Source organism: Petaurus breviceps, unplaced genomic scaffold (assembly GCF_028583685.1).
Source record: "Petaurus breviceps papuanus isolate PSGF00001 unplaced genomic scaffold, PetGlider_PUasm1.0 188, whole genome shotgun sequence".
NCBI lineage: Eukaryota > Metazoa > Chordata > Mammalia > Diprotodontia > Petauridae > Petaurus > Petaurus breviceps.
In genome coordinates, this window is record NW_027185804.1 from 9556422 (window position 1) to 9700600 (window position 144179).

The 144179-nt window shown below is 39.0% G+C and overlaps 2 protein-coding genes and 1 long non-coding RNA gene across 5 annotated transcripts; 1 reads left to right on the forward strand and 2 right to left on the reverse strand.

Moving 5' to 3' along the window:
* The first annotated feature begins 26455 nt into the window (after nucleotides 1-26455).
* ZDHHC13 (zinc finger DHHC-type palmitoyltransferase 13) lies at nucleotides 26456-87474 on the forward strand. 2 transcript variants are annotated; one of them, XM_069091275.1, is made up of 17 exons: nucleotides 26456-26635; nucleotides 41926-42074; nucleotides 44345-44467; nucleotides 47274-47351; nucleotides 51330-51474; nucleotides 56444-56508; nucleotides 59848-60010; nucleotides 60253-60378; nucleotides 63862-63995; nucleotides 65809-65918; nucleotides 71417-71532; nucleotides 72441-72503; nucleotides 73510-73603; nucleotides 76238-76321; nucleotides 82094-82251; nucleotides 84149-84246; nucleotides 86842-87474. In XM_069091275.1, the coding sequence occupies exons 1-17, from the start codon at nucleotides 26609-26611 to the stop codon at nucleotides 86978-86980; spliced, it is 1872 nt and encodes a 623-aa protein (XP_068947376.1). In that variant the 5' UTR covers nucleotides 26456-26608; the 3' UTR covers nucleotides 86981-87474. The 2 variants fall into 2 exon arrangements, with proteins under 2 accessions (XP_068947376.1, XP_068947377.1); XM_069091276.1 differs by having other exon boundaries at nucleotides 26488-26635; nucleotides 41931-42074.
* Nucleotides 87475-97811: 10337 nt separating this feature from the next.
* CSRP3 (cysteine and glycine rich protein 3) lies at nucleotides 97812-122293 on the reverse strand. The gene is made up of 6 exons (XM_069091277.1): nucleotides 122136-122293; nucleotides 112709-112852; nucleotides 106135-106303; nucleotides 103224-103353; nucleotides 100995-101088; nucleotides 97812-98631 (listed from the first exon to the last, which is right to left on the reverse strand). Exons 2-6 carry the CDS (start codon nucleotides 112818-112820, stop codon nucleotides 98555-98557), a joined length of 582 nt encoding a protein of 193 aa, XP_068947378.1. The 5' UTR covers nucleotides 112821-112852; nucleotides 122136-122293; the 3' UTR covers nucleotides 97812-98554.
* An 11130-nt stretch (nucleotides 122294-133423) lies between these two features.
* On the reverse strand, nucleotides 133424-140286 carry LOC138163397 (uncharacterized). 2 transcript variants are annotated; one of them, XR_011168875.1, is made up of 4 exons: nucleotides 140017-140286; nucleotides 138538-138802; nucleotides 136202-136505; nucleotides 133424-135724 (listed from the first exon to the last, which is right to left on the reverse strand). It is a non-coding gene; the product is annotated as an uncharacterized lncRNA (long non-coding RNA). The 2 variants fall into 2 exon arrangements; XR_011168876.1 differs by lacking the exon at nucleotides 140017-140286 and adding an exon at nucleotides 139184-139433.
* Between the last annotated feature and the right edge of the window lie 3893 nt (nucleotides 140287-144179).

Consider the following 144179-nt stretch of genomic DNA (forward strand, 5'->3'; position numbering starts at 1 on the left):
TACATATATACATTAGGGGGTGAAAATTCAAACTGTTCCTCATATATATGTTGAGCAGAGTCTGAATTTTCACCACCCTAATTATAATTGATAAATTTTTTTTGAAGTTTTGAGTCTAGGTGACAACTAACGGTAGAACCATTACAGAAATGGGGATGCTTTTACAGATGCATGTTTCTTCTCTATGATTAGGTGACATTAATAAATCCCACATATTATATACCTCTAACCCAGCAAATTATAAAAGCATCCAATCACAGCTTTAAATAAGAAATCTTTTTTTTTTTCTTTTTTTGCTTTTCGTAGGGGCAAATTGGGCCCAAGGCCATATTTGAACTCAGGTCCTCCTGACTCCAGGGCCAGTGCTCTATTCACTGAGCCACCTAGCTGCCCTAAATAAGAAATCTTAAATAAGACATTTTTTTTTTGCAAGTGAACACTGTCACCCCTTGATTCTCCAGCTCCACCAATCGTATGTTCAAGGTGGTAACCAACTAGGGGCAAAAATGGCCCCCAGAACAGAAAGAATAGGCTACCCTACTGAGTTATAGATAATCACTTTCATTGATTTCATCAAAACTGCAAAAATAAAACTTTTAAAACTGCTTAGAGAACAATGAAAAAATATATTTGTTCTGTCTATGTTTTCCCTCAGATGTTGCACTCTGGGAGCAGTCATGTGGATATTAAAAATGGGGCAAAGGAGGAAGTGATTTAATATTTAACATATATTTCTTTATGACAGTTATCTTCTGAATCCCCAGATATTAAAATTCAAAACCTATCAGGATTTATCTTTAAGGAGTCTCACCGACAGAGATGCAGTCATAAATAAGAACTCATTATGAAGAATTTAATTTCTTATAATGGATTTTTTTCCAGCAAAGATCTCACAGAAAATTAACTGAGAACACATGACTTACTGTTTGTTGGTCCCCGAATGATTAAACATGTGTACTAATTTTATGGCTCATCGTATTCCTCCTCGTCCATTAGAATTTGTCAAGCAAAAAAAAAAAACTATTTAAAAAATATCTGTAGGCAAATGGAAGCATCTTTGATTTCTCAGGAGAATAAGCACCAAATTACTGCAAAGAACTATTATCCCGATTGTTTAAAAAAAACACTGAAGCAAAATCCAGACAATTTGCAACGTTGGAAGAAAATAGAATGTATCACTTTATCCCGAATTGGTTTCATTTTTTAATATCCATGAAGCCATTATTTTACATACTGTTTTAAATAATTTGTTATATCTGGCTCAAAATATATCTTCTTACAGTAAATGATATCACGGTGTGATAGGAACTCTTAAAATATTTACATTCACACATATACACCCTGGGCTCCCTATCATCTCCAGAATCAAATATAACGTCCTCTGGTATTAAAAGAATACTTATAATATTCATAAACTGCCTACCCTTCTCCATCATTCTAGTCTTCTCAACCTTACATCCCTTCACACCCCATACACACACATAGTCTTCAATCTAGCAACACTGACTTTTTTTTTCTTTTCTTCAAACAAGACCCTCCTGGAAGATTTCCATTTTCATCTCTATCTCCTGGCTTCCTTGGTTTCCTTCACCTCCCAGCCAAAATCTCACCCACTACAGGAAGCCTTATCCCAACCTCATTAATTCGAGCCCCTTCTCTCTATTATTATTTCAAATTTATCATGTAAAGAGCTTGTTTTTTTTCAAATGATTTATTAACTTCTGATTTACATCATTCATTTCTGCCAGATTTTGAGTAACAAATTTTCTCCCCTTTTTCCCCTACCCACCGCCCCAAAATAGCAGTCCCACAGTACATCCCCTCCTCCAATCTGCTCTCTAACATATCTTCTCCCATACCCCTTTTGACTTTTCCAGGGGATCTCTATGCTCCAGTGCCTGTATATCTTATTTCCCAATTACATGTAAAATAGTATTAATAATAGTATATACATATATATTTAAACATTTGATTTTAAAACTTTGAATTCTAGATTCATTCCCTTCCTCCCTTGTCACCTCCCCCCCCTTACTGGGAAGATAAGCAATTCAGTACAGGTTGTACATGTGTGGCTAATGCAAAACAATAACACAGTAGATATATTGTAAAAGACTGACTATATTTCCCTCCCTCCTATCCCACCTCCCACTTGTTCTATTCTCTACTTTGATCCTGTCCCTTTTCAAAAGTGGGTGCTTCCAACTTCCCTCCCTCCCAGCCTGCCCTCCTTTCCATCATCCCCCCTCTCATCCCCTTCCCCCTACTCTCCTATAGGGTGAGATACCCCATTTAGTGTGTATTTCATTCCCTCCTCAAGCCAAGTTTAATGGGAATAAGGTTGACCCATTCCCTGTTGCCTTCCTATTATTTCCCTCCATTGTAACCATTTTCCCTTGCCTCTTCTATATGAGATAGTTTACCCCATTCTGTCTTTCCCCATCTCCTCTCATTATATTCTTCTCTCACCTCTTAATTTCACCTTTTAAGTATCATCCCTTCCTGTTAAATTGGTAGGGTGCCCTCTATCTATGTATACCTGTAAACATATATACACACATTCACATATGTATTCATATGCCCATATACCCTCATATATATACATATATATATTCCCTTCAACTACTGAGAAAGTTTTCATAAGTTACAATTATTGTTTTTCCATGTATGAATGTTAATAGTTCAACTTTGATAAATTCCTTATGATTTCTTTTCCCTGTTTATCTTCTCATGCTTCTCTTGCTTCTTGTATCTGCATGTCAAATTTTCTACCCAACTCTGGTTTTTTCAACAAGAATTCTTGAAAGTCCTCTATTCCACTAAATGACCATATTTCCCCCTGGAACATGATACTCAGTTTTGCCGGGTAGGTGATTCTTGGTTTTAATCCCAGATCCTTTGACCTCTGGAATATCATATTCCAAGCCCTTTGATCCCTCAGTGTAGAAGCTGCCAGATCCTGGGTTATCCTGATTGTGTTTCCACAATATTCAAATTGTTTCTTCCAGGCTGCTTGTAATATTCTCTCCTTAATCTAGGAATTCCGGAACCTGGCTATAATATTCCTAGGAGTTTTCTTTTTGGCATCTTTTTCAGGAGGTGATTGGTGGATTCTTTCAACCTCTATTTTGCCCTCTGGTACTAAAACATCAGGGCAGTTTTCTTTGAGAATTTCCTGGAGGATGATTTCTAGGTTCTTACTTTGATCATGGCTTTCAGGTAATCCAATAATTTTTAAATCATCTCTCCTGGATCTATTTTCCAGGTCAGTGGTTTTTCCCATGAGATATTTCACCTCGCCTTCTATTCTTTCATTTGTTTGGATCTGTTTAACAGCATCTTGATTTCTCATAAAGTCATTAGCTTCCATTTGCTCCAATCTAACTCTGAAGCAATGATTCTCCTCATTGAGCCTTTGAGATTCTTTTTCCATCTGGCAAATTTGGCTTTTTAAGGCATTCTTCTCCTCATTGCCTTTTTGAGTCTCCTTTGCCATTTGAGTCAGTCTGTTTTTTAAGGTATTATTTTCCTCAGTCAAGCTGTTGACTCTCATTTTGTAATTTTCTTGCATTGTTCTCATTTCTCTTCCCAATTTTTCCTCCACTTCTCTTATCTGCTTCTTAAGGTCCTCTATGGCCTGTAAGCAGCTCATATTTTCCTTTGAAGCTTTTGGTGCAGGAGTTCTGACTTCACTGTCTTCCTCCTGTTCCTTGCTTTGTTCCTTTTTGTTCCCAAAATAGGAGTCTAATGTTGGAATCTTCTGTCTGCTTTGTTTCCTTTGCCTGGTCATGTCGCCCCTCAGTCTCTTGACCCCTGGGCTTTTTGCCACAATAGGACTCTGCCACCAGACAGAGGAGCTTTCGTCTCAAATGCTGGGGTTTTCTCAGCTGCCAGAGGTATTAGATGGGTGCCCTCTCTGATGTCTCCACATTCTCTGGCAAGCTGGATACACACCCCAGGACCTCCACCCTAGACTGCAATCCAGATCCAAGAAGGTTAAAGCAAGAGCAATTACCCCTCAGACTGGTGCTTGGTCCCCCTATACTCTGCAGGCCAGGACCTGAAGCTGCCACATGGCGCTGGCTGGCTGTGCCAGCATCTCAGCGGCTTCTCCCCCCGGGGGCAAAAGCCACGCACTCCCACTTACTGAGTCTCAAAGTCCAGACTGCACTGACCTCTCACTTTGTCCTTTGCATCTATGTGTTGATAAATCTGGAAACGGCCACAACTGCTGCTGATCTGGAGTCCCTCCAGCCAGCAGCTGGTCAGGCCCACCCTAGGGCTAAAGCCTCGGCGTGGGGCTGGGCTAGGTTCCCAGAGTGCTGTGCTGGCCACTTGGTGTCAGCCTGCCAGGCTGTTCTTGATGGGCAGTTAGCTTCTCTATGTCGTTTTGTGGGTTCTGCAGCTCCAAAGTTTGTTTAGAGTCCCCTTATTACATGGTTTGGGGAAGGTGGAAGCGGAGTGGCAGGGAGGTCCTGCTTCTACTCTGCCATCTTGACTCTGCCCCCTAGAGCTTGTTTTTATGTAGTTATTTACATGCCATCTTCCCCCTTAGACTGTGAACTTCTCCTTGAGAGTGGAAACTGGGGAATTATTTTTTACCCTTCTTTGTATTCGCAGTGCTTAGCACATTTCCTGGCACTCAGTAGGAACTTAATAAATGTTTGTTCCCACATATATACACATATATGCATATATATATATATATATATATATATACACACACACACACACAAATATATGTGTATATATCTTTCTCTATATGCATATGTATTTCTAAATTTTAATAGCTTTACTAACTTAAAACCACACTGGAACTCATATATGTGTGTATACATATACAAACTAATTAACAATAATAATAATAAACATTTCAATAGCACTTACTATGTGTCAGGCAGCTAGGTGGCGCAGTGCATAGAGTGCTAAGCCTGGAGTCAGGAAGATGCACCTTCCTGAGTTCAAATCTGACCTCAGACACTTGTGTGACTGAGCAAGTCACTGAACCCTGTTGACTTCAGTTCCTCATCTGTAAAATGATTTGGCAAAGGAAATGGCAAATCTCTCTAGCATCTTTGCCAAACAAACAAAACCCAAATGGCGTTATGGAGAGTTGGACACAACAGAAACTACTAAGCATTAACAATATACTATGTTCTAGGCACTGTGCTAAGAACTTTAAAACTGTAAGCTCATTTGATCTTCGTAGCAATCCTGAGAGGTAGGGGCTATTATTATCCTCCTTTTTTTAACAGATGAGGAAACTTAAACAAACACAGTTTAAGTGACAGCTAGTAAGTGTGTGGGTTATATTTGAATTCAGGTTTTTCTCATTCTAGACCTGCTAGATTCTGTCCACTGAACCATCTAACTGCTAAAAAATAATTTACTGCTAGCCTCACTGGGTAAATCTAGGGTAGGGTGAGGGCACATTGTGAATCCATTGGCCCTGAGCCCACTGAGATCTTCAAGCAAGACAAGAGTGGTGACTAGACATCACTGCCATGAATGGCCAAAAGTCCCAGGAATACAGAAAGCATTAGTCATTTTACTGAGCCTCCTAATTTCCATGCTGATATCTCTGATTTGAAACTTCTGCTTTGATCTCCTCCTGGAATTTCAGTTCTTTGTATGTTGGCATTGCCAAGGAATTCCAATTTCTGACCTGACTTGGTTTCTGGTTTACACTCACTTGGACCCTGACTTGTACTGTTAATATTATTTTCCCAAAGGAGGGAATTGTTTAAGAGGCTTAGGGAACACAAGCAATGGGGAGAGGAGGAGTATGTGGATCAGGAAAGGCATCATTTGGGAATTAGTTCCTAAATTGAGACTTGAAGGAAGTTAGAGATTCAAAGAAATGGAGGTGAGGGGAGAGAGCCTTCCATGCATGGAGGACAGCCCATGCAACGACATAAAGGCAGGAGAAGGAGCATTAGGTACAAGGAGTAGCAAGACAATAAGAAATTAATTAAAGTGTTGTCGCTGTAGAGGTTCAGGTCCAGTTATATGACAAGAAGATTCAGTCAGCAGTTTTTTGTCTTCTAGATTCACTCAGAAGCACCAAAATGCATGCAAAGAAGGGGGGAATTATACATAGTTGGGAATTAACAGAGTGAGGACTTATGGGATAAAAGATGAGGAATTCCAGAGGTGAGGAGGAAAAAAAGTTTAAATTTGTTAGTGATCTTTGTGTTAAGGTTCGTGTATCAGCAAGCACCCCAGGGTGGCTGCCAATACAGGTTCTTGGATCTGCTTTGATAAAGGAAAGCAACTCAAAATGGGTTAACAAGCTTACTTTAATCAGTCAAATATGTATGTTTATCTAGTTCAGGGGAAAAAGGTCAGCACCCCGAACTTCAGAGTATACAGACAGAATTATCAAGACAGAGAAACAGATCAAGTAGACAGGTTTCCAAACTGCCCAACCATTACATCCATACCAAATCAACATCTGGGTTTTTCAAAGCCAGGGGTCTCTCAACAACGGCTTCCCAGAGTCTCATCTGATCAAATCACAGAACACTTCTCAAAGTGAGCCCCAAAACAAAGCCTCAAATCAGGGTTTATATAGCCTTCTCCTGGCTCAGAGAATGTAACAACCTTCTGGACCCACTGGCCAATCAAAAAGTATCTACTGAAAAACAAGCCTCCCACCCCAGGCTCCAGGTGCACTTTAGCCTAGGGGCAGGGAAGATCTTAAAAACATACATTCCCGTTACAGTTGGGTAAGAAGGAAAACAAAAGGAGCATAAAAGTGAGGGCCTAAGGGAAAAGGGAGGAATCACCAAGTTCTGTTCAAAAGAACAGACTTAGCCAGAGTAAGGAGCTAGACAAGATTGAAGAAAAGGGCATTTTATTTAGTGCAGACTTTTAAAGTTCAAGATTTCAAAGGCAGAGCAGTTTTGAATGAAAGAAAGTTTTACAGTATGACTACTCTGATAGACAAATGAATTAGAGGGAATAGAAAGCTGGGATGGGATAAGGCATGAATATAAATTACTAGGTAGAAACTGGGGGCACCCCATCCTTCTGTGCATCCAGAATAGATACCTTAGATTCCTGGCACTCTGAAGGTTCACATCCATTCAAACCATAAGCTCATGAGTCCCCCTTGCTGTGTTTTCTTTTTCTCTAGTCAGTCACAGGGGAATAATTAGTTCAAAGCAAAGACATTTAATAGAATTGTCAATGGGGATCTGGAATATCTCTAGACCCCTTGAGATGCACCTCTCCATGTGGAGAACACAAGGGAGTTGCTTTCTTCCACAAGAATCATAATGATGTATAAAGTAAGGCTTTGAAGAGACAGACTGTAGAGCATATTTTCTAACTGATTTTAGTCAGTGAACCACATATGAAGTTCTTTGATTAGCTGAGGATGCAATCAAAAGGTCCTAAAAACTTCAGTTAAGATATCTTTACCTCCGCATAGTCAGGGATGCTTGTTGACTAGGGAAAGGACTGGATCCTATAACTTTGCGAGTTCAAAAGATCCAGAGAACTCCTTGAGCATCCTGCTGCTCCAGGGTTTGGTTTTGCAGTTAATACCATATCTTTGTGCCAAGGTGAGAAGAGAGCAGAGCCTCTTTCAGCATCCTGGAATTCACAGCTAGTGGAGTATTGATGTCATAAGAAGCAAGGGAGTGACTTTTGGGACCCCAATCCAGAGGTAACTGAGAGGCAGATTCAATTGTCAGTCATGTCACATCTGGTCATCAAATTGGTGGGACTAGAGCTTGGTTATTGTCTTTCATTCTTGAAGAGGGTCAAATTGACATCACTATGTTAGAGTCAAGTTACAGTGTCACTGAGTGTGGTTGATCAGACCAAAATGACCTCAGAATGCTCTACCACAGGTCAGGCATAAATAGTCCATGTGAACATTTGGAGTAGATTCTCTAAATTTGCATATTGTGTGTTTCTGTTGAGCTGCTTCAATCCTGCTTTTCTCACAGAGCATAGTGCCTTCTTTGATGTGGGCATGCCATGCTGGGCAGTCTTGCACTAGTGTCTCCCATGTCTCACAGTTGATTCCACAGTTCTTCAGAGAGACTTTGAGAGTGTTCTTGCATTACTTCTTCTGGCCACCATGTGAGTGTTTGCTTTGTGTAAGTTCTCCATAAAATAATATTTTAGGCATTTGAACAATGTGGCCAGCCCATTGGAGTTGTACTCTCTGCAGTAGAGTTTGAATGCGTGTGCTATGTAGGAACTGAACTAAGTTTTGAACCTACTCCTTTAGAGAATGAGATAGCAGTAGGGGAGAGTATGCCCATAAGGTGTTGGGACAAAAATAAATGTTTGTTCTTGCCAAATCCTTTTTTTTTGGAGGGGGAAGGCAAGGCAATTGGAGTTAAGTGACTTGCCCAAGGTCACACAGCAAGTTAAGTGTCAAGTGTCTGAGGCCAGATTTGAACCCAGGTCCTCCTGACTTCAGGGATGGAGCTTTATTCACTGTGCCACCTAGCTGCCCCCTCTTGCTACATCTTTGAAGAAAATATCTTTTTGTAAAAGTTAATCAATGTTAAGTGGTAAAATGGAACTGGGGTGCTAGTCACAGGCTCCTAACAAATGGTGCCATATAGGGTGGAGCTTTAAGTAGTGACAAAAAGAGGCACCCCCAAGCCCTTTGGGGTGCCCTAGAACCCTGAGGGTAGATGTATCATGCCTGGTTCTGATAAAGTGACACACTGAAACAGGATCGATCTGAAGGTAGAAAGGACCTTAGGGGTCATTTAATCTAATCTTCTTGTTTTACAAATGATCAAGCTGGGGACCAAGGAAGGGTTTATGAATTGCTTGAAGTCACACAGCATAGTAACAAAAGTTGTGACAACATTCTACTTTAAGTGTCACTCAAAAAACTAGGACACACTTTTCCACAAAGGCAAAAGAGGACCCCAAAGTTCTTTCTACCACCAGTGGGAAGAATAGGCAAAAGAAGTAATTGTGTATGAAGACCACACACATGTAGGGAACTTGAATGGCCAGGTCACGTGTATGGAGGGGCACTCAATATTTCTTATTCAGTAGGACCACTGATGTCTTCTGAGGACATCATCACCCTTGTCTTATGGAGCCTGCTCCTCACTGATTGTGGAATCTTCACTAGGCACGTGGCTCCCTTGATCCCCCAGGGAGAGCTAGGCACATAGTTTTAAGTGAAAGTGGATTCTTTTGTCTCCAATTGTCTCCACTAGCTCATTTTTCTATGGTTCTTGCTGATCCAATGAGGACTTAGCATAAGATGGAGAAACTGTGTCCCCCACTCCCATCTTCTGACTCCTCGGTGCTACCCACTGGCCTTCTCAACTTCATTCTGCCAAGCAGAATGACTAGAACTTCTTTTTGGTAAGGGCAGGCTGTCAGATCTTTAGTCATAGCTACCACTTCTAGCTAACAAATGGCAGCACCCCTAGGCTAAGATTAAGTACTTTCTTTGAAAATCGGAAGTCTTCCCAGTTATTTAAATTAGGACCCTCTTAAGAGGATCTCTAACCTTATCAAAGGTAAACTAAGGAGGTAAAATCAGTGTTCTCTTTCAGAGTCCTCTTTTCTTCCTTTAGAGTGTGTATTTATCAGTAGCAAACCACCCCATTCACTTAGCTTGGTCGAAGTATTTTCACAGGTATAAAAATCTCCACTGTCTCCATTTTATTATAATTCAAGTGAGAGTGTTAAAATGCCCAAAAGTTCTCAGAGAAGTTAGAGAAGAAGCACTTGCAGCGAGGGAGATATCAAAAGGTTTCATGGAAGAGGTGGCACCTGAGTTGGACCTTTAAAGGAAGAAAGGGATTTCAACTGGCAGTTAGTTATAGGAGGGGAGATGATTCTAAGTATGGGGAGTGGGGAGAAGAAAGGCAGGAAGATAGGAGGAGATAAGTGAGAGTTCAGTGGTTAAATCTAGCTGAAAATTAGAGTTGTAAAGGCAAAATGTGTTAGAAAAGGTTGGAAAGGTAGGTTGTAACCAAATGATATAGTATCTTGAATGCTAGGATAAGCAATTTTGTTGGGGTTTCCACCACTTAAAAGTATTTTATTTTTCCAATTACATGTAAAGATAATTTTCAACATTCATTTTTATAAGATTTTGAGTTCCAAATTTTTCTCCTTCGTCCCTTTCCCCCTTCCTAAAACAGCAAGCAATCTGATATAGGTTATACATGTACAATCATGTTAAACATATTTCCATATTAGTCATGTTGTGGAAGAAGAATCAGAACAAAAGGGGAAAACCACAAGAAAGAAAGAAAAACAACAAAAAAGTGAAAATAGTATGTTTTGATCTACAGACTCCTTAGTTCTTTCTCTAAATATGGATAGCATTTTCCATCATAAGTCTTTTAGAATTGTCTTGGATCATTATATTGCTCAGAAGAGCCAAATCTAATGAAGTTGATCATGACACAATGTTACTGTTACTGTGTACAATGTTCTCCTGGCTCTGCTCACTTCATTCAGCATCATTTCATGGTAAGTCTTTTCAAAGGTTTTCTGAAATTCATCTGCTCATCATTTCTTATAGCACAATTGTATTCCATAACATTCATATAACCACAACTTGTTCAACCATTCCCCAACTGATGGGCATCCCCTCAACATCCAATTCTTTGTCACCACAAAAAGAGATGCTATAAATATTTTTTGTACACTTGGGTCCTTTTCCCTTTTCGTGATCTTTTTGTGTTACAGACCTAGTAGTGGTATTGTTGAATCAAAGGGTATGCACAGTTTTATAACTCTTTGAAGGGAGTTCCAAATTGCTCTTCAGAATGGTTGGATCAATTCACAATTCCACCAACAATGCATTAGTGTTCCAACTTTCCCATGTAGGATAAGCAATTTGTAACTTACTCAATTGTCAATGTGAAGCCACTGATGAAAGAAATGATCAGAGCAGCAGATCATTTAGGGAGCTAGTCCTTTACATCTTAGTCTTCATTTAACCTTCTCCCAGAACCACCTGTTCACTTGTTTTGGTCAGTTGTTTGTCACCCTGATGCTCCACCCTATTTTGAGAATGGTATCCCTTAAGGGAGGAATGTTTGACTTCCTGGTTACTGCAGACCTCTAAGACCTGAGTCCTAGTCAACTTTTCATGTTGATGGTGCTTCAAGTATTATGATGGCCCAGTTAATCAATTTCTTTAATTCCCTAGTTCTTCCTCTCTATCCTACCTCAACTATCCACAAAGATGATTACATCCTTGATTTAGACATCACTTCCAAATTGTGTCAGTTTTGTTATTTTAAAAACTGAAATTAAACTCCCTGATCACAATAGTATAGCGGAAAGAGTCCTAAACATGGAGCCAAGAAGGACTTGGGTTTGATTGACACCAATTAACAGGGAATATTTTTGCTTTAACGAAAAGGCATGACAAATATAGAGCAAGTTAGTGGCATAGTGGGAAAAGTGTCAGACCTGGAGTCAGGAAGACTCATCTTCATGAGTTCAAATCCAGCCTCAGACACTTAGTAGCTATGACCCTGGACGAATCAGTTAATCCTGTTTGCCTCAGTTCCTCATCTGTAAAATGAACTGAAGAAGGAAATGACAAACCACTCCAGTATCTCTGCCAAGAAAACCCCAAATGGAGTTAAGGAGAGTTGATTACAACTGAACAAGTGACAAATATTATAATTCTATGTATCTTGACAGGTTGGTAGATTTTAGATTTGATACAGTATATTTTTCAAAGGCAACCTTGACACTGGAGGCAACATGGCTTAATACATAAAGTGCTGAACTTCAAAACAAGAAAACCTTGGTTAAAATACCAGCTTCCTAGGGTGGCTAGGTGGCTCAGTGAATAGAGCACCTGCCCTGGAGTTAGGAGGACCTGAGTTCAAATCTGGCCTCAGACACTTAACACAAAAACTAGCCATGTGACCTCGGGCAAGTCAACCCCAATTGCCCTCCAAAAAGCAAAAACAAAAACAAAAACAAAAACCAGTTTCCTATATTATCCATATGAACTTGGATGAGGCACTTCAGCTCATAAGTACCTCAGGTAATTCTCTAGGACTTCTCTAAGTCATAAACAGAAATTTGTCTCAGTGGAGAGAGTTGCCACAAATCCATCATCCTTTTTGTGTACCTGACATCACATGAGACCAACAGTCAAGTCACCAACTCTAGTTACTCAGGGATATCACTGCATCAAACCAAATTGTTCTCAAGGGATCTATCAATATGTTCTAATCCCGGGATTTCTACTAACTAGTTATGTGAGCTTTGACAAGTCACTTTAATACTGAGCCTCACTCTTCTCACCTCTAAAATAAGATAGTACTAGATGCTATCTCAGATTATCTTAAAACTGACAGGCTCAAAGATCTTCCATTTCTTTTGTATTCTATGATTTCTGTGGAGGAAGCTGAGTCAGCAAAGGGCAGTAGCTGAGATCGTAGAACAAGCCTAGAGACATAGTTCAGATCTTAGCTGATGATGTTGACACCTACTCCCTTTGGTATTCAGGTCACTAGGTGACTTTGCTTCTCTGTTCTCATGTGCAACCCACCCAGCCCTTAGGACAATGTACAACCCTGGATTAAGTCTTGTACCCCAGGATGGGTGATAAGCCTTCTTGGGCACAGGCTGCTTGAAATTTTATGATCTATTTAACAAATAGCTACCATTCTTGCCTATACAGAATCATGGGATCAATAGACCTTAGGCACCAACTGGCTCAACTCTTCAATTTACAGAACAGGAAATAATTCTAGCAAGGTCACACAGCTAGTAATTAATAGAGCTGGCGTTTCAACCCAGGTCCTCTGATTCTATAACCATTGTTTGTTTTGTTTTGTTTTTACAGTATACTAAACTCAGTGATGGTCTTATGCATAGGCAAGCAATGCAGCCACCTACATTGTAGGATTTCAGGGTTAACCAGAAGCTTTCTCAGTCCCCAAATACAGAAACTTTAAAGTCGGAAGGGATCTCAGAGATATTTTTTTTCCTGTGAAGTAATGAACTCTTCCATGAGTAGAAGTCAGTCAGATAGATGAGCATCTGTCGAGGATACCTGCACTAACACATTGGAGTAGATGATCTAGAAAGTCCTTTCCAACTATAAGTTTCTATGATTTGCTCTATGGCCACACAGACGAGGTTCAATCTTGGGAGCCTGATCTAGAGAGGTCATTATTTCTCTTTTGCTCATCTTCCCACCCATGGGGTTTTCTCCAGGAAAATCTCCAAAATAAAGATTAAGTATGGCTCCTGTCTGATTTTCCCCAAATGGGGGTAACAGGTGCTCAACTCCTTCATAATCAATGTAAAGACTAGCATAAAAAGGCAAGGTCTCCCTCTGCATTCAGGGCCATCTCCAGTCATCCTGATATACATCTTGTCACTGGACCCAGATGGCCCAGAGGAGAAAGTGTGGCTGGTGACTTTGCACAGCCCTCCCTCACTTCAATACAATTCACTGGCATGTCATGGCATCAGTCTTGGCCCTCTTTGAAAAATGAAGGACAGGGGCGGCCAGGTAGCACAGCGAGTAAGAGCACCGGCTCCAGTGTTGAGAAGACCTGGAGATCGAATCCCGGGCTCAGACACTTAGCACCCACCCAGAAACACCTGGCCGTGTAACCTTGAGCAAGTTACTTAACCCCGATTGCTTAGGGGCAGCCAGGTGGCTCAGCGAGTAAGAGCACCGGCTCCAGGGTCGGGATGACCTGGATCAAATCCGGGCTCAGATACTCAGCACCACACCCAGAAATAATAACTGGTCGTGTAACCTTGAGCAAGTTACTTAACCCCAATTGCTTTAAAAAAAAAGAAAGAAAGAAAAATGAAGGACAAAGATCAACCACATGACTATCAGGTATTGGACTGGCTTTTATTTCACTTATAATAGAAAATGTAAATCAATAAAGGACTTTCCTGACCCACCCCCACCTCATTTTACAAATAAAAAAAATAGGTCCAAAGAGTTAGTAGGAAAGACAGTATCAGGAACACAACTCATCTCTCCTGATACCTTAACTATACACTCATTGATTATACAAAATCTCAGGCAGGAGGTGCTGAAGAAGGCGGCACTTTAGGTTAAAGCATTAATAAAAAAAATCACAACGGACTTGGCCAAGATTCAAGTCTCAGCTCTGTTATTTGCTCACCTTTATGGTCCTATCCAACTGACAATATCATAAGTTTGCAGTTTCTTTGTCTTTAAATTGAAAAGACCAACAGATAAATAATGATTAGCACAAAAGATGAATTTTCACTCCCCAAAGTGGTTATATTATTTAAATATACACTGTATAGTTCCATTGGGCTTGGACCAATTTTCATATCTTACATAATTGTAACTTTGAATAGTGTGGAATTGAATACAAGTGGCCATATCTGGAGATACATTGTACTAAGCAGTACCTAACACTACTACCTATTTCATAAGATTGTTTTGGGGGATGCCTTGCTTAATCTTAAACCACCTTGTAAACTGATAACCAGTGAGCTTTCCCTTTTAAAATGCAAACACCTCTAGATAACTATCTTTTTAATTTAAAAACATTCATTCAACAAACATTTTTAGATGCCTACTTTGAGACAAACACTGCTAAGTACATTGGAAATCAGAGACAAAAACCAGGTACCTGCCCTCAAGAAGTGTATATTCTGTTGGTGAAAGCTATGTGCACTCATATAAGGAAAAAAAAAGTTCAAAGTAAATACAGTTTTTCATTAGTTCCTTCCTTCTGTAAATATCCACAATTTGTCTTGTAGATACTTTGTTTATAAGTAGCTGTTAGCATGTTGTCTCCCCTAGTAGACTGTAAACTCCTTGAGGCAAGAACTGACTTTTGCCTTTCTTTGTATACTCAATGCCTTTTCCTCAGTATTATTTATATCTTCAGTGCCTAACACATAGTAGGTGTTTTTAAAAATGCATGTTGACTAAGTGACTGACTGGGGGAGGGAGAAAGGCACTGGCAAACTGGGCAGATCAGGAAAGGCCTGGTGGACCTTAAGTTGACCTTTAGGGGAGAAAGTTGGAGTAGAAGCTACACTTTCCTCAGTTGTTCCTTCTCCTTACTTCAATACTAGCAGAACAAACAAGTATAAATCAACACAGAGATGTACATACCACTCTAAATATAAGAGAACATCAGGAGAACTCTTACCTAGATACCTAAATGGTACAGTGGCTAGGGGGCTGGACCTGGAGACAAGAAGATCACAGTTCAAATGTGACCTCAGATATTTACTCACTGGGTGTCCCTGGACAAATCTTTTAAACTCCTGTCTGCTTTGGTTTCTTTTTCTGTAAATGGAAGCAATAATAGCACTTCTAGGGTTGTTGTAAGGATAAAATGAACTAATATTTGTAAAATGCTTTGCAGACCTTAAAATGCTATAGAAATACCAGCTATTATTATTATCATTATTAGTATAGAGAATACCAGGCCATTTTCTTGTCTAATATACCATAAACATAGATATGCTTTGGGTATCTTGGGCACTAATACCTGCACTAAAAGAAACAAAGTAATATCCATTGCATCACATTTGTGCTCTAAAGAAAACATTTCAGATTCAACCTAGTACTTGGCATTTTTTAGACAACCTTCATCCTGCCATGGTACAGTAGAAAGAAGCCATACTCTGGAGTCAGATGATATAGGAACTGGTCCTGTTTAATAACTGGTAAACTGCTGGATGAGGAAAGCCCCTCTACCAGAGAAAATTGGCACATTCTCTGCAATTTATAGTCTTAGAGGGTTGCCTAGAGCACTGATGAATTAAGTGAATTATTCCTAATCACAGCCAGTAAGTGCTAGAGGCCGCACATGAACACAAGTCCTTCTGGTTTGGAGGGGAGCTCTCTCTATACTACACTGCTCTCTCTAAGCTAGATGACCAGGATTCAAATCCCATGGAGTGTACTTATTACCTATGTGATCTTAGCAAATCAGTCTCCTTGGGCTTCAGTTTCCTTATTTTTGAAGTGTGTGTGTGTGTGTGTGTGTGTGTGTGTGTGTGTGTGTGTGTGTGTGTGTGTGTGTGTGTGTGTGTGTAGGGGCGGCAAGGATTTCAACTAGATTGTCCCTGAGGAGACTTCAACCTTTAAACCTATGCTTTTCTCTTTTGCTACTATTCCAGGGCTTTGGGCTATGACAGATTATGGACAGCATGTAATAATACCTCACATTTATGTGGTGTTTATGATTTACACAGCACTTTCCTCCCAACAACTCTGTGAGGTAGTTAGTACAAGTTATTACTACCCCCATTTTGCAGACAAGGAATAAGAAAACTGAGGCTTATTAAGGTGAACTAACTTTCCCAGGATCACATAGCAAATGGCCCAACCCTGGTCCTCAGATTTTTCCATTATTGCACACCAATTCTGAGCACATCAGGCAAGGCTAGGAATGCTAGGTAGAGAGGAACCAGATAAAGAAATGGACCAGACCCCTGGAGGAACCAGGAAATAGTTCTCAGTGAGTACACTTCAGCACAACTAAACAAGTCTATGAACACTTTAGTCCTTGGTCCACTTCACTGCAGTTGGCTCTCCTCTCCAATCCTCCCATTTATCTCACCATTCCAGGCAGGGCAGGGCCACCATGCAGGTTGAGGCAGAGCAAGGCAGGGTGGGGATAGGAATATTGTAAGGGTTAAATGACTGTTGTGCTACGTTCATTGGAATCCCAGTTGGCCCTAGGCAAGATTTCAAAAGTAGTCAAATTGCTCTTAGTGCCTTCTTCCTTCCTTTAATAGATGGAGCACTGTAAGGGATCTCAGAGGACATCTAGTCCAACCACTTCATTTGACTGATGAGGAAACTAAGATTGGGAGAAGTTGAGTGATGTACAAGGTCACAGAATAAGTATCTGAGTTGGGTTTTGACTCCAAGTCCTCTGACTCCAAACCACCATTTTTCTCTTTTCCTAGAATCTTTCTTTATGTTCTCTTGATTCTTTCCTACCTCCTGATGGTGGTAATTCCCCACCCTCTGGGTCTCCTTTTCCCTCTTACCACCCAAAGCCCAACTCTATCTTTGAAGGCCAAGAATTCTTCTCTAAAAATCTCCCATAATCCAAAGTATATCTCCTACCAATGTAACTTCTGAGTGAGGCATATTCTCAACCTCTCTTCACCCTTCCTGCTTCTCAATCTTTCTTATGGAGGAAGGGCAATAGCTCTATGATGAGGAGGTCAGTGAGAAGACTGGGATGCCCGAAACAAAAAAATTGTCTTGATGGGGAAAAGTAAGAAATAAAGTTGGATAACGTGGACTCAGGGAGAGATAGATTATGGAGGACCTTCATTGTATATAGAGTACTTCTCTATGAGTGGGAGATGAATGTGATCTGTTAGTCAATAAATATTTTTAAGCCTCTACTATGTGCCCAGCACTGTGCAAAGCCCTGGGGGCACAAAGAAAGGTAAAAGACGATCCCTGCTTTCAAGAAGTTCATAGTCTAATGAGGGGACGGGGAGACAACTTAGAAACAACTGTATACAGACTGGATATATATATAGGATAAATTGGAGGTAATGAACAGAAGGAGGGTTCCGCTGGCAAAGGGGATCAGGAAAGATTTCTTGTTGAAGGCGGAATTTTAGCTGGAATTTGAAGGCAATCCAGGAAGACAGAAGGCAGAGATCAGGAGGGAGAGTATTCCAGGCATTGGGTTGTGGTTTGTCCTTCCTTCTCAAAAAAGGACCATGGCATCAGGGAGATGATGACATGACTTGCAATTGACTTTAATTTGAGTGAGGGAGGGCTGTGCAAAGCAGCCTCACTTTCTTTTCCAGAGCCATCTGGGTTCAGTGGCCAGATATGGATCAGGGCAATAGGAGATGGCCCAGGATGCAGTGGGAGTCCTTGACCCTTTTAAGCTAAAGTCTTAGAACAGCCGGTGAAAATGTCCAGAGTCTGGACATGGAATTTCCTTAGGACACTAGTGCCACTAGATTGCAGAGTATATAAGGGGAGAAAGGTATAAGAAGACTGGAGTTTATAATCTAGTAGAAGGTTTGACATGCACCCAAATAACTACAATATTCAAGAATGCATGAAAAGTACATAAAAGAAGTGTGAGGTGCTAAGGGAGGACCAAGGGAAGGAGAGTCACTTGGTTGGTACCATCTCCCTAGAAGCTTCCCTGGAAAAAAGTGACATTTGAGATGGGCTTTAATGAGCCAGGGTAGGCCTTTCTAGTTGCAGTCAACAGTAAAGTCACAAAAGTAGGAAAGTTCAGGGCTTAGGCAGGTCATTAGGAATTGGTCCCATTTCCCTGAAATATGGAGTATGGGAAACATAATAGTATTAAAAAGATGGACCCAAGGAGTTCTCAGAGGCGAGAACCATTAAATGGTTATGTTTAATGTTTTTGTAGCCTTGGCACCCAGAACAGTGGCCTTGTACATACTAGGCATTCAATAGAGGTCTATTCAATCATAGGAAGTGATAAGAGTCCTTGTTGGTTCTTAAAGTGAGGAACATTGTTTCCCCAAAATAATTTCACAGGGATCCTGAAACACACTTAGATCAGGAAGGACCCTCGGAAGCCACCTCATCCCACACTCTCATTTTACAGATGAGGAAACTGAGATCTGGGGAGAGTAAGTGACTTACATATGGTCTTACTAGAGGTAGTAAGCATCAGAGGACAGACCTGGCCATTATTCTATCTCCAATCTCAGTTCTCTCTTTGTTGGCATTCTGAGTCTCCAAGAGAGTCCTGAGAGTAAGTGTAATCTGCTTTGGGTAACAATCGCCATTCTCAGAAATGAGATTCTTTGGGGTTTCCACTTACTCCTCATTGGTGTTTTCCTACAGATTAGTGGCATCAGATTTTGTCATATTGTTTCATTACAGGTCATCAGGGGCTTGCTTTATTTATTTATTTATCCATCCATTTATTTATATATTTATTTATTTAACTTATCCAGTCTCATCTGATTCTTCCTTTTCCTGTACAATTTGCAATAGGGAAGGTTACTATATGTTTCCATATCATGCACTTGACCAGTGCCATAATTAGAAAGATAGCAGCTGAAGGCAGAGACAACCTGGACCAAGCACTCCAGGGAAGACAAAAGTCAGGGAAATGCTGTCTCTTCATTAAAATAATTAGTTTAATGTACATGAAGGAACCTTGGTTAAGAAGGAGAATTACTTGTTAATTTTTTTCATTCAACCCACCATAAGTTGATAGTAAAAGAGTTTATCTGCCATGACATTTTTCCTGAGTCACTTAACAAAGTGGTTATCTTAGTAGGTTAGTATCTTAGTGTTAGTTGCAACACTGTTTTCTCCAAGATCAAAATATTCCTGAGTCTTAGAGTTTATCTGCAGGGGTGGGGAATCTGCAGCCTTAAGGCCAATTGTGACCTTCTAGGTTCTTAAGTGCAGCCTTTTGAATGAATCCAAATTCAACAAATTTGTTCTCTAAAATTTGGAGTAAGTCAAAAGGCTTCACTTAAGGACCTAGAAGGTCACAATTGGCCTTAAGGCTGCAGATTCCCCACCCCTGCCTAGGTCAATCCCCTTATTTTATAGATGAGAAAAGTGAAGAGCAGAGGTGTTTGGGGACTTGCCTAAGGTAACATAAATGATGATGATGATGATGATAGCATTTATATGGAATTGTAATATTTGCAAAGCACCATACCTATGTTATCTCATTTGATCCTGGCAACATCCCTAAAAGGTAGATAGCTATTACTATTCACAATTTATAGACAAAACTGAGTCTTTGAGAAGTTAAGTGACTTACCCAGAGTCCCATTACTAGTAAATGGCAGAGGTTGAATTTGAACCCATGTTTCCTGACTATGAATCCAATGCTTTCCCCTGCACTAAACCCCTGCTCTAGCCCTAGTAGGTATCTAAAAGCACTTGTCCCTTTGCCTCAGTGAGGCAAAGAGCTTTCGTGAAGAGTATGGCATGAGAATCAGCAAAGTGAGCACTCAGCCTCCTTGGCTCTTTTGGCAGCTTTTTAGTAGCTGTGGTACTGTAAATGAGTTATTTCCTTTCTCTGGGACAGTTCCCATTATCTATAAAGATAGAAAGTTTATACAAGGTGATTTTCAAGATCCCTTAAAGCTCTAACATCCTATTATTCTAATTAAACAATTATCCTAATTTCTCCAGTAGGCAGGTATTATGGAATTATGCAACAAAAGTTACAAAACCAGGGGTGGCTAGGTGAATATAGCAGTGGCCCTGGAGTCAGGAGGGCCTAAGTTCAAATCTAGCCTCAGACACTTAACACTTACGTGATGACCCCAAGTATGTCACTTAACCTCTGTCTGCCCCAGTTTCCTCATCTATACAATAGAAATACTAATAGCCCCTACCTCCCAAAGGTGTTATGAGAATAAAATAATAGTCATAAAGCATTTTGTAAATCTCAAAGTACTATATAAATGCTAGATTAAAAATATATATATGCACTGATTACCACTATATAGTTAAGGACAGCAATTGAGCGAACAATGTCACATTCTTAATATCAAAAGAAATATCAAAATATCAAAAGACACCACAAATTCCAGGAGGCTTTAGAGACAACTATTTAAAAGTTAATATGCACATAAGAGTTTACAGACATATGTGTAATTATTTTTGATTTCTTAGCTTTTTTCCTCTTTTTTGTTCATTTTTCTGATTTTTTTCTTATATTCTTGTTTTTGTAGTTGAGTATTTGAACTTGTTAGTGAAAGTTAAAATGAAATTTAGAGGAGGAGGAGAAGGGAGGGGGAGAAAGAAGAGGAAGAGGAGGAGGAGAATAAGAAGAAAAAAGAGGAGAAGAGGAAGAAGGAGAAGGAAGAGAAGGAGAGAAGAAGGAGGAGGAGGGGAAGAAGAAGAAGAAGAAGAAGAAGAAGAAGAAGAAGAAGAAGAAGAAGAAGAAGAAGAAGAAGAAGAAGAAAGAGAAGGAGGAGGAGGAGGAGAAGGAGAAGGAGGAAGAGGAGGAAGGAAAGAAGGAAGGAAGGAAGTATGGAAGGAAGGAAAGAAGGAAGCAAGGAATATGTTGATAGGTGTTGGGCCTCAGAAATTAAAAAAAAATGACCCAGTTCCCATGCTCAAGGAACATAGAGTTTAGCAGATGGGACAGAGGGCAAAATACAGTCTGCTCCTAGGAGTGGTCTAAAATGCGTTTCAGGTAGAGAGGGATCTCTTCTAGTTGGACAATTGGGGAAAACTTTAGAGGGGAGAGCTCACAATAGAGCTCAGCCATAAAGAGAAAGATTTCAGCAGATAGAAGTGACCATAAAAAGAATCCTTGGTAGAAAGGATGCACACCCATGATACAGTGGAAAAGAGTATGAGCTCTGGATTCAGAGCACCTGACTTCAAACCCTGCCTCTGATGTTTATTAGCTGAATGACTATGGACAAGTCACTTAGCCTCAGTTCCTTCTTCTGTAAAATAAAGGGTTTGAACTAGATAACATCTGAAATCTTTTCTAGCTCTAGTTATGGTCCTATCCTGAGGCAGAATGTGATCCAGTTCATGCAGAATAACTTCAAGGGGCTATTGTTTGTTAAAAAAAAAGAGACTGGGAAAATAAGTTGTATTTAGCTTGTGGTGGGCCTAGAATGCCCGAATTAGGAACTTATATTTTATTGCTCAGGGACTGGTGCTCCACTAATTTTTTTTAAGTAACCCAATCAGCCCTGAGTAGTAGGAAGATAACTTTGGCAGCTGTGCCAAGGATAAACTGAAGAGGAGAGAAATACTGATAGCTGTTACAATGGCCCAGGAAAGGAATAGATGATCTGGGCCTGAACGAGAGTGAGAAGGTGGATATTACACAGGGGAGATAGGGTATGAGATTGATAGGAAACTGCATATGGCAGGTGAGAGGGAAAAGTTAAAGATGGCAGGTTTAGAGATTGGATAAATAAAAGATGATGGTGCCATCAAGAAAAATAGAAAAGAGAGGAGAAGAGACAGGTTTTAGTGGGAAAGGCAACAATTGAGTTAGTGGCAAAGACAACTCCACTGAGTCTAGGGCTCTTTCCAGGATACCCCCCTCATCAATTGCTCTTTTACTTCATGTTATCTGCTCCCATACACGTGCATATGTGGAAACAAAAAAAAATAGAACCTCTCATTCAACAAGGTTTAATGTGAAGAACTTTGGATTTGGAGTCAGAGGACCTGAGTTTGAATCCTGACTCTACTCCTTACTACCTGTATAAGTTTGGAAAGTTACTACCTACCTATTGAAATCTTTCCCTTTAATTTGAGTTCTATTGTGACCTCTTCCTGTTCCTATATTTCCCCTGATTGTCCAGTTAGAAGAGATCCTTCCTTGCTCAAATTCTTCTTTAGCTAATATATGATGTCACTTAACCCCTTTGCATCAAAGAATTCTCATGCCTAAAAAGGAGATGTTTGATTGGATAATCCTTAAGGTCCCTTTCAGCTCTAAATTCCCATGATCATAACAGAAGAAAAATCTTTAAAAATAATAAAACAGTGCTTTTACTTAAAGTTTGAAAGTAGGGGAAGGTTGATACCTAAATCTTGTTTATTGGAACACTATAATTAGAACAAGCATTTATTTTAATTTTCTTAACTGTAGAGTTCTAATATCTGAGAAATCCTAGTTGCAAGTGACACAAGATGGAGATACATGCTAAGTACAACTACTATGTAGTCTATGGTATGTATCCAATAAAGGCAAACATCTAAGAAGTAGTGGAAAGAGTCTCACTAAGGAAATTAATGATCAAATAAGGAGATGGGCTGGTGAGAGCAAATGACAGCCCAATGTTCCACTTCCCCACAGAAAGGTAAATACACCTAGGAAAAGGCCTCTGTAACTTTGGATGGATTTTCTGTGGAGGATCTAATGAAGCACATGGACAAGGAACTACACGAGGTAAGAAGAAGTTATAAACCACATCAAAGAAAAGAATATTCTCCATCCACAATAGGCAGCATTTATATAGCATTTTTAAAGTTTGAAGAAGAGATTACACGTATCATTTCACTTCATCCTCAAACCATAGGCAGTAAATGCTATTCCCATTTTACAGATGGGGAAATTGAGGTAGAAAGTGGTTAAGTGATTTGTATAGGGTCAAAAAGCTAGTATATGTGTCTGAGGCAGGATTTTAATTCTGGTCTTCCTAACTCTATGTCTAGCACTCTATCTACTGTGCCATCAGCTACCCCAAGATCCACAAGATGGTATAGCTATTGAAATATTAACCTTTTATAGTGAAGCAGTAGGTTGAACCATGCCTTAACTTGCTCAAAGTATTCTTTCTCCCATTAGAATGTAAGTTTCTTGAAAGCAGGGACTGTCTTACTTTTCTCATTGTGTTCCCCAGAATGAACAAATTTTTTTTTATTAATTCATTAATTCATCCCAGGTTGACTTAAATTCTTCAGTCAAATCAAGCCAGCAAGCCTTTATTACAAAAAGAATAAGAAAAAACTGCATGTAGTAAGCATTTATTAAATGCTTTTTATTCTTCTTTTCTTATTTTTTCCCCAATTTATTTATTTATTTTTAGTTTTCAACATTCATTTCCACAAGATTTTGAGTTAAAAGTTTTCTCCCCATCTTTCCCCTACCCCCACCCAAGATAGTGAGCCTACTGAATACATCTTCCCCAAATCTGTTTTCTCTTATATCCTCCCACATCTCCCCTAACTTTCTAGTAGAGAAAGATAGATTTTTACACCCCAGTGCCTGTATATCTTATTTCCTAGTTACAAGCAGTTCTGATGCAAAGAAAGGCAAAAGACAGTCCTCCATCTAAAGGAGCTCGTAACCTAATGGGGGAGAAGATATGCAAACAACTCCGTATGTTGTTATATTCAGAGTAAGTTGGAGCTATTTTGAGAGGAAGGCACTAAGATTAAGGAAGGATGGGGAAAGGCTTCCTGAAGAAGTTAAGACTTTAGCTGAGACTTGGAGGAGGCTAGGGATGCCATGAGGTTGAGTTAAGGGAGAGTATTCTAGGCATAGGGGACAGACAATGCAAAGTCATAGAGGTGGGAAATGGAGTATTTTGTCTGAGGAACATCAAGGCAGAAGTATCAAACACTCAGCCTACAGGTCCCCTGCCACCAGAGAAACTCCCCAATGCAGGAGAAGCAGATTAAAATATAATGGAGGGGGGCCTAACAAAAGGAATAAATAATACTACATTTTAAAACGAAGTCATTATGCTGCCCGCAAGGATCCTTATTTGTAGATTAGTGACCACATTTCTTTTTGAGTTTGTGACCACTGATTATGGCTATTTTTCTTTGGGCTCAGAAATGTGGCTTATTAGAAAGAACTCTCGAGTCAGGAATCATGCAATCTAAATTCTAGCTCTGAATCTTTTTAGTTTTATCACCCTGAGAAAGATATATAACCTCTCAAAATCTTAGTTTCCTCATCACCAAAATGACTGTAAGGATTCTTGAACCTCACAGGGTTTTAGGAGAAAAGAACTTTTTAAACCTTCTTGGACTATAGAAATATAAGTTTTTGTATTATTATTGTTCTGACGGGTCCTAGTTTTTCTAACATTCTGGTATGTAACACAGGTGATGACTGTTTTAATTTCAACAGGAAGCAAATATTTTGGAATCACTCATCCTGTGAATGTAATTCATCAGATCCTGGATCTTCCAGTATATTCAGTTCAGGAAACACTCAATTTTCAGGAAATGAGGAAGGAAATCAGTTCAAGTCTATTCAGCTCAACTGACATTTCTTATTACTGGAGATAATAGCTCTGACAAGTTTACTAACTGCCTACTCCCACAGCAGGTATTAGTCAAGTATAAATGAAATTTCTTTCAAAGGCAAGCAAGACCCTGGTATCTGAGTCATTGTCAGGGAAGGATGCTATGTGATACAGTTTAAATCCCCATTGTTCATCAGTCTTCTTAGTGTAATCCTCGAAATGTTGTTTTTCTCCATGAAGCAATACAGAAGCTGTGTATCTCACAAATTAGGTTTCTATGTGTGGGATTTTTTTTCTCCTCTGAGCACACATTGCTGTCTTATTTATTTATTCATTGATATATAAAAAGCAACAAACATTTACAAAGACTGGAATTTCCCAGTTCTTCTTATCTGATCCCACAAGCCCTTGATGAACATTAAGTGACTATCGTCAAGAACGTTAAATGAGTATTACTGTTCTTCTTAAGTGGCTTATTGAGGGTCACCCAGTGAAAGACACTAGAGAAAAGCAGCAAAGAATCGGTCACACATCAGTGCGAATTACAGGGCATAAGACTTACTGTGAGTGAATTTGTAAAAAGAAAATAAAACTGAAAAGGCTATCATGCTTGGGATTTATTGGAAATGCAAGTTATTAACTCTTCAGGAAACCTAGGAGGAGAATCTGGAGGGGTGGTTATGGTGAGATTTGTGTCCAGCTAGCCTGTAATCTCACTCCCACCTCCACTCCCCCATCCCCAGCCACACACGAATTCTTTCCCTTTCTGATGATTCTGACTCTGGGTCCTAGTCCTGTCAAATAAGCCCCTTTGGCATGCCAGCCATATGCCACACGAGTTACTTGGTGCTGAGAACAAAGAGAAATAAAAGAACGATTCCTGTCCTCAATTTACCAACAAGGACCTGGATAGAACAGACACAGGAAGTAAACCTGTGATTTCATTGGTATGGGGAACTTCCAGGTGAGGAATTCCCTTATACTAATGCAACTTGATGGTCTTTGAGAGTTGTCCAGATCACAGAGAGGTTAGGAGACTTGCCCTGGGTTACACAGCCAGCATGTGTCAAAGGCAGGATTTGAACTCAGGTTTAAGATTCTAAGGACTACTGCCTCCCCGACATTTATTAGCTGCGTGACGCAGGGTAAATCACTTCACTCTTCCGCCTCAGTTTCCACATATGCAAAATGAAAATAATAATAGCACCTGTTTCCCTGGATTGATATGAGGACAAAATAAGATCATATACCTATAAAGTGCATTTCAAATCTTACAGCGTTGTAGAAATGTTAGTTGTTATTCGGTCTCGTCTGCAGACTTTGCTCTCTTAAAGCTAGAGTGGTGTTGGCAAGGGAGGAAACCTCACCCCTTAGATGAATTTGGGGCTGGGTATTCCCACCCTGGCAGATAGAAGCTCCCAACATTTATTAGGCAGCTACTATGTGCCAGGTACCCGGCTGGATCCTACGATCTCAGTAAAGCAAAGACCGTCTCGGGGGCAGAGATGATGGAGAGGGCAACCCGGCCCAGTGGATTTGGGTTCAGTCCCCACTGAAGTGACCTTAGGCAGGCTTCAGTTTCCCCCTCCTGGAAAATAACCGAGGTGCACTAGACTAGACAATTCTCGGATGCTAGGAGGCTGAAGCGGAGGATGTCAAGGAGGAGCAGGTGACGCCCCGCCCCTCTATCGGGCTACACCAACCGGGGTGGCCCCGGCAGGACGAGGCCCCGCCCCTCGGAGCGGATTGGCCGGACCGCGCCGTGATTGGCGGGCGGCTCGCGGAGCAGGAAGCGGCCGCGGCGCTGACAGGGGCAGGAAGTGGGCGGCAGCGGCGGCTCGCCGAGGAGCAGGAGGCGACAGCGGCGGGTCCGGGGCAGAGCCGGGGTCGGGGCCAGGCTCGAAGTTTCTCAGCCGGGGCCCGCGTGGAGGCAGAGATGGATTGGTCCGGGCCGAGCTCCCAGGTGAGAGCGGCGGCCGCGGCGGGGCGAGCGGGGAGCCAGGCGGGGGCTCGGGTGCGAGGTGGCCCGGGGAGCCCGGGGTCGCAGCCCGATGACCGGCGGGCACTGGGGACAGCTTCCCCGGTCCCCAGCCTCTCCCCCTTCCCCCAAGGCTGAGGGGTGTGGGGTCGGGGGCGGCCCGGGGTCCGAATCCCGCCGTCCTCGCTGACAAGTCGCTTCTCCCAGGGTCTCAGTTTCCCCACCTGTAAAATGAGGAGGGGAGTGGATTCGATGCCCCCCAAGCCCCGGCTCGTTCCATCTCTGGACCTCCAGTCCCGTGATCTTCCATGTGGAAAGTAGGAAAAACCGCGTAACCTTCCTGGGCCTCAGTTTCCCCACCAGTAAAATGAGGAGGTCAGACCAAGTGCCCGCCGAGGTCCATTCCCAGCCCAGCTCTGATCCTATGGTCCTCTCTGTGGCTTCTTGGGAAAGCCACTCCAAGGGGCCTCAGTTTCCTCATCTGTGAAATGAGCTGTCTGGAGGTGCCCCTTCGAGATCTAGATCTGGGGTTCTCTGAGCTTAGTTCATCCCCCCCTTTTTTGCAGAGGAGAGAAAAGTGTGTGTGGGGGACTCGTCCTGGGTCACATGGTAACAGGGTCACATCGTGGGGAGAGGGATCTGGGGGCGGGAGGGAGAGGTGAGGGTGGAGGTCTGGGAAGGGATACTGAGGATGTTTGGGGTCAGTAAGTGAGGAAGGGGCTGGAGAGGAAGGGAACGTGGGCCTGTGGAAGGAAAGGAGGAAGGGAGTGGGGGCGGGGAGAAAGACTTGAACCAGTTTCAGGGCAATAGGGATGAGGATTCCAGGACTGCTGCGTTAATAGAGGCATAATGTTCTGACCCAGGGAGGCGGGTGATTATAGGGTCAGGGACTCGTGGATCTCGGACTGTGGTCACCCAATCCACTTTCCTCATTTTGTAGAGAAGGAAGCAGAGAAGAGAAGTTAATTTACCCAATATCACACAGTAAAAGTGGTGCATCTTGGGAGAAGGGGGTAGGGTAGGGAAATGGGAGTGTGAGGAAAGGAGAAAGAAAGGAAAGGGGCAGGTAGATGGGAAGAATTGAGGAGAAGGGGATAAGGGAAAGAATGGAGAAAAAAAATGAGATGTAGGGTATTAGGGATGGGTTGTATTAATAGAGATATTCATAACCTTGGAGTTGTTGAAATGACTTGGTCCGAATCACAGAGGTAAAAACCCGAAGAGCTGAACTTTGACCCAAGTTCCCTGACTTCAACTGTAGTTTTCTTCCACTGCACCTGTTCTCTGCCTTTGTCAGATCACATCCGAAATATCAGACCAAGGGTCGATTTTCACCTTTTAGGGAGGGACGTTTACCGACTGGAACAGTGCAGAGTAATGCCACCACAGGACGGGCCATGATGCCTTACAATGATCACTTCCAGAAACTTCAGAAGACTTGAGGGGATGGCAAAGCCTTTTTCAAGTTTTGAAAGAACTGTCATATAGCAAAGGCACCAGATTTTTTACTTTGCCCCAGTGAGACCTAGATGAGATTAAAGTTGTAGAAAGGTAGTTTTAGGCTCAATATAAAGAGGTTTTTGTTTTCTTTATCACTTTGATGCTGTTCCAAAATGTAATGGGCTATCTTGGGAAATAGTGAGTTCCTCATTGCTGAATATACCTTGAGGTTGTTGTAAAGAGAATTTCTCTTCAAATAGAAGTCCAGCTAGCTGGTCTTTGAGGTCCCTTTCAACTTGGAGTTTCTATAGATTCTGATTGAGTGAAAGAATGATATTAAATGCTATTAAAGAATGACTAAAAGTTTGATATTACTACATTGAAGGGGCTTGGAAGAGCCTGGAGAGAGGGGACAGTTAGAGAGTTTAGGTAAGTAATTTAGTTGGGGAAGACAGAAAAAAAAATTGGGGAATGGGGGCAGGTGAATGGGGGAAAAAAGTAAAAGTGATGGGAATGAGGGAGGAAGTTGAAGGGGGTAGGGATGGGGGAAAAACTAAAGTGATAGGTAAACAATGGTTGAGAAAAACCTGAGGGCCAAGATATCCCTCCCTCTTCTGCCCCTATGCACCTAGGTGCCACTAATGTTTGTGGGTTTTTTTTTTTCTCTAGACCAGGTAAAAATGGAAGAAATGGTGGCCTTTCCATGGGGGTTGGGCTGAGAAGGAGGCAAAGATTAGAGAGAAGACTTCCTCACAAGAGGTGTTAGGTTACATGCTCTTAGTGGACTGTTCACCTTGACCTTGAATCTTTTGAAACAGCTCTAATTGATTCCACTCCCCTGGGAGAGGATATTTTTTTCCCTGCTTTGCTTTGTTTTTTTTTTTTTTTCCAGTGCTGATTTAGAGTCCTTTTACCTTTGCTTGTTTATTTGTCCTGTGTCTCATGTTTTCTTTTTCCCCTTCTCAGGCAGTTATTTTGTTTTTGTTTCATCTATTTATTTGTTTTTAGCTTTCAGTATTCACTTTTATAAGATTTTAGTTGTAAATTTTCTCCCCCTCCCTTTTTCCTCCCTTCCCCAAAATGGCATGCAAACTAATATAGGCTATATATGTACAATCATATTAAACATATTTCCACATTAGTCATATTGGAAAAAAGAATTAGAGCCAAAGGAAAAACCACGAGAAAGAAAACCAAAACGACAACAACAAAAAAGAAAATATTATGTTTCCATCTGCATTCAGACCCTATAGTTCTTTCTCATGCAGTTATTTTGAAGGTGGGTTCAAGTGAGGAGAGAAAAACGTAGGTAAATGTAAAGGTGTGAATATATATGCTACTTCAGTCAGAGGAAAGCAGTAAACCAACCAAGATTTATAGATGGAGAAAAGGTTCTGCAAAGATGTTCTACCTTCAAATGGAAATTTGATGATAATGGTGGTATCTCTCTTCCTTTAGCTCTCTGAGATGTTGAGGAAATGTCATTCATAACTCTTATTTATTTATAAAAGGTGTAAAAGAATTATTTTCCACTTGCAATTACTTGGGAATTGGGAATGGAGGCATTGGAAACTTGGGCATGTAACTGTAATTGTTTTGGCTAAAAGGGTGTGGAATCTTTTAATGGCCACTTGTTAGGGCCTTTGGGAGTCTAATTCCCTCAATCAAAGCAGGTGGAGTTGATGGTTCTGTGTTGAATCAATGCCCAGCATAACATTACCATATTTATCTTACCCTTAGAAGAATTCTTGTAGTGTCTTGATCAGGTTGTATTTACTTAGTGAGAGATAAGTTGGATATCCTTGACAACTCCAAGGATAGGTCCACTTAATTCCAAGTTGTTTTTGTCCTTGTAGTTTGTTGTCCTTTTTTTCCCCTCTCCTTTGATAGTCTCGTTCACTCATTTCAGTTTATTAAGCACCAGGCACACATCCTATTTGCTGGGATTAGTATGATACGAATTAAACAGTTTTTAACCTCAAGCACGTATATTCTTTTGAGAGAAATATTTATATAGACAAATAGAAACACCTACCAAGTAATTTCTGGGGGAAACACTTGGGAAGAGCAAGAAAAGTTTCCCGAAGGAGAAAGCACTTGAACTGAGCTTTGTATGATGTTAAGGATTCTAACAGGAACAAGTAAGAAGGAAGTATTTTCCAAATATAGCAGACATAGCCTGTCAAAGGCACAAAGATGGGAGAGGGATGGAATGCCAAGTATAGCAAACAAGACAGCTCGGCTGGAATGTAGTGGACATGAGGGAGGGGAATGGGTCATGAGCTTTGGAAAGTGGGCTAGAGTCAGATGGTTAAGGGCTTTAAGGTTGTAACTTATCTTAGAGGCAAGTGGAAATTACCAGAATTGACTGAACTGGGGAGTGACAGAGCTACACTTAAGGAGTATCACTTTGGCAGCTGTGTGGAGGGTAGTTTCTTTCCTGAGCTCCAGTACTGAATCACAGGCTACCTATCGGATATTTCAAGCTAGGTGTCTCATGGACATCTCTGCAAAATAGTTCAAAAGAGTGGACAGTCATTCCCCCAAAACCTAATCCTCTCCCAAACTTCTGTATTTCTGTCAAGGGTACCACCACCCTGTTCCAGTTACCCAGGATTCACAACTTTGGCATTATCTTTGATGTCTCACTCTCTCTCACCTCAAATATCCATTCAGTTAACAAATCTTAGCTTTTCTTTCTCTGCATCTCTTGATCTGACCTCTCCTCTCTAGTCATACGGTGGCCATCATCCTAGTTCAGGTTCAGGTCACCTCTCTTCTGTACTGCTATTGTAGCTCTCCTGCCTCAAATCTCTCTATCCATCCTCCCATCATCCTCTATATGTTTGCTCTAAAACAGATAGGACCATGTCTTTTCCCTGTTCAGTAAATTCCAGGTGCTACCTATCACCTCTAAAATAAAATATAAAATACAAACACTTCTGTTTGTCATTTAAAACCTTTTACAACTTGAATCCAAGCTACCTTTCCAGTTTTATCACTTCCTTTCCTGCGCTGTAGAAACAGCCAACCTGCCTTTCTTTCTGTTTCTCACACAACATACTTTATCAACTGTCACTGTTGCTTTTTACTGGCTCTCCCCCATGCTTGGAATGAATCCTTCCTTACTTCTGCCCCTCAGAAAGTTTCTTTCCTTTGAGAATTAGCTCAAGCACCACCATCAGTGTGAAGACTTTTTTGATTCCTTAGCTTCTGGTGTCTTCTGAAAATTACTTTGTATTTATTTTGTATGTATTCTCTATATGCTTATTTATGTATATGTTGTCTGTCATCTTACCAATAAAAATGTATGATCCATGAGGTCAGGGACTATTTGATTTTTATTTTTAAATCTGCAATACTTAGCACTTTGTTGGTAATTGATTGAAACACTGAAGAGAAGAGAAATTTGAGTCAGAGAATCTAGTTGAGGTTTTTATTCTTATTTTTAAAATTATCTTCATTTCTTTGAATATTTTCCAATTACATGTAAAATTGTTTGAACAATAATTTTTAAAATTTTTGAGTTCCAAATTCTTTCCTTTCCTCCTGCCCCCCCCTTTTGAGAAGACAAGTGATTTGATATTGATTATACATGTGAGATCATGCAAAACGTATTTTCATATTAGCCATATCGAAAAAGAAAACACAAATAAAACAATAAAAATAAAGAAAGTTTAAAAGTATTAGACATTAGTCTGCGTTCAGAATTTATCAGTTCTCTCTCTGGATGTGGGTAGCATTTTTCATCACGGGTCCTTTGTATCCTGGATCATTGTCTTGATCAGAGTAGCCAAGTCTTTCTCAGCTGATAATTGTTACAGTATTGCTATTACTATGTACAATGTTCTCCTGATACTGCTCACTTTACTTTAGGTCAGTTCGTATAAGTCTTCCCAGGTTTTTTTCTGAAACCATCATGCTCATCATTTCTTTCTTTCTTTCTTTTTTTTTTGCCTTTTGGAGGGCAATTGGGGTTAAGCAACTTGCCCAAGGTTATAAGGATAGTTTGTGTGTGTGTGTGTGTGTGTGTGTGTGTGTGTGTGTGTGTGTGTGTTAAGTGTCTGAGGCCAGATCTGAACTCAGGTCCTCCTGACTCCTGGGCCGGCTCTTTACTTACTGCACCACCTAGCCGCCTGGTACTCATCATTTCTTATAGTATAGTGGCAGTATATTGCGCTCATATACTACAAGTTGTTCAGCCATTCCCGAATTGATGGACATGTCCTCAATTTCCAGATTTTTTGCCACCACGAAAAGAGCTACTTCAAAAAAGTTTTATGCAAATAGGTCCTTTTCCTTTTCTTTGATTTGTCTTTGAGATACTGACCTAGCTGTGGTTTTGTTAGGTTAAAGGGTATGTCCATTATAGCTCTTTGAGCATAATTGCTCTTCAGGATGGTTGGACTAATTTACAATTCTACCAGCAGCGTATTAGCATCCCTATTTTTCCACATCCCCTCTAACATTTGTCATTTTCCTTTTTTGTCTGGTTAGCCAATCTGATATGTGTGAGATAGTACCTCAGGGTTGTTTTAATTTGCAGTTCTCAAATCAGTAGTGATTTAGAGTATTTTTTCATGTGACTATTGAGAGCTTTGAATTCTTCTTCTGAAAACTGCCTGTTCATATCCTGTGGCCATTTGTCATTTGGGGAATGTCTTTTATTTTTATAAATTTGACATAGTTCCCCAAATATTTGAGAAATGAGACCTTTATCAAATATACTTGCTGTAAAAAAAAAATTCCCCTAGTTTCCTGTTTTCCTTCTAATTTTGGCTACCTTGGTTTTGTGCAAAAGCTTTTCAAATTCATGTAATGAATATTGTTTATTTTACTTCCTATAATCCCCTTTATCCTGTTTAGACATAAATTCTCCCCTTCTTTGTAGATCTGACAGGTACATTTTTCCATGTTCCCCTAATTTACTTATGATATCACCCTATATATCTAAATCACCTTTCCATTTTGACCTTATCTTGGCATCCTCTGTGAGATATTGTTGGTATATGCCTAGTGTCTACCAAACTGCTTTCCAGTTTTCCCAGTAATTTTTTTCAAATGGTGAGCTCTTATCCCCCAAACTTGGATATCAATACTAGATTACTGTGATCAGGCCAAGGTCTCCTACTGCATCCAGGGCCATCCCCAGTTATCCTGATCTATATCTTACCACTGGACCCAGTTGGCTTTGGAGGAGAAATTGTCATGGTCCTTTTCGAGAATGAAGGACAGACACCACCACCATGACAACAATTGTGTACCTAATCTATTCCACTGATTTACCACTCTATTTCTTACACAATACCGGATTGTTGTGATGTTTACCCCTTTGTAATATAGTTTGGAATCTGGAACTTGTAGGCTATCTACTTTCACATTTTTTTTCATCAATTTGCTTGATTAATTTCATTACTATTTTTTCTAGCTCTATAAAATAATTCTTGGGTAGTTTGATTGGTATGGCTCTGAAAAAGTAAATTTACTTAGGTAGAATTCTCATTTTTATTATATTGACTCAGACTATCCATGAACAATTAAAATTTCTCCATTTGTTTACTTCATCTTTATTTGTGTGAAAAGTGTTTTATAATCATATTAATATAATTCCTGGGTTGGTCTTGGCAAGGTTTATATAGTTTATAACAGTTTATATAGTCTGCATTTATTTTAAATGGAATTCCTCTATCCTTGCTGGATTTTGTTGGTATTATATAGAAATGCTGATGATTTTTTGTGAGGTTATTTTATATCCTGCCACTTTGCTGAAGGTGTTAATTGTTTCAACTAGTTGATTCTCTAGGATTCTCTAATATGCCATCATATCATCAGCATAGTGATAATTTTGTTTTCTTGCTGCCTATTTTTATTCCTTCAATTTCTTTTTCTTTCCTTATTGCTATAGATAGCATTTTAGTATAATACTGAATAATAGTACTGATAATGTACATTCTTGCTTCATTCTTAATCTTTTGAGAAGGCTTTAAGTTTATTGTTTTAAGAAAACATTCATTGATTCCTATACTTTCTAGTGTTTTTAATAGAAATGGCCTTTTGTCAAAGGCTTTTTTTCTGCATCTATTGATATAATCATGATCTTTGTAGTTTTTGTTATTGATATGGTCAATTATGCTGAGGGTTTTCCTAGTATTGAACCAGCTCTATGTTCCTGGTATAAATCACACCTGGTCATAGTGTGTGATCTTTGTGACATATTGCTGTTATCTCCTTGCTAGTATTTTATTTAAAATTTATGTGTCAGTATTCATTAGGGAAGTTGGTTTATAGTTTTCTTTCTCTGGTTTAGATTTCAAAACTGTATTTGTCTCAGAAACATAATATAGTAGTACTCCTTTGCCAATTTTTTCAAATAATTTGTATAGTATTGGGATTAACTGTTCCTTAAATGTTTGGTATAATTCACTTATGAATCCATCTTCCAATCCTGGAGATTTTTGCTTAGGGGTGTTCGTTGATGGCTTGTTCAATTTCTTTTCCTCTTCTGCTAATCTGAGTAGTTATATTTTGATAAATATTCATCCATTTCACTTCTATGGTCAGTTTTGCTGACATATAATTGGACAGAATAACTCCTAATAATTGCTTTAATTTCATCTTCATTGGTGGTGCATTCACCCTTTTCATTTTTGATAATAGGAATTTGGTTTTCTTCTTTCTTTATTAAAAATAAAATTAAATAGTAGTTTATCTTTTAAGGTGGTCCCCCCCCCCAATAAAAACCAGCTCCTGGCTTTATTTATTAGTTCATTGGGTTTTTTTTTACTTTAAATTTTATTAATTTCTCCTTTGATTTTTCAAGTTTTCCATTTTGGTTTTTAGTTTGGGGATTTAAAATTTGTTCTTTTATAGTCTTTTTTAAGTTGTGTACCCAATTCATTGATCTTCTCCTTCCTTCATTTATTGATGTCTGCATTTAGAGATATAAATTTTCTCCTAGGTACTGCTTTGGCTGCATTCCACAAATTTTAGAATGTTGTTTCATTATCTTTAATGAAATTATTGATTGTTTCTATGATTTGTTCCTTCACCCACTCATTCTTTAGGATTACATTATTTAGTTTCCAATTAGCCTTTTAATCTATGCTTTCATAGCCCTTTATTAAATGTCATTTTTAATGCATATAGTCTAAGTAGAGTGCTTCTAATAGTTCTACTTTTGTTTGTGAGATTTTTATGCCCTAAGCATATGATCAGTTTTTGTGAAGGTGCCACATATAGCTAAGAAAAAGGTGTGCTATTATCTATTCCCATTCAGTTTTCTCCAGAGGTCTCTCATATCTAACTTTTCTATGTTTCTATTCATCTCATTGACTTCTTTCTTATTTGTTTTATGTTTAGATTTATGTAGTTATGAGAAGGAAAGTTGAGATTCTCCACTAACATATTTTTGCTATTTTCTCCTGTATTTCATTTAACTTTTACTTTAAGAATTTGGATTCATTGCCATTTGGTACACATATGTTTAGTATTGATATTACATCATTGTCTGTGGTTCAACATCCCCTGCCATGTTTGTCATTTTCCTTTTTTTTGTCATATTAGTCAATTGGATAGGTATAAGATGACAGCCCAGAGTTGTTTTAATTAATTTGCATTTCTCTAATCAGTAGTGATTTGGAGTATTTTTTTTCATATAACCATAGTTAGCTTTGGTTTCTTTTTCTGGAAACTGCCTATTCATATTCTTTGATCATTTATGAACTAGGGAATGGCTCTTATTTTTATAAATTTGACTCAGTTCCCTATATTTGAGAAACGAGGCCTTTATCAGGGAAACTTGCTGCAAAAAAGTTTTTCCCCAGTTTCCTGTTTTCCTTCTAATTTTGGCTACATTGGTTTTGTTTGTGCAAAAGCTTTTTAAATTCATGTAATAAAACTTTTCTATTTTGCTTCCTATAATCCCCTTTATTTCCTGTTTAGACATACTCTTCCCTTATCCATAGATCTGACATATATTTTTCTGTTTCCCTAATTTGCTTGTAATATCACCCTATATGTCTAAATCATTTATCCATTTTGATCTTATCTTGGTATCCTGTGTGAGATAGTGGTCTATGCTTAGTTTCTGACAAACTACTTTCCAGTTTCCTCAGCAATCTTTGTCAGATAGTGATTTCCTGTCCCAAAATCTTGGATCTTTGTGTTTGTTAAGCACTAGATTACTATGGTCATTTACTACTGAGTATTGTTTACCTAATCTATTCCACTGATCCACCACTCTTGTTTCTTAGCCAATACCAGGTTGGTTTGATGATTTCCACTTTGCAATACAGTTTGAGATTTGGTACTGCTAATCCACCTTCCTTCACATTTTTTTTCATTGATTCCCTTGATATTCTTGACATTTTGTTCTTCCAGATTGCTTATCCTTTTTAGTTAGGCCTATTTTAGCTTTTTCTTTGTCTGAGATCATGATTGCTACCCCTGCCTTTTTAATTTCAGCTGAAGCATAATAGATTCTGGTCCAGTCCTTCTGTCCCCTTACCCATTTTTTTAAACCGTGTTTGTCTTTTTTAAGTTTGTTTCTTGTAAACAACACATTGTGGGATTCTCATTTCTAATTTATTCTGCAGTTCATTTCTATTTTATGAATGAGTTCATCACATTTGTATTCATAGTTACGATTACTAACTGCATTTCCCTGCATCCTATTTTCTTCTGTTTATCCTTCTCTCTTTTTATCCTATCCTTCCTCTAAAGTTTGTGTTGCTTCTGACCACTGCCTTTTTTATTCTCTGCCCACCCTTTTATCACCATGTTCACCACCTCCTTTCTCTTTATCCCCTTCCCCTTCTACTTTTCTATTGGGTAAAATAGATATCTCTTACTATTTGAGTATGTATATAAATTTTCCCTTTTTAAAACCAATTTAGATGTGAGATTCAAGCATTGCCTACCCCAGCCCCACCATTTTCTATTCCACTATAAAAGCTCTTTCTTTTGTACTTCTTTTTTGTTAGATAATCTTCCCCATTCTTTTTCTCTCTTCCCCCTTCTCCCAGGGCATTCCTCTTTCTTGTTTCTCCATTTTTTACATGACCCTAACCTAATTGACTCACTCCTGTACCTACTTTCTATGTAAAATCCTTTTATTTGCCCTAATACTGATAAAATTCTTAAAAGATACATATATCATCTTCTCATTTAGAAAGGTAAACAGTTTAACCTTATTGAGTCCCTTTTGATTTCTCTTTCATGCTTACCTTTTAATTTGATTTTTTATTTAACTCTGTTTTTTTCATCAGAGATGCTTGAAAGTCTTCTATTTCATTACATATCCTTTTTTTTCCCTCGAAGGATCCTACTTAGTTTTGCCAGGTGGGTTATTTTTGGATTGTAATTCCAGCTCCTTTGCCTTCTGGAATAACATATTCCAAGTCCTCTGCTCCTTTAATGTGCTAACTGCTAAATCTTGTGTGATCCTGATTGTGACTCCACTGTATTTGAATGGTTTCCTTCTTGCTGCATGAAGTATTTTCTCTTTAACCTGGAAGTTCTAGATTTTGGCCATAATATTTCTGGCAGTTTTCATTTTGGGATCTCTTTCAGGTGGTGGTTGGGGTATTCTTTCTATTTCTATTTTACACTCTGGTTCTAGGATATCAGGGCAGTTTTCCTCAATAATTTCTTGAAATATAATGTCTAAGTTCTTTCTTTGATCATGGTTTTCAGGTAAGTCAATAATTCTTCAATTATTTTTCTTCAATATATGTTCCAGGGGTCCATGAAATTGTTTTCTTTGTTTTTAGTATTTTGATAACTGTATATTAATAGAATTGGTTTCCTTTTTAATGTTCTGTATCTTATTTTATCCATTTTAAAACATTCTTCTGGAAGGGATCCATAGGCTTTACCAAACTGCACAAAGAGGCCATGACACAGAGAAGGTTAAGAACCCCTGCTCCAAATTCAGTCTCTCCAGCTTATTTCATAATATTCTCTACAAATGTTCCAGGCAAATTGCTCAGATTTTTATTCCTTAAATCAATTATGCACTTTTCTTCCTTTCTCTTTTCTCATACAGTACCCCAACATTGCAATGTTCTCTCTGTCTTTACCTGTTAAATTTCTATTCACCTTGTAAAGTTACCTTCTTTGGAGACTTCTTTGATTCTTCTTTGTCAATAAAAACTTCCCTATTCCCATCCCTTGATCTAATGTAGAATTATGTCTTAGAATTCCTGAGTCATAGGATTTGGGAATTGGAAAGGACTTTGAAGTTTATCCCAATCTCTCCCTGTTCAACAGATTGCCTTGTGCAACCTTCTGACCAGTAATTGTTCCCTTTCTGCTTGAAGAGCTTCAGTAATGGGACAGTTGCTGGCCCATTGCATGTTTGACCAAAAGCTCTGACTAATATTCTGATATTACACTGCCCAATGTGTGGAAGTCATTCTGCTCTGCCCATTCCAGACCATAGCATGTCCTCTTAAAGTTTTAAGCATTCTGATAGGAATTTTGCAAATCTCTAGCAGATTTTAGTTAGCCTACAAATATTTAATTGTGTTAAAGTTACTCTTAGGAATAGGAAATGATAGATGGCATTGTGCTTGTCCTTAAGTAGCCTACCAGTCTAGGGTAGGCAAAACGTGAATATATGAAGAAGTTAGAGAATAATTGTAAAGCATTCAATAACAAGAGAGTGATTTGCAGGCAGTATTCTGATAGACTTAGGCTATTTTTTTTTCTATAGTGGGAGTGAAAGATCAGTTTTTTTCACCAAAGGCTTTTATGTGATCATCCTCAGTCAAATATTAACTTCCATACTTGTGATTAAGAATGAGCTTTTTGGGGTGGCTAGGTGGCACAGTGAATAGAGCACTGGCCCTGGAATCAAGAGGACTTGAGTTCAAATCCAGTCTCAGACACTTAACACAAAAACTAGCCATATGACCTTGGGCAAGTCACTTAACCCCAATTACCCTCCAAATAGCAAAAAAAAAAAAAATTAAATGAGCTTTTTGTGGCAAAAGTTCTTCTTGAAAAACCCAGTAGAGAGTTACCTTTACCTAAGAGTTTTAGGTTTCATATTCTCTATGTTTAAATGAGGATATGCCATGTGCAAATATAGTATACATATTAACTAAGACCAATATTTATAATGCAGCATAAATTATGATAAGAGCACAAGAGAAATAGAAAATGTTGTTTGAGGTTCATTTATGACTGAGAAGATCAGATGAAGATTTGAGGTAGACCTTGGAAGATGAGGAAAATAACAGCAGAGGATAGTTCTGCAATATTGTAAAGTTTACAAAGCACTCTTCATACAGTATTTCATTTGATCCTCATGCCAGTCCTGTGAGGTAGGTACTATAGTTGTTATTATCTCATTTTACAGATGAGGTTCAAGTAAGTTCACTGACTTGCCTATTGTCACGTAGCTTTTGATCTTCAGAGGTAAGGTTTATACCCAGGTCTCTCATGACTCCACAAGTCCAGCACTCTTTCTACTGTACCACATTGCCTTTGTAAAATTTCATCTGGTAGAGGTTGAGGAATGCTGGGGGAGTGCCATTCTGGGTATGTTTGATCAAAGCATACCTCCGGATTTGTACAAAGGATGACTAGTAATCCAGTGTAATGTATTTTGAAGGGAGTAGCATGAGATAAAGATGAAAAGAAAGGTAGACACCAAACTGTGGTGAAAGTTGAATATTAAGCTAAAGAATTTTAACAACTCAGTATATAGTAGGGAGCCATTAAAGGATTTTGAGCAGTGAAGTGATAATATCAGATCTGTGCATGGAAAAAGTCATCCTGATGGTGTGAAGGATGAATTGCAGTAGAGATAGACAGGAGGTAGGAAGGTCAGTTATGTGTTGTAATATCCAAGACACAGAGGCCTCTGCTAGAATAGCAACAGTAGTTTAAAAAAAAGATTCAGATTTCAAAGGTAGGAGTGACTAGACTTGATAATTAATTGGGTATGGGAGGTGACAGAGAAGATTCAAAGATAACATTGAAACTTCAAACATGAGTGAATACAGATACCATTCACACAATCTTCTGAAGTTTCTTCTATGCAGATATATCATCTTATCTGTACCTCTTGGCAGTTATCTACCAGTTCACAGGTCATTCTTCCTTCCTCCAAGCTGCTGGTATTTGACTTTCAGTATTTCTCTCCACCTGGACTTGTTCACTTTTACTTATGGATTTTGGTATACATATTGATGTTTCCTCAAACCCTTGGACTTCCAAGTCCTCACTTCCCTCAACTCCTGTTTTCTATATTTTCACTCACCTCAGCAACACCCACAGATGGTTACACCCTTGATCTCACCATCACTTACAATTTTCACTTCCATGATCAAGAATTCTGAAATCCCTTTATCTGACCACAACCTCTTATCCTTCCATCACTGGCTGTTCTTCTTTCTGACTCCATTCTTTGTCCTCATTATGATCAGCACTCCCTCCATACCTCAGTGCTCTTCCAGGTCATCACCCCTGCTCTAACTTTGTTTAGTTAAAATGGCTCAACTACACACTAACATCACTCTTATATTCCTTACCCCATTTTCTTATTGCTTCTCATGCTTTGACAAACGTCCATTGACAAAATATCTTCACCCTCTGCTTCCTCAGTTTTAATTCAAGTAAGTGCTGGTTACTGGGTCCACCATGACTTTGAACCCAGTAATCAGCGCTTACTTGAATTTATTTTATCTAATCCCTATAGGGCTCTCATTATCTTAATGTAATCCTTGTACTCTTCCTTAGTAGATTCGTTAACCACAAAGGCTATTCTAAGCCTCTTTTCAACCCGTTTTACCATTCCTTCTTCGAAGAAAACCCTGACTCATACTTTACTGGGAATATGGAGACCATTTGTCATAGCCTTACATTCCTCCTTTTTCTACATCTTAGAACTCTTTGACATTATCTCCCACTGTCTCTTATTTTACTACAGTCTCTGATGAAGATAGAATTCTTCTGCCCAAGACCAGCCTTTACTTATACTCTTCCTTCCCTATCTTATCTGGTAGCTTGCTCTAACACCCTTCCCACCAATTTACAATCTCTCCTCATTTACTGACTTTTTCTTTGTTGTCTACTAAGATGCCTAGGTCTTCCCTATCCTTAAAAAAAAAAACTTCACTTGACCCTACTGTCCTTTCAAGTTGTTATTCTATATCTCCCCCATCCCCTTTTATAACCAAAATCCTAGAAAAAAGCCATTTTGCTTATTGCTTCTATTTCCTCTTCTTTCACTGCTCGCCCCCTTAAAGTTTTGTTTATAACCTCATCACTGACCTCAAACTTCTTTCATCTAAGTCACTATTAAACTCTTAATTACCAAATTTTGTGACCTTTTCTTATTCCTCATTTTCTTAACATCTGCTCACCATTTGAAATAATTTATCACCCTATGCTCAGTGCTCTTTCCCAGCTTTTCATGACACTGCTGTCTTCTGCTTCTCCATCCACCTGTCTAGCCACTTCTTAAGTCTTCTTTTCTGAGTCATCATCCATGCCTTGTGCCTAACCATAGATGTCACCAAAGGCTCTCTGTCCTGTGCTCCTCCTCTGCCCTCTCCATTAGCATCCTTTTGTAATGATTTATACAATGTATGACTTTATATTAATGAATGAAAAAGTATTGATTAAGCACTTATTGTGTTCCAAGTACTGGGGATTATTGGCAGAACTAAGAACTGTGAAGGATACATTCTGCAAAATGTATGTCTCAGACTTCAAAATGCCAATTATGCCAATTAGTTAATTAACACAGATAATCATGTTTGTTTGCTCAATTGGTTATATATGCTATTGATAATTTTATAACCCTTTGCATTGTAAATCTTCAGTGCAGGAATCACAGTCATGGCTCCCATTGGTCTCCAGGGCTCGGTCATCGAAACATCTCTGCACAGGAAAACAGACAACCAACAAAGGAGAAAGATGCTTTGCCTCTTATAGAGGACTCTAGTAACTGTGACATTGTGAAAGCTACCCAGTAAGTCCTCTATGACCATATATCCTTGGGCTGAATTTTATTAGTGTTCTACTGTATATGCTATGCTATCTAATGCAGTTCATAACATTGTTTTGCTGCTTTCACCTTAATGAAGGATGATAACAGTAACATTCAAGAAAATATAAAAGAAGACTGCATTTAAAACAACAAAGAACATTTAATATTTGGGTATTCATTTATTTGGATATACAGCCAACCTTTGTAAAAGTGACTCTAACCTTAATAAAAGGTGACCCTAATTATACTAACAAAAACCTTTGCATGTAGTATAAGCATTCAATAAACACTTATCGATTGATCTAAAAAATTGAGGGTACATTTAATATTCATTTATGGGACATATCAATATATTGGAAATGATGATACTTCATATGTTAATTTGTAGATTGAATGCACTATCAATTAAAGTGCTAATGCATTTTTTATGACTGAATTAAAATGCTGAAGGAAATTTATAAGGAAAAACAAGTAGGTAAATTGACACAGGTGGTTATCGTAAAATTCTTCTGGTACTGACCAAAAATTAAAAATGACTGAAATGAATATAGATCCTAGCCATAGAACCAAATAGATCTGGGAAAATTGGAGATTGGCTCAAATATAGGGTATTCTGGCACCATTATCCAACTGGTCTCTGTCAGCCTTAGAGGATTATAGATTAATTCAGTGCCAGGGGTCATAGATAACAGGCAGCAGGGCCTGGGAAGAAAGACTTAACAGCTTTGGGCCTTCAGAAGGAAAGAACTGGCAGTAAGAAACACACTTCAAATAAGGTCACCATGGAAGAATCGGCAAAATGATTTCTAAAGACAGGTGATGTTTGATTGAAGAAGAGAAATAAGCAAAAATTTAAGGAGGAGAACTCCCTCAGTGTACTTGGTTACAAAGAAAATGTGTAGAAATGCCCTGAAACAGGTGTTGGGAAAAGGTTTTCTGACAAATTTGGAAAAGATACCAGCATGACAACAGCGTAACTGCTGAGACCCTCCAGAGTAGTTCAGAAGAGCAACCAGAGATCTAAACACAAAGATCACAAAATCACAGAACTTGGGACCTAGGAGGGATCTCAGTGCTCATCTAGCCCAACCCATACATGAAAAGAATATCATCACAGATCCAAAGAATATCATCACATATCCAAAGAATATCATTACATAACTAAAACTGGTTTTTTGGTCTTGAAGGCTTCCAAGGCAGGAGAGCCCATCACCTCTTCAGGAAGCCCATCATACTTTTGGCCAGCCTTAATTATTGTAAAGTTTTTTTCTTGGCAGTGAGTCTAAATGTGCTTCTTAACAGATCTGTGGTTTCTTCACTGTGGATATTCTATCTACAGTTGTAAATTACAAGCCCTGTACACCTTGGTAGGTCATCTTCATGCATTGCTGTGGCCAAAAAATTGATTACTTGATGGCCAGTCTTTTGGTGATTATCTTCCAGGGCTTGCCTTCCACTAGCACAGCCTTTGATCATAGGACTACAGAGCTGGAAGGGACCCCAAGGCCATCTAGTTCAACAAGCACTTGGTCAAGAATGTCTCCCATTATATTCCTGACAAGTGATCATTTAGCCCCTTCCCAAAGATCTCTCACCACCATTCCACTCAGAAAAGCTCTAGTTGTTAGATAATTTCTCCCTCCTTCAAGCTCAGACTTGCAAGCCCCATGTACTGCTCCTAACTGCCCTCTATGATTTAGCAGTGCATATCGCATGCCTATTCTACATGACAACCTCCCAAACACTCCTATAACTATCTATTTCATGTCCCTGATAAGTCCCATCTTCTCCAGACTCACATCCCTAGTGATGAGTCATTAGAGTAGAACTTTAATAGAGGACTTAAAGCTAACTGATTACAGGAAAAAAAACAAAAGTATTTCTTTTTCAATAAAATCTTAAAGATGTTTCAATGACAGATAATTGAGTCCTGTTGTATATCACTATCAATTACCAGTGCCTCAGTCTTATTATTACATAAAATCACAGACCTTTTCTGGTCCTGACCTAGAGGACTTGCTAACCAAGCTTTATTTGTTTTGAATCAGGAAATGTAGGAAATCAGCATAAGCTTCAGTATTAGAACTCATCAACCTGTGCTTTGTTCATCTTACCTTTATTTGTAATTACCACATTATTCACCTGCAAGATAGACTACAAAGAATGTAAATCTTTTGAAAGGAGGCATTTTAGCATTTAAAAGTTTTAAAATAATGTTCTGTGACATAGATTTGAATGTTTCCTGTTTTTAGATATGGAATATTTGAGCGATGTAAGGAGTTGATAGAAGCTGGATATGATGTCAGACAACCGGACAAAGAAAACGTGTCTCTTTTACACTGGGCTGCTATAAACAACAGACTGGATCTTGTAAAGTAAGACTGAGCAGCTGTTTCATATATGTCTCTTTTTCTTTGCTGATGATTATTTTCCTTTTCCATTTCTTATTTTCCTTGTGTGAACTTTCTTTTTTGAAGCATAAGTTTGAATGATGACCCATTTTTAATATTTCTTTATGAATTGACTGGTTCTCAGAAATTCTATTTCTTTGTCATCATTTCCCTTAGAATGTGAATTTCAATAGGATGTTAATCAAATCGATGTGAACCTAAAGACAAAATTTGAGTACCAAAAATGTGAAATCTTTAAAAAGGGGAGAAAATGCCTTTCATGGCAAACCAAAAATTTGAATCTTCTTTACTTGTGACCTTACAATGTTTTACGTTTGGGAAATGGGAGGATTTTGAACTGCCCTTTAAATAAAATTTTTAAAATATTGTTACTTTTTTTTTTGCTTTTTTTAAATTTTGGAGGGCAATTGGGGTTAAGTGACCTGCCCAAAGTCACACAACTAGTTTTTGTGTTAAGTGTATGAGGCCGGATTTGAACTAAGGTCCTCCTGACTCCAGGGCTGGTGCTCTATTCACTGTGCCACCTAGCCGCCCCAATATTGTTACTTATTTATGTATATATGTATATTTATATATAAATATTATTGCTTATTTTTTATCCTTTTTATTTCTTTAATGTATATAGTTTACCATTTTGTCATTTACTAACATTGTTTTAGGGTAAGTTTTCATTGGGGCCATGATCTTTTTTAGAAAGTTAAGTGACTATTTAAAAAATTGTTGTTATTTCCATCACAGGGCACATCCCTTTCTTGAATAAGTATCTGGAAATGACTCTCTGTGCTTTTTTTTTTTTTAAACAATTGGGGTTAAGTAACTTGCTCAAGGTTACACGGCCAGTTATTTCTGGGTCTGGTGCTAAGTATCTGAGCCCAGATTCAATCCCCAGGTCATCCCGACACTGGGGCCGGTGCTCTTACTTGCTGAGCCACCTGGCTGCCCATCTCTGTGCTTTTTTTGATGATCTTTTAACAATTCAGTAGCCTTTTCTCATTCCTCATCCTTCTTGAAACTCTACAGCATATGGTATAGTAAGCCACTTTCTCCTGAGTTCTGATGCCATTGTCTCCTAGTTTTCTTCTTACACATCTAGCTTCAAGAAGAAGTCAGTTTTTGCTGGGTCATCATCCATGTCCCACTTACAGTGCATGGTGTGCCCAAGGACCCACTCCTGGGCCCTGCCTTCCTCTCTACTTTCCTCCCCATATCATCATCTGCCTATTAGCCCTGAATAGATATCACTTAGGGATCCCAAACTCAACACTTCCATGACAGGATTCATTATCTTTGCTGCCCAAACATCTCTTTTTCCTAATATTTCTTTTTCTGTTGAAGTCACAAATGAACCCTTGTTGATGCCTTACCTCTCCTCACCTTTTATATCCAATTAGTTGACAAGTCTTTTCATTTCTACCAACATAATACCTTTCTTAACCGTCTTCTCTACATCTTCACACCACATCTACCCTGCTTCAGTTCTTAATCACCTCTCATAAGATTATTGCAATATTAGGTTACTCTCTACGTTTCCAGTCTTTTTCCTTTCCAACCATTCTCCACATGGTTTGTAATTACAATTCTGACTATCACTCCCATGCTTAAGAAAGTCCCTTTTACCCCAGGAACTCTTTCTTATCTCCAGGGGAAAGACGGTGACATTTCAAGCTCTTCACAATCTGATTCCAGCCAGTTTCCAAGTTTACTGTACAGTATTCTCCTTCACTCACTCTTATCACCACCAAACTCACCTACTTCCTATTTTCTATACCACATTCCATCCATCTCCACCCTTTATGCTTCTACAAAAACCCAAGTCTGGAATGTGCTCTCTTCCTCAATTCTACTTCATGCATCCCCTTGCTTCTTCCTCCAGAGCTCTGAATAAGTACCAATTCTTTTATTAAAAGACGTCCTTGCTGATTTATTTGCTAGTGCCTCACCCCCACCCCAATTACATTCTATCTATTTTATATATAGTTTGTAATTATTTTTCTGTGTAAAATTTGTCTCCAGTCAATATAATGTAAACTCCTGAGGGCAGGAGTTTTTCATTCTTGTGTTTCTATCCCTAACGCCTTCCAAAATGCCTGGTGCATAATAGTTGTTTAATAAATCCTTGTTGCATGTTACCATAAATGTGAGGAAGAGCAACAAAGTAATATGACATATTTTATTGTACCAAATAAAAAAAGGTCTTCTTATTTTAATAAACTATGTAATACATCAACTCTATTTCAGAAAGATTTATTTTATCTAATTTTAAGAGTTATCAGAACTTTGCCTCAAATAAGATGAGAACACTCTATTTAAACTTTACTGAAAGACTTTCCAGCTTTGTCCTACTATGAAAGTAGCATGGATGAGAAATTGAATTCACTATTAAAACTGATATGATCTCTTTTGTGTTCTCTCACCATGTTCAGATTGCATCATATGTAACAGTAATACATATAATGAAATGTTTCAAGTGTGAAGCTTTTGAAGGCTGACATGGCTAGTGAGAATGTGCAGACAACAATAATCAAATGTATAGGAGGAAAGTTATGAGTAAGGTTAATTGTAACTAAGGTCATTAGTTACCAGCCGAGAATATTTGACCAGAAAAAGGCACAAGACTCTAGAAAGAAACTTTTTCAAAGTTCCATAGAGCTGAAAATGTGTTTTCTTTTGGCAAATAGTATCTTTGTTTGTTAGCATTTATGACAAATCTAACTAGTGTGATGAAATACGGAATTTGGATTGTGATAGACTTGTGTGTTTTCCTGCACAGGTTTTATATTTCAAAAGGTGCTGTTGTAGATCAGTTGGGTGGGGACTTAAATTCAACCCCTCTTCACTGGGCCATAAGGTAAGTTTTCTAAAGGTGAGCTTACATTTATATTGTTTTTTAAGGTTTGAAAGCTCTTTGCTCACAACAAATCTGTAAGTTAAGAACTGTAAATATTATTGCTATCTTAATGGAGGATACTTGTGCTCAGATAAGTGAAGCCCTTGCCCCGGATCACCCAGTGAGTTGGTATTATCGAGGTCTGAACCCAGGTTCCACAAAACCATGGCAACAGAGCCGTTCAGGTTACTTAAGCCCATCTAAGTTTTCATAATAAGTATAAGCCTATCTACATTTTCATAATAGTTTTTCATGTTATCCTTAAGGTTTTTTTTTTTTAATAATGTCGTTGTTATAATACAGTTATGTAGTTCACTAGCTGTTATAATGTGGTTGTTCAATTATGATTGTAAGACTCAGATGTATGTCATTAAACATTGTTTCCATAATTAGGATAAATGTTTTGAATAGTTAATCTTGAGGGACAGCATGACATAGTGTACAGAGAGCCAGCAAGACCTGGGTTTAGTTCTTGACTCTGATGTGTCAACCTGAGCAAGTCATTAAACATCTTATTGCCCTAAGCAAATTTCTTAGTCTGTGAGTTGGAGATAAGGCACCGACTTGCATTGGGGAAGGGAGTTTTCTTATTGTAGAGTTCCCTATACCAATGAGATCCTTGATCTAGTTCCTGTTTCTATAATTTATCACATAGATGAACTGCTATTTCTATAAACTGGGGATCTCATTCAGAGTAGTCATAAAATGTTCAAAAACACAGCTTGATCTACAAATCAGAGGCCTATTCTGATAGCATTAGTAGTAGACTGAATTTGTTCTAAATGGTTCAGCTGTGTTGACAGTTGTCAGACAACAGACAGGCCAATATAAAATATCAGGCAGTTAAAGTAGAGTCCACTGGTGCCTACCCAGTGCTATTCTGTAATTTAAAAGTCACTCTTCTGCCTTTATTAGTTCCCTTTTACCACATCATTGACCATGAAAGATAACCTTTAAAGGCAAATTCATTTGAAACCAAAGTAGTGTAAGAAAAATGTATTTTTCTGCCTATCAAAGAACTTGAAAACATAGGGTTAGAAAGATATAGCAATCTGCATATTTGGAAGGAATGGCTAACATTGGCAAATCAAGGCTCCACATCTTTCTGCAGTGCTATTAGGCCAGTGGTTCATCAACTGTGAGGGCCACAGTTCAGCAGTGTGAGTTTTCAACTCTCTTATGTTAATAGATCTCCTGAACTTCTGCTGTTTGCCTCATTGTGGCATGCAAATGATCCCAGGTTCACCAAGGCCACATGGGCAGAGCATAAGTTCTGACAGGTCTCTTTCCATGGTTAAAAGGCTTTGAGTGTGAATGTGAGACAGAGAGACAGTATGTCTGCCACTCATAAATTTGTTGCTGTCGTTCACTCATTTTTCCCACTCGTGGGTTTTCTTGGCAAAGATGCTGGAGTGGTTTGTCTTTTCCTTCTCTAAATCATTTTACAGATGAGAAAATAGAGGAAGACAGGGCTAAGTGACTTGTCCAGGGTCAAATAGCTAGTAAGTATCTGAGGCAAGGTTTGAATTCAGGAAGATGAATCTTTCTCACTTCAAGCCCAGCACTCTATCCTCTGAGCCACCTAGCTTCCCTGCTCGTGAATTAATCAGGGCTAAGTTCAGAGACCTCATCACTGGACTGGTTACAGGGTAATTAATTTTTTGGTAATGGCAATTCTTAAAGAAAATCTACTGAGTCAGAGTTGCAATTTACATCATTTGAGGGTGTATTGACATAGGTCTTTGAAATTACTGGCCATTGAGCCATTGAAGTACATCAATAGTTACATCTGCCTTCTTTTTAAGTATCTTTCCATTTCTTACAAAAGAGCCTACTTTAATCTTATAAAGCTCCAACCTTGAAATGGAAAGAAATTGTCAAAGAGACTGAGCCAGAAAACAGTAGGAAATGTTAATAACTTTTTTGTGAGTTCCCAGTCAAATATTTAGAAAAATAGCCTAGGCTGATATAATATATGTACATATTCTTGAAAAATAATATGCCTTACAGTGTTGCTGTCTGTTAAATTTAAACATCTTTCTAACTTGGAGCTTAAATAACATTTTTCATTTTGTAAATAGGCATAGTGTTGTATAAGAAGTAACTTCAAAGTTATGATTGTTGGCATAAATTGTTTTCCTGTAGAATCAGGCTCCATACTCCTCTAGGAGGTAGAGGCCAGCATGTTAATTGTATTAAATCATAGAATCACACATTCTCATAGTTAGAAGGGAACTCACGTCATTGAGTAAAACCTATATCCAAATGGAATCCCTCCTTCCTCATCCTCCACATGAAAATATTTACTGATGAGGGAACTCACTGTCTTCTAAGGTGTAATCCATTATGCTTTTAGACAACTGCAAAATTTTTCTGAATATCAAACCAAATTCTCTCTGAAGCTTCTACCTGTTGGTTCTGCTTCTGCCCTCAGGGGCCAGAAAAGGCAAGTTTAATTAAACTTTAACATGACAGCCATTTAAATACTTATAGACAACTCCCATTTTTCCTCCTTAGTCCTCTCATCTTCAGCTTAGATATGCTTATTTCTTCCAACTCATCCTCATAGGGCATGATTTCCAGTTCCCTTGCAGTCCTGATTGCTCTCCTGAACATGCCTAACTTATTTTTGCTTTTCTCAAAATGTGGTGCCCAGAACTGAGCACAACAGTATGGAAGGAACAGGACTATAATTACCCATGAGCCCTAAACTTCTAATAATGTTACATAATATCACCTTAGCTTTATAGGCTGCATTGCTACAGTCTTGACTATTGACCTTGCCGACCACTTAAACTCCCAGATATTCTTTACGCCAACCATTCTCTAGCCGTGATTTCTTTATTCTGTACTTATGTATGTTTTTTTTTTAACATTATATTACATTGATTTTTTTTGAAACCACATGTAACTCAGTGTGTTGGATAAAGCATTGGATTTGGAGTCAGGAAGACCTAGGTTCAGATTCTGCCTCAGACACTTATTAGCTGTATAAATCTGGGCAAGTCATATATGCTCTCTTGTCCTCAGTTTCTTCATCCATAAAATGAGATTAATGATAGCAACTATTCGTAGGGTTGTTTTGAGGATCAAATAGGATGTTGTATGTAAAATGCTTTGTAAACCTTCAAGCACTATATAAATGTTAGCTATTATAATTTCATTTATTAGATCTAGTTAAAAAATTTGAACCCCAATTCTGCCATCCAAAGGGTTAGTGTTTCCTTCTAGTTCCATGTAATTCACAGATTTGATCTGCATACTATATTTATCTTAGTTATTAATTAAAATATTGGACAGCAGAGGACCAAAAACAAATCCCTGGAGTACTCTACTAGAGACCTCTTTCATGGTTCATAGGATCATAGATCTGGAAGTGACCCAAGATACCATCCAGTCCAATCTTTCCTCCAATCCAGGAAACTGAGGCCCACATGGATTAAATGACTTCTTCAAGGTCACACAGATGGCAAATAGCAGTACTGGGGTTTGAAGCCAGGTCATCTGACTCCAGATCCAAGGTTCTTTGAACTTTGATCACTTCCCAGATCGAATCACCTTCAAACCCACATATTCTTCATCTGTCTATGCTGTCCACAAGGATAGCATGAGAGATGTTGGCAAATGCGATGACCAAGAACACATATTGGCAGTCTGCATATATTCATATGGAATGGCTGGCATAGGCAAACTCCACCTCCATCCTCTTTTGTAGCACTGTTGGATCCCCAGTTCATCACCTGCCCATGGATGGGACACACACTCCTAATGGCAAGGAGTCCACAGGAACGGACATAGCTTTTCATGTGTATCTTATCTACCAGGTTGTCTGTTCCTAAATTAATGCTCTTATGGCTCAGATAAGGTGATTCAAGTTAACATCTGCTTTTTTCCTCCATATTTTAAACTCAACAGTATTTCTTCTGTCTTCCTTTACAGACAAGGGCATTTACCTATGGTAATATTGTTAATCCAGTATGGTGCAGATCCCACGCTCATTGATGGAGAAGGATTTAGTGGTATCCATCTGGCAGTACTATTTCAGCATATGCCTGTCATAGCTTATCTCATCTCAAAGGGTCAGGTATGTTTTTGAAATGTTCCTTATGTTTCATCTATTATAAATTGGAAAGATTCCAATTACTAATAAATTATTTAAATAGGATTTAAGGCTTTATCACAAAAGGCCTAATCTCATGCCTCACAGATATCGAGGTAACTCAGAGTTCTAAAAACCGTGGTAACAATTCAAAATTCTGGCAGGTTCTATTAAACTAGAAAAGCTTTGAAAATGATCCCAGTGACAGACTATGTGTGTTCCCTAAGGACCAGTTTAGCCAGATGTGGAAAGGCTTATTACTAGAAGATCACTTATTGGGTGATGCACTTTATGGGCACGGTGATGCCTAAAACAAAAATTCCAAATGGTTCTTGTTCTGATTCCATAAAATGAAGGAAAATAGGTACTAACCATCTTTGTTTAAGAGAATGTATTGGTAGAACGCTAGAGAAATAAAATGTATCTGCTTTAATATTCTTGCTATGTATGTAATTGGTAGATAAAAAGTAGTTATTGCAGATGAAAGGACAGTTCAGTTTCTCATCAGAGGAGTAAGTAATAGGGTTGCCAGGATTGTTTTTAATCATATCCCTAGAAGCAATAGAGCTGTCTGGTCATGCTCCCAAGGAGGAGAAGCAGGTGGACCACCATGAAAATACTTATTGCTTATGGGCCCATACCTCTTGCAGAAGATAAAGTAGAAAAATTTTGTGAAGAATTTGATGAAATCCTCCAAATCGAGTCTGATACATACAATGATTTTAGACGGCATCGGAGTGAAGGTGAGCACAGGAGAGGAAAGATAAAAAGCCTGTGGTCAAGATGAAAAAATCAGAAGATTTGTTTATATGCTACTTAAAAGTTTCTTGCCTGTTTAATGTGAATACTTCTTCAAAGTAATTGTTGGAAGGTGCTGACTATAGTGAACACTGAAAACTATCACAACAATTGAAAAAGGTTATATCTTAAAGGATAGGAAATAACTAGTTACCATAATGAGAGAATCGCCTATTTGTGAGCAGTCAGGTCATTGACAGAACAAAAGTCAAAATCAAGACAGAAATAAAAAATAAAGGATGAAAATGAGAAAGTAATCATGCATGTAGTTACAACAGCAGTAATCTGACCTTTTAAACAAATTTCTGACTATGAAAAATGTGAATATGAGATATAAAAACCTATAAGATTTCTTAGATGAGTTGAAGTGAGTACAAAATAGTTGCCACCACAAGAAGACCAAAAGACCCTGGTAATCACATTTAAAAAAAAATGCCAACACTTTGCCAAGGAAAATATGTAGAGGCCAAGATCAACAGTAGGTTAGCGTAAAAGCTGATTTGCCGTGATGGAGGAAGATGCCAAAACGAGGAACAGTATCGATGCACAAAATAGAGAAAAGCAGTTGAGAGAAAAATAATCCACTGAGAGCTTGATGTGAGACTGCAAAGCCAGATTATCCTGAGATTTTTGCTAAATGAAACTGGAAGGAGGACAAGAGATAGACATGACACGAAGAAGACCATCGAAGACAATAGCAGCTCCACATTTTGGACTATATCACTTCAACAGCCAACTGAAAAAAGTGTTAATGACACAAGATAAAGTTGGAAAAACAAATGAACTTGACCTTGACATAGAGAAGAAATCTGTGCTGGATATGGCACAAGTTTAAAGACATTGGGAATTTGATTTTTAAAGTATCTCAAAGCTGATAATATTCCAAAAGAAAGGAGCATTTGACTTTGTAGAACACAGTGCAACCTGAAAGGCTTTCCTTAGACAAGATGTTTAAACATGTATGTGAAAATTATACATGTCTCTATAACAGATACAATCTCAATGATAACTTTGTTTTATATCTGCTGAGTATCATCATCAAGAAAGGCATAAAACAGGGATTTGGTATAGATCAAGATAGTCTAAATAGAACAAAGATTTCCTTTCAATGGTGATATTTTCCAAGTGTTCTTGTTTGCATCAAGTGCTCTAAGGCCATCTTAATGAGCTCCACTATGGCTCTAAAGATACAGTCCTGGTCATTCATACTGCAAAACGAAAGGGTATGAAAAACACATGATGCACAGGTTATCACATGCAGTTTAAGGGCAGCCCATCTAGTTAAGCCATTATCATCATCATCATTCTTAGACAGATTGATATGAAATCTTAGAGTAGTGCTGCTAATGAGCAGTGAGCTGATTACACCGTTAAATAAGAGGTCAGGCTAAATCACATTTAAGCCTTTCCAAAACTGCTTCTTCTTGCAAAAGCCTATCTTTTTATGACACCAGTATTTTCCCATTGATGCCCTATGGCTGTAAATCATAGAGCACCAAACTCAGAAGAAACAGAATTGTGGGTGACCAATAGGGCAACAGACAAGATGCATGATGCATGTAAGAAGTCTTCCTTATATTGCCAGTAATTATTTATATGTGAGAATTAGTGTGCAAAAGGTCCTCAAGAACATATATGACTAGAGAAGGAGGAGGAATAAGGGATAACCAATGGACAGTCTTTGTGCCTCAGTAGTATCCATGAAACATTTCAGTGTGCGCGTGTGCGCACACACACACACACACACACACACACACACGTACTCCAGTATGTTGAGTGGCCACCTCAGAGAGGATTTACCAGGAATCATGAACAAGAATCTCTCAAGCTAATATTCCATTGATGGATTGTGATCTAAGTGATAGAAAAAGTACATGCTTTGATGAGGCAAAGAATCCATTGAAGCATGGAAGTTTTCAATGAACCTTAAAATAACTAATATTATTTAGCACACTTAGCACAGGTATCGAGCACCATACCTCCATCTACTTTATTCAGGCAAAAAGTAAATTCCATTTGGCTCTACAGCACTTAACTAGATGTAAGCCTATGATAGTTTTCCATGTGAACCCAACAATTTACATTGTATCTTTAAAACATATCTTCAAATCCTGGGTTTTTCTTTCACTGACATGTAAAAAATGTTAGTACAGCCCTTAATTAACCCGTCACCTGTGTAGCAGATAAAAGACCAATTTGAATTCACATTTCTCACATGTATTCAAAAATTATTCTGTAAAAAATGACTTGCCCAATGAGGCATCCATTTGGCTCAATATGATAGTTTAAATTATAGGATACTGGAAGTGGAGGGATTTACTGTCAACTATATTTGCCCAAGGTATGCTTTCTGATGGAAAAACAGTTTATATACCAGTAGACTTCCATTGAAAACATATCTGCACGAATGCTATCAGATGATTGCAGTTGGTTTAAACAAGCACTTTCCATCAGTCTGAACTAATTGAAGTAGAATAATTATAACCTCTTGAGTCATAAATTAGGAAGGAGTAGGAGTAAGACATTCTTCCATATCCTTCCCTTTGGTTGTCTTCATATAAGGTGTCTCAGAAGACTTAGTGCAGTTTTAAACTATTGAAGCTCGGGATTTTCGGACACCCTACATATCACAATACTTCAAGGTGCTTATAGCCTTTATCAGTTCAAGGCAGTATTTGCAGTCTCTGTTGTACATGATTGTATACAGCATATTTCTAAGAGGCCATCATACATCTTCGAAGTACTGAAATTTATTTGAAAAATTCCTTTCCTGAACAGGTACTTCCTCTTTAACACTCTCCATAAATGGTCCTTCAACCTCTGTCTGAAGACCTCATATGAGGGACAACCCAGTACATATTATGAACCTTTTAATCGATTTGGGCACATTACTGATGGAACTACCATTGTAAAACTATAATCCAGAGCAGGGGTGGGGAACCTGAGGCCACATGTGGCCCTCTAGGTCCTCAAGTGCAGTCCTTTGACTGAATCCAAACTTCACAGAACAAATGCTTTTATTAAGGGACCACATGTGGCAACGTGTGACCGCGAGGCCACAGGTTCCCCACCCTGATCCAGGGTACAGAAACAAAGTTTTGATGACTGCATTTTCTAGTTCTTATTTATTATAAAAATTATTTGCTGATTGCAAAGAGTGACGTCATTTTCCTCTTTTTCAGATTTCTTCCTTTCTCATTTTCACAAAGTATTGAATCATACATGGTTTCCTTTTAAAATATTAGTTAAAAAAGCCATTTCCAGCCTATGGAATATGAAACATAAGATTAATTGAAATGCTATTTGAACTGTCTTCACAACTATGTTGCTGGATAGTGTGATACAAAGTATTTATGTTGACAAAAGAAAGGGAATTCTAACTACATATTTGCATGTTATATTTGAAAAGTTTCTCCACTAAAATCCTCCTCTGATGCTTCATCATGACATAAAAGGGATCCTGGATTCTTGAAAACTAGTGCAAACAGTTTGAAAACAGAGTGCAAGTTCTGCCAGTTTGTTAAGCTGTAAAGGTTTTGTGTTTAACTCCAGTGCTGGACTGTTTGTAATTTAAGGATTTTCCAGGCCTCCTGGGATGACTCTCTAACCTTACAGAGGGGAATAAAGGAATAAATGAATGAATGAATGAAAAAGTGTTTCTTACGTGCCAACCACTGTGCTAAATACTGAAGATAAAATACAAAAGCAAGGACAATCCCTGTCCTCAAGGAGCGTATAGTCTGATAGAGTAAGGTAACACATGTAAAGGAGTGCCTACCAGGAAGGGATATTTTGGTTTGAAGAATTACAGGGCAAATGATTATAGAGAAATGAAGTGAAGTGTAGCTGTAACCCAAGCCTGGATATAGTAGGTAATCAAGGCAACCACCAGTCAGGACACTGGAGCCTCACAGTGGGAGTTCCAAGCATTAAAGGGTTAAGTCCTCCAGGACTTGATTTCTGGTACGGGTAGCTTGGAGTCTAGTGAAGAGATGGCCTGGGTATGGAGTTGGACACTGGGTGATGCCTGAGCAACTTGCAGGGCTTAAAGGAGCTAGGCTTTGTATTCATGATTGAGTGGGGCTATACAACCTTGAAATTTTTAAGTATATTTGAAAAGTGATGTTGAATAGCTCTTCTCTTCTTTTTGAAATAGAATATAGACACAACAGACTTAAATGGGCAAACACCACTCATGCTGTCAGCTTACAAAGTACTTGGGTAAGTAACCAACTTTATTGAGTTATGTTCAGTCGAATTCTCGATTTTTTTGCATACATGTATTTCATGAGGTCTGTGTAACTTTGAAATTTGAAGATGTCCTCTTAATAAAAGGATCACATTAGAACTCTGACTAGACCTTTTGATGTAGCTGCATTTGGAACACCACTGAAACGTTTTCTGAAAACATTAACTCGTTATGATGAAAAGTCTAATTTAATGATGATTAAAACATTCAAATAGGTTATATATTCAGTGGTACAGGCTCATTAACTTGACTTGTGTTTCCTAGTTTAGGGATGTGGGGATGTTTTGTTTGTGTTTTTAATGGCTACAGCCTGAAATCTAAATGATAAAAAGCAGCTCTGCAAAAAAAAGATATCAACCCCATAAATATTTTCTTTGAAGTCTCTCTTGAATGTATTGTGGATACTGCATTAATATTAACTACCATTGATTTGGGAAAAAATCCCTTTTTATATACAATTCCATGAGAAACTTAAAACTTAAACTCTTTTATATTTGTCATCACAAATATGTAGGATTAATAACCATGTGATTGCTCGTGTTTTCTTTGTGCAAAAGCTCCATTTCTTACTCTTAGTGTTTTCCAACAGTCTGTCATTCCATGGATCTACTCTCAGCTATTACTGATGTTCTAGAAACTAAATTAGAGACAAGACAAGCCTAACTTCTCTTATAATGCCACTCATTTCATTTTTTTTTATTTTATTGCTGCCCTTTAAAAAATATCACCATAATATTGACACTTCACCACCCCTTACTTGAGCCCTCTCTTGTATCAAAGAAAATTAGTTTAGCAAAGCTAGGGACCTTGGTCTGACAACCATATCCCACATCCATAGTGCCTCACCTGGTTCCCACGAAGGGGGAAAGTGTTTCCTCATCTGTTCTCCAAGGCCAAGATTTGCTCACCATGTTAATGCCATCCACTTTACTTTACTTTTTACATTTTATTGTTTTTTTTTTAATACCACTTTTCATTTCCCAAAATATTCTTCCCCACCTCTTAGAAAGACATTTCTTATGAAAAAGGATATAAGTGAAAAATTGCCTGTATGTTACCAAGCACAGCATTGTTTATAGTGCTCTACAATCTCAGGCTCCAAGCTTTATAAATAAGAGAGGGAAGTAATGCCGTTAATTTTAAATACTAAATATTTGTTGTTTTTGTCTTCTCTTTCTTTGTTTACCAGTTTCCATGAAGCATAGTATCAATGCCATTATTTCCCTAAAAACAAAAAAAAAGACTTATTTCAGTATTAGGCTCTCTGGGACATCCATAGGAGAAAGGAACAAATTGATGATAAGTGTAAAAATACTTGGTTTTCTAATCTATAAAATGAGGATGTTGAATTAGAGGATGTATAAGGTTCTCTCCAGTTTTGTGTTTATTCCATTTAATTCTGGTCTATCAGCTTAATATAGATTGAGATTGAGAGCTTTGAAGGAAGAGCTCTTCATTTGTCTGTTCTATTTAAAGTAGGCTAAATGTGAACTATTATTGTCAGATTTAAGGGAAGTCATAGGAATTTCACTTTACCACAAAATTAATTTTTTTTGCTTTTTTTTGGAGGGGGGGGGAGGCAATTGGGGTTAAGTGACTTGCCCAAGGTCACACGGCTAGTGATTGTTAAGTGTCTGAGGTCAGATTTGAACTCAGGTCCTCCTGCCTCTAGGGACAGTATTCTATTCAATGTGCCACCTAGCAGCCCCTAAAATTAATATTTTTTTACATTTAGGGCAGGCTATGGATTCTGGAAAAGCAATGGAGATAATGATATTTACCCTTCAAAGTTAAAATAATGCTTAAGCTCTGCCACATGACCTTCTACAAAGACGAAATTTGAAATCATATCTCATACAACACTACTTTCCCATAATCTTTAGAAAAATTCCTTTCCTATAATACATATTTAATAAATATTTCTTGATTTGAATTTTGCAAATTTCATTAGGCGAATTCATGAATTTACACTAACATATAACTCCTCTGTTTTATTCTTTCTGTATTGTTCACTCTTATTTAGTATATCTTTTCTCCTATTTATCTCCTATCTTTTCTCATTTCCCCAGCTAAACAGTAAGCTCCTTAATGGCAAAGACTGTGTCCTATTCATGCATTAATTAATTCAAAAATTAATTTATTTTATTTTTAAATATAAATAAATAATTTAAATATAAATAATATAAATAAAAATAATTTTTGTTTATAAGTAACTGTAAGTATTAATATATGTAGAAGCAATGTGGCATAAAAGATACAGGAGGCAGCTAGGTGGTGCCACAGTTCAGAAAGTGCTGGGCCTGGAGTGGAATCAGGAAGACTTGAATCCAAATACAGCCTCAGATATTTACTAAGAAAGAGGCCACTATCTGCCTCATTTCTTACCCAGTCTTAATCACTGAATGGGCATTGCCTTAGTCAGATTGAGACCTGTTCAAGACCTAAGCTTAAAAAGGCTGTACATACATACACATACAGAGGAGATGAGATTCCATCTGTAAAGGGAACCTTCTCTACCAACCTAGATCTATTCATAGAGAAAGTCCTAGGGAGTTGCCTGAGGCTTCATCCAGGGCCATTTCCAGTTATCCTGATCTCTATCTTGCCACTGGACCCAGATGGCTGTGGAGGAGAAAGTGAGGCTGGGATTCTGCATGGCCCTGCCTCACTTAAATCCAATTCCCTTACGAGTCATGGCATCACCTTCCTGATGTCATAGTCTTCTTCAGAGGACAAACAACAATAGCAACAACAGGCATTTACTAGCCATGTGACCCCATACAAGTCACTGAACTTCCGTCTGCCTCAGTTTCCTCAGCTGTAAAATGGGGATAGTAATGGTACCTACCTCCCAGGATTGTTGGAAGGATCAAATGAGATGATAATAGTAAAGGGCTAAGCACAGTCTCCAGGCTCATGGTAGGTGCTATCTAATTGCTAGCTCTGATGATGACAATGACTGGGTTTAGAGTTAGGAAGCTCTGGGTTCAGATCTCACCCATGACACTATGACTCTGAGTGAGTCCACTTAGCATCTCTGTGCCTCAGGCAGCTCCCTAGGACTTTCTATATGAATAGATCTAGGTTGGTAGAGAAGGTTCCCTTTACAGATGGAATCTCATCTCCTCTGTATGTATGTATATTTATAAATAGATACCATTGGAGTATAAATTCCACACCACCTAGCACAGGATGTTGTAGGTGCCTGATAAATACTTAACTGTGTATTAGTGGGAAAAATGTAAGTAATTCCCCAGTGTAAGTTATCTTCTGCTAAATACATTGTGGTACTTATCTTTTTTCATACACAGACCAGAACCCACTGGATTTCTTTTAAAGTTTAATCCTTCTATCAATGTAGTAGATAAAGTTCACCAAAACACTCCACTACACTGGGCAATTGCAGCAGGAAATGTTAGTGCCGTTGACAAACTTTTACAAGCTGGCTCAAGTCTGGATATCAGAAATATCAAGGTAAGAGTAAGTGTTTATCTCCCATTAATTGTATCTTTGGCTAGAAAAGTGACAAATCAGTAGGGATGTATAACAAGACAGACTTTTGTCTCTATCACAGAATAAATGAGAGTGATGGACAAACATTACATGGTTCCTCCTTTTGAAAAAAAAGAATTTGTGATTATGATGATTCAGAGAAATGCACGGTATACATGATGTTTAAAAATATAACTAGTTTTCCCATTCTCTTTTTTTTTCAGGGAGAAACACCACTTGATTTGGCTCAGAAAAACAGACATCAGCTGATTATCCACATGCTAACAGCAGAAGCTAGAATGAGAGCAAACAAAAACTTAAGACTTTGTAGGTGGCTACAGAAATGTGAGGTATTTCAGAGCCCATTTGTTGAACGTAACAATTGAAGTTTAAGATTATTAGGGAACAAATCCAAGGAGAAATAATGTCAACTCATGTTTTTCTTGGTAATTGTTGGATGTTTGTAGTTTTCCTTGGGAGAATTACCAAGGACTAGCAATTAACATGAAAAACTCGAAGATTACCTGCCATTCAACTTCTGGAGTTGGTTTTTTTTGTGTTCTTATAAATTTTTAAATGAATTTCTGAGCCTTGAAAAAGCCAAGATCTGACTCATTGATTTAAGAGCTTCAGTTTACCATTATCCTGAATGGTTGACAAAATGTAAATTAGAACAGTCAAATTCAAATTATGCTTTCTGTTGAGAACAGATAAAGCACAGTATCCAAAAGCCTCTTTTAAGCTAATATTTTCAAATGAGAGATTTCATCTTCCACATGTAGTCATCTAGTATACAGATAATACCAGTAATTGGCACTTTCCATTTTGTAAGTGGTTCATAATTAGCAAACATGGCATTCTTCTACATTGGGTCATAAGAATATTATGGTTGTGTTACATTCAGATAAACTGAGGCAAAAGAAGATGTGGCCTTTTCTGTGTGAATGGTAGATTTAAAATTAGAGTTTAGAAACCTAGATTTCACCATCATTCCCGTGTTCAGACTATACTGATTATGAACTTTAAAGTACCTGAAAGAACCTTTCTTTTCAACCAGAGCTCGCTCAGTTTGTATTGTAGCATGTATTACAGTTCAAAGAAAAGAATCAAGGTGAAGTGAGTGGAGCTCAGGAAGGCCATGGTTTATGTCTCTGACATATACCAGCTGTGGGACGCTGGTGCAGTTACTTCACCTGTCAGGGAGTACTCCAGGAGCTCTCTGAAACTCTTAAGGCACAGACCAGGTGTCAATCTTCAGAAGAGGGAGTTTCCTCTTGAGATGTTCTTTATAACAATGAAATCACAAGTTTGGGACAAACAAAAAACTTAAGACTTGGAAAGTACTTTAAAGTGAGAGTCAGTGTGGCTGAGATTCCCCAACCCCAGGGCCTGACTTGACTGTTGGCCAAGGTGGAACAAAGTGGGTTTCTCCTCTTGGGGGTTATAGAGGTGTATCAGCATTACAAGAGGTTCTGTCTGCCTTATAGGTATAAGGTGTATTCTCAAAGGAGACATGATGGCCAGATTTGGCTCAGCCCTGCTGCAGACACTGCCACAGAATCCACAGAAGGGGCATCTCTCTGGTTCTGACTGAATTCAATGGACCTGGTGCCCATGAAACATTGAGCAGGACCCTAGGATTATCAGGCCATGGGTGCAAATCAATTGAATTTTTATTGGAACATTTTCTTGGGCTGAGCTTAATTTCTTGGAGAATCTGAACTACAATGATTTTTCCCACCTAATTTTATGTTTTGGGAAATGTACTTACCTCTCTTTATAATTCTATATCTACGTATAGATATATACATATGTATATGTATGCATATTATATATGCTTGTCTTCCTTGTCAGTGTGGATATGGAAAACTATACCTGGATGAAATGTTAGGTTCACTTTAGATTCACAAGTTCATTACTTGAAGTCATTATCCCTCTTTTTCCTTCAGTCAAACTATATCGCTGCCACTTGAGTGTGTGCTATCACTGCGTGGTCTGCACCACCAGACTTAGGCGTAGACATGGCTAATGGAGAAAGGTTAGCCTGCTTTTCTAAACAACCACCTGAAAAATCAATTTTATATTAAAACATCTGAACATAGATTCATTACTGTATTGCTGAATATTTTATTTTATTTTTTTTAAAGCAATTGGGGCTAAGTAACTTGCTCAAGGTTACACGGCCAGGTGTTTCTGGGTGGGTGCTAAGTGTCTGAGCCCGGATTCGATCCCCAGGTCATCCCGACTCTGGGGCCGGTGCTCTTACTCATTGAGCCACCTGGCTGCCCCAATTACTAAATATTTTAAAAAGATGTTTGTTCTGCAGAGCAAGTTTCAAAGAAAACAGTGCTTAAGTACAGCCAGATATCTTGCTAATCCTTAACTGTTGCAAAAATTATTCCAAATATAATTTTATAAACAAGTCTTGGTAAAAAAAAATGTCCCATCGTAACTCACCCTCTTTAATAATTACAGGTCCTTCCAGGGTAAGATACATGCCATTGCTCTCAGACTTCTTTAATGTCAGAAGTCTGGTTGTTTTTCACAGTCATGACTACAGACACATCTAAACTGACCTGCTTGTTCTTCCCACTCCTATCACAGTGCCTTTGCATGGGCAGACCCTCTGCCTGGAATGCATCCCTCCTCAATTCTGCTTCTTTGAACCCTTCTTCTAGGTTCTGCTCATGTGCCGTCTTTATGAGGAGCTCTTTTTATTTCCTAGTTTAGTGCTTTTGTTTTCTTTCCTTCCGATTACCATGTATGTGCTTTTCTGTTTACAGCTTTACCTGTTTACCACTAGGAGAATGAAGTTCCTCGAGGGCAGGGACTAATTTTCATTTTGTTTCTGTGTCTCCAGGACCAAATATACACTTTTGTATCTCTCTTGTTTTTCTGGCCCTATGATTTCAGAAAAGTTAGGAACTCCCTGCATATAAACCTCTTTCAGTGATGTAGACAGAAGCTCTCCTATAACTTCTATCTTGGAAAGTTCCCCAGGACACTGTGAAATTGAGTGACTGCCCCATAGTCACGTAGCTCACATCTTTCAGAACCAGGGCTGAGCCCACGTTTTCCTAGGTCTCAGTTCATCACACCATAGGGACTCTTTGTTTTGTACAAAGTAAGTGCTTAATAAATGCTTACTAGATTGGATTTGAATTCTCCCTACCACTGCTGTCTTTAATAACTAATGCCTAAGTAATTCCCAGGTTTCACGTCACTTGTCCTTATAATTTTTTTCCCCTTCATATATGCAGAGCAGAGAGATTAGAGTTACATGGTAGATCTCTATGTGAAACCCTTAAATGAAAACCAGCATTGCATACAGCATAACAGACCATGGGACTATTTTTTTTCCTGCAAATAAAGATGTTTTTTGCTTAGTTAATGTATTTGGGAAGAATCGTGAAGCTGCTTTCCTCCATATTTTGACTTTCGTTGTTAGGTCTGGAGTTGATTGTGTTCCAGTTCGCAGCTACCACTCTCGTATTATTCTTTCTGTTATAGACAATTATTTGAAAGAGTTTATAGTCACACAAAACCCACTTATGCTTGAAGTGGTTTTCTAAAACAGGTAATATTTCTTACAGAAAAAATACATTTTAAGCAACATCTAAACACAAAACTCAACAGGATTTTGACATAAAGTCACAGTGGTTTTGCCATAACTCATAAGAATTTTTCAGGTATGTTTCTCCAAGTTTCTGACTTAGCAATCGATCTATAGGAAGTTCCCTGTATCACTGCTATTATTAAAGTAATTGTTGTTGACATGGATCCTATAAGGAATATAATGATTGGAACATATTTTACCTATAATATTTTAATAGCTTTTCCTGCTGTTGGCACTTTCCACGATTACGATGTGGGCAATAGGATACATAATGGACCTCAATTCAGATTCTTGGCTTTTAAAAGGAAGTCTTCTCGTTGCAGTATTTTTGGTTACATCTTTATTTCCGAGGTATGTTCACTTTTTCCTGAGTTGCTATCACAGTGGCTATGCATTCGTTGCTTAGTTTGGATGCAGACCAGCAGAGCTGGGGGGGGGGGGGCAGTAACAGCTTTGTTCCAGAGTTCTGATTGTCAGAGGACCCCAACAACACGTGTACTCCTTTGGCAGATAGAAACAACTCATTATACTGACTTAACAAGTGTGCTTTCTCCCCCAGTGACCACCCTCCACACGAGCTGTTTACCCCCTTATTTTGCTGCTTCCCTCAGTGTTAGCCTCCTCAGTAGTGTCCTGGAGTCTTTTCCTTCCCGGGGGCCTTGTGTCCTGAGGACTTTACTCAAGGCTTCCCTTTCTCCCCTCCTTCAACTGAACTTATCTCAAGGAATAATATTTTTTATTTTAATTCAGTTTTATTTTATTTTTACATCTTCCTTTTCTCCTTCCTAGATCCCTCTCCCTCCTTCCCTCATTGAGAAAGCAAAAACAAATTCCTCCACTGGCCACATCCAAAAGAAAGAAAGAAGTGTCATTCTGCACTCTGAAGTTAAGGGACACTTCGAGGGCACCTTTCATGCTGCTTACCTCGTGTGTGTGTGTGTGTGTGTGTGTGTGTGTGTGTGTGTGTTGCTTGCCCCAGGTCCCAGAATCAGCAGTTATAGCTTTACTGCTTGTCTGGGTTTGTGCCTTTTCCTAGAAATGTGAATGTTAATAATCAACATAATTAAATCCTGAGGGCCAGTGCGATGGGCGAGCTTCCTGCTGGATTTGTCAGTGGGGAAGCAAGGCTGACAAGATTGACTGGCCTGGAGCCTGCTGTTTGTCCAGGCAGTAAGCCACCCTTATCATTATTTAAGGGAAATGATCCTGTTTCATTCACCTTTCTCTGCCTTCCTCCCCTTTGTCAAAGCATAGCTGCTTTGTTGTTTTAGAGAAGTCAAAGGCTATGTACAAAAGGCTTAAATCTTTTTCTTTCAGCATGTGTGTGACTAATTCATTTGACAAAAATGAATGAGAATATTCGTGTCCCTTGCGGAATTTTGAACATATTAGGTTCGTATCTTCCTATTGAGGTGACTACAACATGGAAGCAATTGAGGTCTATTCCATGTGTGATTGGGGAAGGGAGAGAAATACAAATACAGAATATTTGTTATATACTAGAATATATATTTATGTAAGTATGCTATTTTTATGTAGTATATATACTACGGCATTTAAATGCTAGGAAAAATTTGTAAAAACTTTGGCATTGTACATAAAATATGTGAAAGCATTTGGACATTAGATATACAAGCAATCACAGAACTGGAACTGACCCTGAAGACCATCAAGGCTGATCACCTTATTTACAGATTTAAAAGTAAGGGCCAAAGAGGTGAATTGACTTATGTAAGTCAGTGGACTTGGAACAGTGAAAGAGACTGACTCAGTGATTTATTGGCTTGTCACTGGAATAGGAGGACAAGCCCCTGGTCAGGGGCTCTGACAGCAACTTAGAACTATGATTATACCTAAGACATTCCATGTATTTTAGCTTTGTGATTCTTTAAAACAAGTCTAGGTGACTTGGTAAAAATGGGTGAAGATGGGCTAAAAAATGTCTTCTCTAAAAATGAAAAAAAAAAATACTTCTTTGTGGGAATGGGGGGGGGGGAGAAATAGAACTAAATATTGACAGTGCATGGAATTTTCCATAACCATTTTTGTCTTTGTATCCTCACTACCTAGAACAATGTCTGGCATATGGGGGCACTTCATAAATATTTGTTGATTGGTTGATCATGCTCTCAAGAAATATGTTTTCCTTTTTTTTTTAACCCAGGTTCCTGGTGGGGCACAAGAACCTCAAGTATTTGCCAGCCCTTATTTTGCTGAGCTCCATTTTTTGGATATCCCTGACGTGGTTCATCTTATTTTTGCCTGATATCCTTTGTGTGAACTAAGCTACATTTCTTATTTTCTTCCAATGCCAGGTTAATTTCTCTGCTCTCAAAAAGAGAAGTGTCCTTATTCTGAATTGAGTATCAGATGAAATTCAGGGAAAGGAAGTTGAAATTCACATCCCTTTAAAGCAGGGGTCTTTATCTGCATACTCTCAAAAAATTGATAAATCTATTTCAACAGAATTGGTTTTCTTCGTAATCTCAGGGATTTAGTTTTATTTATTTAAAAACATTATTCTGAGAAGAGGTCTAAAGACATCACCAGGTTGCCAAAGAGATCTCCAACACAAAAAAGGTTAAGGATACCTGCTTTAAAGATTCTAATTGAAGAGGTTTCATGCATGAAAAATATTTTTTTTGCCTTATGAAAGAGGAATGCTGTGGGAACAGAAGGTTCCCAGGTTTTTTATTATTATTTAGAACAGTAGCATGAGATGTTACGTAAACTGTTGCACATAAATATGGCTGATTTCTTGAATATGTCTCTTGAGCAGTTTTATCACTTAACTTGGCGAGGGAATTTTACAGAACAGGGATTCTTCAATGAATAAATCCTTTGGGAACAAAACTCCCCTTAATAAAATCGATGTAGGCATGGGAGAGTTTGGGAGAGGTTCTTGTCTCCTCATTGTTTTGTTAGTGACAAAAGCAGCTAAGAAAGAGGAGATAATAAGTCTTTCCTAGATACAGAATTGTTGTGGAGCTGAAAGTCCAGACAGACTTGCCTGACCACCCATGTCAGTTATTGAGGGAGAAGAAGAAAGGGAAAAGCATTTAAGTACATCTGTGCTAAGAGATTTACAATCATTATGTCATTTGATCTTCACAATAGCTCTAGTTATAAGTAGATAATTAGGTTCTGTAATTACCATTTCTGCAATTAAGGAAACTGAGGCAAACCTGTGAAGTGATTTGCCTAGGATCACATAGCTCATAAGTGCCTGAAGCTAGATTTGAATTCAAGTCTTCCTGACTCTAGGCCCAGCACTCTATAACACCTAGCCACCTCTGTTGTTTGAAAGAGAGGGAAGGGCTTCACTCAGGTGACAGCTAGTTGCAACAGCCACCTGACTAGCAACTCTCAGAAGATAAATGAGAGTTTATCTCCATATAGGCCCCCAAGACTTGAGGAATCGGCAGCCTCCATTGTCAAAAAGGAAGGGAGGAAAGGCATCCCTTTCTGAAACTTAGAGGGGAAGAGATTAGGGTATTGAAATACATCCCTATGTTATTTCTAATAATGGTAATGAAATTCTGACAAAGTCCCTGGGGTGTATCTTCTTTGTTAACAGACAGAACAATGTGATTGGAAATATGTTGTTTACTTAGAAAAGATACTTCAACATTTTTAACTCTGAACATAATACAAAATGGAAAGAACCTACTGGTGGACAGGCAAACCTGATAGGGAATTACAGCTGACAAGATGTGATACTCCCTTCCCTTGTCCAGAGTCCACCTTGGTACACAGTTGTTCCTAAACATTAAATGTAAAGCTTGCTGTTCATGAGAGGCTCTGGATATATCACTAGGTGGCACACTTCTTCTTCAGACAAATGTGATTTTTTTTTCCCAAAGCAATGAAGCTGTCCTGCCTATGCCCTTTGGAAGTTTTCTTCTTGGGCTGTGTGCTCCATATTCTCGTTTTCCTGTTAGAAATGTCCAGTATGTGTTCAAATTAAAATTCTTCATGTGAATGTTATTTTTGAATTTTTTAATATATTTTTTCAATTACATATGAAAACAATTTTTAGCAATTGTTTTTTTTTTTAATTTTGAGTTCTAAATTTTCTCTCCCTCCCTTTCTGTCATCCCCTTTCCTTGAGAAGGCAAGCAATTTGATAGAGATTATACATGTGCAGTCTTGCAAAACTTATTTCCATATTAGTCATGTTACAAAAGAAAACATGGACCAAAAAAAACCCCCAAGAAAAATAGATTTTAAAAAAGTGTGCTTTGATCCCCATTCAGACTCCATCAGTTATTTCTTTGGAGGTAAATAGCATTTTTGATCATAAGTTCTTTGGAATTGTTTTAGATCAGTGCATTACTGAGAACAGCTGATATGATATTGCTGTTACTATATGTTGTTCTCCTAGGTCTGCTTATTTCACTTTGCATCAATTCATATAAGTCTTCCCTGGTTTTTCAGAATCCAGTGGATGCTATTTTTAATGTATATGCAGACTCTGTGTAGACATCACTTGTTAGAAGACCACTTTGTGGTACACATCTAGGTAGTATCCTTTTTCACTAATCCAACAAGCATTCATTAAGCTTCTACTACACACATGGTATTGTGCTACCTGGGGTATGTCTCAAAAAAAGTTAAGCATTTTTTGCCTTTGAGTAGTTTGTAATCTGGGCAATAAAATAGAACTGACATATGCAAAATTATTAGAGAACAATTAAGTGAGAGCTAGAGTGGTATTAATGATAAGTGCAGTGGGGATATCAGCATAGAAACCTTCATGAAAGAGATTAGACTTAAACTGGGCCTTGAAGAGTGATGCAGAATCCAGTTTGACAGTAACAGGGTACAAAGAATGCCATCACACGTTTCATCTCCCAAGCTGTGTTACTGTAGTTTACCTGCAGTGATTCTTTTGTTGGCTTTTGTGACTGTGACAGGAAAATTCAGTTGATCTTATTTGCACGGGGTCATCTTAAAGTCACCCAAGCAGTAGAACGGGTACTTCCAGGGAAACTGCTTGTAGATACAGTTTATTTTAAGTTACGCCACATCGACGTAAATCTGGTTTTACAGGAAAAAAAATTAAGAGGTGCCTGCTTTTCACAGACTCACCTTAGAGTTCATTTAAGTAGTGGGTGCTCTTGTCTTAAAGTATGATTTAGTTTGCAAAGAAAATAGAAGTTTATTCATAGTCTTTTTTTTTTCACATTTCAACCAGGTAACTTAGATCTTGTGCAAAGAGGGACCCAAGATGAGTATTTGAAAGTCAGAAGCTATTACTTACGTTTTCTGTCATGAGTCTGCCTGCAGCTAATTTATAAAAATTGAAGTGTCTAAGCCTTCTGGGGAATGTTTTAAAATTTACATTTTTTTTTTGCAAAAGTAAATGCCTTGTAATGAAGGAGAACAAAGAATCCAGAGAGCTCCCCTGGCCCTTCCTTTCAATACACTCATCTCTTTAGTCACAGCATGAAAATTCCGTACCCCACAAGGGGCCTGACAGAGCTCATACATGGGTTCCATGAAGACCTACACAAATTATTGGGAGTGGTTGGTTGGTAATGGACACACGAGGAGCTGCTCCCCCTATACCTCTGGCCACAATGACTTTGCTGCTGCCCTGACTTGCCATCATTTCCACACCCACATACTAGGGGCAGTGGGAGTAGACACACTAGCTTTTGTAAGCCAGTAGGAGTTAGTCTTTAAAACACAACCCCGTCCTTTTCTAAAAGACCTAACATGGAAGTCCTTTATTTTGAGACAATTCAAAGAGGAATGCCAAGGTGCTAGATTAGATGCTTCTTCTGAGTGAGGAAAGGAGATTGCTGATGAGGAACTATCAGAGTTCAAGACAAGATTCCGTGCTTGGGGATATCCTCACTGTGGATAGGGTAAGGCAGCAGCCGCTTCTGATTGGCCACAGGAGGATGCTTATTGTTAGTCTGTACCAGCTAGGCTGTTCCATAGCCTGTGATTGCATCTGTGGCTTTATCAGTGCACCTGTTCCTTTCATTGGTGCCACTCATGACCCATCCACGCCTTTTCACTATGTGTACTTCTTGCTGTTTATCCTCCACAGAGGATCTGCCCAACGGTCAAGGGGCCTTCCCCTAAGTTTTTGTTTAATCGTTTTCTTCAGTCTGTATATGTTTTGTTTCAATTTTTCTGTGTAACACTTGAATCCAGGATTAAACAGGGAGTGAACAGAAGACTAGATTGTTTTTAAGGAACTGAGAAGTTATTTTAATGACTCCAAAATTCTCACTGAAGCAACAGCCCATTATACCAATATACTTGTGTGATGTATGGCTATGAGTCATGGAACAATACATCTTCTGAAGAAATAAAAGGAATGTCACTCAGAGGGCCATGGAGAGGCACTTTATGAGTGTGTGCCATACTACTGATATGGAACAGCAGTACAGAAATGAACTGGGGAGTCTAACCCCTAAAAACAACTTAGACAAGCCACAGTGAAGGGTGCTAGCCATTTGCTGTGTTTCTTGGGTTCAGCCACAATTGTGGCCATGTGACCTCTGGATTTCAGAGTGGTTTTTCATAACCCAGTTTCTACCCCCAGTCCCCTAGGATGACATTTTCAGTATTATGCAAGAGGCCTAACAGTAGATACTCTAGAAAGATTATGACAGTTACTGGATGTCAGGAGACTGACCCTTTTTTGATCATAGTCAAAACTAGTGTTATAATCATGTGTCATCATTTTGTCACAATGACAAAGCAGTTTTTGCCTTTGCTCTTTTGTTTTCATATTTCAAAGAGGAGATATATCTACTTAAGAATATGTTCTGTATTAAGCCATCTGATCTGTGCTGGCTGTTCCTAGTAGTTTTGTTTGGTTGGTTTTTTCCTCCAAATAAGCTTACCATAATATTATTACTTATACTACAGTGGTTTAATGGAACTGACCTAAACAATGTGTGTGCCTGCCCCCGACCACCCCCATCATACCCCATCTGCACTTTACCTGGCCCTTGTGCTGCTTTCCAAGTCCAGTAAATCCTCCCCAGCTGGTCTCTCCAGCTATTTGAGGGCCTTCCTCTTTCTTCCTTGGCATTAGGATACCAATGTAATGTTAAGGCCTTTCTAGCTGTTATCCCTCTCTCACACGTTGCAAGGCAATTCATTCTCCTTAATGTACTAAAAGCCTATTTACACTCAGTCATTCAGCTCTTCATTGTAATACTATTACACACAAGGATTAGTAAATATGAATTGTACTGACATCTAACATAAGTAAATTTTTCAAGCTTATCTTACATAGAAGCTGATAGTATTAGAAATTTTTTTTTGCAAATATGTTCTTCTTTAGCTTAACTACAGAAGCTGCTTTTAAATGGTTTTAGCATAATTATCAATAGAAGTAGATTTCCCTTCCTTCTTTCTTCCTCTTCCCTCTCTCTCTAACTTCTTCCCCTGCAGTGTCCAAATTAAAGATTTTGTTTTTTCTGTTCTTTAGTGACTTTATAGTCTCATGGGGTCCCATAATAAAATGCAAATATTTCTAGGTGAAATAACCCCTTTAGTTTTTATTAGGTACACTTTGTGTGAGTGTGGGGGCAGGGGTGGGGGGAGAATTAACTAACTACTAACTGTTCAGTTACTGAATCTGAACAAATGGGTGATGGAATAGACCCTGTTGGTAGGAATATGGTATCAGAAGGAGAAAGGAGAGGGCGATACATTACATACAAGCTCACCCAATTCACTCCCATTTGGCTGGCTAGAACATTGAATCCTATGTTCCTTGACCTGGCTTTCACATTTAACAGGCACTCCTCTTCAGATTTCTTTCTTCCTCAGTGTGGTTGGCTTCCTTTATTTTTTCTACAAAACCTGGGTCACTGATCCTGGCTACTCCAAGACTTCAGAAGAAGAAAGGAAAACGGTAAATTCTTTAAGTAGCTCCATTGATATCTCCTTTGGTTTGAAATATAGCTGTGGAATTTCTCCAATTTGTTTCATTCTGTGTCCTTTTATTATCAACAGCCAAACTTTTGTTAGTGGATTGTACCTCGGTTTCCCATTAATCTTTATAATATATTTGGTGTTTTAAATCTTTTAAAAATTTTTCATGTTTATAAACACTTCCAGTTCTACTAGTAAACAGTTGTCCCTTAACCAAGGCAGCTCAGTGGCATAGTTAATAGAGTGTGGCACTTCAGGTCAGTGAGATCTGAGTTTGAATCCTGCCTCCTTAACTGTGGGACACTTAATCCCTCCAGGCTGCAGCTTATTCAACCATAAAAAGAGGGGTTTGGATTCAGTAAGTTCCCTTCCAGCTCAAAATCAGTGATCAGTGATTTCTGAATATTTCAAGGCCTTTACTGTGGTAGTCCTTTCCTCTCTACTTAAGCAGACAGAGTAACTATATCTCCTTCCAATTAGGACCTCTCTCATTGTTAGAGAGCAACAGCTATGAAGTTGCCAGTGAAATGTCCTGTTAGCAAGGTGGCAGAAGCACTTCTGCCCTTTGCTGGGAAGTCTCTTGCTTCCATAAAATCAAGAGTACATATGACTTATGGTGCCACCTTTTCTCTTACAGTTCGACCCTGTGCAGTAGCCAGAAGAGGGAGGGAATTGTCACAGAGTCAACAATGAAAATCTGTATGCGCCCAGATTTATGGACTACAGTAGAAAATTTAGACTCAAAAAGTTACAGTATTTCCAAGGTGTAATGGTTTGATAGCAACTCTTTCTAATTGTTTTCTTACTACCTGTGGTCTGTGCAGTGGTACTTAGCCATACATAATTAGATAAGAAACAAAATCATAATGTCTTTTTTATGGCTTTCAGAATATCATCGCCCTTGCAGAAGCTGGCTGCCTGGATTTCAGAACATTTTGCACAACCTGTCTTGTAAGTGAACCTCTTCTGTGTATTCTTTTTCTCATTAAAAGCAAACTACTGAGATAGCATTACTGGGGGTAAGGAGATTCTCCATTCTGTTTTCCATTTGGAACGTTTTGTAATATCCCTATGTTCCTTTATCTTTACCAAGATCTAATTTTTAAGTAATGCCAAGAAGATCATCTGCCATGGGAAGGTTTTATAAATACTACTTAACTTATATACAACTTACCTGGCCTAGGAAGGACCCTGAGTTTGGAATCAGAAGAACTGTGTTTGAGTCTTGATTCTGCTGTCTTAATACCTGGGTGACCTTGGTCATTTAACCTCTCTAGGCCACAGCTTTTTCATCTTCAAAATAAGTGGGTTTCACTTAGTTGGTCCTCGAAATCCCTTTCAACTTTAAATCCTATGAACTCTCAATTATTCACTTCAAAAATTATCGGTGACTTTTATTTCACCTTGGTAAACTTCTTCCTGCCAACCGGCATGTATTCTGCTGTCCACTATGGCTTGCTTAAGAAATAAAAACTAATCTTTATGTATGCTAATCAAAACAGAATCACGATAGTAAAGCTGCCCTAAATTCTAGGTGACATTCCAGAGTAAAATTGAAATGATTTATTGATGGTCTCCTGTTTTATATTACCTATGCCACTATATCCCTTCATTAAATAGTAATTGAGATGAATATTCAGTCTGTAATTTGAAAAACATGCTACTTCCTTTGGAATCATTCAGAGTCATAGGATATTAGAGCTGGAATACAACATGGAGATCATCTTGTAAAGTCCATTTTCAGGTGAGGAAACTGAGCCCCATATAGGAGAAGGAACTTGTCTCATGTCAATCAGAAAGTCAGTGGCAAATAAATATTTACCAAACCTACAGAGCCTTTGTGTAGGGCTATTTCCACTACAAGAAGAAGTTGAAGCGTTAGCTATCCTTCAATTAAAGCACAACTCAGGTGCTTAAGTGTCAGTTTTTCACTGAGATCTCTTGCTGTCCCAATTAGGTAAAGAAACCATTAAGGTCCCTCCACTGTCAACTCTGTAATTCCTGTGTGGCTCGGTATGATCAGCACTGCCTATGGACTGGACGCTGTATAGGTGAGATTGCATGTCTGTGTCTGTTCTGGCACATGGGCACACATGTATACACATTTAATTAAAAATAGCAAGCTAATCCTCTATAATTGGCTTATGGAAGATAAAGGGATCTGTTTTGTCAGTCTTTTCTTGTTAAAGGGGATCATCTCTTGGAAGGCAGGAGTGTTGAGTCCTCAGGGCTCATTAAAGGGCTCAAGGGACTCAGCCAGCTTCTCTACTTGCTCTCCACCTATCCTGGGGGTAGGAAAACCAGAAGCAGCCACAGACCAGAACTAGTTTCTCTTGGGCATGTTCTTGTGTGTTTCTCTCCATCCACAGACATTTGTTTTCCTTGTACCCTGTCTGCCCTTTTGCAATGTAAGAGTAAGTTCTCAGGAGTACTACCCAGCTATTGCAATATGGTAGTTGACTCTTTTCTCTGTGTTTGTTATACATCTACCAACTCCCTTTCCTAAAGTTTATGTTCTCTATTCCATTGTTTAGGGTTACTTTTGTTACTCATTTGAACCATATTTGACATGTATAAAAGGGTTATTAGAGGGAAGGACAGACTAAGATTCACATTGGGTTCCATACTTCCCTAGGAATGGCTGACAGCAAAATGACCCAGCTATTTACTTTTGTCTTAATTATTGTTTAATGGGATGACCTTATTTGTATTTCACTTCATAAAAAGCCTTTGACAGTAAAGTGTTAATTATTTTTAAATGGGAAAAAAAGAATTCTGGGAAGATGGCAGAGTAAATCAGAAAATTCCAAGCTCTCAAGGTTTTCCCCCACAAAAGAGATAAAATAGCAGCTTAGAGTGAACAAAGTGCAGGTAAAAATAAATAAGTATAGGGATCTAACAGGGGGCTCCCTGGCACAATTTGAGAAGATCAGAAGAAAAATTCAAGGAAGAGGTTTGGTTAGAGTCTGTGGTTAACAACAAAACAACAAGCCTCTTACAACAAGTGGCAAGCACTGGGAATAACTGGGCTGGGAGTCTGCCTTAGCCCCTACTATGGGAACTTTTACCTCCAGGGATAGTTAAGGGATTTGAGCATCTGAGCCCAGGAAGATTGAGGGAATCTCTGCTGACAAGGAACACCAGACCCACCTGTGCTGTGGAGGAGATCAGTGAGAAGGAATCAGCACATGCCCAGTGAGTGCAGAAGCAGTGGGGCAGAATGTCCCTGGCTGTGGGCACTTATAGGAGGCTGAAGGTTTGCCTTTGGGTCTAGGCTAGAGGGAAGAACTAAATCTGGGGCAAGAGGTACCATTTCCCATACCCCAGGGCTAGAGGTGATTAGAAAAATTAAGCTGTTACTACAGAAAAAATGCACAGGCAAAGGAGAAAGAATCCAACCATAGAAAGTTATTATGGGAATAGAAAAGACCAGGGTCCATCTTCAGAGGAGGATACTGAAGCAAAGAAACCCCCTTTAACCCAAAGAGTAACATCAAATGGTCACCTGCCACCAAAGAATTCGTAGAACTTAAAAAGGACTTTAAAAATCAAATAAGAGAGATGGAGGAAAAAAAATCCAAGAAAAACAAGGGTATGAAAAGAAAGCCAATCAGTTATAAAAGGAAATCCAAAAATTCAAGGAAGAAAATGACACCTTGAAAATTAGAATTGGCCAAGGTGAAGCCAGCAAAGTTATAAGAGACCAAGAAATAATTAAATAAAATATGAAGAATGAAAAAATAGAAGAGAAAGTAAAACATAAGAAAACAACTGATTTGGAGAACAGATCAAGAAGAGAAAACATAAGAATAATCAGACTACCTGAAAGTTATGATCAAAAAAGAATCTTGATACAATAATGCAAGAAATAATTAAAGAAAATTGTCCTGAAGCAGTAGAACAAGGGAAGGGGAGGGGGAGTAGAAATAGAAAAAAATCCATTGAACACCACTTGAAAGAGATCCTATGAGGAAAACTCATAGGAATATTATAGTCAAATCCCCAGATCAAGGATAAAATATTAAAAGCAACAAGAAAAAACAATTTAAATATGATCTTGCCACAATTAGAAAAACACAAGACCTAGCAGTGGAGACACTAAAGGACTACAGGTCTTAGAACACTATCAAAGCGCAAAAGAACTGGGGCTTCAGCCGAAAATATCACACCCAGAAAAGTTGAGCATAATCCTGAATGAAAAAAAAATGGATATTTGGTCAACTGCAGACTTTAAAGACTTTGTTTTAAAAAAAAACCTGAACATAATACATTTGACATACAAGAGCCAAGAGAAACATAAGGTACATACCAAAGACTGATTAAAAGGGATTCCATAAGAACAGACCTTTTACTTTTTACCTTTTTACTTACTGGAGTCCTCCCAACTCCAGGGCCAGTGCTCTATTCACTGTGTCACCTAACTGCTCCATATAGGCTTTCTTGAAATGGAAATTTATCGCTATATATTTTGAATCCTCTCTTGTGTTCTGCTATGCACATGACATGCTGTTTTGTTCTTTTCTTTGTATTTAAGTTCCAATATTTAAGTTTATGATATTTTTTTTTCTTCTCTCTATTCTGTATTTTTGTTCTGGTGTTTGAGTCTAAAATACAATTTTTTTTTTAAATGGGAAAAAAAGCTAGACGAATTATTCAGTATTTCTTTTTCTTTTTTTTGGATTCAGGTTTTGGAAATCATCACTATTATATATTCTTCTTAATTTTCCTTGCCATAGTCTGTGACTGGATGTTATATGCAACTCTTCTCTGTAAGTATGGATGGCAGGTTGGGTTTTTTTCACACATTGATCCATCCACCCATAGCCATGATGCCATAGTCTCTCCAGTTACTTTTGTACCATTCAGGTGATGGTAAATCACAACTTCCCTTAAAGGCTCTTCTAATGAGTAAATAGGATAAAATTAATAAAAAGTGTTTTGAGCCAAATTTAAGGTGCTATATAAATATGAGCTGTTATTATCATTGTTGTCATTAAAAATGGCCATCTATGGAACTTCAACAATTGTAGAAGTCATATGAAGTAAGGGTATTGTTTATCAATTTTAATTTGTAACCTAATGATTGAGTTATGAATTTTCTCTTTGGATTGGCTAATGGCACCAGGGTAAAAGATGTTTCCCAGCAAACTTAAGAGATGAGAATTTAAAGTGTTCTTGTCAAATTGGAAAAACGATTAGAAATACAAGTTCAGGGAGGGCAGGCCACCTGGAGAAAAAAGACTAACAACCAGAATTCCAAATGAGAAAGAACTTGCTTGGTACAAGTACATTGGCAAAAATCAGCTAAGCCTAAACTGGCTGATAGTTTAAGAAAAACAGGAGTGGTCCACAGATGGAAATATAGATGTAGGAACTTAGAATGGGAAGGGTCAGGAACCCTCACAGGGTCAGCCTGAGAGGAAACAAAAATGAACCATGTAACCTGGAACAAAGAAAGCCGTGAGAGTTTAATAACATTTTGAAAGAGCAGTTTTACAAAGGATGCTAAAGCAGTTCTCCATTTCTCTTGTATACTGATGGAAAGGAAATTGGTTTAAATTAAATCAGGATGGATTTAGTTTAATACGTTTAAAACAATTTCTTGACTATTTCTTATGGATGGAAATTTGTGCCTTTGGAAATTTTTAAATAGTGTATATTGTGATTTGTGGGAGTTGGGTTAGTTGTGATCTCATAAGAGATATGGTAATGGACACAGCTCTCAAACTAGTTCCTTATGGCACTTCTAGGCCTGAAACCAATTCTTGGGAATAATTCTTCTTGTGGCAACCTTTATAACTAAAAGCAATTGCCAACATAGTTGGTTGCCAAACTTCTAGAGTCTTATCCTTTTAAAACCACCTGGGTCATGCCTGGCCATGCAAGAAAGCAAATTCTTTTTCTAGTGCCCTAGCTCATTTGGAAAGTTTTCATTTTTGGGCCTGATTACAAAGCATATTCCTGGAAAGACCTTTCTGTATTTGCCTCAGAGAAGTGACTTGTCACTTGGACTTAGTTTGATGGAGAGGAACCAAGTTTTCCATCACACTCATGTCTCTCCTCCTCATTCCCTTTGCTAAAAATAATCATCATTATCTGATGTCTGTGTCCAGCATAAGGATGTATTAATAGGTATTAATAGGGTTGTAAGCAACTTCCAGTTACTGTCACTTATTGTCTTGCCAAGAGTACTGGATTTGCAATGAGAGGCCCCAGGTTTGGATTCTGACTGCTAATTTAAAGCCCAGGTGACTTTGGGGAAGTCACTTATCCCAAAGGGGAGCTACAAAAGAAGTGGATTGGGATGGGTCCCCTCTGTGAGCCCTTCTGGCTCCAAAGTCGATGAGCTAATGGTTTTTATATACTCACTGTTTTTCCTTTATCCCTCCACTAGTATTTTTTTTTCTTGATTCATGTTTTCTCAACATTTTTGTACTTAGTATTTTACTTTGGGCATATTCTTGAAAAGGATACCACATTATATCTGTTTTCTATTTCTTCTCCTAATGTACCCGCAAAATAAACAAGAGATTGCTTTTTTTTAATTGCTTGATAGTCTGTTTTTTTTTTTTATTTTTATGAGGTAGGTCCCATTTTTCTCCTAAGCTTAGCATTCATCCATTCATTCATTCAGCACTTACTTAGTGCTACTGCAGTATATGCAGTGAGTGGCATGGTGAATAGAGGTTAAGATAAGAGAAGTCAGAGCAAACTGGGAGAATAAGATGGTGTTGAGATACTAGAGACCACAATGAGGGCCTCCAGAAGAGGCATGGGAGAAGTGAAGGTATAGGAGAAGAGGGGAGTGAGAGAAGGGAATTAAAGTTTCAGATCTTAAAGGCATAGCAATATCAGGTCTGACGTGGTCTCCATTGTGCCTGTGTGTGTGTGTGTGTGTGTGTGTGTGTATGCCAGAGGTGGAGAAGCTTTTGGACTTGGAGAAGTGTAAGCCCTAGGAGATCAGAATTTAGAATAGCTATTGATGTGGATGATGAAGTTGCTGAAGGTGATAGAGACAAGGTATTAAGACCAAGCCATATGCAGAATTCATTGGAGAAGGAGGAAGAGTGTCTTGGAAGTTGGCATCAGACTTCAGAGAGGTTACCTGTTCTGTTTTGCTTATGTGAACGTCAGAGGAGAAGAAATTATTGAATGGTGATGGCTGAGGATAGTCTGGAAGAAAAAGGAGTTATGCACATGTTTTGAGCTAAGATTCAGTGTAAGTGGAGGAGCAGAATTTTTTTTTATCTTTTTTTTTTTTTATTAATTTGTTTGTTTCCCTTTATTTTACAGGATTCATTTCCACAATTCCTTGAGTTTCACATTTTGTCCCCCTCCCTCCCCTCACCACATGCCTAACACATCAACCCGCCATGGCAGCTTATAGTCAAGTGTAGGATCTGTAAATACTTTCACGTTATACATTAGTCAGGTTATAAGGACGGATTGTACCAGCTGGAATGAAAAGTGGTAAAGAGGACATAAAACCAAATAAGAGAAGGAAAAAGATCAGGTGTTTTGAGGAGCAGAATTTTTTGCATAGATGAGACAAGGATGGGATATGGAACCCTTGAGGGATGATGAAGTTTCACTTCTTGTCAAGAGGTGAGGGGACCATCGAATTACAGAGGGAGGAGACCTCAGATGCAGCTAATCCAGCCCCCTTGTTTTATGGATGAGGAAACTGAGGTCCAGGAAGAATAAATAATTTGCCTAAGGTCATACATGAAATCGGCATAAGAAGTAAGATTTGAACTCAGGTTCTCTGAGTCCAGAATAAGTGCCTCATTGCTCACTTGTTACTGTACTACACTACCAAAAGGAGCAGCTGATGAAAGGACTGTGGTGCTGGGGGAAGAGCATTGAGTTAGAGTCAGAATCTGGCCCAGGACATTGGACACCTCTGTGATTTCAGGCAGATCGCTAAGCTTCTCTGGGCCTCAATTTACTCCTATATAAAATGGGGGTTTGGATTAGATGATCTCTGGGTTCCCTTCCTGCCCTAGATCCATGGCCCTGGGATCCTGTGATTGAACTGATGATGTCTCCGAGCCACTCCTCTCCTGGCCAGCCCAGGAAAAAGCAGAAAGCCGGAGCCATTAAGTTCAAAGGACCCTGCAAAGACCTTCCACCTCCCTCCACCTCTGATAGTCAAATTCATAAGCTTGTTAAGGCCCAGTATAACCAAAGGAACCCAACTTCTCAGGCTGAATGTCACAGCAACGGCCAACATTAAGACCCAAGGAGGGGGCAGTGACCTTCCCCCCGGTAGTGTAAGGGCATAAGCATCCAACCCACTTCAGGGGAGGACAGTTAAGACAGGCCCAAGCCCCTAAAGGAGTTACCTGCAATCGCCCCAACACTGCACTGTCACTGCTGTGTAGCCCAGACACACACCACCGGTTACCCTGTGCTCTCTCCTCTCCTCATAGTGGTCTGTCTGGTGACTCTAGTCCGCCAGCTGGCTAGCAAGTGGCTTAGTTCACTTCCTGCGGATTAAATAAGAGCTCCGATTACATCACCGCTGCTCCCAGAGCCCACCTGTTGGGGATTGTGTGATTTTTCTCTAAAAGGCCTTGTAAGGGAGCAGCCCGGATTTAGAAACAAGTGGATGCCCATTCTTGCTCACTCTGTGTCAGCTGCTGCCTCCACCTGCTGTTGGAAATTGTAGTAATTACTCTGTGACATCAGGTGCTTACCAGGTATCTTCCTTCCCTGTCCTAATGAGGTGCTTTAGAGAGAGTATAAATTACCTTAACTTGTTACCTTGATTGTCACTCCTCCATGACTGCTCACACAATGTTACTGGCATCAATTCAGCAGAGCCGGGTGGGAGTCTAAGAGCTTTTTTTTTTTTTTTAAAAAGCCTGGATTTAGGAAATTTACTTCAGGACCAAACTGAACAGATGGTTGATAGTAAGGACAGCACATATTTTCTCTGCATCTCAGGAATTTATAAATGTTCCTTTGGGGGGAAAAATGTCTGAAACTATCAAACTGTCAGAAACATTTATGGAACCCCATTATGCAGGTCTGCAGAATTCTGATTTTAAAAACCATTCACCCTTTCTACATGGCCCTGGTGGTTGTAATTGTTCAGCTTCATTTTAAGAGACCTGCCCTTTCTTTTCTTCTCTTTTATCATCAAGGGCCACTTCATTTCTCTCCCCATTCCCAGGGGCTTCTCTGAGGGAAGCCTAGGTTTGGGGCCAAGAGCCTGGAGAAGCTATAGATAGATGAGACCTCCCATTAACTTAATAGAGGGGTTGCAGAGAGAGCCACTTAGTTGGGAGAGCATAGATACAGATCTGCATTGTTTTCCAGACTCTCAGTGTCTTTGAGCCTTTCCCTAGCAGGTGTGGTAAGAGTGAAGAGGCATCACCTTCTTTCATCTTTATGTGTCTCTGTTTGATTATCTGTCATAAGAAGATAAGACACAATTGGCAGATGAGAAATAGTCTAGACATGTTTGTGTTCACCACTTTGATGCTGCACATACTTTATAGGGCAGTATGGTAAGGTAGAAAGAATGACCTAATTGGATTCAGAGGAAGTGGGTTCAAATCCTGGCTCTTCAACTTAAATTCTCTGTGCCTGGGCCAAGTTCCTTTAACTCCCATGCCCTTAAGTTTCCTTCCCTGTAAAATGAGGTGGGGTGGATTAGAGCAGGGCTTCCAAACCTGGGATACACACAGCCCCTGGTGTGTGTGTGTGTGTCCTATAAGAACCTTATCAAGGTTTTGTTTTATGTGAAATAATAATGAATACCTTTTTCTTTCATACACATGCATGATAAACTCTAGAATTTATTTAATATTTTATGTTGATAAGGGCAAGAGACTTGTTGAAAGCCAAAGTGTTGGGAGCTCTTGGGTTCCAACTTGGACTAGATGACCTCTAAAATCTCTTCCAGCTCAAAATGTATGGTCCTGGGTTCATACACAAGGAACCTCTTGACCTAGCTTTTAAGAGAGTATGAATTATTCACAACTTTTAGATTAACTGGAACATTTTGTAGAAAAGGGACAGTTTTCCCCCCAGCAGAGAGAGAGAGAGAAGAAAAAGGAATAGAGAAAGAGAGAGAGTGTGTGTGTTTGTATGTGTGTGTGCGTGCATGTGTGTATGTGTGTGTGCATGCATGTGTGTATGTGTGTGACCAAAAACGACACAGGCTAAATGTTTTTTTAACTTTAATCACTTTCAGCTGGCAAGTCCTCAAGTGCGTAACTTTCTCAGTGCATTTTGTGCTGAATCTGTAGGATCTTTTTGAGTTGATGGTACAGTTTTTTTCCTGTCATTTCCTTTCTCTCTTCATTTGTTGTTAACCCACAGACCATGGTGACCATTTGAAAACATCTTCTCATTTTAATGCCAGGTCTGCTGTTGACACCACAAATGTCTGGAGCTCTCTGACACACACACATATTTGCTGCATCTTGTTCTCCTCCACTGTATCTGTAATGGTTTTATCCTTTTAGAAATGGATCACTCATGTATTCTTTTGTTTCTTTTCTAATCAGTTCCTTTTTATGAATCCACAGATTGGTCTAATCATTGCACTACAACATACAGTCAAGATGGAGCATGGACCTACATCAGTCAGATTGTGTCCTGTTCTCCTTGGGTTCTGTACATCTTCATGCTGGTGTCTTTCCATGTATCATGGTCTACTTTTTTGTTATTAAATCAGTTTTATCAGGTATTTTTTCTTTGCACCTTATAATGTCTTTGGGCACCATTTTTATTCCCTCATTTCTATTACTTACTTTCGTAAAACATTATCAAACACATTTCATAATCTCCAGCAATGAAAACTGTATTGTGTATTGGTGGTGGTTGGGGAAGAGGTGAAAGGGTGAAATAATAGCTAATGGATGTGGTGATAGTACCTGCAAAGATGATGGTGGCCATTGCAGGCCTCAGGTAGCTTGGCACCAGCTAACCAGCCTCTACCAGCTTTCCTCCCAACCATTCCTGCCCTCGTTACCTGTGAGTCTGACATCCTGCTGTCGCTGCTCACTCTTCCTGCTTCTGGGAGCCTTTTGTTGAATGGGCAGACGTGGGCTACCAGAGTCAATTCAAAACCTTGATTATTTGAAGCCTAATTCACTAGAACCTTCTGTTAACTAATTGGGACTTCATTGCTGGGATCTGCTTTTAAAATAAAGGAGCAGATAATAAGAAAATCTGATAGGTGATATTTAGTCCATGGAATAACTTCTGAGGACAGGATGTGGTCATCATGGATCATTGCCAAGAGTGGGCAGTGAGAATGAGGCCCTGCATGACCCCTAGCGGTTCCGAGTTCAGTTCTGTGTTTATCTAGAACTTATACATAAGATACCATGTAAATCATAAAGGATTTAGACTTCTCACTAGTTATGGGGGCAGAAAAATTGGCTCTTAAATTGCAGGAATTACACTCCTGAGCACCTTGTTTCTAGTGCTCTGTTGCTAGGTACCATGAAACAAGATAGTCCCTGTCCTTCAGGAATTTACAGTCTAATAGAGATTTCCAAGTACACAAGATTTGCTTTATAAGGGTTTTCCATTTAATGCTCAGCTAACCAGGAAACCCTATTATCTTCCATTCCTGGATTATTTGGGGGTTTGTGCCCTAGTCCTGACTTGGTTACACTTTTAACTCTATGACCTTGGGCAGTCTACTCCCTCTGTAAACCTTAGTATCTGTCAAATGAAGGTACGAGATTGTCTCAGAGGGACATTCTACTTCTAATAGTTTAGGATTCTGTGCAATTCATTCTGGTAAATTGAGGTTTGACTCCAGTAAATCCAAAGTAATAAGGCTAATTCAAGTTATACCATTTTATTTCTACCTTCCTGATATAATAATTGTCCATCTTTTAAGGTACACACACTTTCCAGAAACTTGGCAGTATAAATACCACCAAAAGAATAACTCCGATTTTATTCATAAAAGCAGACCCTAAAATTCAAAATAATTTAATCTGCAAAGGAAATGCAGGTTTTATTGATGGTTCTTATTCATTTTATTCAGATTTTATTCATACTCAGAATTATTAACTGTAGCTTGGAACAGATGACTATTAAGGTACCTTCCAACTCTAAATTTATGCTCTGCCCTGTAAGATAATAAAGCAGTTTAAAAGAGCCAAGTGTGTGCCTTTTCATATTTTACTTTAAATTGAATTTTACATTTTTGCTCATATCTTTTGTTTTTACCTTCACTTCAGAATATATTCTTCCTATGGCCTTCCCTTGTATCAAAGAATTTTAAAAGAGGAGGAAAAAATGAAGTTCAGCAAAGCTAACCAATATGTCAACCAAGTATGACAGTATATGCCATGTTATATACCCATAGCCCCCCACTTCTCCAAAGAAAGGAGAGATCACACACTTGTTTTATTGCATGATGGTTTCTTAAAGGAATTTAGTATTAGTTTAATAGATAATTGGTCAAACCAAGAGCGGCTGCTATACGTGTGGGTTGTAGGCTTCATTATCTAGTTGGACAGCTAAGCGCCATCTCCTTTGAAAAGGCTCTTGAAAAACTTTGGGTGCCCTTTAGCATGTCAGGAATCAATTGTTTTCTGTTCCCTTTGCTATGCTTTCAGATCGCAGTCTTGGGCTTGACATCTCACGAGAGGATCAGCCTGGTGAAGCAGAGCAAGCACATGAAACAGGCTTTTTCCCTCAGGAAGACGCCATACAAGTAAGTAGGGGTCTCCTTCCCCTGCACTGCCCTTGCCAACTGCCCTGACTCCCACCCACCCACATCGCCTGTCTCCAAAGAGCCTCTCTCTCTGAGCTCGTCGAACTGCTTGCCAGGACGCTGTAGCCAGAGATAGGCCCCAGAGGCAGCCCACCCCACTTGACCTCAGTGAAAACCACTTTGGAGATGATGCTCAGGAAGGAAGGGTCCTCCCACAAGCATCACAGTCACAAGGGTACATGGTGCTTGTGTGAAGACATCAGGAGGTAGATAAGTATTCTGTGAAGAAGCCAGGGCCCGGGCCTCTGTAGAAAGAGGGTAGTTGTGAGGCTTGCCAGGACCCTCAACCTGCCAAGCACCTCTGCAGTCCTTTGTCTAGCTGCTTCATTTCTCCATCTGTGTGTAAAGGAAATTAGCACCTCAATTTTGTGCTTCTTTTTTTGTTTGTTTCTAAATTCAGAGCCAAAAACATATAAAAATTCTGTAGTTTATTTCCAGATAGAGGCAGGCGCATTTGCAGAAAAGCCTTAAGTCTTTGGTATGTGAGGCTTATCTGTGGCCTGACTTCACACGTCAGGTCTAGGAATGCTGCTGAGGTGACCCAGAGCCCCCTCGGGGCGAATGTTCTCAGCATATCTCCATGAGAAGTCTATTTTAAAGCCCATCACAGTACAAGATAAAACTGTTAGGCCTTCTCACAAGAAAGTCAGGAGCTAGGATTTGGCTGCAACGCACACAGAGAGAAGGGAGAAATCAGCTTCGTTGTAGAAAGGGGGTTCTGAGAGGTGGTGGGGAAATAACAAAGGGCCAGACTTGTGATAAAAATTTCAATGACGCCTCAGTTATTTGATCAGGAAAAGAGCAAATAGGTGGTGCCACATTTTGGCATGAGGAGTAGATAGCAGGGAGGGCAGAGAAGAGGCTTCCTGCCACGGATGGCTCGGCCAGGGCTCACCTCATCGGCCTCTGAGGACTGGCAGGGCCGCTCGGGCCACATGCTGCCTGGCTGTACTTTAGTGACTGACTCTGAAGTTCTTATGGTTTTCTCTTATCAGTATTAGTAATAATAACCATAATAAGTGCTAGCGTTTGTATAGATATTTTACTGCGTTTAGTTCTCACAACATCCCTAAGATGTCTTGCCTTCAGTGTGCCAGGGGCTGCGCTGTTATTATCTCCATTACATAGGTAGGAAAACCGAGGTAGACAGATTAAATGACTTGCCCAGGGTTACACAATTAGTAATATAGTTATCCCCATTTTGCAGTTAAGGAAACTGAGGCAGAGAAAGGTTAAGTGTTTTGCCTAGCTAGTAAGTATCTAAGGCAGTATTTGAACTCAGGTCTTCCTTACTCTAGGTCCAGGGCTCTATCCACTGAGCTGCCTAACTATCTCTAGAATGAAAAGACTTCTTAATGATAACAGTTCCAGATGTGCACAGAGAAGTTACTATGCGCAGGGTACTATGCTAGGGACTTGGGAACCAAAGAGAGAGAACCCCTGGTCCCCACTCTCAGCGGGTTTACAGAGCACTGGGAGGGGCAGGCCAGGGCGGTTTTCTAAAAGTACAGGTGCGAAGCATGATGGAAGGGTGATTCCAATAAGTGCTAGAGATGACGAGATCTGCACGCATTTATTAAAAACCTGCTCCATGCCAAGGGTTGTGCTAAGTGCCAGGGATGCAAGGACAGATGTCCCCCGCCCCAGGGAGGACAGCAGAGGGGCCGAAGTCGGCTCACACAAGAGTAGATGGAAGGCAGCTTGGAGGGGACATGCCCCCGCAGGGGCCCGAGAAGGCTTCCTTCCAGAAGCAGTGACATGAGGAGACCGCACCTTGCAGACAAAGGACACAGCCATTGTGAAAGCACAGGGGTGGGAGAGTGTGGAGAAGTAGCCAGTAGAATACAGCAGAAGTAAGCCCCAGTGGCAGGGGCACTTGGGAAGGCTTTGTAGAGATGGCAGGACTTGAACAGAGCCTTGAAGGAAAGGGAGGCTTCAGACAGGCAAAGAAGGAGACCTTTTGTAAGTAGGTGGGATAAAGGGAATAAATGGGAGTGCTGGTGATTTGCTTGGAAAATAATGAGCAGTGCAGCCTTTCTGGTAGGGGGGGTTGGTAGAAAATGAGGTCAGGGTGACTTTATAGATGCCTTAAATGCCAGCATAAGGAGGTTGGGCTTTGCTTTCTGGGCAGTGAGGAGCCACGTTGACTGGAGCAGTGATATATAAAATCCATTGTTTTAATGAGGCTTATCTTATGGTAGCAGAGTATAGGATGGTATAGGGGTGAGGAGAGAGGCAAGGAGGCCAGAAAGGTTACTACGATCATAACAGTCCAAGTATGAGGTGGTTACCTGGACCAGGGAGTGGCATTTTAAATGGAAAAGAAGTGACGTTTTGATGGTAGTGACAATCCCTTAGAAGGTAGAATCTAGAAACAGTGTGAAAAACCAGGGCAGAGTGACTGCAGAGAACCAAGGAGAAGAATCCCTGTGATAGACTCAGACCAGTCATGGCCCCGGGCCATCTAGTAAGGAGCAGCCAGATGTGCTCAGAGGCTGCCACTCAGTCCTGTTTCTCTCTTCTTTTCTCCAACAGCCATGGATTCACTCAGAACCTTGCTGACTTCTTTCAATGTGGATGCTTTGGCTTGTTCAAGCCTAGTGCTGTGGATTGGACCTCCCAATACACTGTGGTATTTCACCCAGCCAAAGAGAAAGTTTTGCGCTCTGTATGAAGAAAAGCAATGCTAAATTCCGAATTATAAATCTGAGGTTTTGTTTGTTGGGCTGGGGCACAAAAACAAGTGAAGTTCAGAAGTTTATGAAAACTGAAACTAGCCCTCAAGTGAAAGGACTCTTCTAGGTCTTCAGACATTAAACAGAATGGGGGCCTTTCAGACAGCTCACCTCGTTGCACTTTGTAGTTTCAACAAGAGAAACTTTTCCTGAATTATCTCAGCAATTAACTTAAACTCTTTTGATACTTTTTTTTCACCAGAGAAATGCCACTGTTAATTTTTTTTTAATTTTGAAGATTATATTCATTGATTGTGGATAAAATGTATTATATTTTCACATTGTATTGGCTTTTCGAAATAGTTTTATTCTTAAAACTAGTCATTTTGGTAAATTATTTTTCTTTATATTGCTTCTATAAATCTGTGTAAAAAATGTTTGAATGGATGTATCTGTTTTGCTTTCACACTTAATAAATCGGGTCTTTTATACAGGTAGGTTCATTCAGTGATTCTCCCAACACCTCTGGAATTTGACTGTTTGAAAAGCGCATACATATCTTAAAGAAACATGTTCCATGCCAGGCAGACTCACAGGGTTAAATTCAGTTGCCTGAATTAGCAAGAAAATACAAATAGAGAAAGATACAATCACCTAATACACTGACATGGAAATGTCAATTTGGAGCTAAAAGGGCCTTTGAGATCGACTCATTCTCCCTCTCATTTTACAGATAAGCAGCCAGAGGCTCACAAGCTTAGAATCTGAACCCAGGACCTTTGACCTCATGTCCACTCTGCTTTGCTGTCATATCAGTCAGATCATAAGTCTCAGTTTCCCTTTTTGTGTAAGAAAACATTTCAGGTCAGGCAAAATGCACCCTCATTTCAAAGGAAAATCTCTTTGTGGCAGCATAGAAATATGGCTGAAAACTAGGTCTGGTCATTGACTTTATGAAGGGACTTTTCATGATAAGGTGTGTCAGAGGCACCTTTCAATACCAAATCTCTCAGTACATTTAAAACAGAACCTGATTCACACAAACCTTTAGGAATACATCTGTTGCAAAGAGCACAGTATGCTTATATACTGAGCTGAAGAATTAACATGCATTCCCATGCTTCTTATTGGTCCCTAGACTGTGTTAAAAGTGCCTAGTGAAAGAATGAGATTTTTATGAAATCTTGCTGTGATTATACTTGTTTCCAACCTTGGAAGGGACCTGGGAGGTCATCTAGTCCCCTCTGCTCATTTTACAGATGAGGAAACTGAGGCACAGACCAGTGGAATAATTTACCTAGCACCACATAGGTGGCAAGTGGTAATGCAGGTTTCAAACTCAGGTCCTGGCACTCTGAGCTCCACGTTCTTTGGGCTGGGCTGTGGTCTTTAAGAACCAGCTAATACCATCAGGTTAACACGGTTATTGTGCAGAATTCAGGCAAAAGTAGAAACGTATAATCACCATCACCCTTTCTCTTTGGGTCTGGGGATTCTAATGCAATACAGAATGGGATACAGCCAGGGAGCATTTCAAAATGAGGTAGGTTGTTTTTTTTTTTCTTTCAGAATTCCCGGTAGTATTTTAACTGCCTTTAAGAATAATTTTAAAATGTTAAAACTTAATTAAGGAAAGAGAAAGCATATGTATAACACTCTAAATTGAATTGGCTGACTTATTTTTATGGAAACAGTGTTTATGCCCCATCTGTACTCGCCTTCATACAAACATGTGGTTGCAAGGGCAGCTGAATTTATGAAGCCCTCCCAGGTCCTTTTGTATTTCCTTTCCAAGAAACAATCACAAAACAACCATGTTCCTAGTTTACTAGCAGCATACAGTGCTCTGTTCTCCAGATCTGGATTCCAGAGAGACCCAGATTCAAATTCCTCTTCTGGCTTAATAACCATGGGCAAATCACTGGACCACTGTGAGCCTCAGTTTCCTCATCTGTAAAACTGAGATTATGATACTGAGTTGTTGTGAAGAGTAAATCAGATAAATATTTATTGAACTGAATTTAGATAATTATAGCAACTAATATATAAAGCTTTAAAGTTTGCAAAGTGCTTTACATATATTGTGATGTTTATAAAACTCCTTTTCTACCTTACTGCCCCATATAAATGTCAGCTGTCAATATTACTACTTCACAACTTTGAAAACCACATTTGCAAGTCAAGTGGTTTTGGTAATAATAATAACTAGCATTTTATATAGTGATTTAAGATTTACAAAGTACCTTACAGTATATCATTATAATCTTCACAATAGCCTTGGGTGGTAGGTGCCATTATTTTTCCTGTTTTATAAGTGGGGAAACTGAGGCACTGAACAGTTAATTGCCTTGCTCAGGGTCACAGCTGGTAAGTGTCTCAAGCCACATTTGAACTCAAGGTTTCCTGACCATGTCCAGCAGTCTGTCTGCTATGCTACCTTACCACTTTATGGTTCTATCAAGTGGGAAGGACTGATTTCCACATATGTGTATGGGAATGTAGCCACTGTCAAATCCATGTATTCAGGAAATACTGACATGATTTAGCCTATAAACATTAGAGGAATTCTGTTAATCCTTTATGGGACCCATCATAGTGCCTTGTATATAGTATTGGTGCCCATTGAGTATTTGTTGGCTTGACAAGATGTTGCAAAGAGTGAAAGCAATGGAAAGATGAAAAGGTTTTTTTTCCCTTAAATCCATGAAGTTTCACGTGGTCAATGACAAGGATGTGGTTTCACAAGGTGACTACAATCTGTTCAGGATAAAAGGTTGAGGAAGTTGAGATTATTGCAGAAAATCATGATGAGCATATCAGCAGGGTACATGAAAAAGTTCGGGATTGGTGTCTGAGCACCGGGGTGAAAATCCCAACTGTCTATAGCTGCCTCTGTGACAGAAAATCCCTTAATCTCTGTGGGCCTCAGTTTCCTCAGAAGTCATTCCCAGCTCTCAATCTGATACTAAGTCTATAATAGAGTGTGATCTGGAATCATGCACTAACCAGATTACAGTAAAGACAACATTCTGCCAATAGGAAAGTGCTGGGAGCCAGGCCCAGGCATTTCTCACCCGTCTCCAGGTGGATCCTCGGGCTACTGACCTGTGAAGAACAGTATTTGCTCTTGGAAAGGCCAGGGCCACCCAGCATTTGATATGGAGGTGGGGTGATATCATAAACCTCAGACTTACACATGAAAACCATAGCGATCATCTAGTCCATGCCCTGCATGTTCTAGATGAGGAGAGAGGCCCAGTGATATCACAGGGAAGGAAGTATCCGAGCTGGGATTGAACCCAGGCTCTCTGAGCCCACTTTTCCCACTCTCCCCTGATGATAGAGTTACCAGCTTTTCTGACTTAAGCTTTCCATCCCGAACAGAAAGTCTGTGGCCACCAGTAGAGACTGTAGCATCCTTAGCATTAACATTGTCAAACTTGAACCCCTTTATTGCACTACTGCTTATCAAAATCCCCGTGGAAACAATTGGGATGAGATATTTATCTTGTGCCTTCTTGTTAGTATTCAGGTTTGTTTTTGCGGAGAGCCTACTGTGTGCTGAGGGGTCACAGTGAGCAGTGAGAATAGATCCTAGTCCTCAAGCCCCTAAGTAAAGGGATAAGGCAAGTACAAAGAATGCCGGAGTCATAGGATGTCTGAGCTGAAGGGAACCTGCCAGGCCCTCGAGTCCAGACATTCCATTTTGCTAATGAGGAAACTGAGGCACAGGGAGATGAATGAGTTATCCAACATCACATGGCTATTTAAAGACAAAACCTGCATCGAATGGTTTTTATTCTATTTAGCTGAGATCAGTCCTTTAACTGACATCCACAGTAAAACGAACTTGGCCCAAGAAGTCAGTCATTGAAAGAACAATAAAGACAGTTGGACAGAAAGCACTTGATAAATGCTGCTTCTTGTTTCAAATGAGATAAGAAATAGATCTAAATCACTGGTTCTTAACCTTAAGTTAATTAACTCCCTTTAAACATTTTTTGTTTTGATAACTAAATTTCAATATAATTGGTTTCCTTTCTAATCCTATATATTTTATTTTATGCATTTTAAAATATTGCTTGGGGAAGAGATCCATAGGCTTCTCCAGCACCTCAGTTTCCTCATCTAAAAAGAAGAGCTTGGACTAGTTGATCCCTATGATTTTCACAGAAAAGATCAAGAACCCCCTACAACAGTATCCCTAAAACAGTTCTAACCACAGAGACAGTAGCAGCTGGGCAAACCATTGAGAGGTTAGGGATTAGAATCATGGCATGCAGAGCTAAAGGGGGCCTTAGATCACCGAGTCACTCCATTTTATATCTAAGGGAACAAGGCCAGTGAGGAAAAGTGACTTCCCCTACAAAAGTCACCATTGTACCTGATCAGTGGAGCTTGTCTCACAGCACAACCTCATTTAGGCTTGGCCCCTGATGGTTCCCTCTGCAGCATCTCTCTAGGCTCTGCAACCAAGCAACCCAGGCCAGGGGCTTCTAGGCACCTGCCCCTCAGGTCACCACATGGCTGCAGCCTTGCAGGCTTGGAGGGTGAGTTCTGTGTTCCATCAAGAATTAGCGAATAAGGGGTGGCCAGGTGGCTCAGCAAGTAAGAGCACCAGCTCCAGTGTCGGGATGACCTGGATCAAATCCGGGCTCAGATACTCAGCGCCACACCCAGAAATAATAACTGGCCATGTAACCTTGAGCAAGTTACTTAACCCTGATTGCTTTAAAAAAAAAAAGAATTAGTGAATAAGAGCCCTGATTTTCCCCATTTCCTTTTGAGTGGAACAGAGGTGCATAGGATTAGTAGCTATACACTTGTTATAATTTGGATGGCAGAGAATGTCAAATTTTCCTGTTGTTCATCTGTTTGCAGTCACATCTGACTGTGATGCCATTTGGGGGGTTTTCTTGGCAAAGATCCTGGAGTAGTTTTCCATTTCCTTTTCTAGCTCATTTTACAGATGAAGAAACTGAGGCAACGTTAAGTGACTTGCCCACGGTCATACAGCTAGTAAGTACCTGGGGTCAGATTTGAACTTGGGTCTTTCTGACTCCAGGATCCACTGCACCACCTTCCTGCCTTGACACTTGAGTTCTCACCACTTTGCTGTCATGTTCAACTCCTCACTTTCCTTTGGTCCAAGCATCTTGTTGGTTCTGCCTTCACAGCACCTCTCACATGCATACCCTTCTCTGCTCACCCAGCCTCCACCCTAGTTCAGAGTGTGATTACTTCTCACTCGTATCATTTAATAGCCTCCTCATTGGGCTCCCAGCCATAAGTCACTCCCCTCCACTCCAGCTTCCACATAGCTGATTTTCCTAGAGCACAAGTCTGATCCTGTCACTCCCCTATTTAGTAAACTCCAGTAGCTCATTCTAGGATCAAATATTATATCGATTTTATCTCGTGATTTTTAAATTTCTACTTCCATTTAATTTTTGCACATAAGTAAATCTATATAAGGAAGGAGTCATACTCAAGATTTTTTGACTGATTGGGATCATAGATTCCTATTAGGGTTGGAAGTGACCTTAAAGATCATTGCATCCAGCCCCCTCATTGTACAAGTAAAGAAACTGAGTCTGAGAGAGACTAAAGGACTTACCCAAGGTTATATCACTAGGAAGTGTCTGAGGACGTGAGCTTTCAGGTCTTCCTCTAAATCCAGAACTCTACCACCATTCCACCTCAGTGATGCAACTGTCCTGCGGAGGTGTCCAGTCATGAAAGTCTGGAGACCACTGCTCGGTGTAGAGGGATCCCAAAGGCTCTTTTTGCTCCCCTCTTAAAAGACCTACCCTCCACATAGGTAGAGTTGGACAGCTGCCTATATGAAAACAGCCCTATAAAAAGCCACACTTCCCCTTGAAAATCTCATCAGCCTGCCCTGGAAGCCAATATTCCTTCCAATTCTTGTTAGAACAAGAATTCTCTGGCAGAGTGGCTTATTAATCTATCAGTAGCCTTTAACATTTTGGCAACAGAAGAGTTTATCAGATTAGTATTAGCAGAGAGAAGAACTTGAGAAAGTGAGACACAGGATAGGGAAACTGAGGGAGCAAGAGGGAGGCTTGGGATCTGGGCTATTTCTTGGGTTGGCTAGACTGGCCAGGTAAGGCTAAATGGTGAATAGAGGATCCGAGATAGACCTGAAAGTATGGGTAGGATTCAGACAAATGGAAAGAAGCAAGGAAGTCCCTTCAGGTAAAAGGAACAGCCCCAAGGGCTTCAATGATTGCTCCTCAAAGCAGCCCCTCCCCCTCAAAGTACTCAAGAGTCAGACTCAGGGCTGGAAGCACAACCTCATGAGAATGTGTTCAACTTCAGCATGTGACTTCACCTATAGTATATCCAAGTCTGTAAAGAAACAAAGTGTTAGCCATTTTTGTGGGGGTAAATAATACCTGGCCTCTTTCCTAGAGGCTTAACTATAAAGCATGCAGGCCTGACCCACTGCATATAGGATTATGCTCCTCAGCTCTACACCTTGGCCCTGGCCACTAGTCATCTTAGTATTCATCCTTCATCTATCAATCAATCAATATTTATTTTCTACTCCATCGGTCACTCCCCACAGTGGCTACACAGTGCTGTTCTCCTAAGATCTTAATCTCTCCCTTTATGCATTTGGAGCTGATGATCTCACCTCCTACTTCACCCAGAAAATCAGAAGTAATGATGGCAGTTCTATCTGCAGCCCCTCTTACCTCAACAAATCCTTTCCCTAATATTCTTCAAGGCCTGGAAAAAGTGCCCCACTCCCTTGTACCTATCCCATTCCTTCCCAACTCATAAAGAGGTTTTGATTCCATGTTCATCCCCCTCTCCAGCATGTTCAGTGTTTTCTTCTACCTTCAAACAGAATCCATTCTCTCCCACCCTGAAAAAAGTAAAAATACCAAGACCTTTTGTCTTAGTCCAACTCCTATCCTACTGGAACATGGATCAGAGCCCTTGGTTTCTAGTCAGGATTCTGTCAGTTACTCTATATATGCGGGCTTGGCTGTCTTTTCTGTCTACTTTATCATTTGTAAACTCTGCAGGTTGTATGGAATGGCTTCTCTAATACCCCTCCCCGCTCCAACATTTCATGATTTATTATCCATTTCTCTCCGCTTCACTGCCAGCTAAGCTATTCTCTCAACGGTCACCAGTATGCCCGACTCCTGACAAAATTCAATAGCCTTTTGACCAGCTCTCATTCTCTTTGAGAATTGATTCTCTTCTTCAATTTCTCTTACTTGCCCTCTGTGACCCTCCTTGCCCGGTCTTTTTCTTACGTCTCTAGCTGATCTTCCATGGCTTCTTCCTTAATTGTGAGCACACCCTGAAATTTCGCCATTAGTCCTCTACTTCTCTCCCTATACGCTCTCATTTTAAATAACTTCCATAAACTATGAGGACTCAAGTCCTCTGTTCCTTTCTTAGCAACCTGGATGATATCTAGCTGCCTGCAGAATAATATCATTTAGAATTTTAAAATTTTATTTTATTTTAATTAATATTTTTATTGCCTCAGTGTCTCCATGTCGATTTTAAGCCATGACCTGCCTCTTCCTCAAATGGTTCCTCGTTTACATTCGTGTGATGCTTCTGTTTCCCATCTCCCCCAAGCTGAACTGGAAATCTTGGATTCTTGGAATCACCTTTGATGTTTACTTCCTACCCTCACGTTTGGAACAGCCTCTTAAGTGCTTAATCCTATTCCACTCCATAGATACACAGGTGCTACATTATTTCCCCTAACACATCCTTTTGTTCTGCCTGAGAATTTACAGTAGTAGACCATTTTGTAGCTTCTGAGCTTACTTTCAATAGGCTTCCATCAACTGGCTGCACCACAACGTTTCTTCCTCACATAACTTCACCATGCAAGGTCTCCATTCCAGCAAGGTCAGTCTCTACCCGCAACACGTGCCAGGCTTCCTCTTGCTTTTTCTACTCTTCCCACATGGAATCAATGAAAAACAAAAGTAAAGGAGGGCAACCTAGCAGTGCCAAATTTCAAACTACATTACAAATCAGTAATCATCGAACCATTTGGTACTGAATAAGAAATAATAGTGGATCAGTGAAATAGATTAAGTATACACTACACAGTAGCAAATTACCATAGGAAGCTAGTGTTTGATAAACCCCCCAAACCCAGCCTTTTGGGGCAAGAACTCACCATTTGACAATAATTGCTAGGAAAACTGGAAAACAGTTGGGCGCCTTCCTTCACTTTTTTTTTTTTATTCTTTGGGTATTTTAGATCTTTTGTTCTTCCAGATGAATTTTGTTGCTATTTTTTTCTACCTCTATAAAGCGATTCGTTGGTAAGTTTGGTTGGTATGGCATCTATCTGGCATTTAAAGTCCTTCACAGCCTGGCTCTAACCTACCTTTCCAGCCTTACTATACACTACTCCTCTTATCAGACTCTTTCTTGCTGTTCCTTCCACATAACAATCAATCTTCAATCTCTGTGCCTACACTGGCTATAATCTGTTCCTAGAATGTACTTCCTCCTTATCTCCACTTCTTGGGATCCCTTTTTCAAGACTCAGATCAAATGCTACCTTCTACATGAAGTTTTCCCTGATCACCCCACTTCCTGATACTTTCCCTCCCAAAATTACCTTCCATATCTGCTATTTCTACTTAGTTATTTCTATATTGTTTACACCAATAGAATATAATTTTCTTGAGAGCAGGATGTGTTTCATATTTGTCTGTGTCTCTACCTCTGAGTACAATACCTTGTACACAATGACACTTAATAATTTTTTGTTGTTCATTGATTCTTATAGAATTTACATGTAGAGAGAATTTTGAGATTTTGTGTTGACCAAAGCATGGTAAAAAAAAAAAGTGAGGGTTTTTGTTGCTGGTGGGTATGCATAATAAAAACAGAAACAGGGATCATTCCTGCTTTACCTAGTTTCATTTGCATGTCAGTCAAGAAGGCTCTTAGGAGTGAGGGATGTAGTTCCCATAGCTGAATTTTGCAGGCAGAGGCCACAAAATGTGTTTTGGAGACATGGGAAAACAATCAAGAATTTAAAAGGAATTTTTAACCCTAAGTCAAATGGTTGTCTGTGGCCTAGGGCTGCAGGTTTGCCTGGGAGGCAGGGTGCTAGTCTGAAGAATAGGCTTCAACTTAGCCTGGGGTATTCTACTTACTTCTCTTCCCTACTCATTTGGGTGTCTTATAGTCTTTTTTTTTTTTTAAGCAATCGGGGTTAAGTAACTTGCTCAAGCCTACACGGCCAGTTATTTCTGGGTGTGGTGCTGAGTGTCTGAGCCCGAGATGCCGGTGCTCTTACTCGCTGAGCCACCTGGCCGCCCCTAAGCAATTGGGGTTAAGTAACTTGCTCAAGGTTACATGGACAGGTGTTTCTGGGTGGGTGCTAAGTGTCTGAGCCCGGGATTCGATCTCCAGGTCGTCCCGACACTGGAGCCGGAGCTCTTACTCGCTGTGCTACCTGGCCGCCCCAGGGTGTCTTATAGTCTTAACTATTACACTAAAAGAGTATCAGCCTGACCTTATCAAGTAGATGCTTTCTAGCCATTTCACTTCAATAGATGGAAACAGCAGCACATAGCCCTGAAGAACTAAAGTCAGATAAATAATAGGTTAAAGTAGCTTGAAGACTACGAGAACAGTGGAGATATCCGGAAAAGGCAAGTCAACAGAGAAGAGACACAATACTGAATGCCCAGAAGAAAAGAGAGAAATATCATCACTGGAGGACTTTGGTAGCCCCGTAGCATTCCAGGTGGTTACATTGGCCACTGACAGGTGTGTATGTATATGTATGTGTGTCCTGCCTGTGTAAACCCTAACTAAATGGGTTTCTAGTATGTGTCCTTTCATGCATGTTTCCTTATCACACATATTCTGTGTGTGTGTGTGTGTGTGTGTGTGTGTGTGTGTGTGTGTGTGTGCCCTCCTACTGATGGTAACCTATGGGGGGAATCTTTTCTTGTCACTCGATTTGCTACTGTTCTCTTAGGTTTTATTTTGCTCAAATTAACTCAGAAACATGAAATGAAAATTTAAAAATAGTAGTGATTGTGTTGCACTTTGTATCAAGAACCATCTCATAATTTGGCTCAAATGAGGAATCAATGAAGAAAAATGAAGTTTAACGAAAATGTGGAATCATGGATGCTAATGACATCTTCCATTTATTTAGGGCTTTATAAAGCACTTTCCACAGAATCACAGTTCAGCAAATCGTTTAAATATTATTGTCCCCTTATATGGGGAAACTGAATCTTGGCATAGTTAAATGTCTTGCCCAGGGTCACTGAGAAAACATAGGTAAACATTTTAAAGATTTCAAAGTGGTGCATAAATGCTAGTTATTATTGGTGTTTTTGTTCTTGCAAAACTATGAAGTATGAGAACTTGACTTGGACTCATGTACAGATCTTTGAATTCCAAATACTCTTCCCATTATAACATGTTCCCAGTATTATTAGCATTAGAAGGAGCTTTAAAGATAATGTAGTCCAAAACCATCATTTTACAGACCATTAAACTGAGAAGGGACATGCCCAAGGTAGGCTTTTAACTTCTATTTTCTATCTTCTATCATCTCTCTCTCTCTCTCTCTCTCTCTCTCTCTCTCTCTCTCTCTCTCTCTCTCTCTCTCTCTCTCTCTCTCATACACACACACACACAAATAAACATGTTACATCTCTGGGTAGTAGAAAAGAGAGAAGAATTTTACAACCAGTTACAGTTTGATCTCAGCTCTAATAATTTGAAATAAAAGACATTTAAATGAGAGAGCAAGTCCAAGAATAAAGGAACAGACTTTTAAAATGATTTGTGAATTAAACAATATCTATCATTTATTATCATTTGAGCTTTCAAGAAACATGCAGGATTAAAAAGCCGGTGGATGAGATAAATATTTCCTTTCCAACAACAGTATGCTTTTAACTTTCTGCTTAAAAATGGGAACTATTTTCTCTTCTCCCTCGTCCCCTCATCTTCTCTTCATCCTTATGTGACTTTTTCTTCAAGCTAGTAGGCTGGGAAAATGACTCAAATCTTCTATTGTTTTCCTTAGTCGACTGTGTTCCTCACTTACTTTTTCTTTAATTGAATTCGATAAACATTTATTAAACACCTACCATGTACAAAGAAATCTTTGCATTAGCTCTGCAACTTCCAAACCTTCCATTCACTTCCCATGGCTGTGATTACCACACACCTGACTGAGATTGACTATAAAGGATATGTGTTTCCACATTCTCTTGAAAAATTATTCCCCATTAAAAAGTCAATTCAAGAAATGTACCAGGACATCTTCTGGCACAAGTTAACATTTATTTATCAATCCCCAAAGGATCTCAAGAATTAGATTATTTTTAACATAATAGACTGTAATTAATTTTCTTCCAAAGACTTTCCTAGCATCACTTAGTACATCCGCTGCTTCTGAAAAGAAATCTTGTCCAACTTCAAAGATGATTATTGGGAAAATGTATCATTTGTTGTGAGATTGCTTGTCAAAACTTTGTGCCAGGAAAAGTCATATCCAAATGCCCAGAATTCAGCATACTTCACTCTTTCCTCTCCACTTGTTTTGTGTGACCTCCAAACCCAATCCCTGTGGGGCCAAAATTTTTGGCATAACAAACTGAAAGAAAGGAGATGAGAAAGTAGAGAAAGACAGAAAATAGCTTAGTCAATGAGTTTATAGTATTTCATTCTGATTCAGTAAGTTCATTTTATCTATTAGTTTTCACACACTTTACACAATAGGTATTTTTCTGAAAATCTCTATGAATACTAATTGGTACTCCGTGGTTCTATTCTGAGTGAGTGCTAGAATCCTAAGATTCCATTCCTTAAGAATGATGAGAGTCTTGGGATCTGTAACTATATATTCCATTGGTGTTGAGAACCCTCTCTGTTTGCTTCTTCTTTTTTTTTTTTTTTGCTTTTTGGAGGACAATTGGAATTAAGTGACTTGCCCAAGGTTACATGGCTAGTTTTCTGTGTGTGTGTGTGTGTGTGTGTGTGTGTGTGTGTGTGTGTTAAGTGTCTGAGGCTGGATTTCTGCTTGCTTTTTTACACTTACTTGGGCAAGCTAAAACCTCAGGGTCTTCCAGTAATGTGAATGATCTCCCCCAAAGCAACCGGGTTTCTGGTGTTCTTTTTGTTTCTTTTGTTGGGACTGGGGTAAATTTTCTTAAAACTAAACCTACTTATATCTTTAAAAGTTTTTTTTCTTAAATCTGTATCTACCTGTATCCTAAAAAATGTGTTTGTTTTTAATTGGACCTACCTGTATATACACTTAAAAGGTTTAACCAAATGTGTAACTGGCAAGTCTTGCCTATTTTGCAGCGAGAAATTTCAGTGTAGGTAGTTTTCCAGGAGGAAAACATGGCACATAACACTATTAGTAGCTATAACTTGTATTTAGTGGTGTGGACAAGAAGTGAAACTGCTGGCTTAAAGGCCTAAACTCCGTGGGGCATTTCACTTTTGGGGTGAAACAAAATGAACCAACCAGTTCTGAGAGCCAGCTCTTACTGTGTCTATTCATCAGCATCCCATGCTTTCATGATAGTGGTTTGACTTTTGAAGCACTGGTTAGGGTGGGTGGTGAAGAGTAAGAGAATTCTAAAAGAACAGTGCTGAAAAAAGTCTTAGAGATCCTCTAAAAAGATGTACATTTCCTCCTCAATCCCATGAGAGGAAAGCCAATAAGAAAAGAGCCATGAAGAATGAGGTTGAGAAAAAGTAATTGTGACAGGAATAGAAATGAGATTGTTGGAAGAACTAAATAAAAGAGAGCTGCTGGACCCAAGGTAAATGGGGATTTGTTTGCAACCCTGTGTAAGTAAGAACCTTTGAGATTTACCTGAAATTATGTATAGGGGGTACCAAAAGGGCAATACAGCCCACATTGGCTATAACTAGAAGACAACATTATCATTAATGATTTGTGCTGGGGAAATAATGTAGAAGACATTAAAAGACAATCTTTGAGCAAAAAAAGAAATGGGCTGGCCAGGTAGTGAGAGTAACACATAAGAATCAACCCCAGTGATTCACTGATATATAGGGAATAATCGAATTACCAGAGGAAGGCTGCTCTGGAGAAAACAACTTGGGTCAGTGGCTCTGGAAGTAGAGGACCTGGATTCAAATCCTGTCTCTGATGATTACTAACTTGTGTGATCTGTGGCATTACTTTACCTCCATAAGCTTTAGTTTTTTTCCTCTATAAAATGAGAGGGGGATGGATTAAATAGTTTCTGAGGTCCCTTCAATCTCAAAGTTCTATGAAGGTTTAAGAAAAATATGGACACTGGTTGAGAAGGAGTGGATGTACTGAAATCAGATTCAGGAAGGGGGTTCCCATACTGATGACATCAAAGAAGGAGCCAATGTCAATGTAAGTGAAATGAAGGGGAGATGTGGCTTTGAGACAAGTTAGTCAATGATCACTCTTCTCCTCCACCTAGGAGGAAACTGGGTTTTCTTGAAGAGTGAGGTACTGTAGTACTGTAGTGACAGAGATTGGAGCAAGAGATTGGAGCTGGCAGGGTATATGAAAGGAGAAAGAGAGTGTTGTTGCCAAGGCACAGGCAACCAAAAGTAAGGAGAGAAGGTGGAAATTTCATCATAGGGTGACAGAATTTTATATGAGAGTTTCAGAGTATTTTTCGTGCTAATTGCTAGGACCTGAGAATATATCTGCTTCTCTTCAATGATGCTTTGACCAACTCCAGTCATAGTAAGTAACAATCTCTCCTCTACTGACACCCCCAAAGTGTGGGGCTTAGGACTTCACACTAGGCTTAAAATGGAAATAATGACTAAAACTGTATTGAGTTTGGCATGTCCTCTCCCCTGAAGCAGCCTTAGCCCTCGTCAAAGAATCCAAATCCTATGATTGGTCAGAAGGTTTCACTGACAGAAAGGCAAAGAAGGCACCCCTGGCACAGAGATGCCCATAATGCAACTTGTCATTCTTCTCTTACTCACCTTTGCAGTAAAGTTCTCCATCTTTGTCAGTGACATTTGTAGATTCTAAGCTTTTCCCACAGATGGCGCAGCGGAAACAAGTCTTGTGCCATGGCTGAGGAGTAGAAGGAAAGATGTCACAAATAACTAGGCAAGCAATGCTTTTCATACTGCAGGACAGTGACTGAAGCCACATGAAAAGATACACCCAATCTTTAGAGAACTTAGGTGGCTATTGACTAGCATAGGCTCAGAGGAAAAATCCAGCTGAATCTAATTAAATTTAGACGTGAATGATGAGTAAAGGTGTTGTTTGGTTTTAGCAAGGAAGGCTAACTTGGTTTGAACATGTCCATGAGTTTTATCCTTCAAGTTTCAACCTAATAGTGTGTGGCAAGCCTGTGACATTGATTTGGAAATTCAAATTAAGCTCGTATCCATGATGATAGGAAAAGTGCCAATCATCCAACTAATTCAATCCAACAAAATATTTTTGCTTTAGTTATTTGTATATTTCAGATAAAGGTATTTTTTTGGTTTATTCCAAGTCTTCACAGCAACTTGAACAACTCACTTAATAGAACCTCCCAGTTCCATTCCTGACTTTCTAGACTTTTCCATCTCATACCAGCAGCCTTCTCATTCTGAAGACGCCTTTGTTTTACAGCCATCTCCTCTGATTGGTTAGTACCAGATTTGGACCACCATTTTATAAGGTATCAAAGACATGCTTACTTCAGTCCTAGATCTATTTCTCACTCTCAGGACTTCTATACCTCCTTGCCAGTACCCTTACCAGAAAGTTCCTAGCTCCATCCACCCCATTCCCTCTTTCTCACTCTCTTTTATGTGTTTTCTTCTACCTTTAGAATGTAAACACCTTTGAGAGTAGAGAATACAGTAAGTGCTTAATAAACACTTTATCTACCTACTTTGAAGGCTTATTAAGTGTTCTTCAAAGAAAAAATCTGTGAGGGAACTATCAAGAATAATTAGTTAACTCAGGGAAGGAGGAGGGAAATGAGGGAATGAGAGAATTTGGAACTCAATTTTTAAAAAATGTTAAAAATTGGGGAAAATAAAATATTATTTAAATAGAAAGGAAAAAAGTATTGGATAGCACCCCCCAAAAAATAAAAGAAAAATTAGTTAAAAGAGGAAACTGGATGTCCTGTGCCTTGCCATGTTACCTTCTCCCTTGCCCTAAGCTGGAGCAGATAGTTGGTCTTATGGATACAATGTTAGACTTCAAAGAAGGAAGACCCAAGTTCAAATCTTGCCTTAGGTACTTATTTGCTGTGAAATTGTAAACAAATCATCCTTCCTGAACCTCAGTTGCCTCATTCATAAATGCAGATAATAGTCCCTAACTCACATAACTATTGTAAAGATCAAATAAAATAACATATATATGTATATATATATATATATATATATATACACATACACACAGTGCCTTGTAAGCCTTAAAGCACTATGTAAATTTTAACTATTATTATTAGTGCTTCTTCCCCCCAAAATCACCTTATCTACTTTTTATGTAATTTGTTTATCTTCCATATGCATATAGATGTCTTCTCTGTCCCCCTTAGAAAATAAACGTCTTGAGGACAGGGACTGTTTTGCCTTTTTCTTTGTATCCTCAATGTATAGGACAGTGCCTGGTATCCCATAAACAATGAATTCTCTTTGATTGATTGACATGCTTCCTTCTCACTTTCCATAGCTCAGGTGAGTTCTTCCCCAGTTAATGCCTTTGCAGCAACTGCCTCTCCTAGTTCTTCACTTGGTGTAGAGTGTCAGGGGTTGGGGGAGGAGTCTCAGGATCTCAATCTTTCCCATCACAGGGTGTTACACTCACATCTGTCCCCACAATAGGTTTTTCTCTTGTGAGATCTGTTGCCTTGGACTGGCACATTTTGTGGTGCTTGCCCTAAACACCAGAATTATTACTTATGGCTCTTCTCAGGGGCATTTCTTTTCTATTTTTGATGACTAACTTTAAAATTATATTAGAGGCGAGAGTCACCAATCCCTCTATTATAAAAGTCTTCCTTCTGCCCACACACACACCCCAAAACCAAAAAGTGCTAACTCAATTCCATATTTCAGGGTATGTTTCAGAATGATAGTAATAGACAATTGGCAATATGAATTTCTTTCAGTGTCTCCTGATTTCTTGAATTCAAAATCCAAGCAGAAAAAAATGTTTGACACCAAAAATGAAGAGAGAAAGAAGGTCCTTCTTACTTTGCCACCACCCATTATCCTTTCAGCAGCATAGACCGATTTGCCGCAGCGAGGGCATTTCTCCACCTCACCAAACTTGGGGGTAAATTTAGAAGGGTTACTGGTAGTTGACCGAGTTGTCTTTGGAGACCTAATGGAAAAAAAAAACAGGTTAGTGGTCCACAATTTACCAATATTCTTTTTACCAATGCTAGTTAATTTCCTGAGACAGACATTAGAGTAGAAAGAGCAGGTGGCCTTTCAGCCACTGACTCCCTTCCCCTATCTGGGCCTTAGTTATCTCTTGTGTAAAATGATAAAGATTAATGAGATGATTTTAAGGTCCCTTCGAAGCAGCTCTAATATTCTGATTCTAGGTTCTAGTTTTTACTATTCAGCTTGGGGCCCTAGTACTGTATGTACAGTGATTTGAAGCATTCTGTCTTCCTCTCCAAAGAGAAATTTGAAAACTTTGTTATAGGGTAAGGATGGATTGATGAAACATGTCCAAAAGCAACAGTATAGAATTTCTCTTTGCAATTCAATCTCCCATATTTTACTCAAAGGATGGACCCTGCATGGGAGACAGAAACAAAGCAAACTGGTAATGTAATAATAGGATTGTAAGGTCAATCAGCAAGCATTTAAACTCATCTGATCTAGAGTTAGAAAGAACCTTTCCAATACTTGTTTACAGTCTTTTATAGCTGATCAGCATATTCACTAACGTTAAATATTTTATCCTCACCACAACCTTATCAAGCAGGTAGAGGAAAAATTATTATTCCCATTTCACAGATGAAAAAACTGAGACTCAGAGATTTAAAGTACCCATAGACAAATGCCTGGTGAATCCCAGAGCTAAGACTAGAGACTAGGCATTCTGACTCTTCCTATGACACTATTGCAATAACAAAACTAAGAACACAATAGGAATCTTCTCAGTGCAATCCTTTTTCCTCCAAGTAGAGACCCATTCTGGAATTGAATAATGAGGTCAGTTAATGAAAAGAAACTTCTCTTAAATTTCAGGATTTCATAGCCTTTTTTTGTTCTTATTATTGCTTTCCCTTCCTAAATTTTTAGACTAGACTATTGAAGAGATATTTAGGCAGCTAGGTAGTGAAATGGTTAAAGCCCTAGAGACAGGTAGAACTGAATTAAAATCTTTCCTGGTTAGTCATATAACCCCTGTTTGCCTCAATTTCCTCATTTATAAAATGGGGTCAATAATAATACCTACCTCAAAGAGTTGCTGTGAGGATCAAAAGGAATATAAGTATGTATATGCATGTGTATATGTACACACATCTATGTATGTGTATGTGAACATATATGCACATGTGTGCATATGTATGTATGTATAATGCTTTGCAAATCTTAAAAGGTCATATAAACATTAGCTATTATTCTCATTGTTATTGTTGCTATAATACATACAATCTTCAAATGATCTGAGATTTATTCATCTGTTCAAATGTCATGCATTGGGTCAAGTACCGAAGACAATGCAAAGATAAGTAACCTGGATTCCTACCCTCTAGGAGCTCACAGCCTAGACATCCAATGCTAATAGAAAGAAAGTATTCCAGCAGCCAAGAAGAGGACAACTCAGTTCTGGTTAGGGGGATCAACAAATTCTAGAAGCATAATATGTTGAAGCTGGAAGGCACATTTGAAATCATTGATTCCAATTTCTTCATGTTACAAACGAGACTCCCTTGAAGAGGCAGCCCAACTCAAGAAACTTGGAGGCCAGCCACCTAAAGATGGATAAGACTTCAACAGACAGAGAGAAATGGAATGATGAAGGAATTCTAAGCCAAGGACACAGAAGTACTGGATGTGTCCAGGGAATGGGAGTAATTAGATCAAGTTGATTAGACTACAGGGTGTTTGAGGGGGAAATAAACTAAAAAGGTAAATTGAGCCCTCTTTGTGTGTTCCAAGCCACCTAGTACAGATAAATCAGGTGAGTTTCAACTATCTATGTTATTACCCAGTGATCAACCTTTGATTTTTCACTTATTTCTATATATGTTGTTTCTCTCCAATAGGATTTATGCTCTTTATGGGCAGAGATTGTTTCATTTTTATCTTTATGTTCCTACTGCCTGGTACAGCACTTGGTGCCTTCCCTCTAAAACTGTCTCCCATTCACACAATGTCTTGTGTGCACTTAATTATTTACATATTGTCTGTCTTCCCCCATTAGAGCATGAGCTTTGCGACAGAAGGTACCAAGTTTTTGTCTTTCTATATGTCACCATTGTTCAACACAGTGCCAAATACAGAGTAAGTACTTGATAAATGCTTTTTGACTGACTAATTGACATTGGTTACAAACTGCTGCAAAGATTTCCCAAAGCCATTATACTAATGTCACTAGGAAAGCAGTTGATTATTTATTTAAGACATAAAGAAATCCATACTGAGCCACCCTTTTGGGTGATTTGTAATTATTCATCTCATGACCCAGGGGTGAAAATCTAGGAAGCTGGAGAGGGGATTTTTGTATCCCTTATAAGACAAGAATACACAGCACAATAATGACTTTAGTTATATTAATGTGATTGACATTTAATCTCCCAAAGGTTAAAAAAGGAGATGCTGTGAAGGTCTCTAAACCTTCAAACCCCATAAAGTCCATGCATTTCAGGTTCTCCATCAACATGCAGACCAAGAGCCCTTGTGTAAGAGTAATTGCCTGTTAGAATGGCAGATAATTTAAAGAGTCTTTAGAAAAAGGGAACATTGTTTTAAAAAAAAAACTTGGTCAAATTGACTATTCCCATTATAGACTCATCAACACTATAGTCTATTCTTCCACTTCCAGAAGACGTCGCTATGGAAACTAAATGAAGTGCCCTAATAATTGGGTAATAGAACATCAACAAAATAGAGAGAGAGGGGTGACAGGATTTTAACGTACTGTTGGAATTGCAATCCAAGATGTTCGCCAGTATCAGTACTAAGGCAGCCAGCACCTTGCCCAAATCCAATTCCTTTGGGGCCATATTTCCTCCCATAGCATGATTTACAGTAGATCTCAGATTCATGAGCTGCTACTGTTGTGCTGTCCAGAGATTTCCTGCAAGCCACTGAAAGAGGAAACTTGGTATTAGAGGTCCTGCTTATACCATAATATCATAATCCTCCCAAGCAGTCACTTTCAAAATAAGTTCATTATCAAGTTTGTATCAGCGATCAGGAGGTGGGGCAGTGGAGAGAGTGCTGGATCTAGGCTCCGATTAGACTTGGGTTCAAATCTGGTCTCGGATATTTATTAGCTGTGTGACCCTAAGCAAGTCACTCCACCTCTGCCTCAGTTTCCTCATATGTAAAATGGGGATAACAATAGCATCTGTCTCCTAAGGTAGTTGTGAGATATTTATAAATTACTTTGTTTAAAGTGCTGTTTAAATGCTACCTATTATTTGTTTTCACAGATTAATAATGCCCAGCATACATCTCATTTAAAAATAATTTTAGTTTGTATTGTTTTTATACTACCATCATTTTCAGATATTTCCCTTTGTCTCCCAAAATGGAATACTTCTTTGTAACAAAGAAAAACAGTTCTGGAAAACCACTGTATTTGGCAGTGCATGCCATGTTCCGTGGAGAGGAGGTGATATGTCTCATTAACATTCTCCATCTTTCATTAACGTTCTCCACGATCAAAATTTGTCATTCCAATCACTCAAGAATCAGGCTTCCTTTTAGAGTCCTTTCTGTTTCTATTATTAAAATCATTATACAAAGTATTCTCCTGACCATGTTTCTCTTTGTGTAAGTTCATTCAAATCTTCTCATGTCTCTCAGTTTTCCATAGTCATTATGTCTCATAGCACAAACACATTCCATTCCATTCATATACCACTTTGTTTGGCCAAGTGATGGGTAGGCACTTTGTTTCTATGTCCTTAATACCACACAAGTGCACTACGGATTTTTCATTAGATACAAAGTCTTTTATTCTATCTTTGACTTCCTTGGGAAATGCACCAGTTGGACGCTAGTATTGTGACTGCTTCATCAGAGTGAAAGGTTTAGTTAATCTTTTTGCATGATTCTAGATCTTTAGCCAGAACGGTTAGATCAATTCACAACTCAAACAATACAGTAAAGTGTGTCTGCATTCCCATAGCCCATCCAACTGGAATCGCTTCTGTTTTTTTGTTGGATTGAATTGGATCTTTCCTAATTTATTGGATTTGAAGTAAAATTTCAGAGTTGCTTTAATTTGCATTTTTCTTTTTATTAGTCTTTTAATTTTTTTTCATATCTTCATAGATAATTCACAGTTGATTGAATGATCATTGTTAACATTAAAAGACCACTGGTGTACTCACCACTTCAACCCACATTGAGTTATGTGAGGAAATAGAAATCTGACATTCAAGAAAACAAAGTGTGTAAGAGAGCTCAGACCCATACAAATACATGATAAATATTTAATAGAGGGAACCAAGTTTATGCATTCAGTGATTGAGATTGAATATCTCTTTTTCTTTTTGTTTTGTTTTTCTTTTTTTTAATTTTTTTTGAGGGGAAAAGTAGGGAAATTGGGGTTAAGTGACTTGCTCAAGGTGACACAGCTAATTTTTTTGTGTTAAGTGTCTGAGGGCAGATTTGAACTCAGTTCTTTCTGACTCCAGGGCTGGTGCTCTATTCACTGTGCCACCTAGCAGCCCCCAAGACTGAATATCTTAAAAAGGAACATTTCCAAAAGAGCGAATGAGTTCAATTCCACACCACCCTCTGCATTTGAATTCTTTCCCCTCTTTATATTGTCAGTAGTCATGCCTCACCAAACCCCAATCTTGGATTACTACTACCATCCACCACCTTCACTTCTATTCACATGCTGCTGATTAGAGCTGTAAAAAGTCATGGAACTGTGCTGATTGTAATCACTATGAATTTATTTTTCATAATCTTAAATGGGCCCTGACTGAATGATGGCAATCCTTTTAAATATCCCTAAAATATGGATCAAATGAGGTAACATATGTACAATGTGCTCAGGATGGTGCCTGGAACACAGTAAGTACTGTTTAGATGGTTATTCCCTTCCTCCCTTCTCCTTCTCCTAAGAGTAACTCACCTCCTCACCACTTTAATAAATCTTTTCATTCTTTCACAATCCTTGAACAGCACCATACCCCACCCCTCTGCTGAGGACTTCCCTTCATATTTCACTGAAAAAAAAATTGAAATCATCTACTAAGAGCTCTCTTTTCTTCCCCCATCTTCATCTCACTTCACTCAGATCTCTTGTTCCACGGTATCTTCCTTGGGTGGCCTTTTTCCTTACCAAGGCAAACCACTCTACATGCATCTTTGGTCCCATCCCTTCCTGTCTTCTCCAAAAGATAGCCCCCTTTGTCATCCCCACTCTCTATTCAACCTTCATTCTATTGACTCATTCTCATCTGCCTATAAACATGCCCATCTAAATCCTTCAAAAACCCCTCGATTGATCTGTCCATCCTCACTAACTGTCATCCTAGGTCTCTCCTTCCCTTCATGGTTATTTCCTTGAGAAAGTCATATATACTCAGTGCTTCCCCTTCCTTTCTTCTCACTAGATTGAGGAACCTTCAGCCCCAAAGCCACATGTGGCCCTCCAGGTCCTCAAGTGTGACCTTTTGACTGAATCCACCCCTGTTTGCAATGTAGTTTTCAACATCATTGTTTAATTGAAAGTGCTTTCAATAAAATCACCAAGGATCTTTAAATCGCCAAATCTGATGACCCTTTCTCAATCTTCATCATTCTTGACTTCTTTACAAACTTTGTCGCTGTTTATCACCCACTTCTCCTAGATCCTCTCTTCCCTCTAGATTTTCATGACTTTGCTCTCTGCTGGTTCTCCTGCTTAATCTCAATTTCATTTGCTGAACTTTCTTCCAGGTCATGCCCACTAATGGTGGGTGTCTCCCAAGTCTCTGTCCTGGGTCCTCCTTTCCTTTCTCTTCATTATCTTATTTGGTGACCTTAAGCAGTTCCAATGAGCTAAATTATTATTTATCGACTTCTTAATCCCCACTACTAGTTTTTTCATCTAGATTAATGTCTACCAATCTTGGGAGTCCCCTAGTCCCTTTCTCAGACCTTCTCTTCTCCCTCTATACTTTCTAATTTGACTTTACCAGTCAGTTCTGTGAGCTCAGTTATCATCTATATGTCAATAATTCTCAAACCTTTATATCCAGTCCTAACCTCTCTCTTGAGCATCTCACATAACCACTTGTCTATTGGACAAGTCCAACTGGGTGTCCAATAGGCATCTCAAACTCTGCGTGTCCAAAACAATCCAGGATCTTTCTTCTCAAATTTCCCCTCTCAATGTCCCCAATCATTATAGAAGATATAGCCATTCTTTCAGTCACACTGTCTTGCACATATGCTAGATAGCCAATTTATTTCCATGTCTTGTGATTTCTACCTCTGAAACTTCTGTCATTTATATCCTCTCCTCTCTACTCACACAGCCACCACCCTTGTGTAATCCTCATCTCCTCATGTCTGAACTATTACAATAATCTTCTGATTGGTCCCTCTGCCTCAGGTCTCTCCTCATTCCAAGTCATTTCCTCTCAGCTGTCAAAATGATTTGCCTAAATTATAGATTTGGCCATGTCACTTCTCTACTCAACAAATCCAAATGGCTCTTTATTACCTCTAGGATTAAATAGAAAACCCTTTCTGTGGCTTTTAAAGCCCTTTACAACTTGGTCCTTTCCTTTCTTTCCAGTCTTTTTACACAAACTCCCTCCAACATAAACTCTATTATCCAGTGACCTTGGCTTAATTACTGTTCTGTTGGGGGAGACAGCATTTACCAAAGTCAGTGCATATGAAAGACATATAGAGTAGGTAGCTTTAGAGTAGCTGTGGGACAAGAGTAAGACCTCCTGGTAACATGTGAGCTGGGTCTTAAGGGAAACCAGGAATTCTAAGAGGTGGAGGTTAAGAAGGAGAACATTCCAGATATATGGAGTCTTATTCTGTATCATCAATTAATCAGCAAACACTTATTAAGAGACTACTGTGTGACAAAGACAAAGCTTTCCTTAAAAACCTTGTTTATCACAGGCTAGAAATGAATTTTTTTAAAGCAATTGGGGTTAAGTAACTTGCTCAAGGTTACATGGCCAGGTGTTTCTGTGTGGATGCTAAGTGTCGGAGCCCGGGATTCGATACCCAGGTCGTCCCGACACTGGAGCCAGTGCTCTTACTCACTGTGCTACCTGCCCCCCCCCCATAGAAATGAATTTTTACTTTAGCATTTTTATTTTGGTAGAGAGAATTCTTGGGTGGGTTATGAGTTGGATTAGAGGACCACAAGGTTCCTCTCACTTCTGAGATTCCAGAATTCTGTGAGTGTGAATTTGCAAAATCCATAATGGTCTCACTAGAGCTGTTGAAACCTGGATTATCATCGTAGAAATGTTTCTGCACAACCTATGAGATGACTTTTAACAAATAACCTTTCATCACAAAACTAAAAGCATTGGTAATATACCATCACCTGAGAATGCCCATTTATTCCCCAGTTTTATAATGATAATTATATTTACTGAGGAAGATAAAGGATAATGGAAGCCATGGGGGGTAGATGCAGTGTTCCTATTTCTGGAATGGAGTCTCTTTTCTCTGTAACAAATAGAGCTAAAGCCCTTGAAGTGTTATTAAAATAGCTCCCAGATATGGCCTCACTTAGCAGCTCATGAGGAGCACAGAGGACTTAAGAGGTTTGCCAGGAGCTGGCCTACTAAATTTGAAACTAGGCCTATGAAGTTGGGGGAGACTCCATAGCTGAGGAGTAATTTGGAAAGAAAGGCCTCCTTCATCCCATTAGGGGATAGTTTATGACCAAGTTTGCACTGATGGGGTCAGAAATGATAATATTTTCACAGACGTGTGCTGGCTCTCTTCACTCTAAGCTTCTAACCATTGTGACATATTTGGTGCCTGTGAGAATAACTTAATAAGATAATAATCCCAGGAGAATCCCAGGGACTGGTGCCCAAAGTGGAATCACCTGGTAGATTAACAGATTACCCCAGCACCTGCTCACTCCAAGAGTTTCTTAAGTATCTAGCTTTTTTAAAGATAAAAATCCTCAGATGGACAGAACTAATGAATGAGAATTTAAAATAGAACACAATAAATAAAATAGAAAAAGAACCACTCTTGGGCAAGTGCAGATTTGCTGATGGTTTGAATTGTAGGATGGTGAAGTGTTTTCTAAAGTCATCTCATATGTCCCTTAGATATATTAGTATTACAGAAATCCATGTTGCAGCAGCTCTTCAGAGAGTTGGAAAGGGCCTTAGAGAGAGTGTGTCTTGAAGGACTTGGAAGCAGAAAGCCTGGGTGAGAATGCTGGCTCTGCCATTTACTGCCTGGGCCACCTTGGCCAAGTCTTCATCTCTCTAAACCCCAGTTCATTCATGGATAAAATGGGGACCAGCTGACACCTTCTACAAGAAACAGGACAGGTATTCCCCGATATTATCTACCCAATAAAGTTCACAGGATAGGGTGGGGGCTTGAATAGGAACCATACATATCTGTGTAGGATGTTCCAAGTGAAAAACTTCTTTAACTAACGCACATCAGCACCTTCTCTCCAGTTTATACTCTCATTGTGTTGCCTGACATACTGAAAGTTTAAGGGAATTACATCCAGGGTCATATATCCAGAAGAGGGACTTGACCCTAATTCTTCCAGTCTTGGATGCCAACTCTTTATTCACTATGACAGGATAATCCATAAAGTTCTTAAGAGCTATAAAGGACATTTGAGATCAGCTAGTCTAAATTCCTCATTTTTCATATGAGGAATCTGAGGCCTGCAAAAATGATAATAACTGGACCCAAGGTCACAGAATTAATAAGTTTATGGGACATACAGAATTTGAACTCAAGTCTTCTGATTCCAAAGCCTATGTTTATTCTTGGTCAGTTAGGTGGATAGAACAATGAACCTGAAGTTAGAAAGACCTAGGTTCAAAATCCAGCCTCAAGATACTTATTGTCTATGTGACCCTGTGCAAGTCATTTAACCACTGTTTACCTTGGTTTCCTCAACTGTAAAGTGGGGGTAATAATAGCACCCACCTTGCAAGGTGGTTGTAAGGATCAAATGAGGTAGTATTTGTAAACCACTTGGTATAGTACCTAGTAGGCATTATATTAATGCTCATTTCCTTTTCCCCCCTTCCCCTCTGCTATGTTAGGGCTATAGAGGTTAAACTGTTCAGCCTGTTGTCCAAGACCCTCCACAATCTTAATTAGGCAAAAAGAACTCTAACCTCACTGCCTCCACTTAATATTTCAGTGATAAGGACATACATAATAAGCACTTAACAAATATTTTTCACTGATTTCATTCATTCATTCATTCATTCATTCATTCATTCATTCATTCATTCTATCCAGTGTGGATTTGGAAACACCACCTGAGCCCAGAGATTTATCATCCAACTTACTGCAGTGGAAGCAAGTCTTGTGGAAACTTCTCCCATTGCACTGGATTTCCTCTGCATGATAGACAGTTTTTCCACAGGCTCCACAGCTTGCTCCTCCACCCCAATTTGGCATCTTCAAGGTTCTCAGTGTATTTTAGAAGCAACCTACAGGAACATACACACACTCAGAAAAATACTTTCAGGTAACACTAGGAATGGAGCAATTCTTCTGTAAGATCACTTTTCTCTGTATGAGTTTGTCTCAACAAGTAGATTTCAACTTTTACAAAAGATTGAATTCATAGGATTATAGATTTAGGGACAGACAAGACTTTAGCAAGCATTTATTTTATTCTTCAATAAGGAAACCAAGACCCAGAGAAATTAACTGATTTTCTCAAGGTTACATTGATAATAAATATCAAAGAAGGAATGCAGTCCCGGGTCCTGTTACTCCAAAATCCAATGCTGTTTTTTCCATGACCTCATTCAAATAAAAAATTGAAGTGTTATCATACTAAATGAGGATTAAAGCAGTTCTATTTGACCCTAGAAAGTAGGATTAGATTAGGACCAAAGGTGAAAATTATTAGAGAAGCATAATTCAGCTCAGCACATCAAAGAACTGATCGATTGGAACAACTGAAACTGTCTAACAATTCAATTGGCTCAGTGGGTAGAGCATTGGGTCTGGAGTCAGAAAGACTTGTCTTCCTGAGTTCAAACCTGGCCTCAGACCCTCTGGGCAAGTTATTCCAAACCTGTTTGCCTCAGTTTTCTCATCTGTAAAATGAGCTGGAGAAGGAAATGGCAAACCACTCCAGTATCTTTGCCAAGAAAATTCCAAATGGGGTCACAAAGAGTTGAACACAACTGAACAGCAAAACTTAATAAACTGCTTCCAATGATCTTCAAGCAGAAGTTAAAAGATTCTTTATCACTGAAAGTGTTCAGGCTCAAGTTAAATGACCTCTGACATCTTTTTCAAGATTCTATGATTTGAAATAAACTGCATCATAGCCATCTTTTCCCTCTAGCTTATCTGGCTAAGAAAATACTTTGATTTTTTAAATCTCTGATATACAAACATGCTTTCCTTCCTTCGAAAGGATGGAGCTAGACTGACAGAATGAATCCCTACTCACCTTGGGCAAGTTATTCCAGTCTTCTCACCGGTAAAATGGAAGTGATCATCTCTGCCCTGCTTACCTCATAAGGTTGTTATGAGGATCAAGTGAGACAATGAAGTGAAAGTACTTTGGAAAGGTATAAAATGCTAAATAGCTGTAAAGGTTTTTTTTTTTTAATATAAGACACCTGGGATCTGCTTATCTGTAGACATTACCAAACTGTTGTTGTAATCCATACTTGAGTACTAAATTTAGCATATGGCATTAGTTGAGGAGAGTGCTATTTAAAGTCATTTTCTCTCTCTTAAATAATATAATTACATTTTCCATTTTTTTTAGGCTAGAATGGAGCTACCAGATTCTTGATACAAATTCTGAAATACTTCTTTCTGTGAGGGAATAAATTTTTCTCTGGGTTCCTTTGCTTTTCCCAATTCTGATTCTTCTTACTTAACATACAAAATAATATCATTTATAATAGTATTTTTTTTTTAAAGCAATCGGGGTTAAGTAACTTGCTCAAGGTTACACGGCCAGTGATTTCTGGGTGTGGTGCTGAGCGTCTGAGCCCGGGATTCGATCCAGGTCATCCCAACACTGGAACCGGTGCTCTTGCTGAGCCACCTGGCCGCCCCTAAGCAATTGGGGTTAAGTAAAAGTAACTTGCTCAAGGTTACACGGCCAGGTGTTTCTGGGTGGGTGCTAAGTGTCTGAGCCCGGAATTCGATCTCCAGGTCTTCTCAACACTGGAGCCGGTGCTCTTACTTGCTGTGCTACCTGGCCGCCCCTATAATAGTATTCTTAAAATGGGAACTGGATCTGTGATTTCATTGGTAAAAGGAAACACTCTAGTGAAGAAACTCTATCACCAATGTAACTTACATTCTTAGAGAGCTGCCTAGAGCCCCAAGAGGTTACATTGGTTTACAAGTATAAGGAATCAGTATCAGAGAGGGGTGGTGAAGAAAGGTTTACATGCTTTTGATGCCAACCTTTTATTCTAGCAATGGTGTCAAACTCAAAGAGAAACAAATTTCCTCCAGCCATTGTATTAGGTTAGAAAACATCAAATAAACATCATCTATGTTGTATTGCAGGTTTATTTATTTTTGTTTAACATTACCCAATTCATTTTAATGTGGTTAAGTGGCACTTGGGGGTTTTTCCCTCTGGGATTAGTTCAGGTAGGGGTGTGTGTGTGTTTGTGTCTGTGTGAGAGAGCAAAAGAGACTGAGACTTTAATCTTTGTACCGTGTGTGTGTGTGTGTGTGTGTGTGTGTGTGTGTGTGTGTAGAGAGAGAGAGAGAAAAAGAGAGATAAGAGTTGGGGGGGGGAATCTGAAGATGAAAAGTAACTTCCTCAAGGTCACACAGCTAATCACAGAGCCAGGAGTCAAACCCAAGTTTTTTGATCTCTGGGCTACAAGGCTCTTTGCACTATACCAGGGTTCCTGGAATGTCAGCTTGTCATTTGCATGGCATATTATCAGACCACTCTAAGCTTTTGGCTCCGACCTTTCTCTTCTTGGAAGGAAATCATTTCCCTAGAATAGTTAATGAGTATCATTGAATACTCCTAGGTCAACTTGTCCAGATCGTATTACACAAAGTCAGTGCATTGCACTGCACATAATGGATGCTTTTTTAAAAATTCAATTCAAAGCTTGTTGTAGCTAAGAAGTAAATACAAGTCCCATCCACCCCCTCCTCACTGACCCAAAGGCAAGAAGGGAATGATCTTCTAAATATAACACCAAAGACAAATGGTGACTTGAACACTTATACATTTTGAGAATTTATCAGTCTCAGCCTTTTCAAAATCTTAGCTCAGGCAGAGGCATGGGTTTTTTCCATAAAGTCTTAAAAAATAGTAACTAAATGTCACCCTCAAAAAGGGAAGTTATTCTGTTTCTACTGAAAATTGCCTTGTTATTTTTCCAATTATTTTTCTCTTACATGTATATTATTTATATATGTGTTGCCACTTGGTTTTTTTTGGATCTAGAGTAAATGATAAATTTAGAACTAGAAGAGGATTTAGAGCTTACCTGACCCAATCTTCTCATTTGAGAGATGAGAAACTGAGGCTCAGAAGGGGTGAAATTGATATCCCCAAGGTCACATAACTAGCTAGAGACAGCATCAATCCCCAAACCAGACTCTGGTTTACCAAATCCTTTTAAAATGCTTGTTTTGCTATATCATGCTGCCTTCTAATTCATTTTGGAGATACATCTGTCATCTATCACCTCTATTCCAAAAGATTCAACCTTCTATTATGGAAGATGACAAACTACTCAGGAGAATAGGAAAACAATATATTTTTGTTCAAGCTTATTTTACTCACAACTTTCAATGTAAGGTAAAATGAAGGAGAAATGAAATTGATTTCTTCCAGGAATGACTGTGGAATTGATGAGATTAATGATGTGGAAATTTACAAACTGACCCCAGATAGGATTTCTCATTTCAGATCTACAGTATGAATTTCACTTCCACATCCTAAAAGATAATGGACTATAGATCTGCCTCTTGGGGACTATGATTGGCAACATGCTTTTCAAAATGTGTAGAACATTCCCCATCATGTAATGTATCACATCCAAGATTATCCCGAAAGGATGCCAATTTCTGATATCCATGCATGAGAAGCAGGAAAAATTGGGAATCTTCAAACATTCTACTGAACAGGTGTTAGTTTCTACATGTGCAGATGGGAATGTATCCAGAGACTAAAACAGTCAATAGCAATCATTTCTTATTCTGAAGCCAGTGAGTCTGAAGCATGTTAGTGTAGTGGGCAGACCACTCAACTGGAAGTCAGGGGATCGAGGTTCTAGTCCTGTCCCTGCCACTGAACAGCTATGTGATATTAGGCAAGCCTTTTAACCAATTTGGATCCTTTCCCTTATATGTATACCACCCCCCCCTTAATGCCATAATAAACTGTCCTGCCTACCTTACCCAAAATTATTATAAAGCTCCAAAAGGACTATATGTCCAAGCAATTTGAAATGTATAATTGCTATATTAATGGAAGGGATTCATATGAGTATCATTTCAGGAGTGAATTAAGCAGCTGTGATTTATTTAGTAGGGTGTTTAGGATCCTGGCATACACACATGGACCTTTAAGCCTGTTGTATTTCTTTGGAATGCCTGCATCTCAACATTCCTCCAACTGAGCTCTGAATGTTGGAGTTCCCAGGCCAAGTTCTGATGGAAACACCATTTGTTTATCAGTGTGGTATGGCTAGCGTAGGTCACCAAATATAGGTCAGTTTGTCACTGAGTTCCATCTGTCACACTTATCACAAATACCCTTACACCCTCAGAACACTCTGTGTTAGTTTTAGACATGTCCACATTGTCATCAACAGGGTCTTGGGTCAAGATGAAAATAGGAATCTGAGCAGGGGAGTATGAGAATTGAAAAAAAGTGAGATCTATCTCATACCACATAGAGAGGGGACAGAATGTCTCCAGGCTTCCTAGTTGGATTTTTCTTTGGCATCAATGCTCAATTCTAGTCCAAATGAGATTAAACCCTTTCACAGGACCAATTTCTTAACCCACAGTTAAACTGCCATCAACTGTCATATGTGGGGATTATTAGCATTGGAATAATGCTATATTGAATTAATTTGGATTAGAATTAAAATAAGTAGGAAGTATTTACATCTTAAATATTAAGATTCTCTGTTTCAGAAAACCAAAGAGAGGAAAAAGAGTAAAATATTCAGAGGCTTCCACCCGAAAATAAATAAATATAGTAAGCAAAATGGCTACTTGATGATTATATTTCTCCTGCATCAGGATTTAGAAGACAATCATTAAAAAAATTTTTTTTTGCTTTTTCTTTGGAGGGGGGAAGTTGGAGCAATTGGGATTAAGTGATTTGCCCAAGGTCACATGGCTAGTTTTTGTGTTAACTGTCTGAGGCCACATTTGAACTCAGGTTCTCCTGACTCCAGGGCCAATGCTCTATTCACTGTGCCACCTAGCCACCCCAAGAAGGCAATCATTTAAGCAATAGGGACAGTAGATTTAGAGAAGGTGTTTTTGTCAAAGTTGACCATGGCAGTTCAATGCTTACTCTCCCTTTGATCATTCCCCATCCTGTGGCATCTCTCCCACTTGAACTCAAGGGAAGATTTTAAGCCATAGCAAAAATACTGACATCCCAAAGACATGTATCAGATTTGGAAACACCATGTTTCCAACCAACAAACAATTAGAAGAACCTAGGAGACTCAGTTTTACATGGAGCCTTGAGTTAGAGGTAGAGGTGGTATAATGTAATGGAAAAGATGGCTGGATTGTGAGTCAGAGGACTGAGTTTGAATACTGACTCAAATTTCAGAGGATTGGGAACTAAATCCCAGGCTAGTTCCTCACTACCTGATTTCCTTACTTATAGACATAGCTGAGGAGATTTAGAAGATTTCTAAATACTTTCCAACTGCAAAAAAAATGATCATCCTTGGTTGGACCTCAGAGTCAAGGAACTGATTTCTAGTCCCATTTCTATTACTAATTTACTGTGTGGCACTGGTCAAGTCATTTTCTTTCTCTAGGTCTGAATCTTGATCTGGAAAATGAGGGTGTCAGACTAGACTGAGGTGGGGAACCTGCAACCTCGAGGCCACATGTGGCCATCTTTGTCCTCAAGTTCAGCCCTTTGACTGAATATAAATTTCACAGAACAAACTAATGAAAGTTTCCAAACTGTGGATTCATGAACTAGAAGGATGAATAAAGACCAGAGTCTCATAGAAATGTCACACTACCAACACTCACTTTTATCTTGATGCTTCAAATCTATTCTCTAAGTACAAACACATGTTGCCCTCCTGCCAAGTCTGCATGTTCTAGTTCAGGACATCAGAAATGGTCTCGTGTCATACACATACATTCCTTTATTGCTGTAGAAGTGGGCCTGATGTCACCTCCAAGCAGTTGTAGACTTGTTCCTACCTCTGTCAAGCCCTCCTTGGATTGGACAAAGGAAGCTGTTATGCAGGACCTACTAAATTACCTTATATTTATGTGTAGGTGGTGCAGTGGATAGAGCACTGGGTTTGGAATTGGGGAAGATTCATCTTCCTGAGTTCAAATATAGCTTCAAATACTTATTAACTTGTGACCCTGGGCAAGTCACTTAGCCCTGTTTGTCTTAGTTTTCTCATATGTAAAATGAACTGGAAAAAGAAATGGCAAACTACTCCTATATCTTTGCCAAGAAAACCCCAAATAGGGTCACAGAGTGGGACACAACTGAAAATTAACAACAAAATATATTTTATATATAAAGTAATGTTGAATAGTGGATAAAGGACCAGCCTTAAAGTCAAAAAGACCTCAGTGCAAGTTCTATTGTTTACACAACTGGCTGTGACCCTAGGATAGTCATTTGACTTCTCAGTATACCAGACAACTCTTTGAGACTTTTAAGCATCATAGACGGTGTTGATAGCATTGGCAGAGAGTTTTCTCATGGAGGTTCCTTAAATTGATGAAATCATAGGACCAGTCCAAATAGGTATGTGTGCAGTTGTTTTGCTGAAGAACACTGACACTCTTTAAGGGCAACGGTTCAAATCTATGTTTGTTTTAGTCTTTATATCCTCAGAACCTAGCACATGGATGGTCCTTAAGAAAGGTTTATTGATTGGTTGACTGGAAATACATTTCTTCTCTTTCATAGAAAGAACCTCTAAGTTCCAGCAATAAACATTGTTACTGAAACTGAGCTTCCCTGTTCAGTACTATTTAATGTTTGGTGTAATTATCCCATATTTTCTATTTTGTCATGCCTTCTCATACCCTGACTTACTCCTTACTTCATACTAAGTCCTAAGGATTTATTTGAGCACAACAGTATTAGATGGTTTACCTAAGGTCAATCACCTAAAAAGTTACAAAGGTGAGAATTGATTCTAAACTAAGCTCTCAATCCACTAAACTCTTCTGATGCCTTCCCTCTCAGATTAGCAGATAAACTGAGAGCTGTGACATAGACCAGAGCAAGTATTAAAGTGAGCTAGGAGTCAAGGGACCAAGACTCCAAACCATCTCTACCAATGGGTCATGAGATTGATAAGTGGCTAGTAAATGCCAAAAGTAGAGACAAAAATCCCAGGGCTACTGATTACTAATTTTCTTCCCTTCTTGAGAATCTCTCTTTTTTTGTCTCTCTCTGTCTCTGTTTCTGTCTGTCTCTGTCTCTCTGTTTGTCTCTGTCTCTCTCTCTCTGAAGTATTTTTTTTGTTTCTCCTAAAAACCAATAGAGGCAGCTGGGTGGAACAGCTGATAGAAGGCTAGACCTGGAGTGAGAAAGACCTGAAGTCACTGCCGGTCCCAGACACTTACTAGCTATGAGTCCTTGGGCAAGTCACTTAGTCACTCTTTGCTTCAGTTTCCTCAGCTATGAAGTGGGGATAGCAGTAACACCTACCTCACAAGGATGTTGTGAGGAGTGAATGGAATGTGTTAAATGCTTATTACAGTGCATGACTTAGGTAGGTGCTTTATAAAAGCTTTTTCCCTTTCCCTAGATATCCATGAACCATCTGGTGAGACCTATGGACCTCTTCTTCTTAGAATAATATTTTTAAATGCATAAAAAGTTTTAAAAGGATTACAAAGGAAATAAATTATATTGAAATATATCACATTAGTTTTAAAAATCAAGTTTATAGCCCCAGGTTAAGAATCCCTGGAAAGAGCACTGGATTGAAAGTTGGACCACTGTTTAAATTCGTGCTCTGCTGCTGACCAACTGTGAGGTCTTAGGCAAATAAATAACTTAATGCCATGAGAATTTCTTCATATGAAAATGACCTATAGAAAAGGTAATTTTGTAAACAATAATTAATTACATAAATGTGATGCCTGACATTCATTTAGTGATTTAATTCTCTCAGGGTACTTCTATCATAATAATCATCCTTCACAGTAGGAAAGGTAAGCACTATTTATTAACCCTACTTTAAATATAAGCAAATTGAGAATCAGAGATGTTAAGTTACTTGCCCAGGTCACACAGCTAGCAAGTATTAGAGTTTAGATGGAGTCATTTTTCTGGATGATTTTTAACTTAAATCATGATGAAAATCTGCCAGCTGATCCCTGGCTTCAAATTAGCCTCTAATTAAAGCTTTTCATTTGACTTCCAGCTCATTATGATGCCTTGAGAGGTAGTTTTATTTTTCAGTTCTTTACTTTCCTCCTCTGTGAAGTGAAGAGGTTGGAGCAGACAACCTCAAAAACCCTTTCCAATCTAACATCTCACTTTTCAAAAGAGCAAAGGTTTTGAATGCTATCCCTAGTTTGTTTGCTTTTCTTATTTTGGAAAGTTGGTTCATTGTTGACAATCTGGAAGTCTGCATGCATGCAATGCTGTGCCTAGTCCTGGCATACCCACCATCCACCACACCCCCAGTGCTCTTTGGGGCTTTCTTGAGCATGCTTTATGAAGATTGGCTTCTATTGCTTCTGTCATTTCCTTACCTGGTCTAGAACCTGCTTTTTCACAGGATAAGATTAGCCCAAAATCACAGGATAGGAATGTTGGAGGGTGTCTAGAGATCATCTAGTCCATTTGACAGTGAAGGAAACTGAAGCCCAAAGAGGTGTCACCCAAAGTGATAAGAGAAACAGGTTTGAATCCCAGTTCCTGGGCTATTTGCATGTACATGATTACATCTCTGTACTAGGACCCCCTTTGATACTCTGCCATGGAGAATTCGGGCAACACTTGCATCAATTGCACAGATGAGGAAACTGACAAACTGAGACTGACCTCACTCAAAGTCAGCAGCTAATAAGCAGCAGGGTTAAGCTTCGTGACTTCTCCAGGTAATCTAATCCAGTCTTAGCCCCTCTACTGCACAACTATCCTCCTGTTTGTGACATATCACTCTATGGTGGGGTGGTGGGGGAATAAGAATTCTTTCCACGATGAAAACAAGCAATAGACACCAATCAGAAGCCCTCCCTGACCCAACCATCTCACCATCAGCTGCCTTGGAGCCCAGAGACAACAGGTTTTTAAGGGGCTTTTGTAGAGCCCCACTGAAACCTTCCAAGGCTTCTCTACCCCATTCAGGGACATCTAACCACCCCACCCCCTTACTTCAAACCTTGGCTATTTTGGAACTCGTTGCCTGAAACAGCCCAATATTTCAGGAGCAGAAACATTTCTATGTATCACCTGCTGAACACCTAATCACATTCTGATAGCCAAAACTTTTCATGATACACCCACCCTCCTCATTCATTACAGAAGAATGTAAATTCCTCTGTGTATCCACTTACCTCCCTGGGTGGTCTCTGTGTGTTCAACTAAGGCAGAGAATCCCAGGGTCCTCTTTAAATACTCAAGGCACTCAAATCACCAGCCTTGGCCCCCCCATGATGGGGAGGGGTGAGTGGGGAGGGACAGCACAGGAGTGAGGGGATGAACAAGCGATGAGTAACTCAAATGCTATCAGCTTGCTGAAAATAACTTGTGAGCAAAGCCTTGAGTTTTGTTCTCCCCCGCCCCACACACCAGCTGGGGATCTAGGGAAGAACAATGTCATCACTGAATTTTCAAACTACTCCTTGCCTTAGTGCCCCAAATTCAAGTGATGAGCTTGGCGGTACCAGAGGTGTGTTTGTTGGGGAGGGTGTTGAAGTAAGAAAGACAAAACAATATAATTTAATGATTAAATATATGTAGTTTTAAAAGTTTCCACCTTTCTCCCCAACCCTTCTGACCTTTCCAGAAAATCTACATAAACTACCTACAAATAAATCATGACCCATATCCAAGAGCACTCTGGAGATCTCAGGTCCAGTCCTCATGTTAGGATTAAGAAACATGAGCTAAAAATAAGCACTATTGACACTGGAAAGGATATTTTGATAATCTCAATGAAGTCTACAAAATGTGGGTCAGCTAATCAGGGTCCCGAAAGTCAGTGACTATATAGTTGTAGAACGTTATGCTAGAAAGGACCTTAAAGGTCATGTAGTCCTACTACCTCATTTTACACATGGAGAAATCGCAAGCAAGAGAGGGAAAGTGATTTACTGGAAGTATCCAGTTAGTAACAGAGACAGGACTAGAACTCAGACCTCTTGACTTCCTCTAGCACCCTTTCAACTATATTATATATTACCTTTCCAGTGTGTGTATGTGCCTATATGTGCATATACCCATATATATATACACACATATATACATATATGTGTGTATAATGTATGTATTTTAATACAAACACACAAAGGGTTGGTACATACTTTAAGATATTAATTTTCCTTGAAAAATTAACGTGACAGTATTGAAAATTCACAACAATGCATCCATAGTAACCCATATTATACATCAAACATACACACGCACCAAAAGAACATAAATTCTTTGAGGGCAGAGAATGTTTAATTTTAGTCTTCATATCACTAGCACTTAAGAGAGTGTCTGGCATATAGTAGAAACTATACACACACACATACACATATACATACACATACTTCTCGTATTGGATTAAATTAGTTTGAATTGATACAGGGTTAGAAGCTAAAAGCTAGTCCTAGACCTTTAGAAATCAAGTAGAATAAATACAATTTACTTAGTTGATCTCGATGACAGAAATGGTCATCTATATTCCATTTAGGGAACTCCCAATTTTCTCATCTGAGGAATACCCTTAAGGTCTGCAGAATTATATAGTGGGTAGATTAGTAGGAGCAGAACCAAGAAACCCTGGGTTCGAATCCCAGCTTTCATTTTTCCTAGATCTGTGACTGTGACAACCTGAGACTCAGTTATAAAGTAGGGATATTATAATACCTGCAGAACCTACGTCACAGAGTTGTGTTGAAGGTAAAGTGAGATGATATGTATGTATGTATGTATGTATGTATGTATATTTAGTACTTTGCAAATGTGAAGACCACATAAATGCCACCTATTATTTTTATTACCCTAATGCACATTAAACAGACCCTGAAGATTTTTTAAATCATATCTGTTTAAACTACTGCGCTTAACTTAAAAAAAGAAACCCATATTTTCAGCTTTATCTAGGTATCTTAGACACAGAAGAATCAAAAAATGTTAGAGTTGGAAGAGATTCGTGAGATCATGCAGTTCAACTCCTTCAGTTTATAGAGGAACTAAGGAATAGAGAAAAGCAATGACTTGTTTACAGGTCTTCTGACTTCCAGGAAGCTAGGGCTCTTTTACTGATTCATTCTTACAACACTCATAAGTAACTTTCTTCATCGCCAAAGCAAAATCCTTTATTTGTACCTATGATCCAACCCCCTTCCTATTTTCTGGGAGCTTATGCCATTTCTCCTTTGCTCTCTTCTCTCCTCTTCTCACTTCTCTCTCCCCTGTTTCTCTCCTCATTCTCTTCCCTTTAAAAGGCATAGTCACTACAATTAAATATATTCTTAAACATTATGGAAAAACTTTGTGTTCATTTTCAGAGCAGGTGGAGATCTTAAATAGGCTCATAGAAATAATTTACTCATTCATATTATTCTATGAATAAAACAACTAAGGTGATAAATTTCCCTCTGACCTTTGGCAATATGAAAAGATTTAAGCCTTATCTATTAGACCCCAGCCAGAGCTATTAAGGATGCACAGGATTCTAGTCCTTTAAGAATAAGTGAGAGAAAAATGATGTGAAGTTCCAGCTAAATTCAGGTTCTTCTTTTTTTAGTATCATGGATCCCTTTGACAGCCCAATGAAACCCCTTTTAAGAAAAATCTTTTTAAATAATTGAAGAAAATGCTGAATTTCAATTAGTAAGACAAAGATTAGTTAGTAAAAACAAAGATCTAATTTGTTCCCATTCAAGTTCATGGACTGCCTGAAATATATCTACAGACCCCAGGCTAAGAATTCCTATTCTAAAACTATTTCGAGAACAATAAGAAATTAAGCTATGTGAGGTAAAAAATAAAAAAGTAAAATGGATGAATGAAAAGAACCTACAGTAGGCTAATACTCATTTAAAAGAAAAAAAAAGAACTATATTGACTGTCAGCATCCTTAGTGGCCCCACTTTGAACCAAGGCTGAGTGAGAAGTGAGGTAACATCTGTCTCCTGGCTCATGTTGGCCCACTCTTAGCCAGTACAAGAGGGAATGTAGGCAGCCACTAACTCCCAAATAGTGAAGGTCTTTGCTCTGAGTAGGAAGGGTGGCAGATGCAAACACCCAGCTCAGTACCTGTCCCCATACTCATGCCTTTTGAGTCTGTGATCAATAGAGAGGACAGTTACTCAACTCAATACTTGCCCTATCTAAGACTTCAGAGAAGTAGAAGGACTCGGAAGTTACTATCACTCAAAATCAGTGGAAGCCCTACTTCAGGCTGAGGAATGAGAGCAATGCATAATTGCTATCTGCCCTCCACTCCCACCTAGGACCTGAATCAACAAGAAATAATCACAAGAGAGTATCATATTCTCCACATTTTTCACTGAATAATATAAAGATGCAGCCTACTTTTTAATATAATTTTATTTTTTATATTATTTTTTACTCAAACACAAAAATTCAAATACACAATAGAGAAAAGGAAAAGAAATATTATAAATTTAAATGCAAAGTAAGAAAAGAAAAGCAAGTCATGTGCACAACAGAACATGAGAGGATTCAAAATATATAGCAATAAATTTCCATTTCAAGAAAGCCTATATAATAAATACTGTAGGTTGTGTTGAAAGCTGTCCATCTTTGTTTCCTTGTAAGTTTTCTTTTGTTCTCTGCTGTGCACTTTTTACCTTGTTCTTTTTTCCCCCTTCTTCCTACCCCTCTGAAGGCTATGATTAAGTGCAGATATATGTATAGTTATAGATACATACATATATATACATACATAGACATATATTTTCCCTAACAAAGTCTACTCCTAATCTTTGTTTTTATGTTTGTGCATATCTCTTACTTCCTATCCCTCCTCCCTCCTCTACTTTATTTCGACCTGCTACCTTGCCCTCTTATTACTTAGCCTACTTCCCCCCCAACCCCCCTCCCCACCAAGGATCCCTCCCTTCTGCCATTCCCATTAACCTAAATACCCTTCTATATTCCCTTTTAACTTATTCCCCCCTCCCTCTAGAGATCCCTCCCTTATCCTTTCTCCTCTCCCCTTCATATTTTATTTCTTTCTGAATTTAGAAAACTTTTATATTCTCCTAGATGTATATGTATTGTTCCCCCTTGAACCATTCCCAATGAAAGTAGGATTCCAGAACTACCAGCCTTCCTCCCCTAATTCCTCTGTTCCATTTCTCCCTCTTGTACCTCATTTGCATAAGATAATCATTCTTTTTAGCTCTTCCTAAATGGTTTAACTTTTTAAAGTCATATCATACTCATGCCTATCCCAATCTTTCTTATGAACTACCCAATTACTAATAACAATCTTAGATATACATTTCACATTTTACATACATAAAAGGTAAACAATCTGTCCCTATTGAATACTTTGTAATTAGTCTTTGATATGTACCTTATATTTATCTTGGCTTTTATATGTCAAGTCTTCTATTAAGTTCAGGTTTTATTTTTTTAAATAAAGTCCTGAAAGTCTGACAGTTGATTAAATGTCCATTTAAAAAAATTCAGGATTATGCTCAACTTTACTGGGTATGATATTTTGAACCAGAAACACAGTTATTTTGCTTTTTGATATGTAGTGTTCCAAGATCTGTGGTCCTTTAAGTGTTGCCACTGTAGGAATCATGTGATTCTATTTACAGCACTGATATATTTGAATTATTTTTTTCTTGGTGCTCTTTATATTATATTCTTGAGCTAGGGGTTTTGGAATTTGGCTCTAATGTTCCTATGAGTTTTCCTCATAGGATCTCTTTCAGGTGGTGATCAATGAATTTTGTTTTTGTTTTTCTATTTCTACTTTCTCCCCCTGTTCTAATGCTTCAGGACAATTTTCTTTAATCATTTCTTGCATTATTGTATCAAGATTCTTTTGATCATAGCTTTCAGGTAGTCCAAATATTCTTATAGTTTCTCTTCTTGATCTGTTCCCCAAAAAGTTGTTTTACTTAGAAGATGTTTCAATTTCTCTTCTATTTTTTCATTTTTTATGTTTTGTTTTATTACTTCTTGATCTCTTATAACTTTATTGACTTCCCCTTGTCCAATTCTGATTTTCAAGGTGTCATTTTCTTCCTTAAGATTCTGAATCTCCATTTCTAATTGATTGGCTTTTTTCCCCATAATTCTTCTTGCTTTTCTTGGATTGTTCTTTTTTTTTTCTCAGTTTTCCTCAATCTCTCTCATTTGATTCTTAAAGTCTATTTAAAGTTCTTCTATGAATTCTTTTTGGGCAGGTGACCATTTAATGTTAATCTTTGGGGTAGAAGGTTTCTTTGCTTCAGTATCCTCCTCTGAAGATGAACCTCAGTCTTCTCTCTTCCCACAGTAATATTCTCTATGGTTGGATTCTTTCCCCTTGGCCAGTGCATGTTTTTTGTAGTAGTACTCTTTAATTTTTGTAATCACCTCTAGTCCTGGGGCATGGGGGAATGGTGCCTCTCTGGCCTCAGGTCTTCAGTTCTCCCCTCTATCCTGGAACCCAAGCCAAACATCTAGCCTCCTATAAGTGCCCACAGCCTGCAATGTCACCACCTTTTTCTTTTGCACTCACTGGGAGTGTGCTGGTTCCTTATCTCCCCCAGCTGCTTCTCCACAGCACATCTGAGTCTGGCATTTATTGTCAGCACAGGTTTCCTCAATCTTCCCAGGCTTAGATGCTCAACTCCCCTCACCTGTCCCAGAGGGAAAACTTCCTATGGCTAGGATCACGGCAGCCTCCCAACCCAGCTAACCCCAGGGCTTGCCTCTTGCTGGTTAAGTGGACCTAGGACCTAGCACCAAGCCTAGAAGTGTTTACTGATCACAAGGACCAAATCTCATCCTGGGATTTTTCTTCAGGTTTTCTCCAATTGTCCCAGGAGGACCCTTGTTATTCACCTACTCTTATTTATTTTTTACAGCTCTTTGTTTGCTCTAAGGTGCTCTTTTATCTCTTTTTCAGGAGAAAATTTTGAGAGCTTGGAATTTTCTAACCTTTCCTGTCTTCCCAGAATCCTCCCTCTGTAATATAATTTTCGAAAGGATGCCTGTTCTCTTCCAGTGCTTTGATAGAAGATATCCTTAATGTATGTATAGACTGTTCTCATAAAAGTTTTGTATAAATGAGAAAGTAGCTCATCTATTGATAGTTACTGATATTCTCTTAATTGTCTCTTTTTGGCAATACTTTCAATCTCTTTTGACCTCAGATACTTTAAAAACACCATCAGAACTATTACCTCCAGTGCATGTAATCTTTGTATTTACTCAATGTATTCCATTTGTGTGTTCGTGGCTTTTCTACTTTCTCCAGAAGCATATCTGGTACTGAGATGTCAGAGTTCAAATGTGGCATATAGACTGCCATAGACATATTTTCATATCTTTTCCATTTGTTTGTCTGTCAATTGTCCTGTTTCTAATTTCATCCTTATTTATGTTTAGGTTGACTTTGCTTGCTTGAGTACCATCAAGTTTTATTTAGATTTGCTTTTCCCAGAATGACTTCTTACTCTTTTATGAGATGATTCTGCTTATAATCTTCCACCATGCATTTCTCTCATATTTTACAAATGAGTTTATATCCTATATTTGTTTTGCCCATGGCTTTCATATGACAAGTTGAGAAATTTGAAATTTTTCCTAGGGGAAATAGAGAGCGACTGGAGCTTTATGAGCAGGGAAAAGATGTGCTTTAAAGTTTTGTTTGACTCCTGTTTTGTGGGGTGGTAAGGATGAATTGGAGAGGTACTTTAGAAGGTGATCTGAATAGAGCAGGTAAAAGGTTCTGAACTAAAGCAGTTCTTATGTGTGAGTTGGTGAGGAGAAAAATACAAGAGCCATCATGGAGGTAGTATTGACAAGGCTTACCATTTGGTCACATTGACCTGTGTGTTCCCTTTCTCTTTCGTATACTTTCTGCCACACCAAAGTGCATTTGTCCCACTGACCACACCAACCATTTGGACCCTCTATCACTTTCTAATATTAGTATAAAGGATACTTTCTCACCTTATTTTCATCCTCCATTGCTTGTCTCTTGTTAACTTCATCTATACCAGAATTTAGACTCTTGACATCCTCCATTAATCTCTTTTTCTAGTCAACTTAACATATATTTTATCAGCCATCATCACAAGAAACTCCATCAGTAATTATTGAAGGAAAAAGGGACTTCATGCTATAGTCTCCAGTTATTGGTATGACTAGCTCCAATACTTTACAGAATGAGAAAGAAACGGTTCCACAAATGTAGGAACTATGTGTAAACATGCTCCCCAAATAATGAAGGTCTTTTCTTTTTTTAAATTTATTTTAAAAATTTATTTATTTATAGTTTTCAACATTCATTTCCACAAAATTTTGAATTACAATTTTTTCTCCCTGTCTTTCCCCTACACCACACCCCAAAATAGCTAGCCTACTGAATACTCCTTTCTCCCAATCTATTCTCTCTCATATTCTCCCCCATCACCCCTCTAACTTTCTAGTAGGGCAAGATGGGTTTCTATATCCCAGAACCTATATATCTTATTTCCCAGTTGTATGTAAAAAACAAAATTTTTAAATGTTTGTTTTTAAAACTTGGAGTTCCAAATTTTTACCCTTCTTCCCTCCTCACCCACCCTCATTGGGAAGATAAGCAATTCAATATAGGTTGTACATGTGTAGTTACCCAAATCATTTCCATAGTAGTTCTATTGTGAAAGACTAACTACATTTCCCTCCATCCTATCCCGGCCTCCACTTATTCTATTTTCTCCTTTGACCCTATCCTTTTCAAAAATGTTTGCTTCTAATCACCCTCTCCCCCAATCTGCCCTCCCTCCTATCATCCCCTCTCTTATTTATATCTACCCCCCTATTTTCCTATAGGGTAAGATACCCAATTGAGTGTGTATGTTATTCCCTCCTTAAGCCAAATTCAATGAGAATCAGGCTGACCCATTCCCTTTCACCTTCCTGCTCAACCGCTCCATTGTAAACAGTTTTCTCTTGCCTCTTTTATATGACATAATTTACCCTACTCTATCTCTTCCTTTCTCCTCCTCCCAATAAATTCCTCTCTCACCTCTCAAATTTATTTTTTTTAGATATCATCCCTTCATAGTCAACTGATCCTGTGCCCTCTATGTATACATGTACACATATATACACACACTCACATATGTATTTATACGCACATATGCCTTCCTCTATAAATATATATACATATATATATATATATATATATGAGACAAAGAAAAGTTTCATAAGTAACATCCTGAGAAAGTTTCATAAGTTACAAAATTATCATTTTTCTATGTAGGAATGTAAATATTTAAACTTTAATAGGTTCCTTATGATTTCTTTTTTCTGTTTACTTTCTCTTGCTTCTTGTATTTGAAAGTCAAATTTTCTGTTCAGCTCTGGTTTTTTCATCAAGAATGCTTGAAGATGCTCTATTTCATTGAATGACCATATTTTTCCTTGTAACTTTATGCTCAGTTTTGCTGGGTAGGTGATTCTTGGTTTTAGTCCTAGCTCCTTTGACCTCTGGAATTCCAACCCTTCAATCCCTTAATGTAGAAGCTGCTAGGTCTTGTGTTATCCTGATTGTGTTTCCACAATACTCAAATTGTTTCTTCCTGACTGCTTGCAGTGTTTTTCCTTGACCTGGGAGCTCTGGAATTTGGATATAATATTCCTAGGAGTTTACTTTTTAGGAGCTTTTTCAAGAGGCAATCAGTGAATTCTTTTCATTTCTGTCTTGCCCTCTGGTTCTAGAATATCAGGGCAATTTTGCCTGATAATTTCTTGAAAGATGGTGTCTAGGCTTTTTTTTTTATCATGGTTTTCAGGTAGTCCAATAATTTTTAAATTATCTTTTCTGGATCTATTTTCCAGGTCAGAGGTTTTTCCAATGAGATATTTCACATTGCCTTCTATTTTTTTTATTTGTTTAGATCTATTTCATAGTGTCTTGATTTCTCATAACGTCTTTAGCTTCCAATTGCTCCAATGTAATTTTGAAAGAATTGTTCTCTTCAGTGAGTTTTTGAAATTCATTTTCCATCTGGCAAATTTGACTTTTTAAGCATTCTTCTCCTCATTGGCTTTTTGGGCCTCTTTTGCCATTTGAGTTAGTCTATTTTTTAAGGTGTGATTTTCTTCAGTGTATTTTTTGGGTTTCCTTTAGCAGGCTGTTGACTCAATTTTCATGATTTTCTTGCATCATTCTCATTTCTTTTCCCAAATTTTCCTCCACTTCTCTTACTTGATTTTCAAAATCCTTCTTGAGCTCCTCTATGGCCTATAATCAATTCATATTTTTCTTGGGGGCTTTTGAAGCAGGAGCTCTGACTTTGCTATCTTCCTCCCACTCCGTGCCTTGATCCTTTTTGTCCCCAAAAAAAGGATTCTATGGTCTGTTTATGCTTCCATTGCTTGCTCATATTGCCAGCCAATTACCTGACTTTTGAGCTCTTTGCCATTGTAAACACTGCTTCCAGAATGGAGAGAGTTATGTCCCAAAATCACTGGGGTTTTTGCAGCTGCTGGAGCTATTAGGAGGGTGCCCTCTCCACAGCCCCACAAGCTCTGGCTCACTGGTCACACACCCCAAGACCAACACCCAAGACTGAGATCCAGATCCAAGGAGGCTAAAGCAAGAATGATTACCCTCTGAATGGTCACTTGGTCCCCCTGCGATCTGCAGGCCAGGAGCTCTGGAAGCAGCCATGAGGGCAGCGGCATGAAGGTCTTTTCAATACCAGCTCAGCCAAGGTCAAATCCAGAGCATCGGGAAGATGCCTTAGGTGGGAAGTAGTAAGGGCATTGTGTATTCAACAGCCATACAGAGCAATAGGTGGCAATTTCAGAGGGGGTAAATTTGGCTTCAAAATAAAGACACATTCTTTACCAATTGTAGATACATAAAAGTGGACTGGGTGATGAACTTTCTATCACTGTATATGGTGACTGAAGGACCATTTCTTCAGGATATTTTAGTAGATACTTCTATTCAGGTACAAGCTGGACTATATGACCTTGAAATAACTTGTAACTCAATGCTATGATTCTATGATTAAGTATAACAAGCTATTGGGGCGGCCATGTAGCACAGCAAGTAAGAGCACCGGCTCCAGTGTTGAGAAGACCTGGAGATCGAATCCCAGGCTCCGACACTTAGCACCCACCCAGAAACACCTGGCCGTGTAACCTTGAGCAAGTTACTTAACCCCGATTGCTTTAAAAAAAAAATAAGTATAACAAGCTATCAGGTCCACATCATCTCATTGAAAGGCTTTTGGTTCTTCAAATCCCTATCAGTCTGCAATTAACTTCTGTCTGGTCATTTGGTTATACTTTATACATTTGCCTGCACCTTCGCCAAACTTTCCTGGCAATTCCCCCTCAGTGCCAGCCTTCTAGCTGGATCTTTGATAACCTTACTCATATGTTGGACTCTCATCTAGCCTTCTGTCTTTACCATATTGTTTTCTTACTCTTTCCTGACTGAATGAACTCATAATACTTACTCTTCCCGTTCTCTGTCCCTCCTCACCCCCCAATCTCCTTTTACCTCAGTTGAGACTAGTTGATTCATCAGCCTCCCACCTGAGGACTCCTCCACTTACTATTAGTATAAAGGAGACCTATAGGTCATTGTGTAATTCCTGGGTTGATGTTAACCCTAAGATTCAGAAAGTCATAGACTTTTAGAGGTGGAAGGGACAATAATTATCATCTGATCTAACTCTTTCATTTGGCAGAAAAGAACTGAGGCTCAGATTAGTGAAGTAAATTGTCCAATATCGTACTGTAAATAATTGTTATTAAGCAATGATTATATGTGACAGGCATTGTGTTAAGTGTTCTGGATACAAAGAAAGACAACAACACAGTCTGTTGCCTCAAAGAGCCCCCTTCTAATAGGGAAACAACGGGTACAAATCAATAGAATGTAGCCTCAGCGAGGAGGCACTGGCAGTGGCTAGGGTGAGGTGCGGGACTTCAGAAGGCGGGACTTGAGCTTAGTCTTCGGAAGGGAAGTCAGAAGGCAGAGGTGAGGAGGGAGAACATTCCAAGCCTAATGAGAGGGAGGAGAGGTTCAGACAGTGAGAAGACAAGGAGTTGGGGAGATGGATGGAGTGTTGTATCTAAGGAAAATTCCATAAATTGAAGCGCCATACTCAGGTTGTACACCGGTTGTCTCCTTTTACCACTGTTTCCAGTCATATACACTCTAATATATCTCCTATGCTTTTCCCTACAACTGCCTAGGAGTCCTTAAAATTGTTTTATTATGGACATGGATTTCTACTTTATCAAGTCAGCTTCCTCCTCCTGACTTGATTTTCTTCATTTCAATTTTCACTCCTCTATATTACCAAGATTGTAGAGTCCAGCTGTGATGGCTCTTCAATGATGAGGAGTTTGTTTTTTTTTATTTTTGAGGGGAGAAGGCAAGACAATTGGGGTTAAATGACTTGCCTGAAGTCACACAGCTAGTAAGTGTATCTAAGGCTGCATTTGAACTCAGGTCCTCCTGACTCCAGATCTGGCGCCCTATTCACTGTGCCGCCAGCTGCCCCTTTTTGTTCTTTGGGTTTTTTCTTTTTTGATAAGTAGATTGTTGTAGAAATGAGGACAGATCTGTTTCATTGTTTTAAATTGGTTAAAATTTTCCAAGAAATGGCCACAATAGTAATAATTAATGTTTTCATTTTTATTATTTCTTATTTCACAAAGTCTGGAACTTATTTTTAAAAGTTGGATTTGAAACATTATAATTGTATGCAGTGTCTTTTCATCATTAACCTTTCTTCTAATTTGGTGCTAATTTTGCCCTTTGCTCTGTCCAATTGATGATCTGACTGCGTGCAACCAGCTGTGTGTAGAAATGATGATCATAGTAATAACTGGCCAGTTCCTGTCTACTATGGTTCAATTTCTTTCTTATGTTGTACAGTGCTCTCTCAGTCAATTGTTTCAACAAAATCATGCAGAATATTGGAGTTCAAAGGAACTTTCAAGGTCATCCAGTCCAGCTGCTACCTAGACAAGAATCCCTTCCACTAGATTACTAACAAGGGATTCTCCTGCCTCCTCTTGAAGACTTCCATTAGTGGGGATCCCTCTAACTCCAAGGCAGCTTTAGATAGCTCTAATTGTAATGAAGCTTTTCATTACATAAATTCAAATTCTCCCTCTCAGTAACTCACCCAACTCACCCAGCCAGATGTTCCCAATTCTATATTCTGGGCCCTACTAGAACAAATTGAATTCCTCTTTTACATGACAATCCAAAAATGCTTTAAGGCAGCAACTGCATCCTTCCCATATTTTCTTTAGAGAGTAAAAGCATCACTATACCCTTTCCCCCCACCCCCATTTCCCAGTAAGAAACTAGGATCCAAGATCTAATGACAAATTGCCATCCTCATACAGGAAGGGTCTAAAGGAGCCCCCAGACTCTCACAATAAGGGCTTAAATCTTTATAAGGGCCAACCTTTATAAGACATATGAGTACTTTAAGTCCAATCTGCACTGGTTGAAGACTAGGGCTCTCAGTCATTTGTCTCTTGGGAACACATTGCTATATTTCTATTCTGGTATCCCCTCTCTCTGAAGTGTACAATGTCACTGTGGTTTCTGGTCCCAACTATCCCCTCCTGGCAGGAATTAAAGTCTTCCATGGAGAAGAGTGAAGGGAGAAGAAACTAGAGTTGTCTATTCTTCCTCTTTGCAAGCTACACAATCACCCCTTCATGCTACATGTTAGGGACAGCCTCTTGCCCCACATGGAGCATCACAATATGTCTCTCCTCCTCAGGAAGAGAGGGTACTAGACTAGAATTATATATCTACTCCCTTAAATATTGTTAGGCTAGGACATATGAGTTCCAGGTGTTAGGATAAAAGAGTTTCAGGTTCAAGTTAACTTGTGATGTATTTCATTATCAAGGGGCAGGGAAAAAGAGGGCTTCAAGCCCTATATCCAAGGCTTGACTTGACCCCTTTCCCATGAAATAGCAAATCCACAATGAACACATATAGCACTTAGCCCCCAAAACCCATTTATCCAAATTGATAATAAAACATAAGTCATGGAATGTATAAAGAGGAGGATATATACCAGAGAATGCATATTGAAGGACCTCTCCCATTGGGAATGAGGTATCTCAACTTGGTCATGAGAAAGAGTCTCAGACTTCACCCAAGGGGAAGTTCCCTGAAATTTCTAGTGTAGCAAGGTGGATGTTGGGAATACGATGGAGACTGCCAGCCTCTCATGTCTTCCCAAGTGTTTTAACCACATGGAATAGGATTGGTCTTGTCCATCTTCCTTCTTGAAGCTGGAAGCTAGAAGTGCCTGATGTGATTGAAAGACCCCAAGCATGGGGTTGCCAGGTAGCACAGCGAGTAAGAGCACCGGCCCCAGTGTTGGGATGACCTGGGGATCGAATCTGGGCTCAGACACTTAGCACCCATCCAGAAACACCTGGCCATGTAACCTTGAGCAAGTTACTTAACCCCAATTGCTTTAAAAAAAAGACCCCAAGCAACTTGAAGCTTGAAAAGAACTTCAAGAAGGCTCTCTCTGTCTCTGTCTCTCTTTCTTTCATTCTTGCTCTCTTTGTCTGTCTCAATAGGCAGGCAAATAGAGTCCTATATCAATGGACATTGGGACAGAGGTTAGAGCATATTAGGCAACTAGATGGTATAGTAGATAGAGCACTGAACTTGAAGCCAGGAAGACTTGAGTTCAAATCCTGATTCAGACTCTTACTCTCTCAGCCCCATCTTCCTTATCTGTAAAATGAAAGTAATAATGGCAGAGTTGTTATGAGGCTAAAATGAGGTAACGTGTATAAAGTGTTTTACAAACCTAAAAGTTCTATATAAATACTAACTACTGTTATTCTTAATCTTGCTGGTCATTGGACAGAGATTTCACATTTAAATTGTCAACCATAAAATTAATGCCTACCACCTTAACTACATAGGGGTTAACTGCATAACTTTCAGGGCATTTAAAAAAATGATCATTTCGTGAATCACCATAGCCACAAGATTGGGTAGCTAGAGTTGGAAGGGACCTTTGAAATCATCATGGAACCTGAGCTCTAGAGAGGTGACATGGCTTGCCAAATTTCATTCAGGTTTTAAATGGCAGAGCCAGGGTTTGAACTCAGGTCCTGTGACTCAGAGTGGAACATTCTTTCTTGTAAATTGGTTCCCAATGCTTAGCTAGGCTCATCTAATAAATCAAAGCAATTTGTCATTCACCTGAACCATACTTGAAGCCTTTCCTGCTTGGAAGAGTCTTCCAGACCTTGTGCTCTCCAGGAATAGCTTTCAAGAATCCAGATTCACTTTCAAAATACAATGAGGCATCAGGGTAGGGCTTCTGCCAAGGATGACTATGTTACATTAACATACCCAAACACCTTTTCTTTTTGCTTTAGTATCTTCCCTTCCTCCAGAGACCTTGAAAATTAAAATATCAAATGTCTCAGAATTGTGTCCCTTCCAGTCCAGACCCCTTCTATATTTGAGCTGCTCCAGCGTTTCTTGTCTTTGTTCTTTAGTCCTGTTAAAGAAAATAAAGTGAATTACTTAGCACTGTTTAGTGATCAGATCTACGACAAACAATATTTTTATGAGTTATATCAAATGGTTGTTTGGTGAATGGTTGCTCAATAAAAAAAGATCCTTCGCTAGGGTAGCCAGATGGCAGAGTGAATAGAGCACTGGCCCCGGAGTCAGGAGGGCCTGAGTTCAAATCTGGCCTCAGACACTTAACACTTACTAGCCGTGTGACCTTAGGCAAGTCACTTAACCTCAATTACTCTGCCCTCCCCCCTCCAAAAAAACAAAAACAAATTTTTTTTAAAAGATCCTTCTCTATCAACCAACTGTCCTAGTTTGACACAACAATGCTGGGTCTTGCTTACTCTTGGGGAGATACTTCCAGAAAGTTCTGGTCATTATCTCATGCCACATGGTTTGCATTAAAGGTACAAAGTAAAAACAAAATGTTTAGTGAACAGAAAGGGAAAAAAAGTGGAACTATGCAATTTGTGTTGTTTAATCATAACAGCTTCAGAAACTTCTGAGATGAGATAAGAAAATACCCCAAATGATAGAAGTTCAAGTAATAGTAAGTCCATGTGAACAGATTTAATTTTCCTCCAAGTATTACAAATGTCAGCATCTTTTGATATAGTATATGCTAGCAATTGCAATAGGCTATTTTATTTTGAACACTAGCTGGTAGTTTAAAAATGTAGAGGTCTCCTGAATTTTGGCTACAGCTTATATATATGTATTGAGATTCCAATATTTTGTTTCTATGCTATTTCTGCATACTACAGAAACTTATCTGATAGTATGAGGTTGGTATTTGAATGTTGGTGGCTACTTGATGGTGAAATAAATCTGTCAGAAACATCTTTGTAGCTTAGGCGGCACAACAGACCCAGTACTGGATGTTGAGCTAGGAAGACCCGAGTTCAAATCTAACCTCCAACACTAGCTGTGTGACATGGCTAAGTCTTATCTCTATCAGTTTCTTTATCTATAAAATGAGAATGATAATAACACCTCTCTGCCAGGGTTGTTGTGAGGATAAAATGAGATTTTATTTGTAAAACATTTTGCAAACCTTAAAGCATAATATACATGTTTTATATCTAATGTATATTTAATATAAATTATTATTATAATTATTTTGCCTTTTGGAGGGCAGTTGGGGTTAAGTAACTTGCCCAAGGTTACGTGGCTAGTTTTTTTGTGTTAAGTGTTTGAGACCGGAACCAAACTCAGGTCCTCTTGACTCCAGGGCCGGTGCTTTACTCGCTGCGCCACTTAGCAGCCCCAAATTGTTATTATTATTTGTTATTACCTCTTCCATTTTTTGTCCTCTTTATAACTCTGTCCTTAAATACTTTCCAAATGACTAGGATAGGTGAATCTCTTGAAAAGCTTTTTTTTAAAAAAATCATTTTCCCTTTGGGGGCAGCTAGTTGGCGCAGTGAATTGAGCACCAGCCCCCGAGTCAGGAGGACCTGAGTTCAAATTCTATCTCAGACACTTAACACTTACTAGCCATGTGACCTTGGGCAACTCACTTAACCTCAATTGCCCTGCCTTTCCCCCTCCAAAAAGACCAAAAAAATCATTTTCCCCCTTCTACTGCTTTTCATAGGGAGAAGAAGAGCCCATATGCCACACTAATATCCTCATATGTGAAGAGAACAAGAGTAAGACCCTTCACCAAGTATGGATAAACTGTGATCTGCATCATTGGATGGAATACACTCATCAGTGAGATCAAGGACTCACTAATTTTATTCCATAGGCTAGACAATAAACTTACTTCATCCACTTGATTTTTTTTCTGTTTGTTTCCAACACAAAAACATATATGTATATACAGTACACATTTATGCACATATGCATATACATACATGTGCCTATATAAACACACATGTAGTATGTGTTTTCACACTCACTGATACATTTTGCAATATCAAAACACCTTAATATTATCTGGTCCTGATTACGCCATTTTGGTAATAGTGGGAAAGGAACAAGGATAATGGGGAGATATGCCTTCTTACCAATTTCTCTGCTGATAAGGAAAAGAAAATGTAGATGCCAAGAATGAAAGAGTTCTAACACCTGACAAATGAAGAGAAACACAACCTGATAGAAGCAAAGGATGGGACTTAAAAAAAAATCAAAACCTATGTTGCCAGAATGATGAAATGAATATGCTAAACCAGGTGTGCCAGAAGACTGGATCAAACAGAGTAGAACAGAACTCTTTAGATAGCAAACCTTAGACTCCAATCTCCATGAACCAAATGCAGGGCAGGAAACAGGCTGCAAAACAAGATACACAAAGAGGAATTAAAATCAAAGATGCTTGTGCAACTAAATAACTGGTGTATGTTAAAATGCTAATAATTCAGAGGAAATGACAAGCACTTTCTTAAATTGAAGCTATAAATATCCATACACCATGAAATAGTTGTTTAGTTGGACTCATAAGAATAGCTACTACTTATAAAATGTTTTAGGAGACACTTGATTTATCCAGAAATTTTTTTCCAGACTCTGGAGAAGGGCGATTTCCATTTCCTCAGGCTTGAAAATCAGGAGAATCAGAACTCAATAATGTCACTGAAAATCAGTCTTTTTACCTTGAGTTTGAGTGGGACTCCTTTGTCTATTTCCCCATCCCCATAGCCTCTAAAGACCTACCAGAGCTGAGAATGCTTTTAGAATACTAAGCATCAGAGGTCTATCTTCAAGAAATGAGCCTTAAAAATCTAATTTAATCCAAACTTCTCTATCTTCTCAATATTCCTTCTTCCCATGAGTCCCAGTGGCTAGCTTTCTAGGCAAGGTATGTTAACTACATTTTTTTTAAATGATTGCAGCTTCCCCTTAGTAGAGAGTATTTTGTATACTGGATACAAGCAGCCTGGCCTCTTCAGACCAACACTCCACAGCTTCTGTTGCTGGGCAGCAGACTTCTTTGTAAGCTGCAACTTAAGCAGCTGTTAATAGGCAGAGATCATTAGCTCTTTAGCAACTGCTCTAATCCATTAAGCAGAGGGTGGATGAGGGGTGACCTGCACAGAATGACCATAGTTTTGAATCCAAAAGCCAGAATATGTGGTCTAAAAATTATATAAACCTCTTTCACAGCCTTGTTAAAAGTACATTTTCTTTTTTATTGAAATCAGTACTGCTCCCAGAAATTTTAGTATGGTTTGTATCATACAGATCTGAATTCTGGGATGCTATCTTGTTATGGATTTTTAAAATTAACCTGCCCCATCCTTTAATTTCATAGTATCATAGATGAGAATTAGAGGAAACATTAGAGTCCATATAGTCCCATTTTACAGATAAGAAAATCAAAGGCTAAGGAGGTTAAATGATTTCTTCCAGATGACCCAGCTTCTATCAAAGGTTAGATTTGAACCAAGATACTCTGCTTCTTGAACCAGTGATCTTTTTGTTATCTGCCATCACACTTGCTCATGGGTAAAAGTGATAACAACAATAACAGAAGATATACTGCTTACCTCCAAAGGTCAAAGAAATTGCTTCATAAAATTTCAAGTGCTATAAATGAAGTTATTGTGGTGACTTCTTGGATATGACTGGACAGAAACCTAAGAATCCATTTTTGTGGATCAGAACTTTCTTGATTCTTAACTTAGAAAAGCAGGTGCTGACTTGTGAGGAATGAGCTTGGGGTTAGCTTCTGAAGGAAGACAGACAAATCTTTGATTTAAAATTGTTGTGGTCTGTGAATGACTGCAGAGAAGTGGCAGGCTGGGAAGAGTCTCAACAGGACTGAAGCCTGAGATTGGATTTATTGTGTGGTAAATATATTTAAACTGCAATCACTACTCAGAGAGCATTGGTTAAAAGTTGTTGTGATGCATAATGCAGGCTCATTGACTCTATAAATTTATGAGAATTTATTTATATATAAATAAAACACACATGCCAACATTCCTCTCCAAGATTCTATAATCTCACCAGTGAGATTTTTTTATTACAATTATTATAATTTATTGCAATTTTATTACAAATTACAATTTCACTCGTCCCCAAAATTAAGAATGCCATTAAATGTTTATAGTAAGGTAAAATAAAAAGACAGAAAGTGACAACTATATTTTTTAAAAGATATCAACAAAAAAGACTATTAAAACTATATTAAAATTTGGGCTTTTGTTTCAGGGAGAAGCCTAGAGTCACTAAAAGAACTATGTGATTTCCTAACACACCCTCTGCTCTTTCTGTTTAGTTCTAGACCTGATTCCTTGTCTCTTTGTCATATCTGTCCAAGATACATCCATGAATTGATAGGTCTTATGGGTTATCTATTCCATATAGCTTTGGAAGTTCCCTCAGTGCCCCAAACACCGAGACCATCTCCTCTTGGAATATCCCGTCATGCCTGGAGCCTCCTTCTTTCAGTGGCAAGTTCCTCTCAGGGCCTCCATTTTGGGGAGAGGCCCAGGCCAGCCATGCTTCATTTGCCTTCTAGCTCACCGCCTGACTCAGAACTTTTCAACCAAGCCTCAGCTGCCCTCTCACCCCCCTCCTCTCCCTGGCTTTTCAGGTTGCTTTTGTGCTCTACCCCCACTTATATTGCAAGCTCCTTGAGGGTAGGCACTGCTTTTTTTCCTTGTATCTATATGTATATGTATGTTTATATTAAGGTAAGATAAAATGACAGAAAATGATAACTGTATTTTTAAAAGACATCAACAAAAAGACTCTCTCCACACACATATACATACATACAGATACATATATACATGCACACACACATACATGTATATATATACACACACACATATATGTATACACACTCCCCTAATGAGTTCTGATGTCTCGTGATGTAGGGGTGACCTTGGATTCTCAAAGTTCTCAAAGACTGCACCTTACAGTAGTGTTGTCAAACTCAAATGGAAATGGTGGCCACTAATTTATGATGAGGCTCCCTGAGGACTGCATATTGACTTAGTTTTAACCTGTAACATCAATGTTTCACTGAATTTTTATTTGCTTTGTTAAATATTTCCTAATTACATTTTGATCTGGTTCGGTCCATGCTCAGGGGTGTTGTGGACCCCATGTTGCCAACAGCCATCTGACAGCTTTCTTAAATCACAAAGTCCTTTCAGGTCCTTCCAAGCCAGGAAGGTTTTAAGGATGGATTCAACCACAATGTCTCTTGTCTATGGTTTAACATAGTACCTTGCACTTAGTAGGTTCTTAATAAATGCTTGTCGAATGAAATTGGCCACAGACCAGCCTGACTGAGGGCACAGAGGCTCCTTATCATAAGACAAGGTTCTTTACCTTTTTTTGTCAGTACTCTGGCAAAGCTCCTCCCCAGAATAATTTTTAAATACATAAAATAAAATACCTATAATTGCAAGGAAAGCAATTTTGTGATTTTTTTAGTTCATGGACTAGTTAAGAACTGTGGCAAAAAGGTATCACTTTGACAGCTACACAGTACAATGGATGGAGTGTTAGACTTGGTCTCAGGATGATAAAGGTCAAATTCTGCCTCATATACTTATAGCTGTATGACCCTATGTGCCTCAGTTTCCTTGTCTATAAAATAGGGATAAAAGAGTATCTACTTTCCATAAGGTTTACTACTACTTTACAGGATTGTTTTGAGAATCAAATGAGATAATATACTTTGCCTACCTCAAAGTGCCATGTAAATGCTATCATCATCATCATCATCATCAGCCACCAGGTGGTGATAGGTGTGACTTCAGTGCTTATGATAACCATGCTGAAGAGTTGTTGGAATGTACATTGGTAATGTCAGTACCCACATTGAAGGAATAATTGAGCTTTTAAGTACTTTAGTAACAAATTGATGTACAGATTAAAACAGAACCCACGGTTTCATCAGTGTAGTACTTCCTCTGTTAGCATAGGCTGCACCTCTCTCTTTCTTAGTCTTTAATAGATACCGTGGCTGAAAATCCAACAAAAATGCAGTCAAACTCATGATGATCATCTCTGAACTTAGCTTGGCAATAGTCAGACTAGAGACATACTGGAAGTCTATAGATAACACATATGTGTGTATTTGTTCATGCGTTTATGTATGTATATATATGTGTGTGTGTATTAGGTCTAGCACATACTAATTTGTTTGTGGATTACTTATTTCAATATTTTTTCAACAATATTTATTAAGAACTTACAACATACAGACCTTGTACTAAGTAATGGGGATACAAAGATTGAGAAACAACTAAATCATGGTTTTCAAGGAGAATGAATGCTCTTGGAGAGGGGTTGGGGAAGGAGTGGAATATGACATTTGTACAGATAATAGAATGCGAAGGAGAATGAAATTGGGGAAAGTGAGGGACCTAGATAAAGTACTCTAGAAAAAATAGGGGAAGTATTGATTGTTGTCTTTCGTTCTTGAAGAGGACCAAAATGGCATTGCTATGTTGGAGTCAAGGTGGAGTGTGTCCAATTGGGGTTGATTAGACCATTATAAGCTCAGAAGGCTCTGCTACAGGGGGAGGAAAAATTCTTCGAACTGGGGAGGATGAGGGAAGGCTTAAGGAGGAAGTTACATTTGAATCGAGTTTTGAAGAAAGACAAAGACTCTAAAAGGCACATGCAAAGAGGAAGCCCATTCCAGGTCTGTGAATGTATGGAGGTAGAAGAGCACATGCAAAATTTGCGTAACACAATGTCGAGTGTGTGAAGTTTGAAACAAAGTTGGAAAGACAGACTGGCGACAGATTGTATAGGGCCCTGAATGCCAGGCTAAGTAAGGAATTTGCCTTTCAGTCTGCAGGTGCTAGACAGCACCTGGTTATGTTGGCAGTTGTGTCAAGGTTGGACTGAAGTAGGAGTGAATATTCATAAATTGTATATCTAGTATGTAAGTATACATATAAAATAAGTATTACAGTGTAGTAAGAGAAGGGAAAAAAGCATTTATATACTTCTGGCAAGGATGGCAATATGGAATGTTTCAGGCTAAACCAGCTTCCTCTAAAATCACCTCATCAATAAGAAACTGTGCCAAATGAAGCAAAAGATCAACAAACAAAATAGATGAATTAAAAGAAAATAAAGTGAGTTAATCCCCACTGGGAGGGGTGAGCCAAGGACCATGCTGACCTCAATCAGCCCTGTATTGAGCCAGTGCTAAGAAGAGGAAGGAAGTGCCTAGGACTACATCCCTCAGCAACCACAAGTATCCAGTTCAGTTCATTTTGAGACTGTGCCCATTGATGGCTGAAATCAAGCCAAGCACCAGAAACAAAAAGGATGCTCATTAGTTAGGAATGACTGAACGAATTTTGGTAGAATGATGAAGCAGAATATTATTGTGATATGATAAATGAAAATTGTGAACAACTCGGAGAAATGGGGGAAGACTTAGAGAAACTGACACGGAAGGAAAAAAAGAGCATCAATAGAATAATTTAGATGATGACCTCCTTATCGGTCAATCAATCAATCAACAATCGTTTGTTAAGCACTGATGGACCAGGCATTGTGCTCGGTGCTAAAAATACAGAGACAAAAATGAAACCCATCTTTCACTTAAGGAGCTTATGATCTATCGGGAGAGACAATCGGGACACATATAAGTAAAATATATAAAGGAAATAGAAAACAACATTGAAATACACCAGAACCTTGAATAACAAAGTCACTAATCTTGACT

Bases quoted from the DNA above. Each gene is read 5' to 3' on its own strand.
- ZDHHC13 (XM_069091275.1), top strand. From the start codon at position 26,609: ATGGATTGGTCCGGGCCGAGCTCCCAG. The intron at 42,075-44,344 runs GTAAGTCCTCTA...TCCTGTTTTTAG, and splicing joins GACATTGTGAAAGCTACCCA to ATATGGAATATTTGAGCGAT. The intron at 84,247-86,841 runs GTAAGTAGGGGT...TTTCTCCAACAG, and splicing joins CTCAGGAAGACGCCATACAA to CCATGGATTCACTCAGAACC.
- CSRP3 (XM_069091277.1), bottom strand. From the start codon at position 112,820: ATGCCAAATTGGGGTGGAGGAGCAAGCTGTGGAGCCTGTGGAAAAACT. The intron at 106,304-112,708 runs GTAAGTTGGATG...TTCCTCTTTCAG, and splicing joins CAAGACTTGCTTCCACTGCA to TGGCTTGCAGGAAATCTCTG. The intron at 98,632-100,994 runs GTGAGTAAGAGA...CCTTTCTTTCAG, and splicing joins TGGAGAACTTTACTGCAAAG to TTTGTTATGCCAAAAATTTT.